Below are 143569 nucleotides of genomic sequence, written 5' to 3' on the forward strand. Positions count from 1 at the left end.
TGATAAACTATTTGCTCTTTCGAACATTCGTTTGAGTACTAAAACACTTCAAATGTGGCCTCAATTCTCTAACATAAACACTAACATAAAGACTTTTCATTTGTGCTTCCAAATTTACAGGAGTGTATTCAAAACTGAAAGCCATGCTCACACCTATCTCTCAAACAACTTACCAGGAACTTGCTTCGGCTACTTTCACATCCTGGAAAATACCTACCTTGCTTTTTAGAGTCGGGAGTTCAGGTTATGCCTCAAATTTAGCTACAGTCACCAAACTATCTATACTGAATAATCATGACCATATTGTCCAACTACAGCAAAAATTTGGTCAGAAATCCACTTTGTTTATTTTGGGGAAAATTTAATATTAAAATATTGATCATATTTGATAAAAAAAAATGTTTAATAGCTCAAAAGATGCTTAGGTTACAGTAACCAAACAGTCTGTACTGACTAATCATGACCTTGTTGTCCGACTACATGAGATATTTGGTCAGAAATCCACTTTGTTTTTGTGGGGGGAATTTTTCATATTGAAATATGAATCATGTTTGGTCAAAAATTGTTTAATAGCTCTGGAAATAATGAAGCTACAGTCACCAAACTTCCTATATTGACTTATCATGACCCTATTGTCAGACTACATGAGAGAAGTTGAGGCAGACCCTACTAAACGTTGATCAATTTTAAATATTTTATTTTTTAAAATTTATTATCTGCAGGAAATTTAAAAACAACACAGTACATTTTTTTACACTTTTTTTCAGAAAAAAGGTAAGTATAAAACATATTGGGTAAAATTATATTTAGAGAACAAAATATTTTTACTGTTTCAAAATTTGTCTGTCAACAAACTTTACTTGTAATTTCATCAAAAGGATTACTTCTGAGTACACTCCAGGACTAAATCAAATTAATGTTTTTTCTATGTTGCAATTACTAGAAATTGAAAAGTAATAAATAGTAAAGAAAGTTTGGTGACAATAACGTACGCATTTTCAGAACTATTGTGGACTTTGACTAAATATGATCCATATTTCTATATGATAAAGTCCTAAAAATAAACAAAGGTAATTTCTGATCAAATCTCTCATGTAGTCGGACAACAAGGTCATGATTATTCAGTACAGAATGTTTGGTGACTGTATCTTCAGTATTTCAGAGCTATTAAACATTTTTGACTAAATATGATCCATATTTATATATGAAAACTTCCTAAAAAGAAAAACAATGTGAATTTCTGACCAAATCTCTCATGTAGTCAGACACAAAGGCCACGATTAGTCAGGACAGAAAGTGCGGTGACTGTAGCTTCAGTATCTGCAGAGCTATTGATCACTTTAATTATGATTCCTATCTCTATTAAAATGTGAAAAATTTATGCAATAAAATATAATAGATGGACTTTCTGACTAAATATGTATTGTAGCATGAATATGCTGACAGTTCTTCATTACCAGTTCATATAAATGTAGACATTTATTCGCTTTTTAAAAGATTATTGCTTTTTACAGAATGGTGTTTTACAGAGGTTGCACTTTGTTGACGGTCCCTTGGCAGCCGGCTCGATGCATGTCTGCATTCACAACTCCAAGAGAACAATTTTGATCAAAAGGCAAAAAAAACAAACAAAAAAAGATGTTTTTTCTTTTGAAATGCGTTTGTATTTCACTCTCTGGGTTACTTAATACAAAAGGATTGAGATAGTTGCTGTCAAATTATTTGAACGTTCATCAGAAGAATTATTCAGGCCTGAAGTCCGAATCTGTGAATTATATCTTTCTATCTTCACTGAACTACATTTCCCTGAGGATGTCACAGAAGCTGCTCTTTGCAACAAATCTCAGTTTTGTTCACTGGAATGCGATCTGCCTGAAAGACTTGTTTGAAACAAAACTTCCACGCGGAGGCGGCATAGAACCATGATAGACGTTAGGAACTTAAGGTGGACATTTCTGTCTTCCAAATCTCTTTAACTTTAAGCTATCGTCTTCTAAACAGATCCAAAAGCTTTTAAATAAGTCCTAACAAGCTCCTAAACTCTTCATTTAATTTCCAGAAAGCTCCAAAAGATCCGCGGACTCCCGCAGCGCCTCCAGCCGCTCCAGACGCGGACCCCTGGCTCCTCCAGGACACACCCATGCGGGCCCAACCGAACACGTTGGACCAGTGATGACTCCGAAGGGGGTGTGTCCTCCTGTAAAAGAAGTCAGTGTTGCCCCGCTGCCAGTCCTCCTCCTCCTCCTTGCCCTCCCTCCTCCTGCGCGCCCTAGAGAAAATTGGGGAGCCGACACGCAGTCGAAGTCGCGCGCGCCTCTAAGAGAAAGAGGAAAAGATTTTCCACAAAAAGAAGCTCGACTGCAAGTCGGATACGTTCTTAAGGATCTTAAAGCCTCTCCTGAAACCATGGGGGACGTGGTTTCCTCTCACCTGGACGAGGCCAGGCGGGGGATGATAACAGGTGAGGTGGAACCTGAAGTCTTGTCTGAGACCTGAACTCTGCTTTGACGGCCATGTGTGCGCGCTCTGGGGCTGCGCGCCGCCAAGGAAGTCCGGGTGTCAGATTGCTCCAGCAGCGTCACGGAGCGTCTGCGGAATAATAGCACGCACGGCACTGAGGCTGCTGCACATGAGCCTGTAATTACTGGTTTCAACAGTTTGATAGTGGGTGCAGAGATCAGACCTGGTTTTCCTTTTTTCCTGCGCGCAGGGTTAACCAAACCACCTTTGTTAGAAAGTCCAACCTGAGTTTGATTATAGTGGAGCTTCAGCAATGCTGGCGCATCTTTACCCCCATGAGCTCTACACTTCTGCTTCTGCATCAAAAGACTATGAAAGCCATAAACAAAGTTTTTTTTTGGTTTGGCTGAAACGTGCAAAGCTTTGTTTGGTTACAAAGGATGACTGTTATCAGGAAAGAAGCACCTGTCAAACTAGTGAGCTGTCAAGCTGTTAAGCATGGGAGTGGTACTGTCATGCTTTGTTTGTCCTCCAGCTGATGGGAGATCAAACATTTCAGTTTCACTGCTGACAGGCCGACTATGTTCAGTCAAGAGCCGGATGACTCTTAGAAAATGAAAAGTGAACAAGGACAGTTAATCTGCCCAAATAAAATGTTATTTTGTTTAAACCAGGTGTTTTCATGACTGACCAAAATGATGTATGTCATCATCTGCAGGGGTTTGGACACATCTATGTGTGATACTTATTGACTGTATATAAGAACTGGACTGTATGGCCGGATTTAAGCTCAGTGAAGCGTAAATCATTGTGTCTTAAATTGAGTTTATTGGGTAAATTTGATCATAAATTAAACAAATATTTACTAGTAAGATTTAAAGTTTTTGCAGAGTGCAACAGAACAACAAAGACGTGAGACTCTTCTTCAGTGACTTTTGTCTCTTTAATGTCCCACTCCGATCATCTTTTGATCTATTTTCAGTACATTCCCTGTGCTCCTTTTATTATAATTTAGACAAAATCCAAAAACCCATGTTTCTTTCTAGGACATAGTTGCTGCAGAGTGGCAGGAGTTCATTCGAAATTCACTTCTGAGTTGGAACAGAGTCGGCCCACCCCCACTTCCTGTCAACCCCTCCAACCTTCAACCTGACATTAGCAGTGCAACAAAAATGGTGATCAATATCAGATCTATCCAGCCGTACAGTTTAGATCCAGATTCCAGCCTGACCAGGAAAACAAAGACGTTCATGCATCTATTTGTCTGCAGGTGGATGCATCAGAATAGAGCAGAGCTTGCCGACTGTAGCAGCTGCATCAAAGCTACAAGCTTTTTTAAACAACATTTTTTCATCTGCTCCTGATTCACAACGATTTGGATAAAGAAATACTCAGAAATGCAGTTTTGAGCTTAATTTTCTTCACACATGTCCTCTTTTATCAGAAAGATGTCACGAGAACATGTCAATAGCACCAATTTCATCAGAAGGGCTCCTTAAAATCAGATTTTCTCAAACTTTTTCGGTAAGTTAAACCCTAAAGCAGAATAGTTTTGTTTTCTGAGAAATGACCTGAAGCCATTTGGCTGCTTCTGACTGAGAAACCCAAGAGGAGGCCGCAGAGGGATAGGATAATGAGCGCTGCTGCAGAGGTGAAGCAGGTAGAAACATGTCACATCACAAACTGCCCCCCCCCCCCCCCATGCCTCTGTGTTGTGACTCTGTTAATCTGCTAGGTTTGCATGTGTGAACCGATGGTTAAACAAACAGCATTCCCTTCACTCCTCTGAGCCTGGAGTCTGTTTGGATTCTGTAACTCCCATCAAGAGGATTTCTCTGCTCCTGCTGCCTCTTCACATTCCTGAGAAACTCCTTCCCTCTGAGCCACGCAGCTGCCGCACATGCACACTCACATGCACGCTCACATGCACACTCACATGCACGCTCACATGCACACTCACATGCACACTCACATGCACATTCACATGCATTCATAGCTGTGACCACAAAATGTAATCCACCCTCGTCGTCGCTTTGTACTTAGCACTCCTGCACAAGCCTAATCAGTCTTCGGCCTGATCATTGTTTTTTGATGTGTTGGCAAACTCATACCAACACAATAAAGTTTGAGGTGTGTCGTTCCACTGCTGCAGATAATCTCCACACGCTGCAGCAGCAGAGATAAGGAAAAAAGCGGTTACCTGACATGCAAATCCGTTCCACCAAATGGTCACATTTAGTCATCAGCTGGTGTGTAAACTGAGAGCATGTGCGCACTGGAATCAGTGGACAGACGCAGGGCTGAAGAAGGGGAGCAGGGATGGATGTCTGTTCAGCTACAGTTACCATGAGCCTGTGTGTTTGTGCTGAGCTCTGGTGAGGCATGAAATAATTCCCCTTTCTTGAGAAATGCAGACAAACCAGTTCAATTTCGAAGTTCCACGTGTGGACCAGTTTTTCTGCATCCCGGTACTGAATGCTTCTCATCATTCACTGCAGTACAAGAAAATGTAAAAGTCAGCAAGTGAAAGGACGTTGACTGATCAAAAATGACCTGCGGTTCCTGCAGCATCTGTGGGAACTCTGCAAAGACATTCAGGGAACCTCAAATTATAATATTCTTCCATGCAGTTTGGGCTTAAATGCTAACTGGACTAAAGAAAAATAATAAAAAAAAACATTCTTACTTATTTAATTATAAGAAAAGACTGTTTTTGCCTTAAAACAGGCTTTTGAAGACCAAAGTTGCCTCTCTGTGGAGGACATGTGTAAATATTTTCAAGAAATATGTTGAACAAAGGGCGCAGTGGTTAACACTCTTGCCTAACAGCAAGAAGGTCCCCAGTTCAAGTCCTGGCTGGGGGACCTGAAACAGAACCACCATCTCTGTGTGGACTTTGCATGTTCTCCCCGTGCATGCATAGGTTTTCTTTCGAGACTCCTCCCACTGTCCAAAAACACACTTCATAGGTTAGTTGGTTACTAAATTGTCCCAAAGGTGTGAATGCGAGTGTGATTGTGGCCCTTCATCAGACTGGCGACCTGTCCGGGGTGTCCCCTGCCTTTTGCTCACGAGTGGCCGGGATAGACCCCTGCAGCCCCGTGACCCCGAAAGGGACAAAACCGGTTTAGAAGATGAATGTTGAACAAAGAGACATGAATCATTAAAGAAAATAGCGTAAATGGTTACTTTGTTCTGACTCCTCCCAACAATTATAGAACAGAATAAAGTCTTAGTTAATCTTAAGCAGGGAAATTGAACTTTTCAGTGGCTTACAACAATAAAAATCAAAGAAACTAGCAGATAATTACCCGGTGATAAGGAGTAAAGAAAATATAGACAGCAAAATGTAGTTGTCTGTTTGTTGACATAATTTTAGTTCTCTCTTCATTAATCCTTTATGCTTCCTGATGGCAGCAAACACACAAGTGAGGAAAAACCAGATTGACCGTCAACAAACCCCAAAACAGACTACAGACGGTTTCACAGAACATCAAACTAAAGCTACTGCACCCAAAGTAACTGGAGCTAAGAATTAAGGCTAAAAGTCTGGACCCACTTTGTCTTCCGGATCTGAGTCTGAAATCCAGAACACAGATTTAAAGTCATGGCTGTCCAGATAAACTAGGGACGCCGCAATTCTTGGTTTAAAGCCAAACCACATGCTATGACATAGAACAGAATCGTGGAGGAAAGTCCATCTATACTATATATGCTGGCAAATGTTTTTGTTGACAGTGTCAAACATGTGTTGTGCTAACTTTAATGTCTCTCAAGGATGAGTGGCAAACAATTCAAGGAAGAAGTCGCTTTGACTCAAGTTCAAGACATTGTCGCCTGAGTGAATAAGAACCTTCACCGAAACAACAGTGGGCTGAACCGAAACCGAAAATTATAACATCCTTAGTATAGGCCAACTGCTTATTAACAATTACTTTTTAGCAAATGTAAGAAAAAAACACACAAAACCTATCAAAACAGTGACCCAAAAAGCAGGATTTAAGCCAAATTGTGGTGAAAGGGAATCGTTGGATCCTCAATACTTACACATATTAAACTTCATAAATGATCTGAGACAGATCACTGCATATTAGGGGTGTAATGATTCAATTTACCAACAATTCGATTCATATCCTAATTTGTGGTTGACGACATGATTCATAGTCAGTATTGGTTTATTTAATTCTCTGACCTAAAATGGATCCAGATCATCTTCATCCAAACTTCCAGCAGTGAGACTCAGACAGAAATTCCTGCTACTGAACAGTGAAGTTTTCCAGATTCCTTGGATTTCTTCCAGATCATCAAGTGTAAATGAAATATGTGTCCAAACAAACATGTAAACAAGACTGAATGCAAATCCATTCACATTTTAGTTTCCTAAAGTTCAGCCCAGTGTTTTTTTTCCACATCCAAAGAATCCAAAGGGAACATTCTTAGAACATTCTAGCACACTGGATGGTCACATGACTTTGTTAAATTCAAAGTGTTTCCACACGTTGGACTGAAATGATGGACTGATCCGTTTTTGCTGTCATCACATGCATGTTGTCTGATGCTGTTTTCACATAACAGTAAAATAAATCTACAGTGTCTCAATCCAAAAGGTATTTTCCAATATCGATATAATCTATTTATTTCATCCTGAAATCATTTTTAATTCATAGCTGACTTCAAACAGATCAGTCTGTTGGATTGTAGGAACATGAACTGATGATGTTGATTAATCGTTACCCCACTACTGTGTGGATTTCAGTATCCTCTGATCACACAGCTGAGCTCAGATTCTAGTCTGCACCTTTTCTGTGCAAAAACCTGAAGCTTCTTCTGACTAGAAAACCAGAGCAGCAGCAGCCCAGTGAAACTGTGGTCAGTGATGGGTGGTTGTGTGTGTGTGTGTGTGTGCGTGTGTGTGTGTGAGTGCGTGCGTGTGTGGCGGGGTGTCTGCAGCTGTTCCACACTAATGAAAACAAATGATTAGGGTGGCGAGAAAACACCAACTTGGTCATAAAGCAGGTGGTGGTTCTGAGCAAACTGACCCTGTCACTGCAGGGTGATGGGTAGGGGGGGTGGGCTATCCACCTCTTTGTGTTTGAAGTGAGGGAAACATTAACCACCACCTGTCGGTTAGGAATTCACTTTGTTAGATTTCTTTTTCAAAGCATATATTTACTTTAAGTTGGGGGAGATTTAGAGCCACGAATGAAAAAGAATCTAAAACCTGAACTTTAAAACGCATTAAAACAAACTTTTAATGGCTACATTTCTGAGCTTGCTTGCTGTATTTCATCCTCTGCCTGTCCTCTCTCATCCTGTGACGATACTTTAATAAGTCTGAGTGTCCCCCCGCCTCTGTCTCCTCCTGTCCTGTCAGCTCTTTTCCCTTCCTGCAGCCCGGCTCCCTCCTTCCTGGCCACTTCCTTCCATAAACAGATCACGGCCAGCGCCGTCTCTGGACTCCAGCCAAGAGGCTGGTTGGCCTGAGGTAGGGCTCTTTCTCCAGGGCAGAAGTCTGGGAAATCTTGCTTTCCCTGAGAATTCCTTCGGGTGCCAAACTGCAGCTTTGAGAGTGTGTGCAACTCCGGAAAAAACTGTTGGAATGTTTATTTGAACCCAATAAGAAATCACTGTAAGATCTTCAAATCTCCAAATTCAATATTTCCTTCACGACAGAACACAGTTGTGGACCATGTTCAAAAATGGCTTCCTGTCTAAAGACAGAGCTTTAATTGCATCTGCATCTTCAGTCATCTTTAGTCTTTACTTTTATGTTGAAGAACATTGTTTTTTAAGTATTCCTTTCAACCTTTTAGTCCACTATGATGAAAAGGTTTTTTTAAAAATGTTCTTGTGATTTTTATTCTGATGATGGAGGAGATCATAAAGAAAAGTAATATAACATTTGCATTTCTAAATAGTTATTTATTCAAATTGTTGTGAATCAGGAGCAGACGAAAAAATGCAACTTGAAAAAGATTGTATTTGTTACATGGATGATACACAAGTCCTCTGCTTGGATTCGGACGCATCCACAAACAGATCCATGGACATCTCTGTTTTCCTGGTCTGAGCTGTAATCTGAATCTAAACTGGACGGCTGGATGGCTCAGATATTGTCGTTGTTTCTGTTACACCGGTGATGTACCCCAGGGGTGTGAGGGGCTGTAAGCTAGTGGCAAGGCTTGTAAACAGACAGCTATTAGCAACAGCTAATAAACTTGTGCCACTGTCACAGAAACCATGTCCTTGAAAACTACATCTGAATATTTACTAATGCATTTTACTAACACAAGACAGTAGTTTAGAAAGGTTTTATATTAGGGTTTTATTGATGCAATCGTAAATGTATATCTACCACATACATTTCTTGCAAAGTTTAAGAGGATCAATTAAATTAGACTTTGATACATAACACCAGTGTAATGATTAGCCAGGACTCCAATGCTAGTCGATTTAAATACTTGAACTGCTGCTCAGTCATTTATATCTCTGAGTTTTACCACCAAAACCAACAGATAAAACCACCAGTTTTACCTGTTGAGTCATTATAGAAAAGGCTCATGAGCTTTGATAAGACAAGCGAGGCATCATGGTCGTTAAATGCTTTATTACAGTCATTTTCATTAACAGCAGATAGCAAAGTTTAAAGTAAGGCACAGAGCAATGAACTGCTACCTATTTTCATCTAGTTAAACATTGGTGGTTACTTTGAAAAAGCATAGATAATGACTCGTTAAGTGTGCCCCATATGTGGTAACTATCAAAGTTAAGTAAGTGTTCAATGTTGTACTGCTCAATTCTGGTTTCTACTTGCTGAACAAATGAAAGAAATTCAGAAACCTTAACCTCATATGTCACTATTCACAACGTACCATTTAATGCAGGATTTCACTTTAACTTGCATCACCTTTAAAGAATATTTTTTATGTAATTTGAAATAAACTCAGGCATGATGGGGTTAACGTTGATCTGAATCTCTTCAGGGCAGGGGGTTTCTTGTGTTAAGCTCAGACCTCTCCTGATCCCTCATATGTGTGTGTGTTTCATTCTCCAGCTCAGACTCGAGATGTGATGAAACAGTTTGGAAAATTGTACGAGCAGCAGTACGCCGTCGCCCTCTTCAACAGTGTTCGCTTTGAGATCGAAGGAGGCGGAGGAACGCAGTCACAGCTGCTCCACAGAAAAGTGAGTACAGTGTTTGACTCTCTCCGTTTACCATTTTAAAAAACCTGCAGTTTACTGAATGGATAGAAACATTTGCACCCAGCAGGTTTAAATCCTGGTCTGGTCATGTTCTGCTCATTGACTGTATACAAGAACTGGACCGAGTGAGTGTCATGCCACCCGTAGAAAATGGTTTACTTCGGGTTCCAACCAATTGAAGTCAATTCAGTTGTCATTTTTCCACGGTACGGATGCCGCCATGTTGGAACCAGAAATCGCCAGTAAGCAATGACAGGTCCGATCGGTCTGAGGTTCTGTGGCAACCACTCTCTCCAATTAAGAGCGGGTTTGGGAGAATCAATCAAACATTTTGAACATTCACCATTAGACCATCTATTTTTATTCAGGCAACTGATTGGTCAGTTTATAATAAAAATTACTTAAACTACAGAAAAAATATCACACAAAAAATTAGGATTATCCTGAACATGTTAAAAAAAGCAAGAAGTTCTGCTGACCAATAGAATGACTGAGTAATAGATGTTTATTTCTCTATATATGGTTGGATGGTTCTCAAAGCCAGCGAGTACTTCCTGTTTGGAACGCGGGGGGGGGGGGGGGTCCCTCAGTCCAGTTCGCATTGTACATGCTCAAATGTTTTCTGTGGCAGCAGAGGGTTTAGTATTCACGTTTACCAGGTGTGTTTGCAGGTTGTGGTACAGAAAACTGAGATCTAGAGTCAGGGCCATTGCAGACTTATGATTGGGAAAAGGAACTTAAAAAAAACCTCATGTTTTGCAAAAATACTGATAGTTTTCATTCGCAAAGTCATGAAGGAAATAGTACTTTAGTATTGTACTTTTAAAAAACTGGATTTAAACGTGATCAGACTTTTTACTTAATTTTTACTGTCATTATCTCGTTCAATAATGACAACAGTCTGTTTTAATTATGGAGATAAGAAACCAAACAAATATTTGACACCTAAATAGAATTAACATTTTATCCTTCATTCTTTTGCCTAAACTTCTAAAATTCCTGTGTTCCTCCTGTTTGCTCACTTTTACAGTGTTCAGTGTTTATGAAGGTTTTCGTTGATCCGGGTGTTGGTCAAACTGTGAAAAAACAATTTTTTGGAAAATCAAAATCTGTTTGCTAATATTTGGATTTCAATTTATGTTTGTTGTTACCCGTCAGACACAATGGCTGCTTTGTGCTTCTGAAGTTAGTCTTGAACAAAAAAACTTTCTATTGTAAAGTGTAACAAGCGATTTATGTTTAAAGCTTTTAAGAGTCTCTTTTCTGTCACTCACAGATCCCATCTGATAACATGGTTTAAAAAAAAAAAAGAATTGTAGCCATAATATAGTTCAATAGTACTATAAACAAAATACTGCCAAGTGGCCATACAATAGTACTTTTTGGTATTTCAAATTTCCTTTCAAAATTAAAACGAAAAAGGAAATGATTTATTTGATTTTCAATTTTAAAGCAGACATAAAAAAAGCATGAATTTTTCTCTGTTACATTTTGTTTGTCAGGAAAAAGATTGCAAGAAATTCAAACAAAAAACTCAATTTAATATCTCTAAACCCAGATGTTTTGGCTTGTAACCATGGTGACCAACCTGGGCCTGGGTAACTTAGTTCTCAGCACTTCCCATTGGTGTTTGGATGGATCATTACAATGGCTTTGAACCAACACTCAGACATGTTTTAACATATGACTAAATTATTGGCGTGCTCATCATTACTGTTGGTATGTTGCTGCAAATTGTAGAAGCAAGAACTTCTGGTTCAAGGTGATGAAAATACATTCAATTTTTGCAGTTTTTAAATTTTACCATTTCTTTATTTATATTAGAAAACGTAACTAAAAACCACTCATGTCCTCTCTTTAATAAAGACTGATATAACACAGTATGCAAATATGTATATATATATATTCTAATTTAAAAAAAAGTACTTTCCTTTGGTCGTCTTTTTTTTGTGCTTATGTTAAGGAAACTTACAGTTCCAAATAATCCGTGGACTGAAATACCAATAGTAATGTTTAAACACCAGCCCTAGACAGCGTGGTAAATACAATACAGACCAAAAGTCTGGACACACATTCCCATTCATTTGAGTGAGAAGGTGTGTCCAAACTTTTGGTCTGTACTGTACATATTAGAAATGTGAGTAAAGATTTATGTGTGATACAGAAAAATGTGCATGAAAGAAGTCCACAATCTTTGGCGGTTAGGCTCTGGGCCGATGGCGTCATGCGTGCTTGGAATGAACTAGGAACATGGATATATAAACCCTGGAGTCAAGGTTAGAGGACAGACTATTCCAAAGCATTGCTCCAGGTGGAGAACGTGGTGGTAGAAGGCAAGCGAACCGTCTAGAATGCAGAGAGATTGGCTGAGAAGAAGGGCGGGCTGTTTAGCTACTAATTCAACATGAAGGCCTATAGCTCATGTCACACAGTTGCACTTTATCCACAGATGAAATTTTGGTCTTTCGCGATACATGATTCGTTAGTGTTTCTTGCGCTTGTCAGTCGTTAATGTGCGCAGATGTTCATCGAGAGTTTAGTTCGACGGGTCTTTACTTGAATTTGTTTTTTTTCTGTTATAAAATCTTTGGTAGGTTGAGACCGATGCAGTTCATGCATAGTTTACATAGTTTATATGTAATTATTACGTGAATCATTTGCAGTAATGCGTGATTTTTGTGAGATGCAAATCATTCCACGCATGTCTACGTATGTCTAACAGACTTTTCACGCATGCACCACCGATGTATAATTTTCATATTGCGTATTCAGCGCACATATCACGTCAAATTATGTAACTGACGAACAAATCACTAATAAGTTGCATATACACGCCGCAATGATCACACACAGTTCATGCACGATTGGAGTATTGTGTGACGTAGCCGATCTTTCGCCCCCTCCAGCAGTCTATACAGAGTGTGGGGTCTCCTGCTCCCCCTGTCTGACTCGTCCGGGAAGGGGGTCAGGTCTTTCGTGGGACGGTGTCTGGGGAAGGCTGCCTGGCCCGTCTCACGGATCAAAACTGGTGTGGACCAGAGGAATCTGATTGTTAAATTAAAACAAAGCATCGCTGGGGCCTGCGGCGGGTGCTGACCATGGTGCTGACGCGATGCGATTTCTGCCCAGGGAATCATCTGAATGTCAAAGTGCCTTAATTGACAACAGCATGTAGAGTGACCAAACAAGCCAGTGTACCTGTAACTGAGGTAGATCTTCCTCATTTGGGCCGAAGCTTCACCAAATGCACCTTTGCTGAAAACGCTGTCACTCATTTGTGTTAAGGTGACGCTAAAATAAAGAAAATCTGGAAAAGCTGCGTTGCTACATCTTTCCAAGACTTTTCCTGACGCTCAAAGTGCCAGGACACAACAACAGTTGAGTGTGTGTGTGTGTGTGTGTGTGTGGTGGTGGTGGTGGTGGTGGGGGGGGGGGTTAACCACCTGATACACTGCCAATCAGGTGGATCTGCCACATATCAGTTCATCTATCCGCAAATGTATCTTCTCCTTTGATCTATTTGATATGTTGAATACGTTTTATGATGAATGACAATACCTTTGCGCTTTTGTTACTGTTTTTTGGTGTTTTTTTGTTTGTTTTTGAGGTTGTTTTGTCATTTTTAATTCTTTAGTCAATTGTGTATTTTCGCAGGCCGTCACGTTGGGGTTGACAATGCATTGTTTGGGTGGGGGGGGGGACGACATTGCACTCCGTGCCCATGCCTATATCCGGCCCTGCTGTGTCAGCACTGTGATGTTTGTCCTGTGCCTGTTTCTTTCCTTTAAAGGGGGGGTGTATTTTATCCCAGACAGGAAACCTGGAAACAGAGTGGGTGGTGTGTATCCTTGAGTCAACTCTCCTCTCTGACTCTGAATGTTTGGAAACTCCTCTTAAGATTTAAGCTTCTTGCACAACTCAGGGAAGTTTCTTCCTGAAACTTGTCATTCTCACACCCACATGTGTCATCTATTCTCCACATTTGTGCTGCTAAACAATCTCCCATTGTTGACTGAATCTTAGCCTCACATCCATGTTCAGGTTTTAAATGCGATTTCTCATCTTGCAGGACCCTCTGGCAGGCCACTGCATCTTCTCTGGGAGTCTCTATCAGTACTTGGAGGAGACTCGGAAATGGAGGGGCCGCTTTGTGTCTGTGACTAACAGCTACACTCTCAGCCTGTATGACAGCCAGGCGGTAAGTGAACGTTACGTGTGTCAGAAGAGCCACTGGTTAGCGTTAGCTCATTGAAGGACTGCTTTTCTACTGTTGACATTTTCACCAGGTGTGACATCATCAAATCATTTGAACTCTACTCAATTATCTGTACATTAAAGATTAGCCAATAAATGAAGAATATATATAAGCTTCATTTGGAAGTCACTTGGGAAAGAATTTGGGTTGAAAATCTTTTTTTTAAACAATGTTAGTGTGGCATGCTTGTAAATGTGCCGTTCCCCTGTTGCTCACACATTTTTCACTGGAATATTGGGAAAATGTAATACGTGAGTCCGTGGTTCAAGCTGAATGAGAGAGTAATTTTATTTGTTTCTTTTTATTTAACCTTTATTTACCCAGGAAATGTCCCATTGAGATTAAGAATCTATTTTTCAAGTGAGTCCTGGCTTAGAGAAAGCGATAAATTACATTTACAATAAAAATTAAACATTTAAAACATAAAATAAAATAAATAAAAAGAAGATATAACATATGATATGAAAATATTAGGAATGTGGGAGTGGTTTACAAAATAACCTATGCTGCCAAGGAAATCCTAAACTTTACTTTTGCCAATTCTTCTAACATAAACCTGTTTGTCACTCCCAGGTGATCAAAGCATAAACTGGTTGCTATGGAGCTAAAACCAACAGAAAAGCTGCTACTTTGAAAAAATTAAAAAAGTTAAAAGGAGGAAATGGAGGGGCAACGAGGCTGGCCCCTTTGGCTTTTGTTTTATTTCTTATTGGAATTGTAATTATTATTGAATCATTTTTGGAGACAGGTTTGAATTCAGAACAAGATGCTTAGTGCTCAAATGTGAGGTGTGCTGGCCTCATGCCCTCTGACCTCACTAAGGTCCACTACGGTGCAGATTCTGCTGTGGAGGAGCAGAAACATGAACTGCTTCACTGTGCTAAAAGCTCCAGAGCAGCATTTTACTTCTGTTTTTCCATCAGACGTGAAGTCACACAGACTGTGATAGCTGCAGACACTAGTAGTAGTAGTAGTAGTCTTTTTTATTTTGGACTAGTGAAACAAATGTAAAATAACAGAATAAGACAAGAACGAGACAAAACTTGCAAAAACAAGAAAAGGACAAGTAAATTATACAAAAAAAAAAAAAAAAAAAAAAATTATATAAACACCAGTCCAAAAGGGAGTGAGAAGAAGACACTGGCTGAGGGAACAGCTTTCAGACTGCTTCATGCTCCTTCAGAGTATAGTGCACTCTTAAGAAATTGGAGTCTTTGGTTGTGTCATGAAAATGTCTGTTTGTTGTTTTGTCTGGCAGTCTGATTTTCTCCTGAATGTCCTCCCCCTTCCTGAGTCCTCCTGTGTGAGTCACAGCTGCACTGAGTTAGTGATTATGCCTGTATTTAAGGTGTGGCTTGTTCTGTGTTTGGTGCCTGAGCGTCTTCGTACCTTCTCTAGTTTGGTCCTGTATTAAATCCTGCTCTAACTGAGGATTTGTGTCATGTCCTTCCTGCTTCTGGGTTTCTTCCCTGGCCACTCCGTTACATTACGCTCAGGCCATGTCAAACCCAGCAGAAGGACCACAATTGTGAGACTCACCACGGCCTGCCGCTGAGGAGATGTCTGTCCTTCCCTGTGATTTGAGTGACTGCGTTTCCAGCATTCAGCAGCTTCATGACCGGCTGTCACATTTGGAGCAGGCTCCCCATATTCAGTCTCCTTTTCCATCTCGGATGATCCGGTTGGGCTCACCAGAGCCTTTTGATGGGACAGCTGAGGACTGCCGGCCGTTCCTCACTTCCTGTCGCCTCCAGTTTGACTTCAACCCAAGTGAATTCCCCTCCGAGCAGAGCAAGGTGGCTTTCGCTCTGAGTTTTCTTACTGGACGAGCCAAGCGATGGGGGTTGGCAGAGTGGGACCGTGCAACTGACCTGTTTCGCACGTTTCAAGGTTTCTCTACCCAACTCCTCACGGTGTTCAACCCGACCACACCTCACCGAGCTGCCGCTTCTGAGCTCCTCCGTCTCCAGCAAGGAGCCGGCAGCGTCTCAGATTACGCTGTGGAGTTTCGGATTCTAGCTGCCAGCACCCGCTGGTCGGACGATGCGCTGGTGGATGTTTTCCTTCGGGGTCTCTCCAGCGCGCTCAAGGACGAGTTGGCAGCGAGGGAGGTTCCAGAGGACCTGGAGGAGCTGATCAACCTGGCTGTGCGCATTGATCGGAGGATAAGAGAGCGGGGCCTGGAGCAACGTAGCATTTCAGGCTCCTGTTCTCCGCATCGCCTGGGTGACTCGCCACTTCGTTACTGCTCTGGTGCTCCACATCAGGTGTTTACTTTTCCCCCCAAGCCTATACTGCTGAGGTCTGGTCGACTGACTCCGGCAGAGCGCCAGAGGCGTATAAGGGAGCAGCTGTGTCTGTATTGCGGGGCTCCCGGACACTTCCTGCAAAGCTGTTCGAAGAACTCCAGAGAAAAGGCAGAACTGGTGAGCTGTATCTCCTCTTTTTCACCACCTTCAAGGCCACATACCAAGGTTTTGGTTGAACACGCTGGAGTACAGGAGGATTTTGAGACATTAATTGACTCCGGTTCTGATGGAGACTTAATTTCTCAGGAGGTGGTGAGAACACTCATGATTCCTGTTGAGACTTTATCTCCAGCCTTGGAAATTCATGCATTGAATGGTTCAGTCATTCACAGGGTCACTTCACGCACTGTGAACATTAAAGTGTCTGTGTCTGGAAACCACACTGAACTTATGAGGTTCTATGTTGTAGAGAACTTAAAACCCACTGTTATTTTAGGTTTTCCCTGGTTATGCAAACATGCCCCTCATATTGACTGGTCTTCTGGGCGGGTATTGTCGTGGAGTTCTTTTTGTTTGTTGAACTGTCTTTCTGCTGCTACTGTGCGTTCTTCTGTTAGTAGTCAACATGCTCCTGATCCACCAGATCTTAGTATTATACCCTCTGTATATCATGACCTGAATGCAGTATTCTGTAAAGTCCGAGCTAAGTCTTTGCCTCCCCATCGTCCATACGATTGTTCTATCGACCTTCTACCAGGAACACATCCACCTAAAGGACACATCTATCCTCTGTCTCCACCTGAACGGAGGGCTATGGAGGAGTATCTGCAGGAGAGTTTGCAGGCTGGAATCATTCGACCCTCCTCCTCTCCAGCTGGAGCCGGGTTCTTCTTTGTGGCCAAGCGAGATGGAGGCCTGCGGCCTTGCATCGACTACAGGGGTTTAAATAGCATCACCACCCGGAACACTTATCCTCTCCCTCTTTTACAGACCGCGTTTGATCTGTTGAGTGGCTCCCAAGTCTTCACAAAACTGGACCTCAGAAATGCATACCATCTGGTTCGCATACGAGAGGGGGATGAGTGGAAAACAGCTTTTAACACTCCCAGTGGTCATTTCGAGTACCTAGTCATGCCTTTTGGACTCACCAACGCACCAGCAGTTTTTCAATGTTTGGTCAATGATGTTCTAAGAGACATGATCAACAAATTTGTGTTCATCTATCTTGATGATATTCTGATTTATTCTCCAGATCTTGAGACCCACGTGCAGCACGTCAGAGCCGTTCTCCAGCGCCTTCTCGAGAACCAGCTGTTCTGTAAAGCCGAGAAGTGCGAATTCCACACCAAGCAAACACGGTTCCTTGGTCATGTGGTTTCGCCAGGGAGTGTGCTGATGGACTGCACCAAGGTCAAAGCTGTTCTGGAGTGGCCTGTTCCCTCAGGTCGTAAACAGCTCCAGCGCTTCCTTGGGTTTTCCAATTTCTACAGGCGCTTTATCAGAGGCTTCAGTGGCGTTGCTGCACCCCTCCATAAACTCACATCTGCTAAGGTACGTTTTGTCTGGAACGAGGGGGCCAATAAAGCGTTTACCGAGCTTAAGAGACGTTTCTCTGCAGCCCCCATTCTGACTCAGCCTGATCCCTCTAAACAATTCATTGTGGAGGTGGATGCGTCTGAGTCTGGGGTGGGGGCTGTTTTATCTCAGAGGGCGTCCGATAATAAAGTCCATCCCTGTGCGTATTTCTCCTGCAAGCTCACTCCTGCAGAGAGAAACTACGATATTGGGAACAGAGAACTGCTGGCAGTAAAACTGGCTCTAGAGGAATGGCGTCATTGGTTGGAGGGGGCTGAGCAGCCGTTCTTGGTCTGGACTGACCATAAGAATTTGGAGTACATTCGGACTGCTAAACGTCTAAATCCTCGCCAGGCAAGGTGGGCCCTCTTTTTTGATAGGTTTAACTTCACGCTGTCCTATCGTCCTGGGAGCAAGAATACCAAGCCTGACGCTCTGTCACGCCAGTTCCAGCAGCAGGAGGAAGAGTCTGAGGCTCCAGCAGCGACCACAACTATTGTTCCTCCCCATCTTGTGTTAGGATCCACTCGTTGGTCTCTGGAACGCAGAGTGAAGGCTTCGGTTTCTGATCCAGCCACGATTCCAGCAGGATGTCCGGCTGGACGTTTGTTTGTTCCTTCCACTCTGCGCTCACTGGTTTTGAAGTGGGGTCACTCCTCTCGTCTGGCATGTCATCCTGGAGTGACCAGGACCAGTTTCCTAGTGGCGCAACGCTTTTGGTGGCCCACTATGTCCTCTGACATAAGGGCTTTTGTAGCTGCTTGTCCTGTGTGTGCCAGCGTCAAAACACCGAGGACTCCACCTGCTGGTTTGTTGCACCCTCTGCCTGTGCCTTCCAGACCTTGGTCCCATGTGGCTATGGACTTCATAACTGGTCTACCCAACTCTAGAGGTAAAACTGTTATACTCACCATCATTGACAGATTCTCTAAACTGGCACATGCTATACCCTTGCAGAAACTACCATCAGCCAAGGAACTAGCCGTAATCGTTTCCCAGCATGTGTTTCGGTTGCATGGACTTCCACTTAACATTACCTCTGATCGTGGTCCACAGTTCATAGCAGCGTTTTGGAAGGAGTTCTGCAATCTCCTGGGGATCAAGGTCAGCCTAAGCTCTGGATTCCACCCCCAGACCAATGGCCAGGTAGAGCGGTATAATCAAGACCTAGAGACGACCTTACGAGCTATGTGTCTCAAGAATCCCAGGACTTGGTCATCTCAGCTTCCCTGGGCTGAGTATTCCCACAACTCCCTGAGCAATTCCTCCGGGTACTCGCCTTTTCAAGCAGCCTACGGGTATCAACCACCTCTTTTCCCTCACCAGGAACAAGTAGCCTCTTCTTCGGGACCGGCTGCATTCGTGAGACGCTGTCGTCGTACTTGGAGCAAGTACCGACTCGAGCTTTTACGGAACCAGGAGAGGCTCGCGGTTGTCGCAAACCGTCGGAGGTCTGCTGCTCCAGCCTATAAGGTGGGAGACAAAGTGTGGCTTTCCTCAGCGGATGTTCCTTTGAAGGGAGGAACCAAGAAGCTGCTTCCCCGCTACATCGGGCCATACTCTATCACCCAAATAATAAATCCTGTGGCTGTTAGACTGGAATTGCCTCGCTCTCTGCGAATCCACCCAGTATTCCATGTCAGCAAGTTGAAGCCAGCTAGAGACTCGCCTCTTCAACCTGCTCCAGTGCCCCCTCCAGCTCCTCGTTTCGTGGGTGGTGGTCCAGTCTATGCGATCAAAGCCCTACTTGCTTCCAGGCGAGTGGGTCGGGGCATACAATACCTTGTCGACTGGGAGGGTTACGGTCCTGCGGATCGTCAATGGGTCCCGGATCGTCACGTCCTTGCCCGGGACCTTGTCGCCCGTTTCCATCGGGACCATCCTGACCAACCTCGACGTCCGTCTGGTAGCCGGACTTAGAGGGTGGGGTTATGTCATGAAAATGTCTGTTTGTTGTTTTGTCTGGCAGTCTGATTTTCTCCTGAATGTCCTCCCCCTTCCTGAGTCCTCCTGTGTGAGTCACAGCTGCACTGAGTTAGTGATTATGCCTGTATTTAAGGTGTGGCTTGTTCTGTGTTTGGTGCCTGAGCGTCTTCGTACCTTCTCTAGTTTGGTCCTGTATTAAATCCTGCTCTAACTGAGGATTTGTGTCATGTCCTTCCTGCTTCTGGGTTTCTTCCCTGGCCACTCCGTTACAGGTTGGTTAAAATATTGGATTTCAGCCGTCATCGGACATATTAAACCTTGTTTGATTCTGTCTCTTTGGGGATCGTTAAACAGGCTCACGACCGGGGTCTCCAGTCGAGGGTTACCATCAACTGTGCCGGGTACAGGGTCCTGTGTTCGATGGAGGAGTACATGGATGTGATCCACAACAGCCTCCCAGGTTGGACAGAAAGTGATTCATACAAGCTGAGAACATGAAAACCTGTGACAAAACATGCCAACATCAGTCAAAGTTGGTGTTAGTCGAGAATAATCAACTATGAACAAAGACAACGATTTTTGTCATTTATTGTCGTAGTTCATTTCCTGTTTCCAGGCTTGTCTCTATTTGTCTGCATGCTCTGCCATAATACAGCATCTCAAACAGCACAGAGTGGGAGCTTGGGTGGAGCTGTGCTGCCAAGTGAAATGCAAATAAAGCAGCTAACAGATTCAGATTACAAGTCAAATAAAGAACATTTAGAAGTTCATTGGCTGAAGCTAGAAAATAAACAGAACCTCAAACTGATCAGGATGTCAGCTGCAGTGGACGATGCAGGAAAACTATGTAGCCAATTCTTATTCTTAGTTCTTAATTCAATTCTTAGTGTTATGATTCAGTTTATAGTTTTTTAAACTTGTATATCTTCATTCCTCAACTGCTGGTCTACTTTTAATCTACCATTTCACATGTATACAGTCACGTACTTAATGCGTTTAAGTTTAAATATGCCGCAGTGACAATGACGCCTCAAAATCTGTTTTTCTTTTCGTCCAGCAACTCCACCACTAAAAGTATCTGCCACAGCAGATTAGGTGCGGGTCAGAGGACTCACAGGACAAGCTAATATTTTCTGCTTTTATTTCCATCTATATTTATTTCAGACAATAGTGCCTCCAAACGTGCTTGCAATCATTTTTTTTCATGTTATTTTTTTTTGTAATGCAAGTTATTCAATTTATAAACTGACCAGTCAGATGCCTTAATAACAGTAGGTGGTCTCACGTTTGACATTGGAAACGTTTGATTGACAGATTTCTTGTAGCCCGCTTTCAAGTGGGCGGGGCCTTCAAGCAATCTCACTTGCGATTAAGGCTGTGTCACACATCCACTACCTACATTTTGTGCATTTTGCATGGATGAAAATTGGGAAAATACGTCTCGTTTTAAATCCTTTTCGTAAAATGTTCACAGGCGTGTCATGAACTAACCACAGAGAAAGTACATTTCATGGAATTCATCAGTGATTTGTGCTTCAATTAAGCAATTTTAACGTGATTTGTGTGCTGTCTACGCAATATAAACATCATACATTGGTGGTACATGCATGAAAAGTCATACGTAGACACATGTCAAAACGGTTGTTGAAAGCCACAAATTTGCGTCTGCATCTCGCAAAAAGCACGCACAATTGGGTTAGATTAATGTAATAGTTGCATATAAACTGCATCAAATAGGCAAAAACTGGGAAATTCTCAACGGCCCAAGAATTCGGAACAAAACAGAACTCACGTAAAGACCCCTTGGCCGAAACCCTCGATGGACATCTGCGCACATCAACGAATGACGAACGCAAGAAACATTTAGGAATTGCGTACATCACACATGCATCACAAAGACCAAAATGTTGACTCCGATGGACTTGGACCAATCACTGCTCCCTGACATCGTCGGGTTCCAACATGGCGGCTCCACATCCCAAACAAAAATGCTGACAGATTGGACCATTTTCTGTGGATGATGACATTCTTACTTGGTCCAGTTCTCAGAAACAGTCAATGGTCTTTACCGAAAGCGGTGTGTGTAAAAGCAAGTCAATCCAGATTTATTTAAAACTCACAAACTTTAAAACTCTGACCTGTAACGCCACACATTAAACTTTCGAGACTCAGTCTCATCTGATCAGGTACATCTTGAGACATGGCTCAGTGAGAGTTGTCAAACGTGTTTAACATAAGATGTTTACCTAGACAATTGTAGTAGTATGGAGTTTCTTTTCCGCCTGGCACTATCGTGTGGCCATCTTATAACAGTCACTCCATCTTTAAGATGGAACCCTCTTCGTGCTCATAACAGGGTAAAAGCCACTCTTAATGTGACAAGATGTCAAGTTTTGAACAATGTTAGTGGAGCAAAGTAAACACTGGCCACTGTGGAAAAACTGCAAAAGAATTTTCACATAGAAGAAAGAATCCATTACACCCAGCCTAAAATATGCAGAATACATGATAGTAGTGATGATTCTACTGCCTTAAATGGAGGCTTTTATTTTGGAGAGAAATGCAACATTTCCTCTTTTCTTTTATAATGGAGAGTTGAAGCTACATTGAACTGCCTGTTACTGTGAAGTGAGGCCTCAGCAAAGACTGGGGTAGCTAATAGGCCACAGGGGGCTGTGGGGGGGAGAGGGTGTTTAGTTTCAGATTTCACACAAACAATTCCAGGTCGACTGAAATGATAAGGCGAGATTTCCTCCGTGTTTTTGGGTGGAAGACGCTCCTGGTCCTGTGATTCTTTTACATGTTCCTCACAGTCTGTGTCACATGTTGCAGATATAAAGGCCAAAGTGGGAAACCGTCCGTTCATCAAGTTGGACAACAAGTTGCCCCTCATCCTGTGGCACCCCTACGCTCGCCACTACTACTTCTGCGTGGTGACGGAGAAGGAGCAGAAGAAGTGGCTCGCCGTGCTGCGGGACTGTGTCAGGCACAGCAACAACGGTACGACACAAAGACGCACAAACACCGTCAGGTGTGCTACCTCCGCCCTCCTCTTCTTTAGCCGGGTTTTGGACGTGGGTGTGTGAGTTTATACTGCGAAGCCTTTAAATGCCACCTGAGTGAGCAGTGAATGAAGGCTGCGGCAGAAATGACGTGGACTTATGTTCCCATGTTCTCATGTGGCTCGGGTTACTGAGTGAGTTGTCACTGTGGGAAACATGTCGAGTATTTTGCTCATCCCAGTCTGTGAGCTCATACTCCGCCTCGTTGCTTTCTGTTTTGCTCAGGAGGCCGTCGGTCGGTGTCCCATCTGAGTTTCCTGATGTGTCAAAGCATAGTTTGGTTGTTTACAGAGAAAATGATCTCACTGCTTGAAGCATGAAATCCTAAGCAAGTTGAGGGAGTAAAAAGGAAAGTGAGTTATGGGAAAAGAATCAAGTTGATAAATATCTGCTGCAGTTTCGCTTTCTGATCTAGGCTTTCATGCTTTTCATATATTTCTTATGTCACATACTGGTGGTGGGTGGAAGAAATCCAGGGCCTCCCAACTGTTGTGGAACTGGTTGGTGGAGTTTAAAATAAATGTTTGAATGGATGTGTCAGCCTCTGACCTCAGGTGTTAGTGTTCAGGCATGCTTTTCTCCTCCTCACAGAGCTTTCTGGAGGGAGCGAACCATCCGGGTTTGGGAGATGCTCTTGTTTAGGAGACACTTTTACAACCTTTACAGAAGCCGGTTTCAGGAGGGCGTGAACCTATTTTTGATACATCTTTTCTTGTTCAGACGTGACTCATGTGTCATTGTTTTGATGTGCTGGAGGAGCTCCAAGGTTATTGAAAGGCTTTTGTCTCACCTTCCTGTCTTTGGTATTTACGAAACGAAAACGCTTTCCAATTGATCTGGACCAGCAACCAAACACTTTGAAGGACTGGTTTGTTTGAACGGCTCTCCTCAGGAGGAACCCCCCCATAGATGACTAAATGTGTCTAACCTGAGAGTCAAAAGCATAAAGATAACAATCCGTATGTTCAGGTCTTCCTTGGGGAACAAGCTCTCACAAGCTGATGTGGAAAAAGTCGAGTTTTAATCACCTTTGGATTTTAAGCGGCTAGATGCCCGCTTTATTTTTTTAAGAATAAATCGTCAGACACATCAGGGATCAACACAACAAAAGTCAGAGCAGTCACGCAGCAAGATGTTGGCTCATAGACTCAGAAGACACTCATGTTAAATATCATATTTCATATGCATATTGCATCTGGTTATTCAGGTGCTCCACAGCACACAAAAAGGTACTGCAGAGGTACTTTTAAAACCGGGCAATAATCTTAATTCACAAAAAACATTTACACCAGGTCATTTGTAACATTTTGTTTTAGTTGTTTTTCCTCTAATTGCACTGATGTGGGACAGTTTTCCAATTTTATGGTACTTTGTACAAAGGATCACTGTGCAACGACAATAAAGATTTAGCTCTTCTTATCTTATCTTCAGCCTCAGGTCTGCCCTTCTGATCATTAGGATGCCTGGTCTGGGGGTACGAGGTAGATGGGAACTTAAATCTTGTCGGCTGTTGTTACAGTAATAGGAGCCATTGTTTTTTGTCACAGATTTCATGCGTTACTGTAAAGTCATCTATTTTCAAAGCGTACCCAATGGTCCTTTAATTATGATTGTCATTTTGAAGCAAAATAAAAAAACTGCAGTTTTCTAGGACATAGGTTCTGCAGAGCGGCAGGACTGTTCTGTGAGGGTTTGTGTTCTGGGATGCTCTCCTCTCCGGAGTGATGTTTGCAGTGGTGGTCTTCTTATAGGGAGGGGCTTCAAACAGAGCTGCTGTCTTTGGGAGAACAGTTTCAGTGCTGCTGACCTCTTTCTGATGTCGTTCCAGTGACATGAAAGGCAGGGGGAAATGGAGAACACCTCCGGGGGTGTTAGCATTTGACGGGGGGGCCAGTGAGATTCTGACTTCAGTCCATGAGCCAGACGTCAGCTGGTTTTCAACCGAGGCCCAGAGGAAGTAGATGGACTCACTTTAAGTTGAGCTTGCTGTGTGTTTGAGGCTCTAAGGTGATGATCTGCCATACAGAGCTGACCTGCTTCTCCTGCTGTAGACATTCTTCCTGCACGTCACAGCGTCTGGAGCTATTATGAACTACTGCAGCTTATTCTGTGGTTGAAACGCTGAAGCTTCATGCAAAGCAGTTCTGCAGAAGAACACGGAAGCGTCAGCTGGCCCTGATAATTGAAAACCACAGATAAAACATTTACAGAGGAGGATTTGAATCCACTTAAGTGCTCTTTGTTATGACCTTTCCAGTACAACATGGAGCTTCTGGTTTGCATCACTTTAACAGCATGTTTTGCAAAGTTCTCTGCTAATCAGCATCTGGTCCTCACGCCAGCGCAGCAGGAAGCCAGTGTGGAAGGTTTTACCTCACAGACAGAACACTTTCTGTGTACTCATCGTAATCATGAATCGATTTCATCGTAAACCGTGCAACTTACGTTGTCTTTACAAACACATTTTGATGCACTCACCACACACGCAACGATGGCACGTCCCATTTTTATGAGGAGCCTCAAGGGAACAGACACACCGGTGGTCCCCTGAAGATGCAACCCCTCCTCTCCATGACACTCTACAGCCCGGAGAACCCAAAAACCCGCAGCACCGGTACATTTCAACCCTCTGAGGCGTTCTTATCATAAAACCTTCTAGAGACCAAGAAAACTCTGAACTCTAGCAACTCTATGCATTTAATACAAATTCATAAAGCGTCCCCAGATGTCTCAGTAGGACAGAAATGGTGTGCAGGACTTTCAATGATCCTTTTTCCTGATTTAAAGCTCATTGTGCAGGGGGAAAAAAGGATAGAGTAAAAGTCAACTAAAGAAACTGAAGTTGCACTCAGGACCTGCTGCTTCCTGGATTAGGTGTTTGAGTTTCTGAATGTCTTCAGATCCATTTGTGGAACTTAGACGCGGCAGTGGGAGTCGAGGCCATGTGACCAAGAAAGATTCCATTTTAATGCAAGTGTCCTAAAATTGTGGTGCCACTGCATTTTTCTAAACACTGAAAACACTTTGAGAGAGAAACTTTAGTGGACGTGAAAGGAAATCCTGCAGCCTCTGCAAGCAGAGTGTGGTGGGAAAGGCAGGGAGGGAAATGCCTCAAATGTAAAGACTGTGGTAAGTGCTGCCACATGTTCTAATAATACACACTGCACACACACACACACACACACACACACACACACCCACACACACACACACACACACACACACACACAGGGAGTGTTTGAAGGTTTCCAGGCCTGGCAGAACAGAATGTCAGAAACGATCCCTTTGCTGAGCCAGTTTTGCTCCCAAAATCATCCGGAATCCACATTTGCAACTTCATAAGCTGCATAATTGTAAGTATATTTCATAACACATTTATTTTAACCCTTGTGCTATCTTAGATGACCCCACCCTTACATTGACGTGTTCTCCCCACCATGACAAAGGTGGATAAAGGTGGAAAGATTTCATGTAATCCATGGACACCAGTGAAGATCACAAAACATTGAAGACAAAAGGTTCAGACGACTGTCTAGTGGGTCTAGATGACCCAACTCCCAACGTAAAAGTGCCTAGGATAGCACAAGGGTTACAGGATGATAAAGTCAAACCTTGTTGTAGCAGATTCACCAAAAGTTTAGGTGATGTGGGATTTAGTGTGTCTTCAAATATAATTGCCCCCCCACCCCAAAACCACCCAAGCTCTAGCATGACGCTGTGCTGGTTCCCACTAAAGCCTGTTTTCATGCGCAGAGGGGGCAGGCTATGACCTGGACGATGACTAAGCCACCACAGCTTAATGCATCATGAAAGTTTTGGCGTTGGTGGATTCCATTTTTGAAGACTGATCTCAGATGCAGCCTAAAGGATTATAGTTTAAGGTCAGGACCAGTCTGTGTTTGATGTTTTAGTCATGAATATGTAGAAACATCCAAGGAAACGACGCCTGTGAGAGGTGCAGCTACTCCTCCACCCTCTGAAGTCTGAAGAATTCATTCTTTGAAAGTTTAGTTTGATGTCTCATAATTTTGCTGCACAACTTTCCAACCGGTTAGATCACTTCTCTGCTTATCCTACCATTCTCATTCATTCGCTTTCCTTTTTTTTTTAAAAGAAGTTCAGTGAAAGCAAATTATATCAACAATATTTTAAAAATCTTATGTTATAAAACTTAAAGATAGGCTTTTTATTTTTATATTAATATTTTTGCTCCTACACTGTACGATTAACATTTTTACAAACTGAATGGGAATCACCAATAGAGCAGGGGTCACTAAGGCAGCACACGGTCGACCGCCAGGACGACTCAAAGCGCCCGCAAGGCATGCTCTAAAAATATTTCATTTAGATTTTTTATCAACTTAATTAAAACATTTCCTAAAGAAATATTAAAGACTGTTTTTGTGTTTTTTTCACTTCAGCTGGAGGATTAGAAACCCCTCATCAGTAGTCTGGTCGCTCTGCTAGATTACTAAAAGCTGCTGCTCTTACTTCCCAGCTGTGAGTCTAAATTCAGGATCCAGTCAGTTGTCATGGAAACCACACAAATAAGCGGGAGCTTCATGTCTGACTGGTCCTCTCATCCCCTCTATTTCGAGTTCTTGGTAACTTCCTGCCTTTGTCAGCATCCTGTGAGTCACAGGCAGAAGGAGTGGAGGCTGTCCTAGGTGTCACTAATGCCATGGAAGCCTCTGGGGCTCTCTGGGCAAAGCCGTGTGCCTGCAGAGAAGGAAATGTCTTTATTCCAGTCTTCTGCTGCAGCAGCTAATTAAAACACAGTACTGCTGAAAGCAGTCATATCTCAGAGGATGTGAGGATCCATCCGTCTGCTGCTGATGAGTTCCAGTTGAGCAGATAAGGACAAAGACTGCTCTAAATGTACAGTCTTTGTAGGATTTCAGTACACAAAACACAACATTTGTAAAACTGTCCAAGTTGCGTTGATTGTCCTGTCAGCAAAATGACTGCCGGTGGCCAGCGAGTCAGCTGGAGGACTCGGCTGAGGGAAGTCCGTGCACGAGCAGAGACTGTATGTTCTGCTGGTAAAACTAACATCAGACTATCCATGGAGGAGTTTGAAATGTCATGGAGAGCTTAAAACAAAAGCTCAGAATCCTTCCCATCAGATTTTCAAAGCCGGGGGGCGGAAACAAACTGTTAGAAAACCGCAGAGCTGTTTAGGAAGTCGGGATCATTTAAGGTCAGCAGGATGAGATGAAGTTTTTCATCTGGGATATGGGATGAGAACAGGAACAAGTTAATCAGAAAAGCTGCTCCCAACACAGGAACAGGCTTTGTTCTCTAGGAGCAGAAAAGAATTCTGTAGATATGATCATCCATTACCCAGTATGTTGACTGAAAGGCACTTTTACTCCTCCAAGATCAAAGTTTGAGTTTTTAACAAAACCTTCCTGCCGTTGAATCATCTTGTTTTGTTGTGAATGTAATCATTTGCTTTGGGGTTTTTTTTTTAAGTCGTGCCTCTTTCTACGCTTTTAGAGCGAAATGATTGCACCACCTTCACAGTGACGGCGATTCAAATTCAGCAGTGGTCATCTTTAGGATGGTTATAGGAAATAAACCATAAAATCAGAAGATTAAAGTAAAACACCAAGCAGAGAAAATATATTGGAAGGGGAATTGGTTGATTTGAAGCAATTAAAACAAATATAAAGAAAAAAAAAACAAATGTGTTATCAATATTATATATCAATATATAATATTGATAATATATCAATATATCAATAACCCCTGATAGGTCAAACCTGTAAAGTACATTTCCAGATGTTTTAAGGGTCAAAAGCTCCTCACTACAAACCAGATCCACTTTTCTCAGATGGACATGACAGTTTTCACACTTTTGTCTCTTGTTTAAACTCTCCAAGTTCAAACTTTCATAGAAAAATAAGTCCAGAATTGCAGAATGAAAACACAGATCTGATCGCGATCAATGGTTCATATAGATTTGGGGAGCTGTATGTATTTGCGCAGCTTCAAGGAGATTGATTGACAAGGTCTACAGCCAACAAGGACGCATATCGCAACTCTGTTTTTAAAAGCAAAACATGAAAAATTGCTGAAAAAAGATTTGTAAAACATTGAAACCGCAATACAGTGAGGAAACGCTTTATAAACCTAATTATACCATGGTCTGGGTAAAACCTCCATTCTGATTGGCTGCCAAATTCATTAAACATGATAAAATAGACACATAAATACATAATAAAATAAGATCCTCTGGCAAACCGTTCCACTAAATGGAAAGTCCATTAGCATCTTAACTTCATTTCTTTTCTCTGATTGGCTCAAACATGTCTGTTCTTTCCCATGACCTGTGCAGTCTGAAAACAAATGAGCCCTGTTCTACTCTGCTCTACCTTTTCCTGTCTCTTTCCTTTCAGATGGTTTCAGACAGAATGGCTGCTGGTTTCACCTCTTGTCTGGTGTTTTTCATGTAGGGACATCAGACTGACTCTGTCCTCTGTCCTCGCACAGCTCTGCCAGAGGACTGCATCGTTGAGACGCCAGCCTTCACCGACTCCGTGAGACTCTACAGACAGGCCAAAGGGCACTACGGCTCCTGGGACATGATGTGTGGAGCAGCGCCTCAGGTCAGGGTTTCAGATGGTACAGCCCAGCTCAGGGCTGAGGCCTGGTCTGCTCCTCCTCACAAACGTCTCTGCAGATAAACCTGAAGGATCCGGCTAAAGCCTTTATGGAAAAAGAGCACACTCCCTGTACTGCAGCCTGACTGTTAGACAATCAGAGCGTAGTTTGTCCTACAGACTTCCCTAGATACCTCCTTCACACCCTGTGTGTGCAGCATTTGCCAGTACTTACACCTCACTAATGACTAGAGTGTGGCAGTGGGGCAACGTATGACAGCATCACCCACATGTCATCAGTGTGTGTGACTTACATTGTCAAATATTTCACAATACACTCACCACATGCACGACAATGGTACGTTCCATTTTCATGATGTTGCCTAGGGTGGGCATACAAGCCTCAAGGGGACTGCAAGACCCACCCGGTCCACCTTTAAGATGCGGCCGCACCTCTCAATGATCCTCCATGGGCCGAACAACCCAAAACCTGCGGCACGCACGGTGGTCAACCGCCGTACGGGTCAGAGTGACAAAGGCTTAGGTTTAGACTAACGTCATTGTGGCTGCATTTAGATCATCATCATCATGCTTCTTCTTCTACTCATGGTTGTTCTATCAGGAAAGGAACAGGAGCTCGCAGATGAAACAGGCCCCTGACCCCAAACACGACGCAGTAAACAGCCTTCAGGCCACTTTTATTCCATGAGACCGTAGTAGCTGCATCCCAGTTCATCTTATATTCCATTTCAATGTGCATAAAAATATTATTTTTAAAGAAAAAGCATTCAAATACAAAAAAAAAGCGAACGGCCTCAGTCCTTCAAAAGCATCCCAAACCGGGATCTGAAACACCACCATGTGCAGCACCGCCTCCATGCGGGGCTTCACCTGAACGCATCTGACATGTTTCTCTGACATAAACAGCTGATGCAGCAGCAGACGGTGACAAACTGTCCTCTGACTCGGGTCAGACGTGGCCCTGGTCTTTTAAGGCGGCCCTTAGATGAATTCCAGCTGGTTCTTAGAAGGAAGGGTTACCCGGAGGTCCAGAAAATGCTGGTGCATGTAATGAGTTTTAGCTGTAATGTAAGGCTAGATGTGAACTTTGACTCCAGATAGACTCAGATATGAAATATAAACGAATGCCTTTTTTTTAGATCCTGGCTAACCTGGTTATGGAGACGCTCCACCCGCAGCTCAGACACGTGATCGGCCCTCGTCTGAAGGGAAAGATGCAGCAGAGGCAGAGGAACTGGATGCTGGTGAGTCCAGCTTGTTGTCCCCAGTCTGCAAAAACAGACGTTAGTTCTGACGCGTCTGCCCTTTCCAGATCTGTGCTGCGGCGTACAAGCAGGTGCTGGCTCAGGCCAGCAGCCAGTACGAGGCTCTGACAGAGGCCTGCGGGGCACACAGGGCCCAGCTGGATGCCAGACTGAGGACGGACATGGACCAGATCATCACGTCCAAGGAGCACGTCACCAGCAAGATCAGAGGTGGGACTTGTGCTGCGCACAAAGTTTCTGTCATCAGGGAGGTATAGGAAGGTGACACGAAACAAACAAACAAACAAACAATGAATATAGAGGAAAAAACAGCTTTGAAAACCAGAGATTCTTTCACAAGAGAATGTCTACAAGAAATAAGCAAATTAATCTTCTTTCTCTTTCGGCTTTTCCCATCAGGGGTCGCCACAGCGAATCATCCTTTTCCACCTCACTCTATCATGAACATCTTCTACCCTAACATTAGCCAACTTCATGTCCTCTGTTAAGACATCCATGTATCTCCTCTTTGGCCGTCCTCTTGCCCTCCTGCCAGGCAGCTCCATCTCCAACATCCTTCTACCAATATATCCACTATCCCTCCTCTGAACATGTCCAAACCATCTCAGTCTGGCTTCTCTGACTTTGTCGCTAACACAGGCAACATGAGCCGTCCCTCTGATGTACTCGTTCCTTATCCTGTCTAACCTGGTCACTCCTAAGGAGAACCTCAACATCTTCATCTCTGCTACCTCCATCTCAGCCTCTTGTCTCTGTCTCACTGCTACCGTCTCTAACCCATAGAGCAGAGCTGGTCTCACCACTGTCTTGTACACCTTTCCTTTGAGTCTTGCTGGCACTCTTCTGTCACACAACACTCCTGACACTTTCCTCCACCCGCTCCAACCTGCCTGCACTCGCCTCTTCACCTCTTTTCCACACTCCCCATCACACTGAACTGTTGACCCCAAGTACTTAAACTCCTGCACCTTCTTCACCTCAGCCCCCTGTAACCTAACGCTTCTACCTTGATCCCTCTCGTTCAGACACATGTATTCTGTCTTACTACGACTGACCTTCATGCCTCTTCTTTCCAGAGCAAACCTCCACCTCTCTAGCTGTTCCTCCACCTGCTCTCTACTCTCACTGCAAATTACAATGTCATCCGCAAACATCATTGTCCAGGGAGATTCCTGTCTTACCTCGTCTGTCAGCCTGTCCATCAGCATAGCAAACAAAAAAGGACTCAAAGCTGATCCTTGGTGTAGTCCCACCTCCACCTTGAACTCCTCTGTCTGACCTACAGCACATCTCACCACCGTCATACTTCTCTCATACATGTCCTGAACTACTCTGACATACTTCTCTGCCACTCCAGACGACCTCATACAGTACCACAGCTCCTCCCTCGGCACCCTGTCATACGCCTTCTCTAAATCTACGAACACACAATGCAGCTCCTTCTGACCTTCTCTGTACTTTTCCATCAACATTCTCAAAGCAAAAATGGCATCAGTGGTGCTCTTACGGGGCATGAAACCATACTGCTGCTCACAGATCTCCACCTTCTTCCTAAGCCTGGCTTCCACTACTCTTTCCCACAGCTTCATTGTGTGGCTCATCAACTTTATTCCTCTATAGTTGCTGCAGTTCTGCGTGTCACCCTTGTTCTTAAAGATCGGGACCAGAACGCTTCTCCTCCATTCCTCAGGCATCTTCTCACTCTCTAAAATCCTATTGAACAACCTTGTTAGAAATTCCACTGCTGTCTCTCCTAGGCACTTCCATACCTCCACAGGTACGTCATCAGGACCAACGGCCTTTCCGCTCTTCATCCTTTTCAGAGCCTTCCTAACCTCATCCTTTCCAATCTCTGCTACTTCCTGCTCCACAACAACCACATCTTCCTCCCTTCTTTCCCTGTCATTTTCCACGTTCATCAGCTCCTCAAAATACTCCTTCCATCTTTTCTGTACACTCTCCTGGGTTGTTAGCACCTTTCCATCTCTGTCCTTAATCACCCTTATCTGTTGCACGTCCTTCCCATCTCTGTCTCTCTGTCTGGCTAGCCTGTACAAGTCCTTCTCTCCTTCCTTTGTGTCTAACCTGTCATATAGCTCATCGTAAGCTTTCTGTTTGGCCTTTGCCACCTCTCTCTTCACTCTACGCTGCGCTTCCTTGTACTCCTGTCTACCTTCCTCAGTCCTTTCTACATCCCTCTTCCTTTTAGCCAACCTCTTCCTCTGGACGCATTCCTGTACTTCCTCATTCCACCACCAAGTCTCTTTACCGTCTTTCCTCTTTCCAGATGACACACCTAGCACCTTCCTACCTGTTTCCCTGATAATTTCTGCTGTAGTTTCCCAGTCATCTGGAAGCTCATCCTGACCCCCCAGGACCTGTCTCAACTTCTGCCTAAATTCCTCACAAGTTTCTTCATTCTGTAGCTTCCACCACTTGGTCTTCTTTTCTGTTTTCCCTCTCTTCTTCTTCCTGACCTCCAGAGTCATCTTACACACCACCATGCGGTGCTGTCTGGCTACACTCTCTCCTACCACCACTTTGCAGTCATTAACCTCTCTCAAATGACCTCGTCTACATAGGATGTAGTCCACCTGAGTACTCCTACCTCCACTTCTGTATGTCACTCTATGTTCCTCTCTCTTCTGGAAGTAAGTGTTGACTACAGCCATTTCCATCCTCTTCGCAAAGTCCACCACCATCTGTCCCTCCAGATTCCTTTCCTTCACACCAAACCTGCCCATCACCTCCTCATCACCTCTGTTGCCCTCACCAACATGCCCATTAAAGTCTGCTCCAATAACAACTCTCTCTCCTCTGGGAAAACTCTCTATGACCTCATCCAACTCACTCCAGAATCTCTCCTTCACTTCTAACTCACAGCCAACCTGTGGCGCATACCCACTGACTACATTCACCATCACCCCTTCAATTTCTAACTTTAGGCTCATCATCCTGTCTGAGACTCTTTTCACCTCTAGAACACTGTTTACAAACTCCCCCTTCAGAATCACTCCTACCCCGTTTCTCTTCCTATCAACACCATGATAGAACAGTTTGTATCCTCCTCCAATACTACGTGCCTTGCTGCCCTTCCACCTTGTCTCCTGCACACACAGTACATCTACCTTCCTTCTCTCCATCATGTCTGCCAGCTCTCTGCCTTTCCCTGTCATTGTGCCAACGTTAAGAGTCCCTATTCTCAAACCTATGTTCCTGCCTTTTCCCTTCTCTCTCTGGCCACGGACCCTTCTGCCTCCCCTCTTTCTTCGACCAACAGTAGTCAAATTTCCACCGACACCCTGTAGGTTAACAGCATCGGTGGCGGTCGTTGTTAACCCGGGCCTCGACCGATCCGGTATGTCAAAAGTGTTGTGGATGATTCGCATGGTTATTTTGGCAATTTTTACGCCGGATGCCCTTCCTGACGCAACCCTCTCTATTTATCCGGGCTTGGGACCGGCACAGAAGCAACTGGCTTGCAACCCCTGTGGCTAGATTAAGCAAATTAATAAAAAGATAAAATCACAATATTACAACAACCAAAACCCATATTTAGAATTTCAATATGGATTCATTAAGAAGACTTTATCCAATGGAAGGCTCTATTTCAACACATTGGTCTGTAACTGCATGTCAATCAAGTGTTTTTGTCTAATATTTTGCTATTTTATTTATCAGTGATCACCTGCAGCTCATACAACGCCACTCGCGGATTTAATTTAATTTCTTTTATGCATTTTTGGTTCTTTTTCTAAACTTTTCCTGTTTTTTCTGCTAATTATTTTAACTCATTTACATTTTTACACGGTCTCATTGTTAGAGGAAAGACGGGACACCTCCGTCTTTATCAGTAAAGGTTGAGAATACCAGAAAGGTTTGAGACCAACTGATCATTTAATCTGAACATCTGACATGACCTTCTTCCTCCTTCCTCCTCCTCAGTTGCACTTGTTCATCTTCTCCGCCCTGTTCATCCTTCTAACGGCTCTGACACAGTCTCCTCCTGCGTCTAAATGTTTCTCCATCCTCTCCTATCTTCTCCATCAGCTGTTTAGATTCATTTAGATTTTGCAAGAGGATTCTGTAACTCATTCCAGCGGCATGTTAACCATCTCTGCCTCAAAGATCAGACCTGGACTGCTTCAGTGTGTTTATGAGGGAAATGCACAGATTGACTGTTGTGAGCTGTAAGCTCATGCAGCAGATATAAATCCTTTCTACCAGATGACTGAATATTTTCTACCCTCCGCCTTCCTCTGATGTTTGCCTGCAGCTCTGGTTCTCCCCAAAGCGGAGGAGCTCCTCCGGACCAGCATCCAGCCCTACATCAACTCCATCCTGGAGGCGCTGATGGAGCCCACCAGCCGTGGCTTCTCGGAGGTTCGAGACGTGTTCTTTAAGGAGCTCGTGGAGATCAGCAAGAACTCCCTGAATGGAGGTGGCAAAGAGAAACTGGGAGAGGTGAGTCACAATTTTTAGTCAATTAGCAGAGCAGCAAACTGAGGGTGTTGGTGAAAGCACTGAATCAGGATTCATGGAGAGTCCGGGGTGTTTCTAAGTGAGTGAAGCCGGTCTGTGAGCTCCTCCGTTATGTGGATAAATGAGTTTTCTCCTCTCTCTCTCTTTACAGCAGCTGGACCGGCTCTCCATGCTGGCCTTCCACCCGGTGAAGATGCAGGGTAGTTATGAGAAGATGGAGCAGCTGAACCTGGAGGGGCTGCAGCAGAGGTTCGATGTTTCCAGCCCCTCCGTGTTCATCAGCAGGGCTCAGATCCTCATGAGGGAGGTGAGGCGCCTCAGATCTGCAAGCTTTCAAGGCAAACTTGTCCTCTTTCCTGCGATTCCTGCGTCTTGTGCTTGTCAGAGCCTCTGCTTCCACCTGCTGGTCAAACAGGGCATTACTACTATTGAAGATGAAACGGCTTCTCTTCTCTCTCCTGCTTTTGGCAGCAAATGGACAATGCCGTGTACACGTTTGAGCAGCTACTCCAGCAAGCCCTGGAGGCTCAGGGCCAAGACGATGTCTGCAATACCATCCAGAAATGTCAGGAGAGGGTTCTCAAGGTAAAGCAGGAGCAGCAAGCATGACGCTGGGTGACACGTTTGTTCACGCTAAAGGCCGATGCTAGGACAGAAACGTTTCAAACTCTGAGCCGAAAGAGCAGCACTCAGAGTAAAATGTATTTCTGTTCTTTCTTCTCAGAAATACGATTATGACAGCAGCACAGTGCGCAAGAAGTTCTTCAGAGAAGCTCTGCTGCAGATCATCATCCCCTACATGCTGCAGCAGCTGGCCCCGGCCTGCACCCCTGTGAGTGATCAGGCTTAAGCCGCTCAGCTGCAAAAATCCCTGCTGTCCCGCCGACTTCCATTTACACATAAAACACAAAACATGTTTTGGACGAAGGAAAATATGGTCAAAGTACATTAGAACCAAGTCCAGGTTAACAAAATATATTGACCTATAATTAGTTGAATGCTATAAAATATTCAACCCATAGTTTTCCTGTTTCTCTTTCTTTATTATAGTATCTTCCACCATTTTTTGGCGCTTAGCTCCTTCTACAATTTTTCAGCTATTATAACCATTCAACTGTTCAAATGTTCAGCTCTTTTAGCTTTTTCCAGATATGACTTTTTGTCCTTCAAATCCCTGAACTTTTCAGGATATTCCAGGATTTCCAGGATTTTTTCCTCCATTGAAATACATGGGGGATCCTTGGTATAGAAGCTCGCTGGTTCAACTGGAATTTTTCAAAAATAATATCTTTATTATTTAATTATACTTTATTATTTAAAATTATTTAACTTTATTATATCTTTATTTATTTATTTAATTTTTTTGTGCCAATTATTAAACCTTTAAGTTTCACTTTTATTCAGCAATATAGCATTCAACCTTGCATTTTCTTCTGGTTTTTTATAGTCTCTTCTGCCATTTTTTGGTGCTTAACTCCTTCGACAATTTTTCATCTATTTTTACCATTCAACTAAAAATATGTTCAGCTCTTTCAGATTTTTCCAGCTATGACTTTTAGTCCTTCAAATCCTTGAACTTTTCAGGATATTCCAGGAATTCCAGGATTATATGTCCTGTTTGCTGTACATGGTTCCCTTTAAGTTTCATTTTCATTCAGCAACATAGCATTCAAACCTGCATTTTCTTCTGGAAATGCAGCTCCTTCTTGTGTATAAATTGACACGTGCTCAACAAATCCATTATTTGACTTTTCCATAAAAAAGTAATGTCTTTTATTTTCTGTAAAGTGCTTTCAGTTAGTTTTTAATGAGAGAAACTGGTTTCATGAACACCCCCCTCCTATTCCTGTAACCCCCATCCTAACATTAGTGGGGCAATAAGCAATGTTGGAGCCATCCAGCCGCATAGTTTTGAGCCAGATTCCACCTCAGACCAGGAAAATAAAGAAACAGGTGGATCTATTTGTCTGCAGGTGGAAGCTCAGAATGAAGTGGAGCAGGGAGCTTGAGGCCCGCCAGCGTATTTTCTGTCACAAATAAACTTTTTCCAAACTTTATTTTCAAAGCTCCTAATTCACAGCAATCTGAAGAAAAAAATACTCAGAAACACAGTTTATAGCTTAATTTTCTTTATATATGTCCTCCATCAAGAAAGAAATGGCACCAGAATATGTTAAAAGAGCATTTTCACCGGTGTGGATCTTCTAGGGTTGTCTGATCCCCGGTGCAGGGACATCCTAACCAGATGTTGCTGGAGTTCCAGTCTGATGGAAGTTTCCTCCTTTCCTGTTTTAAATGAGAGCACTGCTCGGCCTAACGCTGCTTTTATTGTTGTCAAACGAACAGTCAGTGTTTTAAAGATCACATGTCAGAAAGATAAACTTTTTAAAGAGCTAAAATGCGTGTTTGCATATTCACCATCTAAATCTACTCCAGTTACTTCTGTGGGTTCTTCTTTTTTGTTAATCCACAATGGGGGGGCGGGACAAACAGTTTCTTCTGCCGTGACGGTTCTGTTGCATCTCGAGTTCTGTTTTGCTCAAAAAGCTCCGCAGGCCTCTTAAATTGAGATGCGAGTCGGCTGTTTCCGCCGCTGACGCAGCAGGAGCCATGACCACCGTCACCTTCACTCACGTGGGAACGGATCCCAATCCCCAGGAGGGATTACCGACTCACTGATGTTGTTTTCCCCACCTCTCTCTGTCGACAGGAACTGCCCCGCTTCCAGGAGCTGATCTTTGAGGACTTTTCCCGCTTCCTCCTGGTTGAGAACATGTACGAGGAAGTGGTGCTCCAGTCTGTCACCAAGGAGATAATGATGGGTGAGAGCCCCAAACGGAGGTTTCCATGGTAACGTGCTACGAGCGGTCGTCTAACGGGATGTTTTTGTTTGTCTAGCTGTGAAGGAGGCTGCTGTACAGAGGAAACACAACCTCTACCGGGACAGCATGATTCTGACCAGCAGTGACCCCAACCTGCACCTCCTGGAGGAAAGCCCGTCGGTGGACTGGGCTGCCAAGTTTGGGGGGGAGGAGCCAGACGGCTCCATGAACAGCTCAGGTGAAGGCCGGGCCCCAGAGAGACGACGCAGGCAGGTGGTGTCCATGATACACCTTGACGATGGGCCTCTGCCCTACGAATCTTGTCTGGAGGTCCCGGCGGTGGAGCTTATCCCAGAGGAGGACGGACAGATTTTTGGAGAAGGAGAAGAAGAGGAGGAGCCAGACTCATCGGAGGACCCTAAGTCTCCTGACAGTGTGAATTTGATCAGGGATCTGATCAACCCGGTGGTGGAAGTAGAGATCTCCACCGCAGAGGAGCAGCTGAGCCCCGTCAGCAGCGGGACAGACGCCACCAAGGGGCTCATCGCCGTGGAGGACGGGCTGCTGGAGGAGGTGACGCACGTCACCACCATCGTGGAGAGCCACTCCAAGAAATCGCCTCAGACAATCCTGCAAAAGCTGGGCACAGTCAAAAAGTGCGAGGAGGGGGGAGCTCTGCAGAAGGAGGAGAAGGTGGACCCAGAGGAAGAAAGCGAGGAGGAAGCTGTCGATGAGTTGCCACAGCTGGCTGCAGACTCCAGCTCCCAAAATGACAGCGGTTTTCAGTCGCTGACCAATGACAGGCTGAGCCAGGGCGAGCCTCTGCCAATCAAAGCTGGCCTTGGTGGGGAGGGGCCCACCATCAGCCCCACGCAGGTGGAGGTGCATTTAGTGTAAGGGACGCTGGAGAAAAACATCTCCGTTAAAGAATGCTGCAAAAAGTCCAAATTCAATCCATATTGGTGTCATTTCTAACTTATAAAAGCAACGATTAACATTTCACTGAGAAGGAAGGACACTTCAGTTTATCACAAGTGAGATTCCTCTATATTTAATATGTATTATTCTTTATAAAAAGTAATTCTTTCTCAGTGAAAATGTACCATAAATGACTCTAATCAGATTATTTGTGGCAGAAATTCCAAACTTTTTGTTGGCACAAAGTCCCCCCCCCCATCTGCTGTGGATGCTTCATGACACTAGAGTGACACTAAATCAGCTTATGAAGAGCTTGAGACTCCCGGCAGACGGGTGAAGCCCCCGCCGTGCCGCTTTGCTCGGAGACGCTGCTTTCCTCAAACTCATTTGAAACATTTCAGCGGGAGATTATTTATGACTCTGCCGGTTAGTCTATGGATTCTGTGGGCAGCAGGGGGGGCTTTAGAAAACACCTCACTTTTCCTGCTTCTGCATTCATTTTAACTCCAAACTTTAAAAAAGACCTTCCTTTCTAAAAGGAATTTTAGAAAAAAGCTATGTACGTTTTTGTTGTGGTTGCAAGTGGCCTGTATGTTTCAAAAGATGCGTTGTCCCCCGAAGGAGATCTGGTTTCTTTTCTCTCTTGGGGAAATAAGCCGACTCTCTTTGAACCGATCTTCAGTGTGGAAGACTTTCATCTGGAATCTGAATGTTTCTGTCAGCATCGCCGTTTCGCTCGGCCCGCTTCACTCATTCACATCCATCAACAGTTTAAATGAGATCATAAAAGCTCTTTGAAAACAAAACTTTGATGCCTGAAAAAAACCTCGTGGTTTTATTAACAATCAGGCTTGAGAGCTGCACAACCTCTCTGGCTGCCTGGAAGTTAAGCTACTATGCAAAAAAGTAAGAAAAAACTATGTTTGGACAAACAATCAACTGCAAATTGATTGAATACATTTGCATAAATCAACCCGATCAGTCTGAGTCTGTTCTCAGGGGACCAGCAGCTGCAGGGGACAGTCTGATCAGATTTGTAAATCTTCCACAACATTTTGGACGATCCAGAGTTTTATCTTCCCGGTTTCCTCTCTTATTTATTATGCCACCGTTGAGGGTCCAGCTTCTTTTTTTTTATGGAGAAGCTTTTCCTTTTTGTGCATCTGTCTGCTCAAGTGTGTTTTAAACAAAACCTAATAAAAATATTGGATCCTGCTCAGTCATTCTTGCAGTCTAACTAGTATTTTCTGAATCTGAGAGTTTTGATTTCAGAATGAGTTGAGATAAAAATGATGATATGTTTCATCATTGAACAGGAAACTTTTAGTGTCCTCTTAGAATTAACATTTTCTGTGAAATACTACACTACAAAATACACCTACAAAGGTAGACCATTGATCGCAAACAAAATATGTTCATTTACAAACACATAAAAGGGATTTTCTTAACAAATTAATTTAAGGCCATGTAGCAAAAATGAGTACAGCCCAGTCATAGTCTTAGAAGAAAAGCCAAAAGTAAGACTACAAAATTGTAATGAGCAGGCATTGGATCACAGGTGAGTCTAATGCAGTGTTTTTTAACACACTTTAACCTTGACAAAAATCCCGCGGCACACCAGCATCCAAAAAAAATAGATAAATAAAAAAAAAGAAAAAGCTCAGTCTGTATTGATCTACAGCCGCTCTGCAATCTCACATGCATTTTTGTGATAATTGTTGCAGAAAACGCTGGAAGCTGCAGCTGTTTTTTTCTAAAAGATGTATTAAAAATTAAGTCAAAAGATTCAAAAACTGTTTGATGTGTGTTCGTTGTTTTAAGACGTTAAGAGGAGAGACTCATTGTGCGCTAAGACAGTCACTTTACTGCATCATGGGAGATGTAGTGCCCGTAATCCGCCGACCGCAGAAAGACCAGCGTCTTTGAGCTTCATGGTTTTGTTCACTTGTTCCACGGTCTGACACCAGATTCTGTGGAAAGCCACACCGCTAAAGACGAGTTTTAGCTGGTGTTTTTGTTGGAACAGAGACTTTTTTGCGCTAAATCGAAACAAGGAAGTGAATACTTTAACCACTTCTGATTGGTCAGACTGATGACATGTGATTAAGCCTTCAAGAATGATTGGTGGAGACAGTTAAAGGGGCGGGACTTTTGCTTACACAGTTATAGCTGCAGCTAAATCGCGGTTTCCCGTTATTCTTATCAAAATGTCTTTAATAGAATCATATAAACACAAAGAAAAAATAATTTTATGATATTTCATATTCTTAACTTCTCAGTGTTTTATCAGGGCCTGTTTGGATGAACAAAGAGCTGATTTCCTGGAGATGGTAATTGCTTTTAGATCAGTTAATGAGGGCAATTTCTCACGGCACACTTGACCATCTCCCACGGCACACTAGTGTGCCGCGGCACACCGGTTGACAAACACTGCTCTAATGATTCATATAAGAGCTGTCAAGCATACAGGCGACTAGAAAAGGGCATTTCTTAACAAAGACAAAGCCCCTCCCATTTCATGCTGTCAGCAATGGCTCCCCATGGAAAAGAAATGTCACCAAATCGGAGAACGGAAATCATTTCTTTGCACAAAAAAGGTGAGGGCTACAAGAAGATTACCAAAGCTTTACATATCAGTCAAAACACTAAAGCAAAAGTGATCCAAAAATGGAAGAAAGATGGAAGTGAAACTATCTTACAGAGATGTCCAGACCATCCACGGAAGCTAACATCTCAACAGGAGCGTCTTCTGATGAGATGGGTTAAAGAAAATCATTCTGCAAGTTCACTGCAGTTAGCTAAAGCAGCAGAAAGCCAAACTGGAGAGACGGTTTCCCGTGACACCATCCGGCGCACACAGCAGAGGAATGACAGGCATGGTCATCGTCCATGAAGGAAGCCTCTCCTAAAGCCCATGCAGAAAAAAGCATGCCTAGAATCTGCTGGGGCCCATGCAGAAAAGATGAATACTACTGGGACTCTGGAGTGATGAGACAAAGATCTCAGTTTTTGGAACTAATGGTTTGAAAACTGTATGGCTTTGCAAAGGTGAGGATTTCAAGGAAAAATGTATGGTGCCTACAGTGAAACACGGTGGTGGCAGTGTCCTAATGTGGGCTGCAGGAGTGCTGCAGGTGTGGGGGGTCTGTATTTCATCGATGGTATCATGAACTCAACAATGTACTGCTCTATATTAAAGGAGAAGATGCTGCCATCACTTCATGCATTTGGTCGTCGAGCACTTTTCCAACACGACAACGATCCAAAACCCACTTCTAAAGCTGCTGCTGGATTTCTGAAGAACAGGGTGAAGGTGAATGAAAGGCCGAGTATGTCTGCTGATCTGAACCCAATCCAAAACCTGTGGGGAATTCTGAAGCCACAGGTTGAGCATCATCTCCATCCAGGCTCTAAAAGAGGTTATTCTTGAAGAATAGAAAAAAGAACAGATGCTGCAATATGTCACCAACTTGTTCATTCCATGCCTAGAAGACTTGGTGCTGTCCTTAGCCCTTGTGCTATCCTAGGCACTTTAACGTTGGGAGTTGGGTCATCTAGACCCACTAGACAGTGCACTGAACCTTTTTTCTTCAATGATTTGTGATCTTCACTGGTGTCCATGGATTACATGAAATCTTTTCACCTTTATCCACCTTTGTCAAGGTAGGGAGAACACGTCAAGGGTCATCTTGACCCCATAGGATAGCACAAGGGTTAAAAGTCACGGTGCTCATACAAAACACTAGATGTAGCAGTTTTTGCTGCAGGGTGTTTTCATTTTTTTCTTAAACCGATTTAAGTCAAACTGAAGATCATGTGATCTACGTTAGATCATTAACCGTATTTCATGTTATGGAAGTGTTCAATAAAACTCAACCTTGTGGAAAGTTTGAAAATGTTTCTTTTGTTCATTGAGCTACTGATTAAATTAGTACTTTTTCAAGGGGGTGTAATCAGTTTTGCTGAGCACTGCACACCTTAACCCTTGTGCTATCTTAGAAGACCCCCCCCCTTCCATTGACGTGTTCTCCCTACCATGACAAAGGTGGATAAAGGTGGAAAGATTTCATGTAATCCATGGACACCAGTGAAGATCACAAATCATTGAAGAAAAAAGGTTCAGAGCACTGTCTAGTGGGTCTAGATGACCCAACTCCCAACATTAAAGTACCTAGGATAGCACAAGGGTTAAAAAGAAAAATAGGACAAGATAAAGAAAGTTCTTAGCGTCCAGAAACATTTGAACGCACACCAGAATGCTGCTTCCCCTGACGTCCGCTGAGGCTCAGCTCCATCCTGACCTCCCATGTTCACCGTGTGCTTTTGAAAAAAAAAAGATGGTGATACTTTAACCGGATCTTCAATCTTAATTATGTTTTTCATTCCAGATCCATGTTTAAAAATACCTTTAAAAAAAACTGTATTTGGTGTTTTAACTGTTTTTTTCCTGATGGAAGACAAATAAAAAGAGAATTAAGCTAAAATTACATTTCTGTGTAGTTCTGTACTGAAATTGTTGCGAATCAGGAGCAGATGAATTTAAACTGTTAAAAAAAGATCATATTTGTGACATAGAAAACCCCCGCCCGGTGAGACACAGGCTTCCTGCTCTGCTCCATTCTGATCATTCACTTATAGACAAATAGATCCATGAACGTCTTTTAACATTTTAAAACGCAGAGTAGAAAAACACCAAAGAAAACTCTAAACAATCAGAAGCCCTTTTTTATTTATGTCAAAAACACAGAACTGAAAATCCAAAAAAACCAAACAAAAAGGAGGGATATCTGCTTCAGAAATATCAAACCCATTTCCTCTTTTCTTTTCTGACTGATGAAGGCAGCAGCTCCTCTTCATCTGCAGATCAAAACCAACTTTCCAAAAAACATTTCTTAGTATCTAAAGACCTGAAGAAACATTTATGTCCTTTTTGTTGAGCGCCATCAATCCACAAAAACGCCACGTCAGTCCTCCATCATCACACCAATCTGAAGGACTGCATCTGATCCAGCAGCGGAAACGAGAGGAAGTAACCCAGGACGGAACCCAGGACCACGCCCAGAAAGATCCAGGTGTTGTAGGACATGACACACAGCATCAGCATGTATCCCAGAACCACCTGCAGCACATGGAGGGCGGTCTGGATCACATGCAGCAGCCAGCTGAGGAGGAGGAGGAGGAGGAGGAGGAGGAGGAGGAGGAACACCATTAGGTTAGTCAAAACAACCCCCCAGTTCCTGTGATTTTTGCCCCAGGGGCAGGACAGAACTGGACAGATTTCCACAGGAATGTTATGACGGGCGTTTTGCAGCCACTGACCTGTTGGGGCCAGAGGTGTGCAGCTCCACGGGGGCCAGGGAGGTCTCCGGGCTGCCCTCCAGCATGGAGGCGCTTTCACTGTGCACGGACGGAGGGGGCGTGCACGCGGGCGCGCGCACGGCCAGCTGGGAGCCGCTCAGCCACACCCTCCACACTTTGAGCACCTCGTAAAAGAGCGCGAGCAGCAGAACCAGCAGCACGGACAGCACCATCCCTGCAGGGCAGAGACACCTCAGACCCCCGGAGAACCGAACGGCAGGACTTCCCCAGACTCTCCCCGCTTCATTTTAATACAAGGATGTTGAAGTCATGTTCGCTGGGTTGGATTTTCACAGGCTCGCTCTGAAGTTTTGCCCCAATTGTGAAAAGTGTATGAATAAAAACAAGTCAGAACAAATGCACGATACACTCATCTAGCTTTCTCAGCAGTAAATGTGTGATACTGTACAGTTTGACTGCAAACCAAATCTGCTTTTACTGAGGAGTTCCTGGATTCAAAAGGACCTTTCTGAACACTTCAGTGAGTTTTATGGAAAGCTGACACGCATGTTTCTGCGCATGTCATGAGTCATCCTAAAGAGAAAGACATGGCCATTGCTTGTAAAAGGTTTTTATGTAAATTCCAATGAAAAATATTGCTTTAATATTCATTGTTTTGGCATCTGGACCTCCTGTCTTCTTGAAACATTTCGCCACAGCAAAACACGGATAATTCCAGCCAACATAAACATTTAGAAGTACAGGAAAGGAAAAAAGTATTGGATCCCTTGGTGGTCCCCTTAAAAAGATATTGACAGTGTCGTCTTGATGGTTTATTTGGTGTGTTTTTGCGTTTTCTTTTCTTTTTCTCTCCGCGGTGGCCTTATGTTTGCCTCGGTTAGCACAGGGATGTCCAGCTAAGCTGCGTTTACCAGTTCTTCCTCCAGACACCCGTTTGTTATTTTTCCTTTTTGATTTTGGGGGGAACTCTGGGTGGAGAATTGAATTTCTCCGTCAGGGGGAGGTAAGCGGCGTCTTCTTGGAATGCCGTTGCGTTTAAGCCTTTAAAGATCCTTGAGCCCGGCAAGCCCTGAAGATAGATAGGTTAGGGGTGGTGGGCAGGTTCTGGGGACATTTGTGGTGGTCATTTTTGCGTGGGCCCTAGCATCGTTTGATGTTTGTGATGGCGTCATTTGATATAGCGGCTTTGTCCCGGTTAGGCTGTTGTCAGAAGTGTAATTTATGTGAGATAGCCGCTCATTATGGGATTTCTGTTTCTCTGGGTTTGAGGAAAAATGGGTTATGGGACATTGTTATAGCGGGCTTGATCAGTATTGATGCCTTGCCCTTGGAGCAGAGGCCACTTGTGAAGCGTCTGCAGTGGGCGGAGTAGCCCGTTCCGTTGAGGATGATGTGATGACCGATTCTATAGGGACTGGGTATGACATGGGTAAGGATGTTCAGTTGGTCCCTGTGTTTCGTGAGTTTGAGGCAGATTCCTTCTTTAGTGCGCTTTAACGCACTGCTTCCAGTCTGAATTGGCGGCGTAACGTATGGGCGATTCTGGTCCATTGCAGGCTTGGGAGGCGGGTTCCTCGCTGTCTGTTCACGATAGGCTAAATTACAACTAATTGAAAGAGGTTATCCTCTGGCACTATGAACTTGTGCCTCAAGGCCTATGGGCAACAGTTTAGGAGTTTTCAGAAGAAACCTACGGTGATTTTGCTAAAGATAAGTCCCTCCACTTTGATAGATGGTGTAAAGCGAGTACAGCATGTGATTTTGCTTCGTTACAGGAGATTAAAAACTGTCTGGTTGACCTAAATATGCAGTGGGTGACGCCCTTGCAACAAGCTGCTGGACATGCATGGACGACAACTCTGACGAGAATTGGTTCAGAGATCCAGCTTTTATTTTGGTAGTCCAATTCCGCTTATCGGCGAGTTCATTTGCATGTTAGCTAAATATTTGGTTTGGAGTTAAACCTTAAGCTCCAAACTAAATATTTACTTAGGAGTTAAATATTTAGCTCTAAGCTAAATATGTAACTAAAAAGCAAAATATTTAATTTGGACTTAATTCTAAAAAAATATGTAACTTTAAATTAAATATTAAACTTTCTAACTAAATCTTTAGTGAGTAAATGTAATATCTATAAATGTATGAATTAAAAAATGATAAAATATATTTTAAAAATAAAACCTGTTATTTTTCTCCTAAAATAGGCTAAATAACCAAACATATTGCTGTCAATATTCGACCGGGTAACTTTCCAAACGGCACCCATAATATCCTTTTTGTGCTGTTGACCCATCAGTGAGGAGAATCGGGCTGCCGGGACGCTCGTGGGTCTAAAGGTTTGTGGGAATTATGGCAGCTGCGAATCAAAAAAAGCAAGAAAAGAAAAAAAGAAAACCCAAACTCTCAAGAATTCATTTTTAGTGCTGCAAATATTTATTAGTCATGCAATTGTCAGGATTATTTATCTCCTTTTATTTTTAGTGTGAATTTGAAAATGTAAAGGAGTTTGTTCCTCCAGACAGCTTCCAGTACCAGCAGAGACGTATAGAAAAACATTTTGGGTAAAGCCTTTAAGATTGTTTCTATATGTTTCTTAAGCTTCTCAGTTTGTTTCATTACCACAATAAACGTTTTTAATGGCAAAAGCCCTTAGTTCCATTTAAATCCCTGGTTCTGTGAAGTCTGACAGTAAACCATGTATGCTAGAAAATGATTCTCTCGTGTCGTTCAAAAAGCGTTTTATTCAGAAATTTTACTGATAAAATCCTTAACTACAATGATTTTAATTTACAAATTCACCTTTAAAGTCCCTTTCCTCAGTCTCTTTAAATCTTTTTTTTAATACTTCCACCCAAGAACCATCTGTTTCTTTATCCAGTGATTTTAAACGAACAAAGGTTGACAAAAATCACAAACTCTTACGATAAAAACAAACACAAAGCAGTTTTTTGACTGATAAGAATAAAATATATGGTTTTCGAAAGGAAAATAATGCATTTTTCATTGAATATTGATGGTATTTCGTTACAATTGTTACATTTTTAGTTAAAATCCTGCGTCAAAAGTGTCTGATCAAAGATGTGACGTGATCCATCTGCTAACAAACTCCACACATTAGGCTCCGCCCTCAACCCCCAGGCGAAAACCTCAGCAGCTTACCTGCCGGACTGTGCACATCCCAGAAGTCAAACAGCAGCGTGACACTGCTGAACACCCCGAAAGTCATCTACAAAGACAGAGACGTTCAAGCTGAGGGTTTGCTTCTGTAACATTGCCCAAGTATAAATGATAAATGAACACAGCAAAATCTGGGTCTTAAAAAAGTAAGAAGACTTTTATTGCAATTGTTCTTTTTTTTTGTCTAGCAAGAAAAATAATCTTATCAAGAAAGATTTTCAACAGCAAAGTAACCTTAGTTTGGGAAAACATGACTTGGTGAGTAGTGTTTTTCTTAAAATAGCAACTCTTGGTAAGACGGTTTTCTTTCGCCAATGGCAGATTTTTTGCATATTTAAGGCCATTTTTTCTAATTTGAAAAACTTTTGACTCATTTCTAGGGGTCTGTTTGTTGCAGTGAAGGAATTTCGGAACAGTCTGTCCAACAACTTTATGATTTCATTGGAGCAAAACGCAGTAAAGAACTCTTTTTACATGACTATAAAGCTCTGAATAAAGGAACATAAACAGATTCAGAGAGTTTCCCAGACTGCAGTGGGGGTGGAGCTCAGCATCACTCATCACCTCACAGCAAGGAGGCCCCGCTGTGAAACAACGCCGGAAGACTCCTGTGTGGCGTTTGCACCATCCTGGAGGAATTCTTTGGCCTCTTCCTTTTACATTCCCAAAAGAACATCTGCACACTTTAGGCTGAAATCCCCCCCCCCCCCCCCAGGAGTAAGGGAGAGATGGTGCGTCTATGGAAAGCCATTTTAACATTTAAAAGCTAGACTGGATGTGTGTTGCAGATATCTGTATTTCAGTTTTTCCTAGTCAAAAAGAACATTTCAGATATCCGCAACTACATTGCAGATATCTATAATGCAGTTTTTGACTAAGCAAATCTCTATTGGTCGTTTCGACTAATCACAATTATGTTACAGATATCTTGAATTACAATTCCAACTATCCAAAATGTAATTACGACTAGTCATAAAGACGTTGGTGATATCTACAGTGTTCATTCCTGATAGTCAAACTTAACTTTTTAACGTTAAAATGGCCTGCGATATGCGTCTGCATGGCAGACCTGTCGATGACCTGTCAAAGTGTCACCGCCATTGACTGTAAAAACAGATCAACCCCTCCCCTCTTCTGTTCCCAAATAGGAGTCACCATTGCTTCCAGATACGGGCGCCGCCATGTTGAAACTGGTCAACAGTGATTGTCCACTGGTTTCAACATAGCAGCGCCCGTATCAGGAAGCAATGGCGAGGGATTTTGCCTCGGAGGGAAGGTGACGTCACACCTTGTTTTTGCCGTCTGTGGTCACTGCTTCGCTCAGCGCCCCCCGTCCCTCTGATCAGTCTGTTTTTTTCACAGATATGCAGCAGATTCTGTTCTGCCAAAGCTCGGCTGTCAGCAGAGATGGCCGAAGTCAAGATGAGTGGACAGGCAAAGCATTGTTCCCATAAAAAACCCACACAAAGACCGACAGACCAGACTGTGCCATCCAATCAGCAGGCCAGCCCCTCCCACGACTTCCTGAATGATCCTGTCCAGACATGAGAGCACCTGCAACCTCATGGCAGCCTGAAAAAGCTCACTCTGTCTGCACTGATGAAACAGGAGCTACATTGTAATCTGTCAAGCCCGCTATATCTGAGAACTGACAGACTTGTTTTAATTAAAATGTTTTTTTCAAACCCTCTGATGAAATCCACAAAAAAATGACAGTATGTTTTTTAATGAGGAATAGTATCAATTAGGAAATGTTGGGTGATTAAGAAAATCTTTGATAACAACCATCTTACATGCAAAAAATATTGAAATTAGTCTTCAGGACAAAAGATCCTTCTTTACCCACTGTCTCAAATGTGATACACACATTTATAACATGATGTAACTGTCTTAAAAAGAATTGGTTATCAACACATTTTGCTTTATTTCAATACAGTAATTGGTCCATTTTAATACATTAATTTTTTTTTAAATTACAGTGTTTTATTTTTCCATTTTATCTTCTTTTACTTTGAACAGCAGCACGTTCCTTTCAAAATAAAATCCCCCCTGTTAGATAAGATTTTCCTGATTTACTTGAATTCAAACATGGCGTTTTCTATCATTATGACTTTGGTGCTCGTCATCCCTTTTCTGCTTTTGCTGTAGAATACAAACATAACATTTAAAAAACATCTCTATATCTGTAAATGCAATAAGAACTTTCCCTCTGAATGGAAACTAACACTGCTGTGAAGCAAAAGATAAAGATAGGTGCTTCAAAATTATTCCAATAATAAATAAATCCATCAGAGCAGGTACAGTCCTGGATAGTTTGGCGCCTTGGGCGAAACACTGGACGGTGCACCCCATCCTCACCCCCCTATTCTCACTATAGTAGCAAGTTGTAGTAGCAAGTTGACACGATAGTAGGAGCTTCCCAGCATAAATTTCATTAACTTTACATGGAAATAGGTGGTTTAGTCCAGGAAAACGGCAGTGAAATAAAAACTTTCAAAGCCTGTTTTTGTTTTTTACGGCGCTTCTGCGCCCCCTACAAGATTGCGCCCTTTCCTACCGCCCACATTGCCCATAGGAAAAACCGCCACTGCATCAGAGATTAAACCTTTTATCATCATTTTGCTCAGTTATCTGACAAGTTAAAAATCTAAACAGAAATGACTAAACCTATAAAACTAAAGGAAACAAACTAAAACTACAAACTCATTAGTTATTCAAATTGTTAGCATTTTTCTTTAAAGCCAAAGAGCCACAATGAACGAATAAAAGAGCTGCATGTGGTTCTGGAGCCTCAGGTTGCAGAGCTTAATCTATACAATTCTGAAAATCGCTAAATGCATTAGACATTAAAATAACACATTAAATTTATCTTATACTCAGTATTGCCCCTTTATGAATCAATGCCTCATACCAAAATTGATCAAAATCAAAATTGTTCTGCAGATAATTTGCTTGTCCGCATATTTTGCATATTATATTTAAATATGGCTGTTTGCACTGTAGCATCAGATGAATGCTTTTTCCTCTGTGCTGTCAATCATGTGTGTCCTATATAACATATAGGACACACAAGACAATATCTAAACCTGTTTTTGAGATTTCATGGAAGCAGCGTCATAAATTGAGCAGGAAAAGCGCTTCTACTGCATAATCTTCTGTGTTTGTATTCTGTTGAGTAAGAGGAGTTTGACCTCCTGCACATCTTAGGATACGAGCAGCAGGGAGGAGACACAGCAGCCCTTCCGCTTTCAGTTATCAGGAATGCGACTGTCATGAAGACGCCACAGAATACCGAATCAGTAGGACACGATGACCTGAGATGTACCATCTGTCACACTGAACGCTCCTCTGCTCACCGCCTAAAGTCAGGAATCAGTTTGCAAACAGCAGCTCAGCCGGCAGCTCATGCCTTCAACTGCCAAACCACATTTGAGTCACCCAATCATCAGGATTTGAAGAAGCCCAGATACCGTGACTCAACTTCAAGACGTCAGATCTGCAGAAACGGGAACCTTCACTTAACCATCATGAGTTCTTACCTAAAGAAATGCCGAACAACACCAGGAAAAGAAGAAAAAACTTTTAAGTAGAAAAGTTACTCAACTGGGTCGGATAGAAAGAACTAAACCTGCACCGTTGTGCGCCTGAAAACACTTAGATTTGCCCTGCAGCCAAACCAAAGTTACGTCAGCAGAAAACGAGGAACTCAAGAGCCTAAAAGTCCAAGGACACCGTGAAGTATTGAACTAGGTAGACCAGGAGAGACTAATGCAGCAGCTGCAGACGGTGGTGAGCTGTCACAGGTTTCTGTGCGTCTGCGGTCGGTTGAAACAGCACAGCAGGACATTCGTGGCAGAGCGTTTTCATACACCTTCATTGTACCTTTCCACTTCAAGTCTCTGTTTTGGAGGAGAAAAAGACATTTTATGGCACTGTCACACGATCCTCAGTGCATTATGACCGGGAAACCAGGACCAGTATGACAAACATGTTAGTATCCAGTATAAAAGTCATTTATTGATTTACATGTAAAGGCTCCTTCATTTCTATAAATCTGTCATTCAAATCATCTGCTGGGGATTTTAGGCATATTATATATTATTAAGAGGGAAATATATACTAAGAAAGAGCGTCAACTGCTTTAGGCGTCAACAATAACAAAATAAAAAATTAAATTTACAATCCAAACAAGCTGAAACAAGTAAACAATCGGTTTATGCTGGAAATGAAAAACAAAGCATCACAAAATGACGTGAAAAGCGACAGCTTTAGGGTGGAGACAAATGACTTTCTTCTGCTATAGTTCCACAGGTGAGAGAGCCGTCAACTCACGTGCATTGTCGCAAATTCCCAGATCCAAACTGCGGTTCAGTCTGCGGTGAGTTCGGCTCCCATCACTGGTCCAGGAGAAGGACTTCAAAAGTTCGGGACCTACCAAACGAAACCATGGCATTAACACACCTCTCTAAAGGACAGAAACACCCAACCCCTCGTGACTTCCATGCGACCAAAGGATCACGGGTAATGCAGTTGCTGGGTCAGCGCTTTCAAAGCGCGAAATAGAAAAATTAAAATAAAAACGTGAATATCATTCGAATTTCAAGCACAGATACAAAATTCTGCCTCAGTGGTTATTCACAACCAAACACCTATACTAAGGACGAGGCACGTTTCATATCTTTGGTGCAATAAGCGGAAATAAGCCCAGAATAACGTGATGTTTACTTCTGTCAAACCGGAAGTTCTGGAACACGTGACTAACGGAAAGACCCGAGTAGACTCGTAAAAGTCCGGTTCTTGGTGACGAATAGGGCTTAACAGAGACAATAAGCAGACTTAAAATAGATTTTGTAATGCAATTATGCTTTTGCTGCCATCAACAGTATAATGTCATTTTATTTAACAACAGAAATTAAGTAGGTTTAATAGATTTTTACATTTCAATTTGAGCAAAAACTGTCACATTAAAAATATATTTATTAAACACTCAAAGCATTTTTATTTCATATTTGGTTCATTTTCATCAGAATTATTCAACACAGAGGCCTACACTTTACAGATAACAAATTAAATGGTTGTTTTTTTAAACACCGGATCTTTGAAATGAGAGGAATTTTCCACTTTGTGGAGGTGAGCGTTTTATTTGTGACTGAAGCTGCTTTTGCAGACATGAGCTGCACTCGTTACTCCAACAAGTGATGTGGAAACAGGAGAAAAAAATACAGGTTTCAGAATCCAGCAGGGTTAAGGCCTGGAGCCACACCGACACTTCCACACAAACAGACTTCTTTAATACAACAAACATCAACAAAACAGAACAATGATCAGGTTTAGCTGCAAAAACTTTAAACCTTACCAACAACATTTGTCTGTTGTTAGCTAAATAACTGACTCCACAAAAACAGAACAGCTAAAATTTCTTTAAGATTATCGATTTGTGCTGACAGAATTTGGAATATTTTAGACAACGATGTCAAACAGTCCTGCTTCATTTACATATTTAAAAGGAAACTGAAATTGCAATTATTGTCAGCATATTCTATACAATGTTGCTGTGGCCTAAACCACTTATGGATGTGTTTGTTATTTGTCTGTTTGTGGCGCGTTCATGGCTACGCATCTGAGTTTATGTTGTGCAAGCTGCCTGACTTATTCACTAACACTTTCCACTAATATTACCATCAAATTTCTTGTATTAATATTTTATTTATTTATTATAATATTTTTCTTTTCCACTCATTTTCATTCTTGTATGCTTGGCTAAAATGTTGGAGCCCTGATAATAAGCATCTGCTTCTGGGTATCCATTTTTTCCACATTTTTTATTGTGAGGTGATTTGTTATTTGTGACACATTGTGGAAAAGTGAACTAAACTAAACTACTTCAAACTTTAACATTAGTTCATTTTTTAAATGAGTAACTCTGCAGCGAACAACAGTGGATTCCTTCATATCAGTAATGAATTTACATCATCACATTATTATATTGATTATTGATTATCCTCAGAAAGAAGTCTTACATCTTTTCAGTAAACATTAATGATATACACTTTAGGTAACCAATAATTAACAATCATTGATTATTATTAGAACACATAATCACATTAAACCAGTAATTATTGCTACACATTGCAGATCAAGTAAAGAAAATCAATAGCTTGTTGATTGTAATGAAAACATTTCAGTAATCATTATTGCACATTACAATGTAATACTTGGTTGTAATTAAAAGAGCTTTGATTATTTCAACACAGTCAAGTTCACGCATGTATTTGGAATTCTTCAAACACCTGTTTTTAACTCCTCCTATCTTCATATGAAATCATCCAGACTTTTTTTTTTAAAACAAAAGAAAATCTATTTGATACCATTTTTGCTGTCCTTGCCTTCTTACTGCTCGGTCCACCGCTGGATTCAGAAGCGTCAGCCATTCCATCCTGCAAACCTTTGCTGCAAATCTTCACAGGACAACCTATGCAGCTCTGTGCTGCAAGGAAATGCTTCACTTTGGAGGCGATACTTTCGGGTCACTGCAGACCAGGCTAAAACTGGAAAATCCTAAAACTGTGCTTTTGAACCGGATCTTTCCAGACATGGGGGCTTAGTGGAGCCGACATTTCCTGCTCGCCTGTGTTCACGCTCACAGGGGCTGCCAATTTGGGCACCTGACATCATATTCATATTTCATGTAACTTATTAAATAAATCTGTTTATTACAGTTTTGAATTCTCCAAGTTGTTTAAAATGTGCTTCAACAGGTTTACATGTGTGTGGAAACGACAAATCCGGTATAAACAATGTAGTAATGCAAATGTTTTGAGTACATGTGTCAACTAGCATGCTGCATTAATATCTTGATATATTTTTACAATAATTACAAGTTTGAAAAGTATTTTTAATTTTTCCCTTAACTCAAAAAACAGGTTTATGGTTAATTTAACTTTTTTTTTGCTTTCAAATGTTTTCTTTTGTCCCTCCTTATGTTTTGTTACAAAGCAGAAACAGTGTTTTGTTAATAATGACATTCAAATATTTAAGATTTAATCCAACTCGAATATTTACTTTTTGCTTTAGGTGTTAACTTTTGACATATAAAACAAAATTCTTTGAAAAACTGACTGTTTATGTTGGACATGAATAATGTAAATACCTTATTTTGTTAATCAAAAATATAGCAAAGTTCATACGAGAAGCAGTGGAAAAATCTTTTAAAGATAATTAAACACAAAAATATGAATAAGCCGCAAGAAAACGACGTCATAATTTATTATATTTCACAGTACACTTTTCAACATGACATGTACTGGTTAAGGTGCTATATGCATACTGCACCTGTAGAAAAAAACTAGAAGATCAGCAGAAAACAGGCGTCATGATCTGCAACAGGAGGAATCAGCAGGAAGATGAAACTCTGCTGCACGGAGGAGGCACAAGAACAAAAGGAAAACGGTGAAACGTCCAGCCGTTCAGTGTCTGAGGCTGCTTCTGCAGACACCAGCTGCACTGGTTACACTGGAGAAAATCCAGGAGGGTTAAGGCCTGCAGCCACACACACACACAGACTTCTTTTATACAACACACATCAACAAAACAGAACATTTTTTCTAGTTTAGCTGCAAAACCTTTAAATCTTACCAAGAATGTTTGTCTGTTGTTAGCTAAATTACTGATTCCATTTGATGTGAGACACAAAAACAGAACAGCTAAAATTGCTTTAAGATTGATCGATTTGTGCTGACAGAATTCACACTTTAAAATTAGTAAACTTTATTAACAATAAAAAAGAGATTAAAAGATAAAATCTGAGACATTATTGATTATTTTTCTAAAAAGATATTCTGTCTCGGTCGTAATCTGTTAAATCGAAGTTAATCTGACCACAAACTCGACAAACACACTTGATTCGATTTGAAGTGTCTGCAGTGAACAGGAGTGGAGTCTTTCATTTTTCATACATTTACATCAATCTATCTGCAAAACTAAACCTAGCAACCAGAGATATGTAAACAGATATAGTTATATAAACAAGATTTGGCTGAAATGCTCGTCAGCTGTGAAACAAGAGGAAGTAGAGGCTCACTAACACAAACTGAAATGTTTTAATGAAGTGTGAGAAAGACTGCAGATGAATGAGGGATATGAGCCCCCCCCATGCACATATTTAGCTAGACAAACACACCCACGTAGCAGATAAGATCAGTCAGAATTCTCACGTTCACATTAGTAAAAAAGTGCATGTTTTATGTTAAGGCAGAGAAAAATCCACAGTGACATCTCAGGTCACGATGATTCCCAGCGGCGTGTCGCGCCGTGACGCTGAACTCGGCATTAAATGCCCGTTTAAATAATGTTCACACCTTTTGTTTGGCTGCTGGAAAACAGCTTGGTGGAAAACCTGCCATTTCTCTGAAGCAACGCCAGGGGGGGCTAAAGAGAAACACAGGCACCTTCACATAGAGAGAAAAACAGGGTTTTTCAAGGTCAGAGAGTGAATGTAAATCACAAAGACGTTATTATTGGGCTCAGACAAAATGTCTGTGTTCATGCTCTCAAAAACCAACCAAATTCTGGCTGTTACAAAGAGGTCACATTGGTCCTCCTCACAGAGAAGTTTGGGGGCTCTTGTCCTCAGCTGCTGCTGTCGTCTGTGTGTCCCCCCGGACACACAGACGACAGCAGCAGCTGAGGTGCAGCGTCGCATCCTTACGTCCAGAGCCAGGGGAGCAGGGGGGCAGCAACACACAAAAAGACCAGACTCAAGACAAACCAGTCAGAACAATCAGCAGGTAAAGTGGTCTTTAAAGGCATCACAGATGCATTCAATATTCTTAGGAAAAGAAGATCCGATTTCAGTCTGTATTAAGGGTCCAACGTGTCCAGGAGCCGGACGTCCTAAATGCTCTACGAGGGTCAAAAGGCCACTTTGAGGCACAATGATTCTGGACGTTCCCTTTTTTAGTCCAACATGTCTGAGATCAAACTAAAATGAGAGATTTCTCCCTCATAAAAAGGACAAAATCATCTGTTTTCTCCATCTCTGTCCATCCAGCATGTCCTTGCCTGGATTTGGATGGGTGGGGCTACAGCAAGCCCCGCCCATTTCTCTACTGCTGGCTGTTGAAGCTGGAACCCATCGTGCTGCAGCTTTCCTCGTAGGTCGGTGGAGGTTCTGCAACACACATTTGTGACAAAGTCAGAGGACGTTGGATTGTAAGGATTATGGTGGTAATGCGCACATTTCAAAAGTTGCATAACCCTCCGTTCATAAAGGACAGCAGCTGCATTCAGTCGTCCACACCTTCAGGGTGTGGGTGGAGGTGGGCACAGGTCTTGGGGGCAGCAGCATACCACCCCTACCAGAAGGTTAAGGAGGTGTTCTGAACCAGGTGTTGGATCTGTCACGCTTCACTAGAAAGACATCCAGGTGGCATTCGGATGTCCAAATCACCTTAAAATCCCACTTGGATTCGTTTTTGGATCTGTTTCCAAAGTGTTCCCAGTGGTTTTTATTATGGTTTTGAGCCCAAATCAAGAAGCTGTGGTTTTTTTAGGACAGGTTTTCTTTTGTCTCGTTTCTGCAGAGCGGCAGGTGTTCATTAGAAATTCACCTGAGTTGTAGGCGGGAACGTTGGTGTGGAGCAACCTCCCCCTTCCCCTCACCCATAACTCAAAGCTCCTTGTTTACACACGCTCCCGCTAGCTTATAGCCCCTCAAACCTCCAACCTAATAATACTGGTGCAAAAAAAAAACGGCAAAATTTTGGACCTATCTAGCCGTACGGTTCTGATCCAGACTCCAGCTCAGACGTGGAAAACAAAGACTTACATGGATCTATTTGTCTGCAAGCGGATGTATCAGAATGGAGCAGAGCAGGAAGCTTCTACATCTAAGTAAAAACCTTTTCAAACTGTATTTTTACGTCTCCTCCTCATTTATGATTTGAATAAAGAGATACTCAGAAAAGGAATTTTAATCTTAATTTTCTTTATATTTGTCCTCCATTATCAAAAAGAATGCCACAAAATCAGAGTGGGTCTTTAACTTGCTCTTCTAACTGGGGAGAAGTTGTGTCCCTTCTTCCCAAGAGCTGAGCTTCACCCCCGTCTTTACTGAGACCCCGGCTTGCATAAAGAAAGCTCGTTTCTGGTTTGTGTATCTGAGTTTCTGGTTTGTGTATCTGAGTTTCTGGTTTGTGTATCTGAGTTTCTGGTTTGTGTATCTGAGTTTCTGGTTTGTGTATCTGAGTTTCTGGTTTGTGTATCTGAGTTTCTGGTTTGTGTATCTGAGTTTCTGGTTTGTGTATCTGAGTTTCGGTTTGTGTATCTGAGTTTCTGGTTTGTGTATCTGAGTTTCTGGTTTGTGTATCTGAGTTTCTGGTTTGTGTTTCTGAGTTTCTGGTTTGTGTATCTGAGTTTCTGGTTTGTGTATCTGAGTTTCTGGTTTGTGTATCTGAGTTTCTGGTTTGTGTATCTGAGTTTCTGGTTTGTGTATCTGAGTTTCTGGTTTGTGTATCTGAGTTTCTGGTTTGTGTATCTGAGTTTCTGGTTTGTGTATCTGAGTTTCTGGTTTGTGTATCTGAGTTTCTGGTTTGTGTATCTGAGTTTCTGGTTTGTGTATCTGAGTTTCTGGTTTGTGTATCTGAGTTTCTGGTTTGTGTATCTGAGTTTCTGGTTTGTGTATCTGAGTTTCTGGTTTGTGTATCTGAGTTTCTGGTTTGTGTATCTGAGTTTCGGTTTGTGTATCTGAGTTTCTGGTTTGTGTATCTGAGTTTCTGGTTTGTGTATCTGAGTTTCTGGTTTGTGTTTCTGAGTTTCTGGTTTGTGTATCTGAGTTTCTGGTTTGTGTATCTGAGTTTCTGGTTTGTGTATCTGAGTTTCTGGTTTGTGTATCTGAGTTTCTGGTTTGTGTATCTGAGTTTCTGGTTTGTGTTTCTGAGTTTCTGGTTTGTGTATCTGAGTTTCTGGTTTGTGTATCTGAGTTTCTGGTTTGTGTATCTGAGTTTCTGGTTTGTGTTTCTGAGTTTCTGGTTTGTGTTTCTGAGTTTCTGGTTTGTGTTTCTGAGTTTCTGGTTTGTGTATCTGAGTTTCTGGTTTGTGTATCTGAGTTTCTGGTTTGTGTATCTGAGTTTCTGGTTTGTGTATCTGAGTTTCTGGTTTGTGTATCTGAGTTTCTGGTTTGTGTATCTGAGTTTCTGGTTTGTGTATCTGAGTTTCTGGTTTGTGTATCTGAGTTTCTGGTTTGTGTTTCTGAGTTTCTGGTTTGTGTATCTGAGTTTCTGGTTTGTGTATCTGAGTTTCTGGTTTGTGTATCTGAGTTTCTGGTTTGTGTATCTGAGTTTCTGGTTTGTGTTTCTGAGTTTCTGGTTTGTGTTTCTGAGTTTCTGGTTTGTGTTTCTGAGTTTCTGGTTTGTGTATCTGAGTTTCTGGTTTGTGTATCTGAGTTTCTGGTTTGTGTTTCTGAGTTTCTGGTTTGTGTATCTGAGTTTCTGGTTTGTGTTTCTGAGTTTCTGGTTTGTGTATCTGAGTTTCTGGTTTGTGTTTCTGAGTTTCTGGTTTGTGTATCTGAGTTTCTGGTTTGTGTTTCTGAGTTTCTGGTTTGTGTTTCTGAGTTTCTGGTTTGTGTATCTGAGTTTCTGGTTTGTGTTTCTGAGTTTCTGGTTTGTGTATCTGAGTTTCTGGTTTGTGTTTCTGAGTTTCTGGTTTTTGTATCTGAGTTTCTGGTTTGTGTATCTGAGTTTCTGGTTTGTGTATCTGAGTTTCTGGTTTGTGTATCTGAGTTTCTGGTTTGTGTATCTGAGTTTCTGGTTTGTGTATCTGAGTTTCTGGTTTGTGTATCTGAGTTTCTGGTTTGTGTATCTGAGTTTCTGGTTTGTGTATCTGAGTTTCTGGTTTGTGTATCTGAGTTTCTGGTTTGTGTATCTGAGTTTCTGGTTTGTGTATCTGAGTTTCGGTTTGTGTATCTGAGTTTCTGGTTTGTGTATCTGAGTTTCTGGTTTGTGTATCTGAGTTTCTGGTTTGTGTTTCTGAGTTTCTGGTTTGTGTATCTGAGTTTCTGGTTTGTGTATCTGAGTTTCTGGTTTGTGTATCTGAGTTTCTGGTTTGTGTATCTGAGTTTCTGGTTTGTGTATCTGAGTTTCTGGTTTGTGTTTCTGAGTTTCTGGTTTGTGTATCTGAGTTTCTGGTTTGTGTATCTGAGTTTCTGGTTTGTGTATCTGAGTTTCTGGTTTGTGTTCTGAGTTTCTGGTTTGTGTTTCTGAGTTTCTGGTTTGTGTTTCTGAGTTTCTGGTTTGTGTATCTGAGTTTCTGGTTTGTGTATCTGAGTTTCTGGTTTGTGTATCTGAGTTTCTGGTTTGTGTATCTGAGTTTCTGGTTTGTGTATCTGAGTTTCTGGTTTGTGTATCTGAGTTTCTGGTTTGTGTATCTGAGTTTCTGGTTTGTGTATCTGAGTTTCTGGTTTGTGTATCTGAGTTTCTGGTTTGTGTTTCTGAGTTTCTGGTTTGTGTATCTGAGTTTCTGGTTTGTGTATCTGAGTTTCTGGTTTGTGTATCTGAGTTTCTGGTTTGTGTATCTGAGTTTCTGGTTTGTGTTTCTGAGTTTCTGGTTTGTGTTTCTGAGTTTCTGGTTTGTGTTTCTGAGTTTCTGGTTTGTGTATCTGAGTTTCTGGTTTGTGTATCTGAGTTTCTGGTTTGTGTTTCTGAGTTTCTGGTTTGTGTATCTGAGTTTCTGGTTTGTGTTTCTGAGTTTCTGGTTTGTGTATCTGAGTTTCTGGTTTGTGTTTCTGAGTTTCTGGTTTGTGTATCTGAGTTTCTGGTTTGTGTTTCTGAGTTTCTGGTTTGTGTTTCTGAGTTTCTGGTTTGTGTATCTGAGTTTCTGGTTTGTGTTTCTGAGTTTCTGGTTTGTGTATCTGAGTTTCTGGTTTGTGTTTCTGAGTTTCTGGTTTTTGTATCTGAGTTTCTGGTTTGTGTTTCTGAGTTTCTGGTTTGTGTTTCTGAGTTTCTGGTTTGTGTTTCTGAGTTTCTGGTTTGTGTTTCTGGTTTGTGTTTCTGAGTTTCTGGTTTGTGTTTCTGAGTTTCTGGTTTGTGTTTCTGAGTTTCTGGTTTGTGTTTCTGAGTTTCTGGTTTGTGTTTCTGAGTTTCTGGTTTGTGTTTCTGAGTTTCTGGTTTGTGTATCTGAGTTTCTGGTTTGTGTTTCTGAGTTTCTGGTTTGTGTATCTGAGTTTCTGGTTTGTGTTTCTGAGTTTCTGGTTTGTGTTTCTGAGTTTCTGGTTTGTGTTTCTGAGTTTCTGGTTTGTGTTTCTGAGTTTCTGGTTTGTGTTTCTGAGTTTCTGGTTTGTGTTTCTGAGTTTCTGGTTTGTGTTTCTGAGTTTCTGGTTTGTGTATCTGAGTTTCTGGTTTGTGTTTCTGAGTTTCTGGTTTTTGTATCTGAGTTTCTGGTTTGTGTTTCTGAGTTTCTGGTTTGTGTTTCTGAGTTTCTGGTTTGTGTTTCTGAGTTTCTGGTTTGTGTTTCTGAGTTTCTGGTTTGTGTTTCTGAGTTTCTGGTTTGTGTTTCTGAGTTTCTGGTTTGTGTATCTGAGTTTCTGGTTTGTGTTTCTGAGTTTCTGGTTTGTGTATCTGAGTTTCTGGTTTGTGTTTCTGAGTTTCTGGTTTGTGTTTCTGAGTTTCTGGTTTGTGTATGTGAGTTTCTGGTTTGTGTTTCTGAGTTTCTGGTTTGTGTATCTGAGTTTCTGGTTTGTGTTTCTGAGTTTCTGGTTTTTGTATCTGAGTTTCTGGTTTGTGTTTCTGAGTTTCTGGTTTGTGTTTCTGAGTTTCTGGTTTGTGTTTCTGAGTTTCTGGTTTGTGTTTCTGAGTTTCTGGTTTGTGTTTCTGAGTTTCTGGTTTGTGTTTCTGAGTTTCTGGTTTGTGTTTCTGAGTTTCTGGTTTGTGTTTCTGAGTTTCTGGTTTGTGTTTCTGAGTTCCTGGTTTGTGTATCTGAGTTTCTGGTTTGTGTATCTGAGTTTCTGGTTTGTGTTTCTGAGTTTCTGGTTTGTGTTTCTGAGTTTCTGGTTTGTGTTTCTGAGTTTCTGGTTTGTGTATCTGAGTTTCTGGTTTGTGTTTCTGAGTTTCTGGTTTGTGTTTCTGGTTTGTGTTTCTGAGTTTCTGGTTTGTGTTTCTGAGTTTCTGGTTTGTGTTTCTGAGTTTCTGGTTTGTGTTTCTGAGTTTCTGGTTTGTGTTTCTGAGTTTCTGGTTTGTGTTTCTGAGTTTCTGGTTTGTGTTTCTGAGTTTCTGGTTTGTGTTTCTGGTTTGTGTTTCTGAGTTTCTGGTTTGTGTTTCTGAGTTTCTGGTTTGTGTTTCTGAGTTTCTGGTTTGTGTTTCTGAGTTTCTGGTTTGTGTTTCTGAGTTTCTGGTTTGTGTTTCTGAGTTTCTGGTTTGTGTTTCTGAGTTTCTGGTTTGTGTTTCTGAGTTTCTGGTTTGTGTATCTGAGTTTCTGGTTTGTGTTTCTGAGTTTCTGGTTTGTGTATCTGAGTTTCTGGTTTGTGTTTCTGAGTTTCTGGTTTGTGTTTCTGAGTTTCTGGTTTGTGTTTCTGAGTTTCTGGTTTGTGTTTCTGAGTTTCTGGTTTGTGTTTCTGAGTTTCTGGTTTGTGTTTCTGAGTTTCTGGTTTGTGTTTCTGAGTTTCTGGTTTGTGTATCTGAGTTTCTGGTTTGTGTTTCTGAGTTTCTGGTTTTTGTATCTGAGTTTCTGGTTTGTGTTTCTGAGTTTCTGGTTTGTGTTTCTGAGTTTCTGGTTTGTGTTTCTGAGTTTCTGGTTTGTGTTTCTGAGTTTCTGGTTTGTGTTTCTGAGTTTCTGGTTTGTGTTTCTGAGTTTCTGGTTTGTGTATCTGAGTTTCTGGTTTGTGTTTCTGAGTTTCTGGTTTGTGTATCTGAGTTTCTGGTTTGTGTTTCTGAGTTTCTGGTTTGTGTTTCTGAGTTTCTGGTTTGTGTATGTGAGTTTCTGGTTTGTGTTTCTGAGTTTCTGGTTTGTGTATCTGAGTTTCTGGTTTGTGTTTCTGAGTTTCTGGTTTTTGTATCTGAGTTTCTGGTTTGTGTTTCTGAGTTTCTGGTTTGTGTTTCTGAGTTTCTGGTTTGTGTTTCTGAGTTTCTGGTTTGTGTTTCTGAGTTTCTGGTTTGTGTTTCTGAGTTTCTGGTTTGTGTTTCTGAGTTTCTGGTTTGTGTTTCTGAGTTTCTGGTTTGTGTTTCTGAGTTTCTGGTTTGTGTTTCTGAGTTCCTGGTTTGTGTATCTGATTTTTAACATTTTTTCAGAGCCCACAGCTCATTGTAATCGGTGAGGGTAAGAACTAGAAATGCAACAATAATTTAGTCACAGTTTGATTCGTACCTTGATATGTGGATCTCGGTTCAAGACGTTTATTGTTCCAAAGAAGAATAAAACTATTTCTATCTCACAAAATGACTTTTTACAAAAGTTTTACATTAAATAACACTGACTGTACTGTAGAAAACCGCACAGTTGTACTGTAAAAAACGTTTACCTCTTTGGCAAATTTTCTTCAAATAAGCAAGATATTCTTCCAACATGTTACTAAGTCCAGATTATTTTGCTCTTGAAAAAATTTCCTGATGAGGTTATTTTTCTAGCAAGTGGGAAATATACGACAACATTTCTTGAAACAAGTTTTTATTTTCTTTTTTCTCAGGATACAGTTTTTATAGTGTAGAAGAGTCTCGGACATTGACACTTACCAAACATGAGCTCAATAACCCTCGCTACAGAGCTGGACTTCTATGTCTTTCTTGAAGATAAAACTAGAAAGTTCTCTGACTGTTGCACTAATGTTTTCTGCTCGGCTGTCCCGTTTCTACAAAGCGTCGCAGCTGGATGATGGTGAAGCTGGAGATGCTGCTCATGTTGGACGTGTAGCAAAGCTGCAGTCAGCGCACTTTTTTAATTTTGTTCTTACTTTATGTTTCCTGGTGATTGCATGTAAGAGCAAAGCCCAAATATCTCCACATTATAGATCTTTACGTAGGTGCTTTGTCTTCAGACATGTGCTTCTGGGCCACAGAGCTTTTGCTCTTGGCTCCGCCCTCTGTGGTTTTCTCTACAGTACAGATTTATATGGAGTATTGTCCCTGGTAGAGAACATGGCTCTGCTTTGACTTCAGACTCTCATCACCATAAGGGACTTGTCTTCCTTCGAAGAACTTCTTTTCTAGATATTTACATTTGTACAGTCTTCTTTGAATGTAAAGCTGAAGGAAAGACATGCAGAGGACAGGATGTGTGCTCCGACTTTATCTCATTGATGAGACTGAAACTCACCGTGGGGGTAATCGCTGCTGCTGTATTCTGGAGGAAGGATGAGGGGGCAGGAAGTGGGAACAGGGACTGCACTTCCCTCCGTGAAGAATGGGACGGTGGCTCCAGTCGACAGGCAGAACACAGGAGCCGATGCGTCGGGCCACCCGAGGCTGGGGGGCAGCGCCGCCGCAGGGGCGTGACTGAAGGCGCTGGGGGACATGGCGACCGGCAGCCCAGAGGGGTCCAGCTGGGAGTGGCTTTTGGTGGGAATTTCTTCACTTCCTGTAACCCCGCCCGCACACAGGTCACCCTCCAGCTCTTCTTGCGCTGGGGGGGCGCTGGGTGTGACGTTGGGCGTGGCGCTGGGCGTGACGCTTGGAGGTCCAGCTGCACCACAGCGCTCTGGGGTGCTGAACGTAGTCCGGGATGGAGACAAGTTGACAGGGATGTTGCCGATGTAGATGGGAAGGATGACAGCCGCCTCCGGAGACTTCAGAGATACCTGTGGGGGAGGGGGAGGGTTGGGTCATTAAGAACCCAGCATCTTCCAGAAATGTGTCGTTTAGTTTTGTGCCTCAGCATATTTTAGTTCCCTGTTCACTGAAGCTTTTTGTGATTACAGATCCATATGGAGTTAATTCAGTCTCAATAATCAGAAATGCACACAACCGGTTTTACAAATGCACACGCTCCGATTCACAAATGTCATTTTATGCAAACGTGAAAAATAAATTCGGAAATACACACCCTGTGTTTCACAAACACACAGATTGTGTTTCACAAATGCACACTAAATGTTTTACAAATGCACAATAAGTGTTTCTCACAAATGTGCACACTGTGTTTCACAAAAAACATTTTAGAAATTCACAATAAATGTATCAGAAATGCACAGTAAGTGCTTCACAAACGTGATTTTTAGGTACACATGTGATGTGAACTCACAGATCATTCGAACTGCAAACTGTGCATTCAAAATCCCGTTCTCGTTTGTGAATCTCCCCGTGTGTGTGAGAGATTTTTCTACGGTGAATATTGAGACTCATCTGACGGAGCGGGTCAACTAATCTCACCATTGGCTAGTGAATCTGTCAATCAAACTCATCGGGAAAGCAGGCGGGTTCGCTTTTAGCCAATCCAATGGCCCCTTACACTTTCTCTACGCTTTCTGCGGGTGGCAAAAGCCCCGCCCAACCAGTCGGTCGTTAGCGTGTTAGCCCTAGCATGGCTTGTCGGTTTATTGCCTTCGGTTGTCAAAAATTACTGGCTTGTGCAACTTTTCAGTGGACCTGGAAGCAAGGCAACAGTGGTTGAATGCAGTTGACATAGAATCCATCGAACTCTGTACTGGTCATGGGATTTACAATGAACGTTTCACTCGGGATTGTTTGTACGTTATTCTCTTAGCTTTCATGCTAGCGTCATTTCAACACTCAGACACGGTTTTGATCATATGAAGGTGGAGGAGAAAAATCTTCAACTTCCACAGGTTTTGTGGAGAAACTGGCATCACTTTGCTCCGTACCACGCAGTGGGACTACATTACCTCAAGTTCATCTCACTGTCAATCACAGATACCCAATACACCCCCCCTGCTCAGCCCGAAGTCACTTTGCTTGACCTTAATTTTATTTTTTTAATAACTCAAATGTTATTGATTTTATATTGTAACCATATACATATACACCTCTTGGCCAGGTCACCCTTGCAAAAAAGATCCTCATCTCTCTGGGTTTTATAGCTGGTTAAATACTACACAACAAAAGATGGTCATAGAACAACAAAGTGCAAACATTCACCCTTTATTGCAGAGTAAAATTCAGTGAAAACATGGACAGATTAAAACATCAAAATTTAAGCAAATGTGGGATCTCTACTGATTTGAATTTTATTTAAACTGGAACTAATTTTCATAACATCCTTACATACAATGAAGTCCCTTGAACAATACAGCAGTATTGATTTGAACTCTGTCTTGCCCCGCTCAGTCTCTCTTCTTCTGTATGTAATTATGTCGCCTAAATTAAGTTCTAAGCACACTGGACAGTAAAGATGTAGGTCCACTCCCAAACGGTCTGAATTCCACAATGGATTGATGTCGTCTTGCAGTTCCAACATTTGTGGACCCAAAAGAGGACTGTCCCATACCAGGACATTGATCCCAGGATGAGATTCAGTCATGGATCCACTCTCCTCCCATTCAATCTCTGGAACCAGCATACCCTGACAAAAAAAAAAAAAAAAAAAGATACTGTTTATGAACAGCACTGTTTTTTTTGTGTTTTAGATTATGTAGGAACAGTGACCGACTAATAATAACTTATATTGTTGCTTGCAGGCAGACCTCATATCTCCATAACTGTTTATAATTTTCAAATAAGTGAACCTTAACAAAGTAGTGACATTAGTACATCTGATGGCTCATAAGGCCATGCATTGTGATGCATTTTGAACTTGCAGATGTGCTATTCTTCCTACAAACAAACAATTTAGGGAAATTGTTTGCACCACACAACAATAATCCTTTTCATTCATTTTCGATGAAAATTCACTGTAGTCATTATGATTTCATGATACTCTTCTTGATACTTTCCACTTTAGTCAAACTGCACACAAATCAGTTGTCCAGTACAGTGAGATTAAATAAAGCATTTACCCGGGGATCAGAAACAGGGTTCTGGGTCAAGCCCAACTGCCACAGCTGATTTGGTGTCATGCTTTGCTCCGTCCTGATTGGATGGCTGTCCCACGCATCACTAAAGACATCCAAACTGGCCTGAATGTGTGGTAGAAAAATGTAATGGCAGCAGAATACGTGATGTGACTGATATTGAGCAAGTCTTGGTCCTCAAGAGAGTGCAGGATGTTGTAATATAAACCAGTAACACTCACGAAGACATCACACCAGAGGAGCTCAATCCTGTATTTGGAAAAAAGCAAAAAGAAATATTATATTGTCAGATTTATTTTTAATACATCATTCACTTTTATGTATCAGGGCACGAGACTAACTTTTTTCACTAGGAGCACAGTGGCCCCTAACTGAAAATTTTAGGGGCACAACCAGAAAATTTAGGGGCGCATACCGTAAATCAACATGCTAACCAAATCTACTAATTTCCACTGTATTACAAATAAATACTTTAATAATAGATGCAGAAATTACAATGTGCTGTTTCTAATTCAGTGTCACATTTTAATCTGCACTTTTGAAGATGCAACATGAAGGTAAACTGACATCACCATCGCTGTCACGACAGTACAACTAAGTAAAAATAGTAAAAAAAATACCATACATTTAGAATAAAAAAAAGTTTTTAGTAACAAGTGATTACCGTAGTAACCTTTCGTAATTTCACAGTTTCAAACAATACTTAAATGTATGTAAATATTAGAGGATGGAAATTCATGTTGGTGACACCAAATAGGTTCAGTCAAGATGCACAATAAGCATGTTTGAGATCACCCAGATGGACGCAACACTGCACAGATCACCTGGTGTGTGACGTATATTTTTGTTTTTGCTCCAACATCACCTGTCAATCAAAACAAAAATATCACGAGAAAGGGGTGAGAGCAAGACACCAATCAGAGCGAACGCAGCTGGAAATTTAGTATTGAACTGACTAAAAGCTGCCCTACAGACTAAAAAACAATGCATTATGGGACATGCGTCCTGATGGGTTTTTTGTAGTTCACTGATCAATTAAAATAATTTAAAATACCAACTGATTAAAAAAAGGCTACATCCATCCCAAGACAACTCCTAATTCCTGGTCTCTTTCAGTCTCGCTGCAGCTTCGATTTCATGCGAGTTTGAGACCCCTGCTGTACACTCTGGCACTGGTACACTAGCTGCAGGTCGGAAGAACGAATCAATAGTTCGCTTGCTCATAGCTCAGACGCACATATCAGGTTGTGATGATATTTGTCTCCGTTTCCTTCCCACGGATGTTAGGCCCCGCCCCTCCACATATTTTAGCCACTTGCAGTGACTTTCCCTATTCTTCTCACACGCATTGGCCGCCTCAGGCATCACTCAATGAAACGCGAGTGTGTGCTCGCGTGTGCTCCAGTCTCATGAGTATTCGCGCGAGTGTGTGTGTCTGCCTGCGTGCGTGCTCGCGTCTCATTGATGATTTCATCTCTCATTTCATCGATCATTGACGTGCTCCTTTCATGTTTAATGTATAAAAAATACGGAGGGTGGAGGAGGCAAATTTACTGGTAGCACATGTGCGACTGGGTGTAAAATTCAGTCGCACACTCTCAAATTTTGGTCGCAAAATGCGACCAAATGGACGCAGTCTGGAGCCCTGTGTATATATTAAAGCTTCTAAAACTAGGTTCAACTCACCGTTGATTGTGTGTACACTTTTCCTGCAATGAAGCTGTTTGTGTCAGTTCTACGTACTGTGAGCATTAACTCGGCTATGCCCACATTTCTCCTCCGTGATCTCCTCTCACCCTGACAATAACATGAAAATCATGTCTCAAACACATAATTACAAATGCATCGCCAATACGGTACACATCAGTTTAAAATGTAATGTTCTTATGTATGATGCCAATAAGTAGAATTTCTAGGTTAAAAAAATTGCAGGAGTGGGTTACATGTATCACTGGGGAAAAAAATGAGGTGAGAGAGACTGTTAAGGGGGGGTAAAATGTTATTCATGAGGGGAAAGTTTTAGAGTTGCCTTTGTTTATGGAGAGGAGTCTAAAAAAAGTAATTTTATTTTTGTACAAATAACCAAGTACTTATACTGCCTGATATGTGAATAAAATATTTCTTTATGAATAACATGAATACCTCAGAGGTAAGCCATAAACGTTCACAGCGTCACTGAAGAAGGCCAAGTGGGTGTCTGCACAGTTGTTGTCTGCTATCTTCAGGTGCAAGATCTATGGAATACAAGTACAAATACTTTCAACTGACAGATATTTACAGGGGCAAAAATGCTAAATTCCCAATTGACAGGTAAAACAGTAATACAATAGGATGATAAAATATGAAATAGAATAGAAGGGTATTTAATAATCCCTGAGGAAATTTTTTTAAAATGGCCATCTTAAAAAAACACATAAACACACATGCATTACAAATAGAAATATCACAAAATAAAAAGATTGATAAAAAAAAAGGTAAATAATTGGAAAATCAGTGGGTAAAATTAAAAGAAATTACTTGTAAGATGCCCTGCCAGAGAGTTGTATTGCCTGATGGCACGAGGAACAAAAGATTGTCACGCTGTCACATTCAGTAATTCCTAGAGAATAAATAAAAACACAACAAACATGGATTAGATCATTTAGCTGTCTTATCTTAAATTACATAATTTTCAAATATATGAAAGGGGAATTTTTTAAAACACTCTTGCTATGATTACTTGAGCTTGTAGTAAAGAACACCTTTAAAAAAAATCAGAGACGACACTGATCACAGGAAGCCTGTGTGTAATACTTACAGTAACTTCTACTCAAATCACTGTTGACAGCTGATTTCTCCCATCCACCCTTTCTGTGACTACTTATCGACTACAAAACAGCCTAAAAACATAATGTTTGGGATTCTTGTCATTACGTCATTGGAAGTAAAGATACGGGGATTTTAGTGGCTGTCACTCTGACACAATCTCACAGGGCTGGTCATCACAATGAATACGGGTTCTAACGTTAGAAACTTAATGAGGCTTCTTTCATTCAACAGTGGATTCATGTATGTTATATTTAAAAAATGCTGTTTTCATGAATGTCATGAATTAACTTTGTTGCACAGTCCACCCCGTCTTATTTAAGTCTGGGTTGTGAAAATGCTGTGTCTAACTTTAACCCGGATCGCGTTTACATAAAGGCAGCACACGGAACAACTAGCTAGTTAGCATAGCATAGCATCAGTGTTTAAACAAATCGCCGTCTCCAAATCAATACTTTTTATTAAACTTTCTTTGCTGCTGTAAATCCGGCATGCTTTTCCCCTTAGTTCCTTATGAATCATGTTAAGAACCTACAGATCATTGGCTATAGACGCTAGCTTGAACCGACACCGGCTTGAACTTCACTCACACACTCACAGGCAGCCACAACTTGCACAGGCTAAGCAAAACAAAGCTAAGCTAATTTGCGGTGGGGGTACTCTGCAAACGACTCGGCTGCAGTGTTCATAAAGCATTCACACATGTCACTTGGCAAAGGAGATCGCTTCAACTTAGTATTCAATAACATTACAGGACGTACAACGAGGGAATGATCAAATAAATGCATTACTTACGGGCTGAGACTGATCCCGTTCAGAAGACCTCTCCGCCATGTTTGCCGACCGCGTCCTTTCAACTGCTGTGCTGAACAGCTCCCTCCCTCGTCACTTTGAAAGTGAAGAGTGTAAGGGGCCATTGGATTGGCTAAAAGCGAACCCGCCTGCTTTGCCGATGAGTTTGATTGACAGATTCACTAGCCAATGGTGACATTAGTTGACCCGCTCCGTCAGATGAGTCTCAATATTCACCGTAGAAAAATCTCTCACACACACGGGGAGATTCACAAATGAGAACGGGATTTTGAATGCACACTCTGCAATTCGAATGATCTGTGAGTTCACATCACATGTGTACCTAAAAATCATGTTTGTGAAGCACTTACTGTGCATTTCTGATACATTTATTGTGAATTTCTAAAATGTTTTTGTGAAAAACAGTGTGCACATTTGTGAGAAACACTTATTGTGCATTTGTAAAACATTTAGTGTGCATTTGTGAAACACAATGTGTGTGTTTGTGAAACACAGGGTGTGTATTTCCAAATTTATTTTTCACGTTTGCATAAAATGACATTTGTGAATCGGAGCGTGTGTATTTGTGAAATATGTTGTGTGCATTTCTGATTATTGAGACTGAATTAACTCCATAGATCCATTCCTCTATGAGGGAGTCCAGCACATTTTTACAAAAATGATGCAAATGTGAACATTTAGAATCCCATCAAAACAAAGCAGAGCCGTTTCTCTGACCCCACAGCACGTCCACCTGGTCGGTGAACTCGCTCTGACCTGGATGAAATACTCGATGTCTATGAGGCTGCAGCCGGCGAGCGCGGACTGAGGAAGAGGAGGGACGATGATCTGCTCCTTCCACTCCGCATGCTTCCCCGCCTTCACTCCGGCCCCCTGAACCTCTGCGATGGTTCGCAGGTCAAACATTGGACGCTTGGATTTATACATCACCTTCTGCAGAGGAAAGCACACATGACAGCAGAGAGATCTGCTAGGTTATAAACTCTGATACTTTTATTCTTTTGGGTTTCATTTATACATGAATGAGCAAAGCGGCCTGACAGCATTCAGCCCCTTTAATGTGTTCATTGAGTAAAAAAGCCATGGATGAGGCCAGTGTTGTGTTAAACACTAAAAGAGATGTTAAAATCAGATCAATAAATGACAGATTTAAACATCTAACAGAAAATGGTGGCAGCAGGATCAATCTCTGCAGCATCGCTTGGATGTTGCACCGTTCATCCAACCGTTGCTCCTCTGAACCAGACTGTTTTATGAAGCTTTGGCTGCTGGGTGTGGATTAAAAACTGATAACCACACACCTAAAAAAGTAGTTCCGGTCACATAACTTACATTTTCCAATCACTGTATGCCTTCTTTAAAACAAACGTTTGCTTCATCATCTGGACGAAAACAAGCGGTAAGACGTGAACTCTCTCTCTGAACTGATGCTTTATTTAATCTATCGTGACGATCAGCACGTATTTCACTTTCCTTTGCCGCTGCAGTCAAGGTCGGTGCCGGTGCAGCCCACGTAACAAATAGTCTGCTTTTTGTGAAAAAAGAACAAAAATACCAAAAAGTGACTGAATATTTATTTATTTTGTAAGTGGCCATGGTATAAGCGGGACAATGACCTTTAAAGTGTGCATTTTCAGAATGAACCCACTTCGTGGACATGCTTCCACGGCGTGCGTTAATTACTGATAATGCACACTTCGTCTGCCATTCCATATTGTCTTTGTTTCACTCTGAAGAGTCTTAGGAAGATCTAGAGCAAAACTAGGGAACTACATGATTTAAATGATGCTTCTCAATATTTAACCTCAAAAGACTTGGCGTCCACATATGTGGACCTACCTCCCTAAATTACCACAGTGGTTAATTCTGCTTAGTTGCAGCACTATCAAAGAAAAGAACAAAGGGCATGTCAAATAAGAGCTTGGACTTTAAGAGGTTAAATGTGTTTGTTGAGAATCGCTCCTGTTTTGGCGGCGGCCGTTTTGGATCTTTTACAACATCCCAAACTCTGTTGGACAAAGGGTGGGGAGCTCTGTTCTTGTACTGTATGGTCTTAGACAACATTTGAGAAAGCAAAGGTCGCAACAACTGACTGAAACCTGCTTAGAATAGAATAGATTAGAATATCTTTATTCATTTATATTGCACTTTCCCAGAACAAATCACAAAGTGCTTTAGAAAAAGGAGAATAAAATCATATAAAAACACAAAGAAGTAATAAAATACAATAATAATAATAAAACAAAACACAGTAAAACATAGTAAAGCAAGGAATAAAATCAACTAGAAGCTCTCCTGAATAAAAACGTCTTGACCTGGGATTTAAAACACTCAACAGAGTCGATCTGACACAACGACAGTGGGAGGGAGTTCCCAAGACGAGGAGCAACACCTTGAGACTTGAGATGATAGATTAGATGACCAACGTGAACACAGTGTTACTGCTGTGTTTGTGCTGGTTCTGCAGAACCTTTAAGACGCTGCAGCAGCTCAGACACACTCAGGTCTGAATGTCTCTGCAGAACCTGAGTTTCAGCTCATAACTATCACACCACTGATTTTTTAAGTGTTGTTTGTGAAAATATTTGAATTTAACGGACATTCTATTTCACCTGACAGCTTCTGACACTGAACTGAGAATGCTTCAGATTTAATTTTCTCTCAGGTTTTGTGGCATTTTATTTTAAAAGAACTCAAAACCCCAGGAGAAACAACAGCTGAGCATTTTCTTTACCTGTATGAGGCTGGCCAGCACGCACCCGGTGTCCTTCCCAGACTTGTTATGGATCTCTGTGGATAACTTGATGACCTGACCTGGGACGTAACCCCTCAGGTCACTGCAGGTTTTCAGCATCAGGGTCCCGGTCTTCACCAGGAGGTAGCTGAACTTCTTGCTTGTCAAGGCGGAACTCGGCTGCTGCATGAAAAAAAAAAACGAAGAGCCAGCGTTTGTGTATTTCTAATAAAAAGCGGTTGATTATTTATTGACACCACTAATGTGGTGATTTTCAATAAGTAGGGGGACATCCTAAAAGTAAATCTAACCTCGATGTTTGGCACCTCATTAAGGTTGAGGGCGTTGAGCAGGTAGAAGACCTTCAGGGTTTTGTAGTCTTTTGAGAAGCGGGGCGTGTCGATGCTCGCCTGAACGCGGTAAACAACCTTCCCAAACGGTCCCTCAAAGGACGTGGGCACCGCAGCTGAGGACAGGATGGAAATAAATGAACACATCCTTACTTTCACAACCCTTTAAACATTTAGATGGTGGAAAAAGAAACACAAATTAGGTTGCATTATTTAATTATGTGATGATACTTGCACGGACCTGCTTTATTAAAGAAGTTCTGATTCTTGTGGCTGAGATGATGACTTTGAGGTTAATTATGTTGGCACAAAAATTAAATAAGTCTTCAGATTCACCAAGTTTGACTCTAGAATTCCATAGAAACTTTCCTAAATTCCCAATAAAAACAGGACACAAAGGTTTCTGGGCACAACGGCATCTTAAGACCATGTGGATTCTTTATGCTCAAATCTGATCAATAAAAAGGCTTCATCTCTAAGATCAGAAAGCAGAGCGCTCCCATCATCAATGCAGCACGGAATCAAAGCACCAGCATCTCTTTAGTCATTAGTGAGGTGCAGGTCCGGCCTCCTACTAACCATAACCAGATGCTGCACCCACAGGGTGCTGCTCATACGATGGCCACGCCAACTAAGCCCCGATTGTCTAATTTCTAACAGTCAGGCTGCAAGCACGGAGCGCTCAAGGGGCGCACACTTATCACGAGAACAGCACTAACGAGCCCCTTGTGCGGTGCCCAGGGTTCAGAGGGGCTTTAAAAAATGACAAATCTGTACAACACATCCGGTTCTCACCCATTGACTGTATATGAGAACCGGACAGAGTCAGTCTGACGTCATTCAAAATGCCTTACTTCCAGTGAAATGAAGTCAACTCAGTTGCTACTTTTTTGCAATGTGGATGCCACCACAGTAAGCAGTGATGGTCTGACTCGGTCTGGCTACGTGTATCTATGGCAACCACCCTCGTCAATCAGGAGTGAGCTTGCTGGAAGTCCACTGGAAAGCGGCCTCAGGAAAATCTGTCAAACATTTCAAATGTTCAGCGTGGGGGACAGCAGCAGGAATCTGATTGGTCAGTTCATTTTCACTATACAGGCGCACAAGGTTTCCTACGACCCTAAAACTTTGTGTGTGCCCCTTGCGGGCCTTGAACAGGTTTGCCCATTTTTGGCCTGCAGACAGCCTGTATCCACCCATAAGGGCAGTGTGGACTCAGGCTTTACGTGAAGCGTAGATTCTTCTCTTTAACAGTTGAGTAAATGACTAAAACCAAAAGAAGATTAGGGATCTCTGCATTTATGTCTGCAAGTTTATTATAAAACCCAGAATGTTCAAATGAAGCCGTCCTCATCCTGCAAAGAAGACAGGTAGGAAACACGGAAAGCTGGCTGGCCGGGAAACTGCTGGGGGAGAAAGCAGGGGAGGGAGATCAAAACGCTCTGTTGCTCTCATGCATATAAATCACCAGATTATCATCCAAACAGGGGAGGAAAAAGGTGATGAGTGAGCCGTTAGAATAAAGATGGAGCCCCTCTGTCAGCATCACTATAGTAACATGTCCTTTGTTTTCCGGATGGCAGTGCCAGCGGCGGCAGAAACAACCCTGAAGGTCTAAAAGTGACCTGGACAGAACTGAGTCCAGCTCAGGAGTCATCAGTGGGAATGTTTTCAGCAGCTGGTGCATTCTGGGAGCCTTATGGTCCTCGTCATGTTCAGATCCAGCAGAGACTTGGAGGAGCAGTCCGGCTCCTCAGCAAACAGAAACACATCAGACCGATGCATCCAGGCTCTAAACCAAAACACAAATCTGCAATTTCATAGTTAAACAGAATGCACAAAGACTAGTAAATTCAACATGACTTTTTTAAATCATGAGAAACAAATCTTACAACAGTGGAGCAGAAATTCAAGTTTAAATCTAAACCTTTTTATATACAAAGATATTGAAATAATAACTTGAACAGATTCACAAACAGCTTCTTTTCCGAAGGGAATAACCAGGTTAAACTCCTGGGAGTCCTGATTACACTGTACAGGTGTGTTCATACTAACAAATAACAGGGACAGTTCATACATGACGTTCTCAACATGCTGATTTCATGCTAGCTGACCTCAATGCATGGGGCATAAATCAACCATGTGCAATAATCCCCAGTATGCCAGCAGGGGGCAGTAACAGACACATTCACTTGGATTAAGCCCTTATTTGTTGCAGGATATTTAAGAAGTGGGTGGGGTGGGGTGGGGTGGGGGCAGGGAGGCACAGTCTAAAAATAAGGCAGCCCAACTTACAGAAGCTGCAGTGTGCCCCCGCCCCCTAATAAAGAAAAAAGAAATCCAATCAGATAATTCAGCAGAGTTCATGCAAACATAACAGAGATGTGCTGTGGGGGAGCGTCTGTCTGTAACTGGTTAACCTCAAAGTCATCATCTCAGCCACAAGAATCAGAACTACTTTAATAAAGCAGGTCCATGCAAGTATCATCACAGGAAGTGGAGGGCGTGGCCTCACATGCAGGCAGACGTTACACTCACCTGGAATGAGAAACTGGAAGGGGAAGCTGTGTTCGCCCGGCGACAGAACCCCTGTGAAAACAGACAGTCCATCAGCTGAGGGATTCAGGAGGAAACAATGCAGCGGCCGGCGTGTGCAGACGCGCTCCTGCTTTTCCAAACTTTTCACTAAGCCCACCAGGGAAAGGGTGGAACTTTCCCAGGGGCGGGGGTTTCTGCAGCAAACGGGGAAAGCAGAGTGACACTGACCCCCTTTCACACACTATGCTTCATTTACTGGCTGACTAATGTGCAGAGAGAAATGAAGCAATCTGTTGATGGAATGAGGGTCTGAGCACCAGCAGACCACCATAAACACAACTATCATTCAAATCAGCATGACTTTTTCTATGCTTCGCCTAAATATCATCAGCAGATAAAGTTTCACTCACTTTCTATTGAACAGACGCCAAAGTCATAAAAATATCCTGAGCTTCATTATCTTTTAGCAAATGTCAATTTAGTATGTTTTAATTACATGAATGAAGGACGTAACATCCCTTTAAGCTTAAAGAAAGAAATATTTAATATTTTCTGTTGTTAACAAAGAAAAAAACACAATATGCATCATAGAGAAGCCCTTCAGACAGAATGATGGTAATACAAGGAAATAAAAAGATTGACAGACTGCTGTTAAAACATCATACATTATTAGTCAGTGAGCGTTTTCCTGGGATAGGAAAACGCCCCCCCCCCAAATCCATCTCCTTTGCTTTCACTTGAGAGAACCAAAGTCTGGACAAACTACCTGGATTCCTCTCACAGGTCCAGACGCTCATTTGGTGGTTCTATTGGCTGAAATAAGCTCTGAACAAGAAGGGGAAAAAATGGAGGAAGTAGAAAAGGAGTTTGTCCCACTGTTCCTCTGACCGTCATGTGATCCACCTCCTCACTGCACCACGTTTACACAGCACACATTTTCAAACTACTTCAGGATTCTTACTTCTTCTGAGTCACTCTGTGGCTGTTTCCTAACACTGACCTTATGTCTTTTTTGTACTCCTCCTCTCTTTGATCTGTGAAAAATCTGTTTGGTCCAGACTGGAGTTCAGGTGAGTTTTTAGCCCTGCTAAACCCTCAGGATCGGACCAGAACCAAAGGTGGTTCAGACCAGAACCAAAGGTGGTTCAGACCAGGACCAAAGCTAGATCAGACCAGGACCAAAGGTGGTTCAGACCAAGACCAAAGGTGGATCAGACCAGGACCAAAGGTGGATCGGACCAAGACCAAAGCTAGATCGGACCAGGACCAAAGGTGGATCAAACCAGAACAAAAGGTGGATCAGACCAGGACCAAAGGTGGATCAGACCAGGACCAAAGGTGGATCGGACCAGGACCAAAGGTGGATCGGACCAAGACCAAAGCTAGATCGGACCAGGACCAAAGGTGGATCAGACCAGGACCAAAGGTGGATCAAACCAGAACCAAAGGTGGATCAGACCAGGACCAAAGGTAGATCAGACCAGGACCAAAGGTGGATCAGACCAGGACCAAAGGTGGATCAGACCAGGACCAAAGGTGGATCGGACCAAGACCAAAGCTAGATCGGACCAGGACCAAAGGTGGATCAGACCAGGACCAAAGGTGGATCAAACCAGAACCAAAGGTGGTTCAGACCAAGACCAAAGCTGGATCAGACCAGGACCAAAGCTAGATCAGACCAGGACCAAAGGTGGTTCAGACCAAGACCAAAGCTGGATCAGACCAGGACCAAAGGTGGATCAGACCAGGACCAAAGGTGGATCAGACCAAGACCAAAGCTAGATCAGACCAGGACCAAAGGTGGATCAGACCAGGACCAAAGGTGGATCAAACCAGAACCAAAGGTGGATCAGACCAGGACCAAAGGTGGATCAGACCAGGACCAAAGGTGGATCAGACCAGGACCAAAGGTGGATCAGACAGGTCAGACTCTCATTTGTAACAAAAAGGTTTTGGGTTTGCGTTTCTGCCACTCTGTATTTTCCATTTTTACTATTTAATCACTCCTTTCTTTTTAAAGAATCATTAACACCAGATTGCATTTAGCAGTTATTTTTTGCAGCACTAAGACCAACTACCGTAGTTTTACTATGAAAATACAAAAAAAAAAATTGTTTTTGTTATCAGTCTGACATTGTGTGTTTTTTTTAACATTTGTAAAACATCGTGTCTTTTTAATTCAAACTCACTAATTTATAAATTCAGAGCAGGAGGAACAATAAAAGCTTTTCTGCTGGTGTCACACAGAACGCCTCGAGCCAGTTGGCTTATCGTCGTCTCAATGAGCTGACAGCCTAATTAAATTCTTCCTGACAGGAACATCTCTCAGCCTATTACAGACGAACACAGAGCTGGGCTTCACTGCAGCTGCACGGCCGAGACAGCAGGAACGTTATAGGAGTGTTTTAAAACAGCCTTGGAAACATTCAGGTTAAAGCCACCAGTAAAATGATCACAAGTGTCTTGCAGCTGTACTGAGCAGGATTTACTGTATCAAAAATCATGAAGGCAAAAAAGGAGCTTGTTTGTGCTGATCTTGTTTTAAATGATTTCTGTAACTAGATGTTTTAAAACACTGAAAACGTTTTTATCCTTTGACTGAAACAGCACTAAATGATGATAAAAGCTGCTCCGATGGGCAGAAGGGAGAAGTATGTGTGATGGTGGGTTAGATGGTGTTTTTGTTTCTTTTTATATTGTTAAAAGTGTAGATTTTCTATTTTTTGAGAGACTATTTAGTTTACAGCCTTTTGCTTTTAATATAACTTTGGCTGAACCACATTTTGGATTTTAGTTGGTGATGCCTCTGATCCACTGTTAAAAGGACTAAAAACCCATCCGATAAAAATGGTGTGTTTGGCCTTTTTAACATGTTCTTGTGGCATTTTTCTGAACATGGAGGACATTTATAAAGAAAATTCAGCTTAAAATTGCATTTCTATTATTTTTAGTATTTCTGTAATCAGGAGCAGACAAAAAAATGCAGTTTGAAAAGGATTGTGTTTGTGACGTAGAAAATATGTTGGGAGAGCCACAAGCTCCATGAAGGTCTTTGATTTCCTCGTCTGACCTGGAATTTGGATCAAAACTGTACAGCTGCATCTCTCATATTGCTCATCATTTTTGTTGCACCCTAATGTTAGGTGAGGGGCAGTAAGCTAGTGGGAGTGAGTGTACATAGATAGCTGTCGGCAATGAGAAGAGGAAGGCGCAGCCCTGTCGCTCCTGGTCACGGCCACAACTCAGAGGTGAATTTCTAATGAACTCCTGCGCTCTGCAGAAAATTTGTCCAAGAAAATGACTTTATGATTTGGGCTAAAAACCACGTATTCATAATTAAAAGACCACCGGGAACAATAGATGAAAAGATGATGGCAGTGGGATGTGAACCCTGTTTGACCAATGGTTTGTTAGATTGAGCTCCTCTTGACCTGACGGACAGTCAAGATGATTCAGAGGAAAAACATTCAAGCATCTGCGGCATACCACACTATCAGTGTGCTGCAGCCAGTGTCTTTTGTGTAAGACTTTTGTCACTCTTCCTGTCTTGCACTTAACTTGTGGCTGCCCCCCTCCCCCCCGTGTCACACTGCCTATTTTTGGAAGAGATAGAACAACACAAAGCAGCGAAGCAGCAGTTGGCTTCAACTATTTTTTTTTTTTTTGCTTTCCACTTCCTGTGTGGCTGTATGCAGGGGGGTATTCCACAAAGCAGGTTATGCTAGCTCCCACGGTAAGTTTGAGGCTAAGGAAGCGGATAACCTAAGCTTTTGGTTCCAAAAACAGAGGGATGTTTCGGGGTATGTCAAGTTGCCATAGCAACTCATGTTCTGAACATAACCTGCAGCAGGTTTAGTTGAAGGTTAGTTTTTTACAGAGAGGTGAAGCAGCATGGCGTGTCCATTTGAAGATGATTTAGTGGATGAAGAAAATCAGATAATACTTTTTCCACGGTGAGAGGGTGATAAGATGACGTATGGGTGTTGGAAAGATAAACCTTTTTACTTTGATCTAACTTAATTATTTGCTTCAGTTAAGATAAATGTAGTTATCAGATATTTATTTTACTTTCATTTAAATTAATACAATTATGTGGGTGTAACTTTGGTGCTGCTGTCAGACAGGCAGTGCAAGGAATTGTGGGATAGCAGAGAACTGAAATTAAGTCAGAGAACTCCATGTTTCATGATGCTTGTTTTCACATTGTTTCATCCATTTTAATGTTATAAAAATGAGAATATCTGCAGGCTCAAACTTAGACATATGAGAGTTCAAGAAATATTATAAATTAAGATGGAAAAACATTTAATTGAATTGGAGTAATAAGACATTTAGTTATATAAATATGTAAATTTGAGTTGTAAAAACAATTATTGAGTTGGATAGACATAAGAAATTTGGTTTAATAAATGTAACTCAATTACTCTCATTCTCTCTAAGAGTTCTGATACACCACCTGTCCTTTCCGGGGTTTGGATCCCTCCTTCATGTGGGCACCCCTGAGGTTTCTTCGTTTTTTCTGGATACCGTTTTTTTTAGGAGTTTTTCCTTAGGGGGGGGGTCTAAGGGCAGGGATGCCTGTTTAGTTTAGTCTGTTTAGTTAACGTTTTAGTATTATCCTATTAAATTCTATGCATTTATGATCCTTTTTGATTGTATGTTTACCATACAATTAATTACAGGAACGAAGCCCATTGAGACAACTGTTAATAAATAAAATTGTAAATAAAATTGAATTGAATTGAATTACTTGTTACCAATTGAATCAATTCATTTAAGTTGGATAAGTTATATATATATGCGTCACAATGAAAATAGAGATGATATAGAAACTCCTGCGTTTACTCTGTCTGTTATTTCTCTCCAAGCAGAAACTCTTTCTTTTGTTGATGATGCACCTGTATTACTTTTTTGATGGGCGTATAATCTTCATACGCCGTCATTTAAATCTACGGGTGGGTGGATGGATGGACAGATTTCCTCTGTGGGTGTTGTCTTAGCACCACATGCTGTTGGCACTGATATGTTCTTGAACAAATAAACATCAACAATAATGTTGCCACACTTTTGAGAATGTTGTCTAATCCAGAAGATAGATTTTTTGCTTTTGTATTTTTGATCAAACCTGGGATTGGTTACCCATCATGCACAGCTGTTTTTGCTTCAGCTGATCGTCTGTCTGCATGTTCCCACCTGTGGTTGGGTTTCATTTTTCTTCTTGCCTGTCCCATCATGACGCCTCTCATCCTGTCTGTTCCAAAAGGAAATCTGAGGCGCTCCTTACCCAGACCGCTGGAGGGGGGGAGGGGGGAGGGGTGCTATTGCCTGGACTTTTGTTGTTGTTGTTAACGTTTTTTTCTGGTTTTTCATGGTTCCGGTTTTTGTCAAGTTAATTCCATGTTTTTGTCTTTCACTTTATTCATTCTAAAATTGATGTTTCTGTAAAAGATGCCTCTAATCCGAGTTCATGGAGGGGATCCTGAACTCCTTGGAGTCTGAGATAAACTCGTGCCGATGCCAACACCCCTGTGGTCCTTGGCAACGGGAAATACTACACTCTTTAGCTGCGTTCACACCAAATGTAATTTGCGAATCAGGATCGTCCAGTCTCAATGTTAAGTCAATGTTCAGATGCAATCAGAAGTCCTGCGGCGTGTTTTGAGCGTTGAGCGGCGCACGCCGGTCTGGCAGCAGCCCGTTTTGGTTTTCAGAGTTCAAATATCTAAACTTTAGCGAAGAAGACGCGTCGTGTTAACCAATCAGGGGCTCAGCTTTGGCCTGTGACATGTTGATGTGATCAGCAGATGGAGTCCAAAGCCAACATGGAGGAGAATCTGATCATTTTTATTCTGAACGTAAAGATATTTTTGTTATTCGTATGGTTCCTCTAATTTTATTTTAATTGTTTTCCTCCTCAGACTTAATCGGGACAGCAGGTCATCAAACCGGGTCACAGAGACGCAGCTCCTGCAGTAGATGGTGAAGCTTTTCGTACCGGGAGAGACTCTAAATGAACTCAGACGTGATAAATAAATAAACCTGATCTGACCAACGTCATCCGTGTCTTCCATACATTGGCTGTTTGTGTTTTTTGCTTCAGTTTGCAGTTCTAAAGGGCTGCATATCTGTGCAAAGTTGATTTTCTCAGCTTCGGAATTTATTGCAATTATGTTCATTAAGAAAACGATCAAAGACTTAAGGCTTAAAAAAAAAGTCTGACAAACTGAATGAAGGCTCACTGGGAAACCATATGGGACTATTTCAACTGTTGCTGGAATTATATCTGCACCCATGTTTTCTACATGTGGAATAGAACAGCAGCTGTTAGACATGAGCTGAAAATCGGACCACAGCACTTCACACGGGTACGTTTCTGATGAAGACTTCAGGGTTTGCCGTCATCACCTTTGTCGGCGACCGACAGCGTGCTGTTGAAGTATCGCTCCTCCAGGTTCCACGTGGTGTCGTTTATTTTGGTGGAGACCCCGCATGACCCCTGACAGTTCACCTTGATGGCTGCAAAGAGATGAAAAGGTTTGGATTTAGAAAAAAAAAAACAACCTGTGAGGCAAACTGAGCCACAAAAACACAACTACTCAGAATAAAACCTCAAACTGCAGCAACCTGAACTGGAAGGTGTGTAAAAATGCAGTTGGTGACCGGAGCTGCAGTAAGACCACAGTCTGTCAACACACTCAGGGAAAACATCGCTATGACGAACACGAGAGAGGTCAAATAAACCTGGATCATTCTGGTTGGACTGGTTTAGACCGCAGTGTTATGTTACACATCACTTGTGCGATGCTTCTGTTTCAAGACCTTTAACCAAAACAACAGAAAAGAGGAAGGTTTGCTTCTAAGTCTTCAAAAAGAAACACAAAGAAAGGGAAAGTTGATGCTAAAGGGTCTACACCATGCTATTCTAAGCCTTTCAGTGCAACTTAAATCCATACAAATAAAGATATGTTACCTTCGGCACACTAAAGAAGACTGTTTTATGAAATCTGAGTTATTTTCGTGAGCTCCTTTTCCTACCCGGAAGTAAGACGGCTCAATCTCCGAGGCTCCGCCTTTCGCTCTGTGTGGGTGCCGCCCACGTCACGATGTCGACCTAGAGCCGGTCCTTGAGCGTGTCTGCGTTTCACCCACGAAAACAAACAACATCCGAACTATTGCAAAGATAGATGTGCAGCTAAGAGAACTGGTTAGCTTAATAATATTTATATTTGATTTAATAAACAAGGTTTTCTGAAGGCATTTAAACATAGGAGAAGGCCTGTTAAAACAGTCAACTCTGGTGAACCGAGGATGACAAAAATGTTTGTGTTTTCTTGAAACTTTCATCTATTCATGTTTTAATCATTATCTTCTTTGCAGTATTTGAACATTAATAATGCAGCCACGCTCTTTAGTCTTATGTAATGTGTGTAACTAAAGCTGCAAAATCCTTTTTAATGCAAATATTTGTCCAACATTCATTCTGTCATATATTTCATGATCTTCTGTCAGGGATAGTGGGGAACAGAAAATATATTTTTAAAAAATCCTCAAACTAATCAGAACGATCACTCCTCTACAATGGAAGAGGCTGAAATTGGTGGCGTTTAGATGAACGAGACTTTAGCTTGTTTTCCAAGCGGAAGGTGCATTTTTCTTTCAGCAGGACGTGCAAATTCAGCCAACCGCAAAGTCACACCAGTGCACTTCTCAGTGAACGCCACCCTCAAGCTCAGAGTGGCAGATGGCGAGCTCTCTGCACCGCCAGGGCTGCTGGCAGGGACAGGAAACAGGAGTGAAGGTAACTTACAACAACAAAAAACCCTCCAAAGTGTCACAAAAAAGGGGCGGAACCCTCAAAAGATAACCCACTTTTTGCCTTATTGCTACAGAAGCAAATGGACTGAGCTTTCCAGAGCCTCCGCACCTCACAGAAACAGAAACACACATTCAGGATGGGGAAGAAGACGGATGAAAGCATCAGGATGTGGCTCACAGCTGTGAGCGGTGGAGGACGGCTGGAGGACACAGAGAGGTCAGCGCTGGGCTAATCTCTTCAAATCCCAGCCGCGGCAGAGTGTTGCTCTGAACGACAAAGACACGCAGAGACACAAAGCTGATGAAGGAAGTGCAGCAACGCAGCGGTTCCGTGATGAACCGTTTAGCTCTGCTGCTGGTCCACATGCATCCGTCTGTGGAGTTTTCTTCTACAAGAAAGTTTTAAAGAGCAAAAAAACAGAACTTAAAAGCAGGAGGGTCTTTAATGTATTTGTTTGCAAAAAGGAGCATGATTACAAAATGAGTGGCTGCTGACTAAAACACCAAACATTTTTTTATTGGAAACTCTGAATTAAGGTAGAGCTGCAAGCGAGGAGTCAGAGCGTTCACAGGTTTGGGGAAGGGGGCCTGGCTATTCCCTGGCCCCTCCCTCACGGCGTTCTAAAACGGATTTACCCGCTGATTCCATAGACTTCTATAGAGAAATAAAAACAGGTTCTTTGACGATCCAAACTTGTTTTCACATTTTTTTCCTTATTGCAAGTTAGTGAAGTTAAAACTGGCCAACCAAACGCCTCAACAAAAGTAGGTGGTCTCATGTTCAATGTTCAAAATGTTTGATTTTCCTGAGTCAAGTGCTAGGGGTGTGGCCTTCCAACCAGCTCACTCCTGATTGGCAAGATTGGTTTCCATAAAAGCTCTGACTCAGACCCACTCAGACCAATCACTGATTACTAACGAGTTCTGGTTCCAACATGGCCAACATGGTCTGTACCTGGAAAAACGGCGACTGAATTGATTTCATTTGGTTGGAGCTGGAAGTAAACTATTTACTATGGGTGATGTCACACTCAGTCAGTCCAGTTCTCAGATACAGTCCCCCCACCCCCAGCATACCAGTCTCGGTCCTTCAACACAAACACAACTTTAAGTCTGCAGTTAAAGTCTGCTTCAAACAGCTGTTGGCTTGTTTTTGTATTATTGGCACAACACTTACTTTGTGGGAAATTAACAGCATATTTTGCTGTTTTTAGCTGAGCTATGGCATCAAACTACTCAACCAGATGTACCATAAACAGGTTTGAAGACATCATTCTCAGACAAACATTAAATGGTTCCAACAAACTCAAACTTCTCTCACGCAAATATCGCAGACTGTCTGTACGGATCATTTCTAAAACCGTTTTGAACTAGTTCGTGTAGTGAGACGGTGCAGCAAAATGACCCCATTTCCCTAGGTTACTAATTACACATAAAGCTTTCCCATTCCAAAACTAAACTAAGAAGGCTTTAACACTGAGGGAAGTTTACCTTTGATGGGAAATACAAACTCCATGTTATCTTATCTAAACTGCTGGGGATGATGGTGACTCTAGAGCTGAGCTACAATAACATCACCTTCCAGAGTTTACTTTTTCACAAACGTAGCTTGCAGATTCTGCACAACACGTCTGTTTAGAACTGAACAATTGAACCTCCGTAGTCATACCAGCAGCCTGAAAAAGGCAAGAGGAGCAGCTTATCCCTGTCTGCTTCAGTGGGGGGGTGTCTGAGGTTGTGTGGGATGACACATGCAAACACTGTTATCTGCAGCACATCCACATGCTTCAGTGTGAGCCCTGCAGGCCGGGGCTGAGATACACAGATGATTCTTTGATTCCACGGCTGGAAATTCAATCGTCATTGCAGCTGCAATATTTGGTACATGGAACAAAAAAAATGTACTAAGTAGTGCCGTCATTTGTGTGATTAATTAATCGTGACCTGTAATTAGTTAATGAATCTTTTTTGAAATAAAACATATTTGCTGTAAAAAGACTCATTTTTAGGTATTTTCATTTAATTTTGTGACACTAATAGATCAAAATACAACTAAAAAAGTGGATTTATGAAGTTTTCCTTTTTTAACCGAATTCCAACCTTTACTTTTACACCAGCAAGGGGGATACTTTTCAATCTTGATAATAATAAGGAAAGAAAACAAAACCAAACCAAACATCAGGTCAAGAGCGCTCAAAATCAAATCAGGATCAGAGCAGTCCAAAAAACATTTATTCTTATTAATACCATAAAACATATGTTGACATTATTCCACAGTTTACCATCTGATGTGATCAGCCCTCCACATAACCTATGAATCCATGACAACAGACACCACTTTATCCTTTACATAAAAGATAACAGTTGTGGCGTTATGGCATTCTTCCGGGGTTAAAAACTGTTAAAAACTACAAAGCTGCGTGCTACGTATATTTAATTGCGATTAGCGTGATAATTTGACACCCCCTTAAGAAAATAACCATTGTATAGGCAAATGGTGAGGAGTAACAAATAAAAAAGTGATGACAGGAAGTAAAAAAACGGATGTTTTTCTGAGTCATCTGTGCCTTTGTGTCTCTGAGCACAGAGAACAAAAAACGAATAGAAACATCTAAGAACATCAGCAATATACAACCTACAAGCAGGCTCCGCCCCCTCTGTTAGGCACCTATATAAGATACAATAAAATGGAAAATATTTTCAAAATATTTATTGTGTATGTTATATACAATAAAAATAAAAAGAGGGATTCCTTGTTTTCATTGATTAAGCAATTTTGCATGAAATAAGGGTTGGCCATTAAACTGGTCGGGGCTGAATTATTGGTTGATATATGTCATTTTTGCCAAAGTCATTTTTCATTAATGCACCTTGGAATGTCTGTCGGAAGTTTATGCACATTTGCATCACTAGATGTCAAGCGGTTAATTGATGCAGCTCAAAATGTTGACAGCCGAAACGTTTGATTGACAGATTGTGTGTAGCCAATGACAGCAGACCTTCTCGGGCCATCTTTTCCTGCTCTTCAATGTGTTATTGATGTATCAATTCAGTGACTTAAAAATAAACAATAAGCCCGCTTTTCAAGTTGTAGGGCTGTTGACTTCCAAAAACTTCACTCCTGATTGGTGGGAGCGGTTGGCGTTGTAACATTGACTCCGACTGACTTGGAACAATCGTTTACTGTCGCCGTCTGGTTCCAACATGGCGCCATTCGTATCGTGAAAAAATGGCGACTGAATTGACTTCATTTGGTTGGAGCAGAAAGATAGATAGATAGATAGATAGATATAAACTTTATTAATCTCCCAAAGGAGAAATTCAGGTGTCCGGTAGCAAAACACACAACCACACACAACAAACAACAGTAAAAAGACAGTTCACAAAATAATATCAGTTCATATCAGGCAGGTTCATTAAACAGCCTGATAGCTGTAGGGACAAATGAGTTCTTAAAGCGCTCTGTCCTGCAGCGCAGTGAAAGGAGTCTATTACTCCGTGTGCTCCTCTGACCTGACATCGTGTTGTGCAAAGGATGTCTGGGATTGTCCAGGATGCTCTGAGTCAAAGCCCTCATTCTCTTCTGCAGCACAGATCCCAGAGATTTCACCCTCCTCCCGATCACAGATGCACATCTCTTAATCAGTTTGTCCAATCGAGTGCAATCCCTCGTGGTCATACTGCCACCCCAGCAGACAACCCCATGGAAGACAGCACTCGCCACAACCGACTGATAAAAGAGGAGCAACATGTCAGTACATACATCAAAGGACCTCAGCTTTCTCAGAAAGAACAGTCTACTCTGCCCTTTCTTATACAGAGCATGAGCCTGCTCCGACCAGTCCAGTTTGTGGTCAAGGTGCACACCCAAGTATTTGTAGGAGTCAACCACCTCGATTCCCCCTCCATCAATGATCACTGGCTGGTGGGAGGACTTCCTACTAAAGTCAATAATCATCTCCTTGGTCTTTGATATGTTCAGCACAAGACCATTGTCCCAGCTCCAAGAGGTGAATCTGGTGATGAGCTCCCTGTACTCACTCTCATCCCCTCCCTTTACACACGCCACAATAGCAGTGTCGTCCGAATACTTCTGGACATGACAAGCTGCAGATGCATAATTAAAGTCACTGATGAAGAAACGTTAAACTCTACGGAAAAGCTACGGAACAAAGCCGTCACATGTTGCTGCTACATAAACACCATAAACACTCTTCTGAAATTCTGATTAACGTCTCGGCCTTCAACATCTTACACATTACCATACAGTGGCATTATTTACCGTCAGCAGAAAACGTAACAATGCCATACTCTGAACATTAGAAACAGCCCTGCTAGTTTTTAGCGTGTCCAACCATCTATCTCCACATTTCCTGGGCCCACAGTGGGGTTTCCTCCAGGTTTGACCTACGCCCAACATCTCACCAGTCTCTGGAAAGACCGCAGTCTTTTCAGTCCGTGGCCATAGATAAGAGTTGGAACAGAGATCAACCAGTAAATTCAGAACTTCATATTTAGACAACAGTACAGTCTGCATTACTCAAGGTGCCACACTGATCTGATAATTAATCTCCCATTCTGTCCTTCCTCACAACATTAAGGCCCCCGCCTTTTGTTGAGCCTTTAAAGAAGCAGAAGACTTTCTATCCACGTGTCAAGACCAATCTCTGACCAACATCTTTGCTTACTGACATTCAGGTTAATAGGAAAAGAAAAAGAAAAGCAGAAAGATGTTCTATGTTTTCAAAGAAGAAAGATGAAGGATTTATTGTTAGGTCAGAAGTCTTCCAGGACCTTAAAATAACAAACACCTCCTTAAGCTTTATCCTTAGATAAAAGTTGTGGCGTTATGGAAAGCTTTTGGTTTATGTCACTATTCTAAGATACAGGTAAAAAGTTTTAAATGTCTACTATAAATGTATAAAACTAATGTTTTTAATTTTTGCTAAATGTTCTAAGGAATAGAAATGGTTGTTAACCTTTGACTCCTTTGTTGAGCTTCAATCATTGACCATATGAGAACCTGCCTTAGTGACCCCTCCTCCCCCCTCATGTTCCATGTTGGAATTACCCGCTCATGCGGTAGGGGTGTGGCCTTCAAAACAGCTCACTTCCAATTGGCGAGTCATTGACATGGACTCAGACTGACTGGGACCAGTCACTGCTGACTGACATCGTCTGGCTCCAACCGTATCATGAAAAAATGCCGACTGAATTGACTTTGTTTTGTCTGAGCCGCAAGTAAAGAGGTGATGTCACACTCACTCGCTCCAGATCTCATTTACAGTCAATAGTCTCCATCTGAACTTTGCAGGTCTTTGCTCCTGGAAGATGATGATGATGATGATGATGATGATGATGATGATGCTCCACACATCCAGAGAGCAGAGCCAGATCTGAACCCCTGGTTTTGCCTAAAAGTAACTTAATAATACTAAAGAATAAAAAAAACACTTAACTTCACTACTTTTATACCACACTTTGGTATAAAACCACACAGAGACCCATGAAAGCAATCAGTCTGCTCCGGGGGGAGGAGGTGGGTGGTCCTTACTTCTACTTGGTAATGTGCATTCCGTTGTTTTAGCAGCCGGAGCGGCAGAGGTGTCCTGCCAGTTTCATCTAAAGTTTGGATCTTAAAGAACCAGAACTGAGAAAAGGTTTCCCACAGCAGCCGTGGCTTCATCCCAGTGTGGGTCAGCAGCGAAGACACGGATGTGACAGGCTGTCGGCAGGCCTCACGGGCACCGAAGGCTTCATGCATACCAGGATAATAAGGCACGGAGACTCCCACAGCAGTGATAAGACTGGGCTGCAGTCAGAGTGCATGTTTCAGCCGTGCTGCTGCAGTGCTAAGGGACAGTGATTCATCTGCAACATGTTGTCTGTTAGGTCCTCTTGGGGACCTAAAAGACAACACTCCGAAACCTGACGCTGCAGTTCCATCTACAAACACTTCAGACAATTAGTGCCTCTCCCTTTCCCAACATTTCCCGTCTGCCGCGGCTCTCAAATCGGCACCTGATCTTCCAGCGTAAGGGGAACCCTGCAGCCGCAGAGTTCACTCATTTCAGGTTACCAGAGGCGAACAGAAACAACATCTGAGCTGCTGATGCACACAAGAGTCGAAGCACAACACACAACCATTCAGCGCGTTTACATAAGAGGCTTATCCAGCAGCTGAAAACGCTGCAGTCGGCGCAGACACGGGAGGGTCAGCAGCTGCATCTGTTCCGGGGGAATGCACAGAAAATAACGTCTATCAGGGGTTCTCAAAGTGCGGCCAGGGGGCCAATGGCGGCCCACGGGAAGATTTTTTGTGGCCCTAAATAAAAGAGAGCCAGAGCAGGTTCATTTGAGGAAAAACGTTATGTTGGCGAGGAGAAAAGGCGCTTTCAAGCTAAGTGGACAAATGCTTACTTTACCTGATGGGCTGGATAAAGTCATGTGCCTGATTTGCAAACAGATAAATGCAAATGTTCAAAGGATTCAATAAAAATCATCACTATACTACAAATCATAAAACTATGACAAATTTACCGGCGAGGAGTGCAACAATAAACTCCAACAACTCCAACGAGGCTATGATAAGCTAATGTTTACAAAAATGGCCAAATCCAGTGAAGCTGTAACAGAAGCTAGCTACATTGTAGCTTTGGAAATGGCCCCCTGTAGCAAGCCCGTCAGTGATGGGGAGTTTGTAAAAAGAATGCATGCTGAAAGTAGCTGACGTTGTTTGTCCATCGCACAAAACATTTCTTTTTAAAGAAACAAGTGTGTCAAACGATACAATTACTAGAAGAGTAGAAGATCTGGGCAGCAACCTCCAACAGCAACTGGGAAAACAATCTGGAGGGATAAACTTTTTATGATTATCCATTTTTTTCACCAAAATTGGCCCCCTGTCTAATTTCCAGTAATTTGGCCCTCTGCTGCGAAACCTTTGAGAACCCCTGATCTAGATGTCTGTCTTTGTTCAGTTCTGACTTCTTTCCTCTTTGCTACTCTGATGACACAAAACAACTCTTCCAAAGCTCCTGTTGTTTGGTTATAGAGGAGTTTCTATTATACCTGATCAGAGACTAAACTTTCCTTATTAAATGTTACTTTTGGAAATCCTTTGTTTATTTATGAACTTAGCTTGAATACAATAGAACAGTTTCTCTGACAGAATCATTCATGAGGAGACTCTTCTGTTACCAAAGACATGAAGCTTCACAAGAAGCTTTTCATTCCATCCTGAACGGAAATCAGTCAAATTATAAACTTCAAAAATGCAGAATCACATTTAAATCACTTCACACCTTACGAATTTTTTACTGTTGTTTTTCATTTCCTTAGCATCAAAATTTAGAAAAGATTTTTTTACAGTGCATCCATAAACAGCGGTCTGGGAGGAGCAGAACTACTGAATGAGATGAGAATATTCAAGATCTTCGGAAGCGGTGAGTCATCGTTTCTGTGGAAATGAAACAGAAGCTACCGGGGAGTGTGTGTGTGTGTGTGTGTGTGTGCGTGTGTGTGTGTGTGTGTTGGCGGGGGGGGGGGGGGGGGGGGGTCAGATTTGCAGATGTCAGCCTGTGAGGAGGGAAAAACTCCAGCAGTGTTTCACTATACTATAGCTCAAAGGAGCCTGAGAGCAAAGACAACATCTGCATGGACTCCCCAGTGAGTCATACTCCTACCCTAAGCTCCCCTCCGCCACAGAGGAACGCCACCGCCACCGGAGCGAATCATTCCTCCCATCAGCCCTCAGCAGCTGCAGGTGCATACACTGCATGAAGTGGCTGGAACAGTTTATGTGAGGATCAGTCTGTCTTCGACCTTCACCGTCCAAAGACGGAGCAAGTTCAGCCCTCCATCAGAAACCTGCAGCCATACATCCCATTGACTGGGCTTTGTCCCAGTTCCTTCACTACTCACTGCACTTTATAGGGCGTTTGACATTTTGTAGTGCTGGGTGAATCTAAAGTTCCAGATTCTAGTGCCCTAGAAATTTCCCAGAAGTCTCTGCCAAATATAGACCACAATGCATTGCGTTTGAACAATTTGTGCAAAAAAGAAAAATGTGTTGAAAGGTATTTTTTTATGAACCATTCACGTTGTCATCTTCACAACAGTGTATTCATAAATAGTCGTAAAAATGCTTCTATTGATTAGATTTTCACAACTTCATATTCACTCTTTTAAAAAAAGGTTTAAAGTTATTCACATGCACTTACATGCCACCAGCACAAAGAGTGAAGGAAATTCATGCTGGCCACACGTAATACGTGCAGCAAAGCTGCGCATTGCCAGCTAAGTGCATCCGAGGTAGCGTGTTGTTGTTGGACGAACGTATTTAAAAGTAAACATTAAGTCCCATTAGCTGTTCCGAGAACACGCCTAGTTGTGTGAAATGTGTTCTTTACATTTGATCCATGACCTGCAGAAACAGCCGCGCTCAGGAACCCTTCTGTGGTTTAACCCCAACTATAACCGTTATCCTTACCTTAACCCTGCCTTACTGCCGTTTTTTAACAAGTTCTAATTTTTCATTATATTGTTTTCTTTATTGCGAGTTATTTAAGTTATAAACCATCCAGATGCCTAAAAACACTGTGGTCTCACATTGAACGTTCAAAACATTTCATAGACAGATTCCCCCAAACCCGTTTTCTAGTGGTTGTCTTAGAAATGTTGACTCAGTCTCTGCTTACTGACGTCGTCTGGCTCCAATATGGTGGCGTTTATAAATGGGAGCTGGATTGAGTTTATTTGGTGTAGCCCACAGCGAGTCATTTTCTATGGTTGATGTCACACTCACTCGCTCCAGATCTATTATACAGTCAATGTTTTATGTGAGGACCCTAACAGCAGTCTCAACAAACAAAGGATTCTAGGGTTAGGGTTAGGGTTTTACTTGTGGTAAACCAATATTTACCAAGTGAAACAGGTTTGAGGATAACTGGGTCATTAACCACTCAGCAGCTTTTACTTTATGGACTGAAGGAGTTCGCATCAGGTCATATTCATGACATTGAATTCAAGTTTAAGTGTTTTCTGAATAAAGAATTATTAAACAATAAACTGGTGGTGAGGGCAGATTTCTTTTCAACTTCCATCAGATCAGAAGGAACAAGAACACACAGGAGCACCACATCATTATGTCAGGAGATCCTTTCCTCGTCTCCAATTGTTCTTCACGTTTTTGACAGGAATGCCCCATAGAACAAGAAGAAGAGGAGAGCTTTTGTTTCGATTTCCTGTAAGCCACCAGCTTTTTTATTTATAAAAAGATAAGAAGACGGTAAATAAAGTAAAAAAAATAGGTGCTACATGGCCAATGACGTTAACTGGCTTCTTATCAACCACTAGAAAGAATTTTTCCATCATTATCAATCAACATTTCATACACAGCAGCTTTCTAGAGAGTGACGGATGGACAGAGTCGTCTTACGACAGATCTAAAATAAGCTGCTGCAGTCCGTGTTGACGTTGGAGGTCAAAAGACTGACACGACAAACACTTCTGACTGTGAGGGGAAGAGGCAGCCGAGACTTCCAGCAGCCTTCAGCAAGGACCGCACACTCTATCAGGGAGGTGCACATGGAGACAGTCAGACTGCCAGCCGGTCTCACCTCTGCACAAGTTTAGGACCTAATTGTCTTCTCCGAGGGGAATCTATCCCTGTTTTCGTGCTTTTCTGAGGCACGTGTTGCCAAAATAATAACTATGGACATGAAAAAAAGAAAGATTTAATGTTAAAATTGTTTGCTGAAGACAGTTTTCGCCCCCCAAACCCCTGCTTTGACTTTTTAAAATTCTTATTTTTTATGGAAGAATGGTTGGTACCCCTAAAGTCAATATGTTACCTGTGATTGGCTAATAAAGCCAAGCATTTAGAAATCCTGATCCATATTTTGATTTAAGAATTTATTCCTAAAATGCTTTTTTGGTTTAAATGCTTTATGGACGACCCCCCCCTCCCTTTCCCCAGTTCGTGCCACTGCCCACCCCAGCTCAGACCACGCCGTTGGGACTGTTGGGCAGCAATCAGAGGATGCAGCTATCAGCATGTTTCTGTGTAACACCATGACAAACCATCATACGGTCCTTCTCACGTATCCTTCAGTTTCCTGAAAGCTAGAAAAAAAAAACATGCAGCAGGAATGTTCTGAGGCCACCAGGAGCACAGACCACCACCAGGAAGGACAAGTGGTTCCTTAAATCCAGATTCTTTGTGTGCAGATCTATCATCATTCTGATGCTAAAGCTGAGCAGCTGGAGCTCAGCTTATTTACCTGTAATCATCTGAGCCTCACCCGTTTAAGCAGGAGGTGTGTGTGATTGGACCCGGTTATCGTCTCCAGCATGACCTCACTGCTCTGGGAAGCTGTGCCCTATGACGCCGTATCCCTCCTCCATGAAACAACAGTTGTTTACTGCGGTAATCCCAATGCAAAGGGATTGTCTTTGGTATGTCGCATCAGGTGAAACCTCACCTGTCATCTAAACTGGCTGTCAAACCCAAAATCATGGTCCATTTCATCCGCAGAAGCAGCTCACATCTGGGTCCAAACAGTCAAGGACAGCAGCTTGGAGGAGCCGCACAGCAGAACCTGACAGAGCAGCACAGATGTGTTCTTCTGATAGACCAAAGTAAAGAGAATGTCAGCTCTTATGAGCAATGGGAGACACTGCAAATGTAGAGTTCTGCCCTTTAGGGGGCGCTCCACTTAGAATGCAGTGCTATGTGAGAACCAGCTATAAAAAAAAGTTCCTTAAACCCAAAAACTTGTGAAAATACAGTACAGACCAAAAGTTTGGACACACCTTCACATTCAAAGAGTTTTCTTTATTTTCATGACTATGAAAATTGTAGATTCATACTGAAGTCATCAAAACTGTGAATTAACACATGTGGAATTATATACATAACAAAAAAGTGTGAAACAGCTGAAAATATGTCATACTGTAGGTTCTTCATAGTAGCCACCCTTTGCTTTGATAACTGCTTTGCACACTCTTAGCATTCTCTTGATGAGCTTCTATAGCAGGGGTGGGCAAACTGCGGTCCGCGGGCTGGATCCGGCCCACCTCCATGTTTGGTCCGGCCCACTGAACAATATCAGAGACCGATGTTTTTTTTGTTGTTTATTTTTAAATCTGGCCACACATTTTCTTCCCCCTTCTGCAGTCTGTGCTCCAACCTGAAACCCTCTAAAAATCTCTGTCAAACAGAACAGAAGACAGTCTTCCCTTTCTATGTAGCAGTTCCTCTTTCCCAGTTTAGCTTGTTCTTTTATTATACTCTTTTTAATTTATATCTTTTTACTTCTTATTATGTATACTGTATTTGTATCTTTTTTCTATGGACCACATCTGAGTCTGAAATAAAAGTGTGTTTTTTAGAGCATTTATGCTGCCTTTCTTAAACAGGGCACCCTGTTCTGTGTCCTGATTGGCTGGAGACCCTGTCAATCAATCTCCTGAGTCCGTGCCCTGTCTCTTGTACAGAGTTTCAGATCAGAAATCTGTGATCGATCAGACCCTGGACCTAATTTCTATGAAGGTTTGAGAATTTAAACAAGAGAAAAGAGTAAAAATGTTCATGTTTGTGTGAGAAAAGAGTATTTAGTCAGTGAGAAGTTTTACTGCCATAAACGTCTGTAATCATTCTCTGTGGATTTCACCGATCACGGTTATTTTTGGAACGTAGTTCCTGCAATAAACGAGGGAACTCTGTGCTGGTGAAAAGGTAACACAGATATATGCGTAGCTGCAGCAGAATACATAGAAATGTGCTTTTTTCATTATTACTGGATGAGGGCAGAACACAGCGCAGCTGTGCAAAACGTGAGACGATGTGTGATGAGCTTCAGCCCTCAAAGTCTTTATTAGGATTGTGACGGGAGATGATAGACTATTTATTGTTTTTTTTTTAAACGTTTCAGTATATTTTTCTTGAATTTTTGTCTTTGAAAATCATAATGTTATTTGGTCATTGCTTTATTTCATAAATAATGTTATTTATTATATTAAACGGATCATGAATGAATGAAACTTTATTCAAATAGCACTTTACAACTCCTTGAAGGTACCAAAGGGCTTCACAATAAAAAAATAATCTAAAATGGGAACAAAGGTTTTAAACTAAAAATTCTAGAATATTCTGTTTTATAAATATAATTTTCAATTCATATGTTTTCATCTACATTCCATGTTATATCATTCTCACCCCACGCATCTGCTCGTGGTCCGGCCCTTCTATCCAATTTTAGAACCCAATGTGGCCCACGACTTAAAATAATTGCCCACCCCTGGTCTAGAGGTAGTCACCTGAAATAGTCTTCTAACAGTCTTGAAGGAGTTCCCAGAATGCTTAGCACTTGTTGGCCCTTTTGTCTTCACTCTGCGGTCCAGGTCACCCCAAACCATCTGGATTGGGTTCAGGTCCGGTGACTGTGGAGGCCAGATCATCTGGTGCAGCCCCCCATCATCACCTTCTTGGTCAAATAGCCCCTTACATAGCCTGGAGGTGTGTTTGGGGTCATTGTCCTGTTGAAAAAGAAATGATGGTCCAACTAAACGCAAACCAGATGGAATAGAAGCCGCTGCAAGATGCTGTGGTAGCCATGCTGGTTCAGTGTGCCTTCAATTTGCAATAAATCCCCAACAGTGTCACCAGCAAAGCACCCCCACACCATCACACCTCCTCCTCCATGCTTCATGGTGGGAACCAGGCATGTAGAGTCCATCCGTTCACCTTTTCTGCGTCGCACAAAGACACGGTGGTTGGAACCAAAAATCTCACATTTGGACTCATCAGACCAAAGCACAGATTTCCACTGGTCTAATGTCCATTCCTTGTGTTCTTTAGTCCAAATAAGTCTCTTCTGCTTGTTGCCTTTCTTTAGCAGTGGTTTCCTAGCAGATATTCTAGCATGAAGGCCTGATCCACACAGTCTCCTTTGAACAGTTGTTGTAGAGATGTGTCTGCTGCTAGAACTCTGTGTGCCATTGACCTGCTCTCTAATCTGAGCTGCTGTTAACCTGCCATTTCTGAGGCTGCTGACTCAGATGAACTTATCCTCTGCAGCAGAGATGACTCTTGGTCTTCCTTTCCCGGGGAGGTCCACATGTGAGCCAGTTTCGTTGTAGCGCTTGATGGTTTTTGTGACTGTACTTGGGGACACTTTCAAAGTTTTCCCAATTTTTCGGACTGACTGACCTTCATTTCTTAAAGTAATGATGGCCACTTGTTTTTCTGTACTTAGATGCTTTTTTCTTGCCATTATACAAATTCTGACAGTTTATTCAGTGGGACTATCAGCTGTGTGTCCACCTTACTTCTGCACAACACAACTGACGGTGCCAACCCCATTTATAAGGCAAGAAATCACACTTATTCAACCTGACAGGGCACACCAGTGAAGTGGAAAACATTTTAGGTGACTACTTCTGGAAGCTCATCAAGAGAATGCCAAGAGTGTGCAAAGCAGCAATGAAAGCAAAAGGTGGCTACTTTGAAGAACCAAGAATATGACATATTTTCAGCTGTTTCACACTTTTTTGTTATGTATATAATTCCACATGTGTTAATTCATAGTTTTAATGCCTTCAGTGTGAATCTACAATTTTCATAGTCATAAAAATAAAGAAAACTCTTTGAATGTGACGGTGTGTCCAAACTTTTGGTCTGTACTGTGCGTGTGAACACAAGTGTAGCTGATGATGCGTGAGCCTCTGTGTTCAGACAGATATTTATCACATCAGATGTTTTTGTTTTGTTACAGAACCAGTTATTCTGAAAAGTCATTTGAACTCCATCATTCAGGGACGACCGCAGGTGAAGACTGGAACTTCTGCAGCACAGTTTGATCATTAGAGGTGAAGGTTCTTCTTTGCTGAAACCTTCAAGATCACTGATCTGAGGCCTGCAGTTTGAGTGGAAACCAGCAGCTGCTGAGCACACGCCCCTGGCCTCACCTTATCTTCAGGTGCTGATAATAAATTCTTTGATCACTGATTGCTGCCATGTGAACAAGCGAGGGCATGTTCAGTACAAACATGCAGTAATGTGCAGCAGAGGAGCAAGCCCACACTTCTGGCTGTGACGTAAAACCAAGACAAGGGTTCAATCAGACACACGTTAACAGTCTGGAACAAAGCCATGCACGTAGGTCATGTGACCAAGGACACAAGCGTATGTTGACCATCCAGTTCCTCTGTTGGTCCCGTCATTGTCTCGTCGGTGATGGGGCTGCAGAGCCTCGGAAATGTCATCTGTCAAGTCATCCTTTGGTGTACATCAGCAGTGCATGTCTATGGTGACGAAGCAAGGGCGCACCTTTCATGTGATGTCACTTGTTAACCTGTTCAGACATAGCGCCAACAAAGGACTGCAATTCCTTTTCCATTGGTTGTTAGCGTGAAGTGTCAGAGTTCACATCAGAACAAGAAAACATTCATTCAGATCAGACAGACAGATTTTTATCTGACTGAACAATCTAATGGTTACGGTGAAAATGGTCTCGACTCAAACTGGTTTCTAGTATGTCGGAGTTTATCCAATTTGGATCTGAGACAGTGAGTAAAATATAGTCTGACTTTAAACCGGTCCGTGATGACATGTAGGCGACACATTGAACAGCCCATTAGCATAGCTGGAAAAATAAAATCTTGATTTTTCCAAAAATAAATCGTCTAACAACAAATTTGAATTAATCGGTTACAACGATTTATCGCTCAAACCTAATCTCAGCATGAAAAAAAGACAGCGAACAAATAAAAAAAATCACAGATGATCCTCAGAGATTCTAAAGACAGCACACGCACAGCCTAGCTGCAGGGAAAGCTGAAGGTTGTTACTCACTCTTGACAGGGGAAATATGTGCGAGCTCCAGTGGGTTCACTCTCCTGATCGGATCAGAACCCCCACTTAAAATGTAGAACCAGGTCAAGACACCAGATGAGACAAAACAGTCAAAGCTCAGCGCAGATCTGAACTTGATCATTTTAGATCAAATAGGTTAGAAATTAAGGAATCATTTTGTTTTTGATAAAGGTTTATTAAATCTGCTGTGTAATGTAATTAACATGGTACACCTCATGGAAAAACAATCCAGTAGTTCATAGATTTCTGAAAGCAAACCTGATGAGTACGTAATTAACCTGTTCAGACTTAGAAAAGCTTTTGATTTCACTTCAGCAGAGGAGAATCAGTGAAGACGTCTTATTTGATGCTTGTTTGACAACAAATGTCTGAATGACTGTAGAGCCTTTCAGATATGTCAACGTTTAAAATAAGAAAACTTAGAGTATAAAGAATTCATTAAAAGGAAGTCTTGTGTTAAGTTTAAAATTGTTGTTAAAATTAGATAAATCAGACAGTTGTGTTCCTTTAAAACATAAATGTGAAAAAAAAAATTCTGTTGGTACAGCTACTCCATCATGCTAGCATACATGATCACGAATTTTCGTAATATTCTTAAAACCATGACTCACGATGATCAAATTGTCAAATATATTTAGCACAAAATCATTTTTCAGAACTTATTTCAGTAAACCTGTCAGAAATCAGAACTCTGTCTCCCCCTCTGCTCACCGGCGGGAGTCGTCTCCAGAGTACTAAAGCACTTCATCTCCCAGCAACCCCAGCATGCAGTTTCTGGATGCCACACACCTGACTCTCATTCACTCAATCAATCACAGTCTACTTAAGCACTGAATGCACTGAGCCTCACTCAGTGTGAAGTACTGTTTGTGCCACTCTGCCTGCAGTACTGAGCGCTGCTTTTGGACCAGATCTTCTGTTTCTGACTCTGTTTGCCTGTTTCCTGCCCCAACTCACACCTGGATCCTGATTTCCCTGCCTCTCCTCTGATGATCTTATGCCTGTTATCGACTCCTGATTTAGCTTTGTGGACTTTTAGCTGAGCTAATAAACGTGCTGCACTTGGATCCAGCCGTCTGCCTGTTCTTGTGACAAAACCGAGCTCTGGTCTAATTTTTTTATCAACAAAAAAAAATTAGAGAATTTTACTTTGACTTTATCTTTTGACTTTGATATTTACTTTTTTACATTCATTTTAATTTGGAGATTAATTTACTGCCATTTACAGTTGCCCATTTGGTTAATTTAGTAAATATAGCCAACATTATTCTGCATTTTAGACCAATAACTACATTGCCTTAAATGTATTTTTACTATAATCTACCATATGTTCCGCACTTACAGGTGCCCTTAAAAGTCCTAATTTTTTTTAGAGCTCTTTATAATCCCAAGCACCTTACATATGGAATAATTCTGGTTGTGTTTAATGATGAAGTGATTTTCAGAGTTAAATGGCACTTTGTCAAAATATCAGTGTTTTTTTTATGAAATGCAAGCAAGATTGGGTGTTATTGCAAATATGCTAACGCAGCTAACGTGTTGCGGTGTTGGACTGTGTTCTTTTACATGTTACTAACAAGGTTGCAGTTAGCGTAGACACAGTAAAGTTTGTTTTAGCGGTACCAGTCTGGTCTTTTTTTTATTTTTATTTGTAGCAAACAAGGTTGGGAGCTACAGGTACTGTGAATACGCTAACGGGGTTAATGTGTAGTGTGTTACAAATAAGTTCTAGAGTTAATGTGAATGCAGTTAATAAAGTCTGAGTGACACACTTATCTCTGACAGTGTCTTGCTTAATGTACCTTTTAGTTTGGTGCGTCTTATATATGATAAAGGTTGACATTCATTCATTAACGCAATGAATGTGTGCCCTATGGTGTGCCCTACAGTGCTGAAAATATAATATTAGATTAGATTAGATTAGATTAGATTAGATAGGACTTTATAGATCCCTCGAGGGAAATTGTGCTGTTACAGCAGCCAAACAAGAAATATGGTACGTTTATAAAGATTGTGAATCAGACGTCACAAATTGTTAAACTTGACTTTTCTGAAACAGATTCTGAATTTAAGAGTACTCAGATACTTATTACAGTTCTATGCATTGTGGTGTAGTGGTTAGCACTATTGCCTCACAGCAAGAAGCCCAATGATCAAATCCCGGTTGGGTCCTTAATGTGTGGAGTTTGCATGTTGTCCTTGTGCATGTGTGGGTTCTCTCCAGTTTCCTCCCACAATCCAAATAGATGCTTCGTAGGTTCAGTCACCCTGAAATGCTTTTTTTCTGAGAGTTAAATTCACATGTATGTAAATTTAGTTTCACTCCTAAAGTCTGTTGTTGTACTTCTGCTTCCTTTCTTCTTTTTTTTCACTTCTTTTGGTGTTTATCTGCATCGCCACAGTGAAGCCATCTCTGCAGACGAGCCTATCTCCATGCTCAGTCTGCAGGAAACCTCAGAAGCGAAGAAGTGTAAGCAAACTCATTGGGCTGTGCCCAGATCTGGATCAGACAGAGCACACCTAACCTCCTCTGAGCTGGGACCCGGTTCTGATTCTTGCAAGAAGGACTTCCCTGCCGAGAATGTAGCTGTGATTAGACGAGACTAATTCAGCAAATCGGTGTGCTTTGATTTCATTGTTAAAACCATCTTCTTCCAAAAGCTAATCAATCAAACTATGGTCTAATGGTCTCCATCATCAATAATAGAGTGAGGCTGAAAATAAGGCCTCAGCAATACGCAGTGCTGTGGAAACCAGAATTATTTGGAGTAATGCTCATCTAGATACACAACCAGCAGACTCACTGTGAGCAACATTTAAACCAAAACAGGCAGGTGGCCATTACGGTCTAAAGTCACATTCGGGGTACAGAAAGCAGTAAAGAGCTTCACGCTGTGCTGCAGCTTCATGCTGTTTGCATATTTCCTCTGGATGAATCCTTCTCTGACAGGAAGTGGGCGTGACCCGAGCACGAGGAGACACGAGGAGACCCGAAAGAAACGACTAAACTACAGACACGCCTCAGCTTCATTCAGCACGTACACAACCATTGTTGCTTTTAATTAACAAAAAGCAGCAACACACACCAATGCATTTACAGAACTGAGAAGATAATTGACACCAACCTTTCCACCAAACTCACACCTGCAGACCAGGGTGAGCCATAATGGGGAATTTATTCTTTGAAGGAATTGATACCAAAAGAAATTAATTTTTAATTCAATAAAAAGCAACAACACTTTCCCACAACACTGGAGGAACTTTAACTCGTCTTCTTAACTGTGTTTGAACCCCCTCCCCACTACCTAACCCCAAAAAGACTAGTGCGGGACTATCTAGTGCCCTGGATTTTATTGCAGTTCAGACACAACCTCATTACCTTTCCCCTCAAATGTCACCAATTTGCCAAAGTAAAACCCTAAATATGAGCCTTTAGCAGAGACGGATAAATAAAAAACGTACTTCCATACACTTTTTTCAAATGGCGCATCGTTCCAACACAGTGCATTGTGGTCTAGATTAGAGGATGAACTGGTTCCTCCGTCTGCTCCACTGCAGGGTCATGGTTGCAGTTTGTTTTAAACAGATGTTGCAGCGATTTGATGCTTATCTGCTCTCTGTTCTCCCACTGCTGCAGTTACTGACTTGGCGGTTTTGTCTTACACAGATCATCTGGTGTTTGTCTATTTTCTGTCTTCTCAAATCCCAGCAGATTGATATTTCTATTTGTTGGCATAAATAAAAAATCACAAAAGTATTAAAAAAAACTTCCTGTTTAGTTACCAGGTTTATTTTCAGAAAGCATAAAAATCATTGGAATACACTATGATGGGAGTAAAACCTTGGATTTAGATAGTTAATAAGGACTTTATTTAAAATATTATTTGAAATAAATGTTTGGGTTTTGTTTTTCCAAATGAAATGTAGCCACGACGGGGCCCAAGCCAGGGTCCCATTGTGCTGGTCCCAAGCCCGGATAAAGACAGAGGGTTGTGTCAGGAACAGAATCTGATGTAAAGTCTTTGCCAAACCAAATATGCGAATCAGACCTATGATATCCATAACATTAAACAGCTGGTTGATGAGTATTCTGCATTATTGAAAAAAAATAACAATAAATCCTTTTCTGAGAAAAGACTCCTAGTTTCTGTCTTAAATGCAGATTTATTTTTATTTTGAAGTTGAAGGCTCTTCCTCTGTTTCCCCACTGGAACTTTCCAAATACGTTTTTTGGTTATTTTGCTAGCTTGGAGTTTCAATTTAGCGGCAGCCGCTTTAGGGTTTTGTACACGTGACCGAGTCAAAATCCAGAACATCCAACTCAAGAACGAGTTGGATGTGGTGGAGAGAACCCAGTAGTGTTCCAAAATAAAACTTCCTTCAGAATCAGATTATAAATAAAATGAGGGGGGGGGGGGGGTAGGTTGTGCTTTTACCAACTGTCCCTCGGACCGGTACTGGTCCACAGCCCAGGGACCACTGGATTAGCCGACAACAGTGATCTTTGGTATCCATGTGCGGCTTGAGTAAGATTCTCTTCAATCTTTTGTTCAAATCAAGCAGCTTTAGCTGCTATAACTGAAGTAAATCATTCTTTTGGGGGTCTTTTCCATGTTGCCACAGCACATCAAATGCATCAGTTTTAGATCAACTCCTCCTGCAGTGAACGGAGTGGTGGGCCTCAGATCAGGTCGTAACAGACGATCCCTCTGCAGTTCGGGACTTTCCGCCATGAAGAAAAGCTCCATCATTGGATTTCCGTCCCTGCAGTCCCCGTTGGTGGCAGGGGCTTTGTACCTGCCTGCCACTGAGGGGCGCCTCAGTCTGACCAGGGTCACCTCACACAATGGACCCTCTGTTTCCTCCAACCTGCTATCCTCCTTATGACTACAGGTTTGGGAGAAAGATCTTAAAAAGGAATCCGATGTCTTAGAAAGCTCACTCTGTCTGTTCTATATTTCCGGGTTTTGATTTCAAATAATTATTGTGTCAGAATCAGGCAAATGCATCAAACTGAGTAAAAAGCAGTTAGGTAACCTCCTAGGATGGGGGGTTAAAAGACACCTGCAGACTGAGCTTCAGGTTCAGCTTGAGTCACATCGTCTCTGTCCTCAAACAATTTTTGGGGAAATCTCTGCCTCCCATCTGTCAGGCATGGTGGTGGAGTGCTGGTCATATGGGCTTGTCTCTGAATGCCAAAAAGTTACAATGTGGAGCTGGTATTTTAAAGAGCATCACGCAGCCCAACACAGAAGAGCACAAAGAGGAGAGCCGATCATAAACCAACAAAAAACTATCAGACAGACAGACAGACCCTCCGCCTGTAGGAAGTGCGCACGGACTCGTTCTTTTACACTACATGAACCGAGTTTCCCCTTGAACCCAGAATTCAGAAGTTCCGGTGTCCTTACCCCCCCCCCCCCCCACACACACACACACACACACACATACACACACCACCACCACCTGATCGCTTGTTGTTATTTTTGGGAGATTCATCCGCGCTAAAGAACAGCCCGTCCCAGCAGGCTCGCTCGTTTAGCAGAAACTTTACAACAGCAGCTTTTCAGCCGCGCGCTCCCATCCCTGCACCGTCGCGAGGCAAAAGTTTCACCTCACCGACTGAGTGATGCACAGGCGCCGCTAGCGGAAGCGCGCGCAGCCCAGCACCCCCCCCCCCCCCCTCCCCCGTACCTTTGTAATGCAGCGCGCTGCTGGTCCGGATCCTCACGACCCCGCTGACGGACTCCCCCGGACCGTAGACCACCTTGTTGTTGGTGTAGAAGATGTCAAACTCCTGCAGCTTCCCCATGGCTCTGCTCTCCGCTCTGCCGCGCGCTCACCTGCTGCCGCGAGCTGCTCTCCGCCCTCCACGGGGACTGTGACGTCACCGTGACCTCCTCCGAATCCCAGCCGCGAGCTCAGGGACAAACGTTAACGGACAAATGAGTCGATTCTGCCTCAGAAACAGACCCACAAACTTCACCGGAATCCCCTCACGGTCATACCTGCCACAGGTGCTTTTTGATACTGTGACGTCATCCGACTCTAATCTCCGTTCTCGAGTGGGACTTGGTTGGTTCTATGGGTCTTGGATTGTGACGTCAGCCGGGAAGGTGGGTTCTGCACCTTTCAGCTTTTTAGGTGTTGGACGTAGAAGCGCTGAATGCAGACAGGTGTGTCCTCACTACAGGCGCCTTACTCCACAGCAGGCCTTCCTGTTTGATCAAAGTTTAACCTGAAAATAAATAACTAAATGAAACTGAGAAGGAGCTAAAAGCAACTCAGTTCCTGTCAGGACATGCAAATGATGGAGTTTCTTAATGTAGAAAAAAGACAAAACATAAAATAAACATATATCTGCATTAGTAGGTGCTCCTGCTTTTATCTAAAACATATTACAAATGTTAATTTACAAATGTTAATTTACAAATGTTAATTTACAAATGTTAATTTTAAACCAAAAAAGTTCAGTTTTGGTGTTAGGCCGGCTACTTTATTCATAAAATGTTTGTAATATGATCCTTTAAAAAGAGAAAATAAGTTACTTTAGTTAAAACCTCAAGAATCATGTTGGCAAATAACTTTTATATTTATATATTTAGTAATAAAATGTTAATAAAATAAAACAAAATACCAAGGCAAGACTATAGGAAATAACCAAAAACATTTCATAATCTCTGGAGTATTTTGAGAAAAACAAATGTTCCTCATTTGTTGTTTTTTAATAGCACTCTTACCCTTCCCCTCCTTGAATAAAGAAATACTCAGAAATGTAGTTTTTATTTTATTTTTCTTTAAATGGTTGGAGCGGCTGTGGAGCAGAGGTACAGCGGTCGACCTCTGATCGGAACACTGCAGGTTCGGTTCCCACCCATGTGCCGAAGAGTCTTTGAGCAAGACACTGAACCTCACATTGCTGCTGGTGGTCATAGGTTGATGCCAGTGTTCAGCAGCAGTGTGTGGGTGTGTGTGTGTGTGTGTGTGTGTGTGTGTGTGTGTGTGTGTGTGTGTGTGTGTGTGTGTGGGCGAGTGTGACTGTTAAGTGCTTCTGGCTTTCTGAGAGGGTAGGAAAGTGGTATATGAGGGCACTCCACTTACCATAAATGTCCTCATCATCAGAAAAATGCCACAATAACATGTTAAAAACACCGTTTTCCTCAGAGTGAGCCTTTAAATTGGATTCATGTTGGACTCATCCTCACAAACACGGACAGCGTTGGCCTCAGACTGATCAAAGGTAAAGGTTTCAATCAATGGGATTTTTATTGTAAATGTTTAATACAATTCTTTCTTTTTTTGCCACAGAAAAACAACAGTTTTCTCATCTTTCTAAAGTTTGCAGGAACTCAAATGTTCTTTCCGTTTCTGAGGGCTAAGTTGTCTTAGCGGTGCTTCCTGGCTGAAACTGTACTTGTCGTCTCACATCAGCAGCTGGAGCTGCAGGTGCACAGAGATGCTTGTTTCCTCCTCTCGATATCCAAAACGTCCAAATCTAAACGTGATGCCAAATACGCAGGAACAGACTTTTCTCCTTTTAATTTTTACTTTCCACCATCCTATCAGATTTATCTTTTTTAGCTGTTTTTTTCCTCTAAACTAAAGGACCGGCATTTCCATGACGACAGACAAACGGGACTGTTGCCAAGAGACTGCTGTATCCATGGTAATCTTGCATGTGGTAACATCTGATCAGGGCTTAAGAGCCCCTTCATTTTTGTTGTTGTTGTTGCTTATTTTTTTTTTTTGGGGGGGGGGGGGGGGGGGGGGCAAAGACACCCTGCGATGGACTGGCGACCTGTCCAGGGTGTTCCCTGCCTTCGCCCATGAGTGGCTGGGATAGGCTCCAGCAGGCCCGTGACCCCAAAAGGCACAAACGGAAGAAGATGAATGAATGAATGAAAAAAAGGCCAAAGACATGTGAGGGTGCTCTGACAGATTCTTGAAACAGGATGTGATGTCAGGTTTGTCTTTCAGTCCTGAGGTGGATCCACGTCAGCTCCAAGTTCTGGGATTCGATAAAAAATTCATTTGTTTTGGAGTTTAGTCAAACAGTAAATATCTTGAAGATATTTTTCCTGATATTAAAGCATGTAACAGCTAATGTAATAGCGCCCTCTAGTGGAGAATAGAAGATTCATTGTTCTGGCGTGTCTTACTGCTGTAACTTCAGGTAACTTCACGTTTTGTGTGCAACATGGTGGCAGAAATATCACTCCATACACGTGCAATGAGGTGAAAGTCACTTGCAAAAATTACAGATTTTCTTTAAATCGTCATCTTTTTATAAAAAATATATATTTCAGGGACTCTCATTCATGGAAAACCAGCTGAGGGTCCGGAGTTCCTGTACTGGAAGGTCCAGAGCTGCATGATGGTTTGATCAGAAAGGTTTCAAAATTTGAATCCCTCTTTAAGATAATTCATGTTCCAATCTGGGTTTTATATTTCCCCCTCACATGATCGATACTCAACTCCTTAAATCAGTGTTTTTCAACCTTTTCTGAGCCACGGCACACTTTAACCTTAAAAAAAATCCCGCGGCACACCAGCATCCAAAAATTAAAAAAAAAGGAGAAACTCAGTCTGTATTGATCTACAGCCCCTCCCTCCACAGTCTCACATGCATTTTTGAGATAATTGTTACAGAAAAAGCTGGAAACTGCAGCTGTTTTTTTCTAAAAGATGCAATAAAAGATAAGTTAGAAGATTTAAAAATAGTTTGATGTGTGTTCGTTAGTTTCAAGACGTTTAACAACAGATCTCCTTTTGCGCTGTCACTCTCACAACCCAATGCATCATGGGAGATGTAGTGCATAAAACGGCCGAAGATCGGTTTTCGGAGCTTCATTGTTTTGTTCACTTGTTCCACGGTCTGATACCGGATTCTGTAGAAAGCTACACCGCTAAAGACGAGCTTTAGCTGGTATTTCTGTCGGAACTGAGCGACTTTACGAGCTAAATCGGGACAAGGAAGTGAAGACTTTAACCACTTCTGATTGGTCAGACCGATGACATGTGATTAACCCCCCCAACACGGGACTTTTCCAAAATACAGCCGAAGGTGCAGCTGAATCGCGGTACGTCATTCTTATCAAAATCTCTTTAATAAAATAAAATAAATGCAAAGAAAAGGTATTTTACGATCTTTTATATTCCTAACTCCTCAGTGTTTTATCAGGGCCTGTTTGGATGAACAGAGAGCTAAAATCCTGGAGATGGGAAATGTTTTTAGATCAGTTGATGAGGGCAATTTCCCACGGCACACTTGGCCATCTCCCACGGCACACTAGTGTGCCGCGGCACACTGGTTGAAAAACACTGCCTTAAATGATCCACAAATCGATACATAAAAGATTCAACCAACTTTGTGGCGACACGATACAGTCCCATACTTTTACTGAAATCAATACAATCTAGATATTTATCATGAATTGGCATTTAAAACGAAAAGGGAAAATGTCTTTCAACAAAGAAACTTCTATTTTATTTCTTACCGGTACTTTTTTTTTTTTTTTTTTTTTTAAAGAAAATGTTTTTAACACAACAGCTGCAAACAAAAAAAAAACTGCATTTTAGACTTTTTTGTTCTTTGAGGTTACTAAATGTTTGTCATTTTAGTTTATTCAAATATTGTTTGAAGAACTGTGAAACAACAGGGTTATCATATGTTTAGTGAACACAACTTCTGTCACTGCGGTTCACCTTCAGCCAACTATAAGTATCCGACTTGGCGGAAGCTAGCTTGTGATTGGACGTCTTTTTGTCTGCATCACATGTATGTAAAGCCAGTAGAGAGAAACTGACAGTTTTGATGACTTTTTACCAACATAATCTTATTCATATCTGTGGTTTTCAGTCGAAACTGCTGTTACACCCAGTGCTCGATTGATTTTTCAATAATACAGTCCATGCTCCTGAGCTCCTAAGCAAAAATGGTGTTCTGGTTTTTGAGAAAAATATGGAAAAGACGATAAAATTATCCATTCATCCATTTTTGGAACCTAGTCACAGGGTTGCTGGAGCTTATCCCAGCTACTGGTAGGCGAAGGCGAGGTACACCCTGAACCGGTTGCCAGTGGGTCACAGGGCCACACAATCCCACTCACATGCATCCAAAGGGCAATTTGAAGTCACTGATTCACCTATGCAGCATGTTTTTGGACTGTGGAGAGTTCCCAGAGAAAACCCACACATGCACAAGGGGAACATGCAAACTACACACAGAAAGGTCCCAGCAGGGATTTGAACCAGAGCCATCTCACTCTGAGTGAGAGTGCTAACCACTGCACCACTGCTCTCCACTGTAAAAATTTAGGGCAGAAATACTTCAACTTAAAGTTTAGTTTTTCTTAAGTTTCTTTATATTCAAATGTTTCTAAATGAATTCATAATGTGTAACTATGATATTCATGAATAAAAGAAGCAAAGAGATAATAAAAATATATATCACTGGTATTTTGTGATTCATTCACTCTAGAAAGATGAATCCTGTGCAGCATAAAGATGAGGTTCCATCTTTTAGTCGTTAACAGTTTTTCACAGATATGCTGTTCAATCTGTGCATGGTTGCACACAAATAACAAAAATAAACAACCCCAAAACAAAATACATGGCAGCTGGTTTGTGTGTGTGTTTGTCAATCGCTCTGTTTCTCAACTTGTAAGGCTGAAACGTTTGCAAAACACCAAAAGATTAGCACAAAATAAAACACTAGAACTTGATAAAGACTTAAATAGAAAAATAGGGGTAAATCTGTGGATGTTATTGTGACATGAAAAACATAAAGAAACATAAACTTTCGCCATAAGCGGCTTGAGAAGCTGCTAACGAGAAACCATGAGTGTGAACATGTTTGAGCAACATCAGATGATCTGACACTGAGGTTGCTTCTCATCGCTCCACTTCTTGAGTGAGTTATTGCAGTTGTCTTTCCTTGTTTCAGCAACACAACAAACAAAGAAGAGATTTTGATTAAAGAGTAAAGATTTGTCCATTTTTGTCCCGTCTTTGTTCAGTTTATGTCTCTTTAATTGTCCCACGTTTGCTACTGTAAAAGGCAGTGTTGTGTCTCTGGTGTTGTAAAAAGTTATTTTATTATTTTGGACATGATCTTTTTTCTTGTAAACTATTAGATTATACACGTGCAGCAAAAGATCACTTAGAGAGCCACAGACACGCGTCCTCTTCTTCTACGAGCTCTCTTCTGACTCCAACAGGCAGGTTTCTGCAATGATCCCTGTCACCAGGTAAGGGTCGCAGTTTGCTGCCGGACGCCGGTCCTCGAAGTAACCCTTCCCATCTTTGCCCACCTGGCGTGGAATGCGAATGCTGGCGCCTCGATTAGCCACGCCAGCCGAGAAGTCGTGGATGCTGGAGGTTTCGTGCAGGCCGGTCAGGCGCCTCATGTTGTCCTGGCCGTTGTGAGGGTCGTAGGTGCTGATGTGCTTCTTGTGATTTTTGCCCAGTTTTTCGATGGCCGCCTCAATGTGCCTGCATCAGAGAGAGCAGAGAGGTGTGGTTATTTAAAGGCCACTACCACGCTTTCAGGTCTAAATGAGGACAAATGCATCAGTGAAAAGAAAGGACTAAAAAAGCAGCACAAAAAACAATTGTAAACTTAAAAATTAGAAATTATGTTGAAATCTGAGTCTGTGGGCCCGTTTAGGATTCATGCTCTGTTTGTTTCAGACTTTTGTACATGATAGAGACCAGACAAAAACACAAAAATACACTGAAAAATCAAAGTAAGCCACATTGTTAGCCACAATGATAACTCTGCTGGTGACTGTCGTCTGTCTCAACTGACATCCAGGAGTTTCTAAATTCTTCTTTTCTCAGTTGATCTGAGAAATATTCGTTTTCTGTAAAAATCAAATGAGTCTAAACCCCACCAGAACAGAGAATATGCACTCCTGACTCAGAAGCACAGAAGTGGAAGTATGATCATATGCGGCTGCATAAGTTAGATGTTTTTATTATCAGGAACTCTGAGACCAAATATAAAAGAAAACAAAAGGTTTTAACTCTATCACAAAAGCAACTCTATAGACAAGACACGAAGCAGATGTACAACTTCAATTTTGATTTATTTGTTAAACATATTTTTTGACTCTCAGGGAAGGAGAAGTTTATCGGTTCAATGAAAAGTGTTAAAATGTTTTTACTGAAAATAAGTTTTATCTTTCATCTTGAGTCTGATTTATTTGGCAAAAAGCTTCATTAGTGGTTAAAAAAAAGAAATAATAACATGAAAAAGTTAGGATGATCAAAAACAAGAGAAGCAATAAAGTTCATTCTGACAAATAGAATGACTGAGTAACAGCTGCTTATTTCTCTATAGAAGTCTATGGGAATTTGCCTACTTGCAACCAGCGGGTACTTCCTGTTTGGAATGCCAGGAGGGAGGGGCCACTCATTCCATTTGAAGTATCATTCAATGGGAATTACCCCAAAAACGCTCACATATGGGTATTTTGTTTGATTTTGATTTTTTACACAGAGCAGCGACTAAAACGGAATTTAAATATTTCTTTATGAGAAAACAACATCGAAAGATGAATTTTATGTTTTAGACGGCCTGTCTTCTTTTTTTTTTTGAATTGGGGTTTCTTTAAGTTTTCCAGAATACTCACTGCAGCCCCCCCTCTTCCCTCATCTGCCTGGTGCTGACGTTGGTGTGACATCCGGCTCCGTTCCAGTTGCCTTTGACGGGTTTGGGGTCCAATGTTGCCAGAACCCCAAAGTCTTCGCACACGCGGTGCAAGAGGAAGCGCGACACCCACAGATGGTCTCCCATGTGGATTCCTTCACAGGGTCCCACCTGATACTCCCACTGAAACAGAGAGGGGTTGGGGTTGGGGGTCGGAACCACACTCAACACACTGGGGGGGGGCAGACGTACCTGAGAAGGCATGACCTCAGCGTTGGTGCCAGAGATCTTGACTCCGGCGTAGAGGCAGGCCTTGTAGTGGCACTCCACGATGTCCCGCCCGTACGCACAGTTTGCCCCCACCCCGCAGTAATATGGACCTTCATGTTGGGGGCAAAACATGGGGGGGAGTCAGCAAACGTTTTTAGGATGATCTTTTTTTAGCTATAAAAGTGATTGTTTGAATGACTTAATGTGATGTCCTTTCTTAGTTATTCAAGAGTAAGAAATCTGATAATCAGATTCTAGATTTTTTTGAAAACAGAAGTCAGATTTTTTTCTGCAGGCAGACTTGTGTTTGTTCTATATATCTGTCTATTTTTGTATTTTGTGGGGAAATGTGCCAGAGTCCCAGTGTGAGTGGAAAAGATTGAAGCAACGGCAATTCCAGCCGTCATTTTCACCTCCTGGAGCAGAATAGACGGACAGCGTGTTTCCAAAGGAAAACTCTTAAGATTGAAGAAAGAAATTGTTTCGAAGTAAAGATTTTTAAAAAGAAAAAACATGCAGAGCATCTCCACATGAACCATTGACTGTATATGGCTTTAAATAGCAAAAATCCCATAGACCTCTGTAGAGAAATAAACAGCTGTTACTCAGTTATTCTATTCCCTGATACCTTTGTTATAATGCTCTTGATAATCAAATATTTTTTTCACTTTCAGTCGGAATAAATCATTTGCACAAGCACAGTAGTGTTTGAAATACCAGGAGAGGAAATGAGTCCCGCCGTACAAGCCAAGGTGCCACATACATAGATATCTGGCAGCTCGGTAATATACGAGATGATCTTCTAAACGTGCTTTTATTATTGTTACAGTCATTTTAAAGCGCCTGTTCGCTCATCATTTTAATTTTAATCCATGTGATCAGTGCTTTTTTTGTGGAAGAACGGAGCTGGAAGAAGCCAGGACTAAGAGAGGCTAACATGCGCTAACAACATTTAGCCTTGGAAGAACATAAAATCCATGCGGGAAATGCTGCAATCTGCATCTTGGCTGCACGTAAATATCTGGGAATAACATCAGCCTTTATTTTTTCGGGACACGACTGGCAACACAAATCCACGTTGATTGTTTGAACGGTTTCTAAGGACTGAGCAACATTCCTGCTTTGAAAAGCTCACACACCGCCCCAAAGCCGCTGTGTGAGCTGACGGTCCGAGCTCTGCCCGGACACACACTTTTACCGGAAGACCCGGTTCTCCTGTGTTCCGTAGCTTGTTCACCTAGAGCTGCGGGATGGATCGCAGTCCGAAGTTTCCGTAACATAGCGCACACGTAACAAAGCATCCTCCCTTCCCCTCAAACACAAAGTCCGACTGCTCTGCTCAGAGGCTTAGTCGCTCGGTCCACCGGTCCACTTGACTAATCAAGTGCAGGAGCGGACTACTTCTTTTCAATTTTGTTTATTCTTATTTTTAGTTTTTTGTTAAAGTTACTTCCCTCAGTTTATACTGGATCATCGCGGATGGGTCATTAGTTGGGAAATGAAATAAATGAAGTAATAGGAGGTAAATCGTTCTTTAAGAGTGAAGACGCCCTCACTCACTCCAGTTCTCACATACAGTTGATGACATGAACACGATCTTTGAGAGATTATGGATTGAACCGGGAATTCAGGCCTGTGGATTATCAAGTATCTTATGTAGCAGTAATTTGATTACTGCCAGATGTCAGATTTGTGTGGTTATGCGTTGAGTCTTATATTCAACATTCTAACAGAGTTTATGGTAAAAACACTGACAGTAAACCCTGAAACACACCTGTCCTCAGGATTCACAAAGAGTTGTTTGGAGAAGTTAAAGCGATTGGGAAATGAACAGCTTCAGTGTCCGGGTAAATGTTGGCTGAGTCACCTTGGGGTGCTGGGAACCCGTTGGTGGGCCAGCTGAAAGGATGTCCATCCAGTCCCAGGAGTGTGTACTCCTGCTCCATGCCGAACCACAGGCTGTACTCCGCCAACGTCTTCATCACTTCGTTGCATCGGTGGCGGTGGTTGGTTTCTGCAGAACGAAGAAGTGGTACAACTTGTTTTTCAGGGCAGCACAGGAGCAACGACGTGGCACAGAGACGCACCAGCTGGGAGGCGGTTGTACTTGAGAACCTCGCAGAGGACCAGCTTGTTGGGGTCGAGGGTGAAAGGGTCCCTGAACATGGAGACGGGGACGAGGTACATGTCGCTGTTGGAGCCCTCGGACTGGTAGGTGCTAGATCCATCGAAGTTCCACTCAGGAATGTCTGATCGGGAGCAAGTTAACATCTAAAGTCAGAACCAGATTTGTAACATTTTTACACATATAAACACTTTGTATCTAATAATAGTAGATTTTCCAAAGCTGTAACCGAACACAACTCAAGTTTGCTATGAAATCCACCTGGCTTAAGAATGTTTTCACTGTTTCATGAATCTGTATTCAGTCTGTGTAGATTATTCATGCATCGCATTTGACATGAATCTGTCAAATGCTTCCTTATTATGCAGCTTTATAATCTATTAATTATTATGAATCTCGGTTATTGATCTTGAATAAACTTTATAAAGGAAAGTTTAATGGTCCTTAAATCTTCAGAAGGATCCTGTTTTTGAAAAGATTTGAGATGAGAAGGGAGTGTAAAACAAGGGAACAAAGACGAAGGAAAATGATTTCCTGAGAGTGACTTCCTGTTCAAGATGAGGCATTTTCAAGACAAACAGAGACAAATGATGAATATTAGTACATTAGATCTCCTGTGAGAGCAAACCTTCAATGCCCGCTGGTTCTGCGTCTAGAGTCCTTGTCTTGTTGCGGAGTCCTTCTCCGGTTCCGTCGACCCAGATGTAGGTGACCTGGCACTTCTGCCCCTGCGGCAGGCTCATGTACTGCTGCCGCACGACCTTGTTGAGGCGGGAGCTGGACGAGACTGAGGCCATGATTGGCTGCAGACAGGGAGGGGGGGGTCAGTTCATGATGCTGAGCATCGTTCTGACAGATGCCGGTCCTTTGAATTTCTACATTATTTGTTTAAAACCTCAAAGCTGCATGAATGTCTTTATTTATTATTGATTACGTGCCCATTTTCCTCAGAAATTTAGACTTTTGTGTTTGTTTCTTATTTTTCAGATGAACTTTTGAGGTCAAATGAAAAACAGTCATCCAAACTTTCCTGACAGTGTGCTTTATTGCTGATTGGGTTCTGAGAACTCAACAGGAAAACTTAGGCTATAAATGAACTCAGAAATGAATTGGATAAATGTTCAGACTTACTGTGAGGCTTCAGGTGCAGGCAGGTGAGCTGATTCGGAGCAGGTCTTTCCCTGAAGTGGAAGTGATGACGAACTGACACCTTTGAAAGCACGGGAGGCTGTGGGCGGGGTTAGGGGCGTGGCTTTTGTTTTTGCTGAACGCAAAGTCTGTATTCCTCAGAGCAAATGAACTATAAAAAAGGGCAATCGTGCTTATGACATGCATGCAGCAGAAGCAAATCAGCACTGCATGCATGTGTCTTGAAACAACAGCTGATTCAGCACAGCTGGAGCCCGACAGGCGTGAGGAGGACTCACATCAGCAGCACAGACACTTGCTGTTTGCTGAGCACTCAGTCTCGCAGCTCAATTAAACACCAGAAGATGCTTGTATGTTCAGTTTCCATCAGGATAGACATTCAGCAGCTGTGTGGAGAAAGCCTTGACCACGTGGGACAGAGGCGCGATGAAGCATGAAACAATACACAAACTCAAAAACATCTGCTGATGAACCGCCGTTATACTCAGGTGACATTTGACTGACTCATCCCCTGAAACTACATCTAAAACTGGATTCTCATTGACTCTATTTACAGACGTGTAAATAATGCCTTTTCAATGAAACCTTCAGTCAATGTAAGAGGCGTGAAACGTCATGTCTATGAAGGACACTAGACAAACATTCACGGTACGTTTTTGCACTGAGGAGCCCTGAAGAACGAAAAAAAAAAACACACGCTTTTGACCTTCATAAGATGTTTGTCTAAAAAAACAGAAGCAGTGTGTCAAAATGTCCGTTTAAACAGAAATGTGTTTACAGGTTATTAAAGACCAACTTGATGCAGATTCTTTTGAATCCTCCAATAAACCCTTGCTTTGTGTGAAGTCGATGTTATGCGAGTCATCAGACCAAGTGGCCCACGATATGACACAGAAACTGTTGACTCCCATTTGCTGTAATCATGTCAACTTGTGTTGGTATTTTAGCTGAAACCCTTCCTCATACAAACTCAATCAAGTGGAATTGCTTTCATTTGCACCATACAGTAAGAGGGCGCAGCAAAAGAAAACAGGAGGATCAGGTTTTTGTACTTTCGAGACATTCTGGAGGAGCATAGTTTTATAAATGCAACGCATGGAATGGTGGCGCCACAGGCATTTCAGGCAGAAAAAGTCGAATGTCCTGTCAGAACTCTCTCTATTGTCACGGAAATAACTTTTAGGCCGGGAAGCGTGACACCTGCGTCTTAAATGAAGTGTCAGACTCATCAAAGTCACACCTGCAATCACATTTTTCTGCCATGTTTGGCATGGTAACCAATAAATGAGAATAAGTGAGTCTTCTGTCGTGCCACCCTTTGTATGGAAGTTTCTTTCACCCATAATTCATGCATGACATGCAATTCTCAATGAATACTTCAGTTTGCAGTTTGATCATGCTGTTTAAAAATATGCATTTGGTAATGTAAAGTTCAAAATTACAATTAAATTGACATAAAATGAAAAGAAAAATCAATTGCATCTTAAGTTGTCATGGTTTTTGGAACAAACGAAAATGCATTTTGCAATGTACAATTCAATATTTTAAAATGAAATGAAAATGAAATTTTAATTTCTTGTTTGTTTTAAATTCACTTCGAGCAACTTAAAATCCATTGCAATTTATTTTGGGTTCGTGTTTTTGTGTCAACATTCAAAAGGAACTGCAAAACAGCACTGCTTTTCATTTGCATAGCATCCCACTGGGCTGCACGGTGGCACAGTGGTTGGTGCTGTCGCCTCACAGCTTGAAGGCCCTGGTTGTGTGGTGCTGTTGGGGAGTTCTCCCTGAGCATGTGTGGGTTTTCTCCGGGCACTCCGCCTACCTCCCACAGTCCAAAAACATGTTTCACTGGTGGACTGATTACTCTAAATTGTCCCTAGCTGTGCCTGTGGGTGTGTGGCCCAGCGACAGGCTGGCGACCTGTAACCCACCCAACAGGTCAGGCTCTGGCAGACACTGAGATTCTAATGCATGCTTTAACGTCTATCCGTTTATTGTAATGCCCTGCTCTCTGGTCTTCCTAGAACACGGATATCAAACCTTCAACTGCTGCAGAATTTATGCAAGCTGACGAGGACCAAGGCGCGGGAACACATTACACCCATTTTAAAATCTCTGCATTGGCTCCCTGTGAAATTCAGAATTTCAGAAGTTCTTTCATTGGTTTATAAATGTTTTTATGTAAATCTTAGGCCGTCATATCTATCTGATATGGTTTCACAGCATGAGCCCTGGTGGACCCTGAGGTCCTCTGATGCAGGCCTTTTGGTTATTCCAAAAGTCAGGCCTACTGTTGCAACGGTTGTTATTGTAGAAAACTTTCATAAAAACATCACAGGAACAAAGAAGAATCCTTCTGCTTATTTTTCTGTCTCTGTTTTATAATCACTTGTTTTAAAGTTTGGTTTGGAAATGTTATCCTTTAAAAAAGTACATATTTAATCCCTATTCAGTGTGACCGGAATTTATCCTTTTAAATCCATCCATCCATCCATTTTCTGAACTCTTCAAATTCTCTTCAGGGTCACAAAGTTAGTTTGCTTAGTTTAGCTAATTTTGCTCTACATTTGAAGTCTAAAGTATCAATGCATCATTTTTAAACAGTTTGTTTTTAGGGATTTATTGAATATTCACATGTATATTGTTCCTGTATAATGCATTTCTTGATTTCCTTTGGCTAAAGGAGTCTAAATAGGCTTTTTCCTTATTTCTTTTTAATCACATCTATAATTCAGCTACATACTTTGAAGTTTTTTCTTTCATTCTTCCCTTAAAACAAAAAAAAAAGTAAAAGTGAAATTCAAGAACGTTTAGCAAAGATGCTCCTCTTTGAACTGGTATCAACCAAATTTTATCATCCAACATTAAAATCTCTTGGTCTTGGTTTCTTTTTTTGTGTTTTGATGCCTGCCCCAAGTTGAATATTGTTTCTCCTGCATCATTTTCTCCAAGCAGCACCTTTACAAACCACAATCAAGAAGAAGCTTCGTCTTGAACACGGAGCTGGAGGTCTTCCTCCTTACCTTTCATATATCCTCTGACCACCTCATGTTTCCTTTGATCAATTCAACCCTCAGGAGTATTGGATCATTCAGTGACTTGCCTGATGAACCACAAACAGCTTCAGTGCATCAAAAGACTCAGAGAGATACAAATGAAACTGAAACAGTAAAAACTGATGGATGCTCCTGCTTCTAGAGAGCTGTCAGTGTTCCAAACGGGAACTGAGCCGAACACCCGAGGAACCGGGTGATCAGAGAAGCAGCAGTCAGGTGCTGGTCTGGACGGACATGCAGAGCTTTTCAGATGATCTGTTTATCCACGTATCTCCTTTTGTAGCAGAGGTAATCGCAGGTATGTCAGCGACCAAAGTGGCAGGATGATGATTCAAGGCGCTCCCCGTCTCCTTCAGGCCTTCCTCACAAAGCGGCCGCTCTTCTTCTCTGCTCTGCTGGTGCTGGGCGGCCGGCTGCTCAGCCTCCACACCCGCCGACACGCCTGTCCTCTGAAGGGGAAGCACAGAGGGGATAATGGGATGCCCCGCCTCTATATGGTGCTGGGAAAGGAATTACAGAAGCCTGTAAAAATTTCACTTCAAAAGAACAGTGTGTCCTTTAGAAAACTATGTCTCGCCGGGCACATGGCAAGTTTTTTCTGAAAGTGTTACTCAATTCAATTCCTCACGAGAAAACATGAGCATTCCTTTGAAGATTTTGTCATTTTCTAACTGAAAACATAAAAGCTGCACCACTGAGATGATGCATGCTGTAAAAAACTTGTGTTGTGGCAGTTTGATCTACTGAGAAAGAGGAGCAGGCCTGATAAATGTAGGCCTCGAGCTCCGTTCACATGGCCAAGAAGGACCAAGTGACCACTTCCAATGAAAAGTCTATGTTAACGGACGTAAACGTGTTTCAGGCTTCCGCAGTCAAAACTTTCATCTTCCCACTTTGTAAATTTTATGACTGTTTTCAGGCTCTACCTGCAAAACGTGCAACTATTGAACGCAGGTTTTAGGTTAAAACCAGGTTGAGCTTTGACCAATCAGACTCAGATTTGATAATGTTGTGTGGATGATGTCCCTTTTCTTTCACAAAAGTGTCAACGGCTTGAAAATTGATCATGGAGGTGTACGGCCGGAATTCTATGACACTAATATTTTCTTAGGTTTTTTATATATCAGAAAAGAGCTGCGAGAGAACGTTATCTTTTTCTTTTGCTGGCTTTTATCAACAGTATGTTTTGAATGTAGTTAGTGTTTCTTGTTGCTTTTCTTCTTTTTTGTTTTTACAAGTATGTATTACATTACTAAACTATTAATAATATCAAAACAGGCTTTCTTTGTCAGAGACAATCAAGAAATCTCTTTTTGAAGCCATCAAATTATCAAAGCAACATGTTGTTTACAACAGAATCCCTGAATCCTTTGGAAAAATTGTGAAAAATCCATGGATGAACAAATCTCTCATGATAATTCAATGTACAGTCCTATATGGGAGGTTGCTCTTGTTACGAGACCGTCAAACTAAATAATTATTTCAGTGTTCACAGGTGATGCAGTGAGATAAAAAAGCGCTTGGAATATTTTTCCTTGGAGTTACCTGGATGCGAATCCTGCTGTCTTTTTTTATTAATAGCAGTTTAAAAAAAAAAACATAGTTACATTTCATTTGACATAAAAAAAATGATTTTTTTTTATTCATGAACATATGAAAAAAAAACAGCTATTAAACAAAGGCTTTGATAGACTCTACACTGAGCATTTGTGGGTGGTTGTCCTTAAATAACAAACACTCCAACTTCCTAACTGTCACGGTGGCCTCTGTCAGTGCTCCTCCCCCTCCCCTCTCACTGTGCACCTGAAGATTGGAACCAGCTGTGGACACTCTGCTCATCACCTCACCGCCTTCTTAAGGGGATCCAGACCTGCAGTCATCGCCAGTCCGTTGCCTACCTCGGTGCATGTCTGAACCTCAGTACATACTCCGGTTCAAGTTCGGGCCTTTACTTACCCTGCTTATTCTACCCGCCTCCAGGTTTCCAGATCCACGAGTGTCCACCTGGGAGATCTTCAGCTCGCTCCACACCAGCCTCGCCTCGAAGTCACGCCACGTTCCTCGCTCACCTCGGTTCCCAAGACATCAGACAGTGCGCGGCGATCCGCACCGCACATCTCGCTCCGCTCCAGCCACGCCACGCTCTCAGCTCAGCCCTCAAGCTCCTACGAGCCACGCCGACTCTTCGCCAGAGATCCAAGCCAGCACTAAGTACCACCAGAACTGTTATCTCCTGCCTGGATATTAAAGACTCTTTGTTAATCGCCACTTGCCTGAGTTTCCTTCCGGGGTTTACAGCGTCTGGGTCTGCCGCGTCCCTTCCGTCATGACAGAACGGACTGGCCATAACACAGACCCAGCTGACCCGGAAGGGCTCCGGTTAGCCGTCACTCAACAGGGACTATTCTTGGGACGGCAAGCCGAATCTCTGTCTCAGATGGCCGCAGCCCAACAGGATCTTTTCCGCCGACTGGACGGCATCACTCAGACTTTAATGGAACTAACGGGCCAAGCTTCATCTAACACCGCCGCCGCAGCGTCATTTCCTTCCGCCACCGCAGCGTCCATTCCTTCCGCCGCCGGCTCCATCACTTCCGGTTCCGGTTCAAACCCCGAAAACGTCCGCCTTCAACCTGAGACGTTTCACGGTGAGGTTGAGGCTTGTGGGGGATTCCTTCTCCAGTGTCAGTTAATTTTCCAGCAAGCACCCCGTTACTATCAGGCTGACCACAGCAAAATAACGTTAATAGTAAATTCCTTACGCAACAAGGGTCTGCAGTGGGCTCAGGCCTATCTTGCCGCTAACCCCATTTACCAAGTTTCGTTTGATAGATTCATCAGAGAATTCCGCCTGGTGTTCGACCAGCCTCGGAAGGAAGAGGAGGCCTCACGTCAGCTTCTATGTTTAAAACAACGAAACCGCTCTGTAAGTGACCACCTCATTGATTTCCGCATCCTGGCGGTGGAGGCTGGCTGGCCGGACGTCGCCCTAAAGGGGATTTTCTACCAGTCATTGAACGACAACATTAAGGACCATCTGTGCTCCCAACCAGAGACTCATACTTTTGAAGAGCTTGTTTCTGCAGCCCTGCGATCAGACATTCGCATTCGGGAACGACAGAAGGAGCGTCTTCGGCAAGAGAGGAGGGCTTCACCAGTGCCTAAGTCACATAGAGCGTTCCCGGAAGCCGATCTACCTCCCGATCGGATTCCACCGGTGAAGGACTCGGATGAACCCATGCAGATTGGGCATTCCAAGCTTTCACCACAGGAACGGCAGAGACGAAAGGAGGAGGGGGCTTGCTTTTACTGTGGACTTCCAGGACACCTAGTAAGCCAATGCTCCCTACGTTTAAAAGCCAAGACCCCCCGCTAGAAGACGGGCCGCGGGCGGGTTCCTCTATTTCTCCTTCAGAGAAAAAGTTTCTTTTTGTTCCTGTCAAGTTAGGTTCTGCCAAGGGTTGTCATGTTTTCAAAGCGCTAGTTGACTCAGGCGCCGAACAGAGTTTTATTGACCATGACCTCATTTCCAAGTTAAGTCTGCCCACAGAAACCCTGGAACAGCCCATAGAGACTGCCGGCCTAGGGGGTCAACCGCTTTCCCGGATCACGCACCGTACTACGCCAGTACTCCTCATCACGTCGGGTAACCATCGCGAACACATTCAATTTTTTGTCACTAGAACCTTGCAAACTCCTATCGTTTTAGGTTACTCCTGGTTACGTACCCACAACCCTCAGACTGGGTACATGGTAACATCTCCACCTGGAGTGCCTTTTGTATGGCTAATTGCCTCAGGTCCGCGGAACCACTCATCCGTGCTAACAGCGAACCGGTTTCAGAGCAAATTGACCTCACTCGCGTCCCCTCATGCTACCACGATTTAAGATCTGTTTTCAGTAAGTCTAAGGCCGGTTCTCTGCCATCTCATAGGCCCTATGACTGTGCCATAAATCTTCTTCCCGGCGCACCACTCCCTAAGAGTAGACTGTTCAACCTGTCTGGGCCAGAGAAATTAGCCATGGAGAAATATATCCAGGAGGCTCTTACTGCTGGTCTTATTAGACCATCCTCCTCCCCAGTTGCCGCGGGGTTCTTCTTTGTGGAAAAGAGAGACAAGACCCTTCGTCCCTGCATAGATTACCGGGAACTAAATCAAATAACCATTAAGGATAAGTACTCACTTCCCCTTATCAGCTCCGCTTTTGATTCCGTTCAGAAAGCACGCATATTCACCAAACTCGATCTGCGTAATGCTTATCATTTAGTTCGCATTAAAGAGGGGGACGAGTGGAAGACTGCGTTTAACACTCCATTGGGACATTTCGAGTATCTAGTCATGCCCTTTGGCCTCACGAACGCCCCCGCAGTTTTCCAACGACTGGTTAACGACGTCCTCCGCGACTTCCTCAACCGATTCGTTTTTGTTTATTTGGACGATATTCTGATCTACTCTCCCAACTTGTCTCAACACACTCACCATGTACGACTCGTCCTCGAACGTTTGCTGGCTAATCAGCTTTTCGTGAAAGCTGAGAAGTGTGAGTTCCACGCCTCCACAGTCTCGTTCCTCGGGTATATCTTCGAAGCCGGCAATATCAGACCTGATCCAGCTAAGATCGAAGCTGTCGCTAATTGGGAACCTCCAGAAAGTCGGAAGAAACTGCAGCAATTTTTAGGGTTTGCTAATTTCTACAGGAGGTTTATTCGCAATTACAGTTCCATAGCTTCCCCCCTCACACAGCTCACCTCCACCAAGAGACCCTTTGTCTGGACCCCAGAGGCTCAGTCTGCTTTCGATAGACTCAAGAAACTCTTTGTCTCAGGGCCCATCCTCATCCAACCTGACCCCTCTAGCCAGTTTGTTGTGGAGGTGGACGCCTCAGACACTGGCGTAGGGGCCGTCCTTTCTCAACGGGAGAAGACCTCCGGCAAGTTGAAGCCTTGCGCCTTTTTCTCCCGAAAGCTATCACCCGCCGAGAGAAATTACGATGTGGGTAACCGAGAACTCTTGGCCATAAAACTAGCCCTAGAAGAGTGGCGTCATTGGCTGGAGGGAGCGCACCACCCGTTTATCGTCTGGACGGACCACAAAAACCTGGCCTACTTAAGATCCGCCAAAAGGTTAAATTCTCGACAAGCCCGCTGGTGTCTCTTCTTCGACAGATTCAACTTCTCCATAACTTACAGACCCGGTAGCCACAACATCAAGCCTGATGCACTCTCTCGACGTTACAGTTCCAGTGAGGATACCGTCCAATCCACCATCCTACCATCCACCTGCATCATAGGAAACCTCACCTGGGATGTCGAGTCCAGAGTTTTACAGGCGCAAGGTGAGGAGCCTAATCACCCCATTGCACCTCCTAACACTCTCTATGTTCCTACGTCCCTCCGCTCAGAAGTCCTCTCCTGGGGTCACGCCTCCCGTATAGCCTGCCACGCCGGAGTCCACAGAACATTGAACCTCCTGAAACGTCGGTTCTTCTGGCCCTCCATGGAGAAGGATGTCAGAGAATACGTTGCCGCCTGCACAGTCTGTGCCCGTTCTAAGACTGGCAACTCACCCCCGGCTGGTTTTCTTCAACCCCTTCCGGTACCGGGACGTCCCTGGTCTCACATAGCTATGGACTTTGTTACTGGCCTGCCTCCCTCCCAAGGTAACACAGTCATTCTCACTGTTGTGGACCGCTTCTCCAAGGCGGCCCATTTCATCCCTCTCATTCAGTTGCCCACAGCTACGGAGTTGGCTGAGATACTGGTCCAGAACGTATTCAGGCATCATGGCATCCCTACGGACATTGTTTCGGACCGTGGACCCCAGTTCATCTCGCAGGTGTGGAGGGCCTTCTGCTCTGCGTTATGGGCCACGGTCAGCCTAACGTCTGGCTACCATCCGCAATCCAACGGTCAGGCTGAAAGGGCTAACCAAGAGCTCGAGGCCGCCCTCCGTTGCCTCGCTGCCCAGAACCCGGCCGATTGGTCCAAATATCTTGTCTGGATCGAGTACTCACACAACAACCACCCTTCATCCGCCACGGGGGTGTCTCCATTCCAAGCATCATTGGGTTACTCACCTCCCTTGTTCCCCTCACAGGAGCTGGAGTTAGCTGTTCCCTCGGTCCAACACCATCTCCAGCACTGTCAAACCATCTGGCAGCAGACCAGGGAGGCTCTCTTTCGCTCTAGGGAGGCCAACTGTCGCATCGCCAACCGGCACAGGGTGGCCGGGCCTACTTATCGTCCAGGTCAGAAGGTTTGGCTCTCCTCCCGCAATATCCCCATCCAGGCTACCTCCAGTAAACTCGCTCCCCGGTTCATCGGTCCCTATACCATAGACCGCATCATTAACCCCACCTGTGTCCGTTTACGGCTTCCGGCAGCTCTCAGGGTTCATCCCTCCTTTCACGTCTCCCAGATTAAACCCGTACAGGAGAGTCCCCTTTGCCCGCCGTCCGCTTCCCCTCCGCCCGCCCGGCTCATTGACGGCGCTCCGGCCTATACCGTCAGCAAGGTCCTGGATGTCCGGCGGCGGGGTCGGGGCTATCAGTTTCTGGTGGACTGGGAGGGTTACGGTCCGGAGGAACGGTCTTGGATCTCCCGTGCCCTCATTCTGGACCGTTCCCTCCTTGACGACTTTTTCCGTGCCCATCCTGATTGTCGCCCTGGACCGCCCGGTGGCGGTCGTTGAGGGGGGGGTACTGTCACGGTGGCCTCTGTCAGTGCTCCTCCCCCTCCCCTCTCACTGTGCACCTGAAGATTGGAACCAGCTGTGGACACTCTGCTCATCACCTCACCGCCTTCTTAAGGGGATCCAGACCTGCAGTCATCGCCAGTCCGTTGCCTACCTCGGTGCATGTCTGAACCTCAGTACATACTCCGGTTCAAGTTCGGGCCTTTACTTACCCTGCTTATTCTACCCGCCTCCAGGTTTCCAGATCCACGAGTGTCCACCTGGGAGATCTTCAGCTCGCTCCACACCAGCCTCGCCTCGAAGTCACGCCACGTTCCTCGCTCACCTCGGTTCCCAAGACATCAGACAGTGCGCGGCGATCCGCACCGCACGTCTCGCTCCGCTCCAGCCACGCCACGCTCTCAGCTCAGCCCTCAAGCTCCTACGAGCCACGCCGACTCTTCGCCAGAGATCCAAGCCAGCACTAAGTACCACCAGAACTGTTATCTCCTGCCTGGATATTAAAGACTCTTTGTTAATCGCCACTTGCCTGAGTTTCCTTCCGGGGTTTACAGCGTCTGGGTCTGCCGCGTCCCTTCCGTCATGACACTAACAGCTCCAATAGTGACAGCAGTTTAGATGTGGGATTTTTCTCCATCAGAAAATCCTTGGTTTAATAGTATATATTTGTGTATATAAAAAGATATTCAAATGAATAAAAAAATCTTGTTTTTTATGCCAAACGAAATTTAATGTAAACTAATACATGCAACCGTGGGATTCACACCCAGGTTACTCACAGGAAAAACAGTGTGAGGCCTGCATTATTCCGCTGCACTAGGGGTGTTAAAAAAATCGATTCTGCGATACATCGCGATAGTTCATTTGGCGATACGTATATGGATTCAAAATGCTGTCAGTGCGATATTTATTTAATTATCAGTGAGCGTCCTTCAGCGTCTGACTCTTGTTTTCCACTTCAACCCCCGACCACTAGTTGGCAGCAGAGCAAACAGAGCCTCTTTGAGCAGCTCTAGAGCTTTTTTCGGACAAGAACTACCTAGTTTATACTTGGGACCGAAACTCTGAGCCATGTTGCTGCCAGCAACATATAAAAACGTGGATTGCGGTGCTATTTAGAGGGCTTGGATAAGAATGAGTGAAGCACTACAGTTTCACTGGGGCTAATAGGCTAATGCACTTAGCATCGGCTAAAATGCTATCGGCAAAGCAGGCCAAAGTTCTGCAGAACCTCCCAGCAATAGATTTAGCGACCTGATGGATCAGACTGATGTGTACAACGCTCCGAAAAAAGGCCGCCATCGTGGCGATGACCGTTACTAGTTTACTTCCGCATGTAAGAAAGTGCGGCTGCAGCGGTGCAGTGCAGACTGATATGTAAACAAAGCATCTTCGCCACATTAAAGAAACTTTCCTTCACCCTGTCATGCTGCCTCATCATCACCCTTTATTTTTTCTGGAAAGAATTTGTATTTTTGTTTTCCCCTTTATTTTTGAAGCACCGTTTAGGCTCCTGTTCCATTTAGAAGCTCTGGAGAAGATACATTAAGCAATATTGAAAATAAAGAGCACTTAATTTACTCATACTTTTAAAACCCTTATTTGTTAAGGTACATTCTTTTTTTTTTCTAATACTGAAATATATTTTGTTTTGGAAATCAGACAATGTTGACTCTTACCTTTCTATATTTTGAGTTACCAAAATAAAAGCACTATGAATTTGCCTCGGTTAAAGCCACTTATACATGAGATACAGCTGCAGTGCTTAACATTGTGATCATTAAATCAATAGAATTTGACAATTTTATTACAATGGAAGACATATTGAAATTCAATATGAAGTCATGTTTGGAAAAAAAAAAGAGAGAGAGAGAGAAAATGTGTTGCGGTCTATATCGGGATACGTATCGTATCGTGGGGCGCATATCGGGATACGTATCGTATCGCCAGACACACCTCTACACTGCACCACCAGTGAACGCTGAAACAATTGTTTCGTTTCTCGTAACAAGGATGAGAATAACTACAAGGTACAGTTGCATTAAACCATCGGGCTATTATTCCAGATGACTGACAATCTCCATCGGCACCAAGGCATTTTTGACACCTGTATATGTGACGTTAAAAACGCTTTTTTTGAACGCCCTGGAATGGCATTTGAGACGCGTGATTTAAAATATATATACAGCGTTTTGGAGACGCGGTTTGAACGTAGTAAAATGTCACTTTAAAAAGCGGCGTTTTGGAGTTCCTTAACCCTTGTTCTATCTCAGATGACCCCACCCTCGCATTGACGTGTTCTCCCTACCATGACAAAGGTGGATAAAGGTGGAAAGATTTCATGTAATCCATGGTCACCAGTGAAGATCACAAATCATTGAAGAAAAAAGGTTCAGCGCACTGTCTAGTGGGTCTAGATGACCCAACTCCCAATGTTAAAGTGCCTAGGATAGCACAAGGGTTCCGCCACTTTCCCTGGCGATTTCTCATCCTTTCGGCTTGCCATACCTCCGGCGCTGCATGAAGCCGCAGACGAGCTCGTGAGCGATCATCACGTAGAGGAGGAAGATGAGCACGGCGGGGTCCATCCAGCCGCGCGCGAGGGAGTTGGAGGGCACTGTGCTGTTCCAGGTATCCGCGCCCAGGATCCAAACGCGCGGATGGAGATGGTCTCCACGTGGCGCACCCCACAGCGTCTACTGAAGCGGTCCGGACTGCTGGGTCACCTCCATCCTTCAGACCTTCATCAGACTCAATGATGGTCTACTGTCCTCCTCACTGCGGGGCGACATCAGAGGATGTTGCCGTAGAGACGGAGCGTTGCTAAGTGCATGATGACGTCATGAGCGAGAACGTACTCAGCTTCATGGTCTTTAATTTTTCGCACAGATTTATTAAAGATGTGAAGCGCTGACACACCAGTCTCTTTTGATTGTTTTGATTTTATCGCTGACACTGCAGTTTACAGCTAAAAACCCATAATGTCATTGATCCAGGTCCTGCCTTCATCTGTTCTCATCCTAATCTGTCGCAACTCATAATCGGTCGTCTTTCAAAGCTTGTTTTGGATTTTAGAAGTTAACCTTCTCAAAACTCCTTTCCTTCTGTGTGACCCGGGGGTCCGCATCAACACTCAAAGAGTCCTTCAGGCGGATTCTCAGTGACCAAAACCCAGCTGAAGCTGGGGCTGAAGAAGACCACTGTATCTTCATCGCATCACCCACAGTTTATGAGTGACTCTCTTCTAAATGTCTGTGGACTCTCATTCATCCAGGTAGATTACATTGAAAGAAAAAGTAGTCAGCTGGAGCTGGGCTATTCTTTGTTTTTGTAGACGTGTCCTTTGAGGTACGTTATGCTCACCTCTTCTATAAAGTGAAGGTTTGTCTTTTGCTTCTTTCACGGTGAAACCATCAGGTGACTGAGATCCAGACTTCACTCAGACTTCCTCAAACCACAGCTTTGTGTTCTTGTGTTTGTTGGCTCTCTTGAAATCCAACAAACTTGTGTCAACCAGAGAAGCAAATATTGACTGTATATCAGAACTGGACTGAGTGACCAGCTGGCCCCAAGAAACCAAAGTCCTACAGACTTAATAAACAGCTGTTACTCAGTCATTCTATTGGTCAGAATAACCGTTCTTAATCTGATACCTTTTTCACATGTTCTTAATAATCCTTCTGATATTTTTTCATCAGTGAAAGTTATTTAAGTTATAAATTGACCAATCAGATGCCCCAATAAAATTATGTGGTCTCAAATCAAATGTTTGAGGCGTTTGATTGACAGAATCTCCTGCGCCCGGTTTCTAGCGGCAGGGGTGTTTCCTTCCAACAAGCTCACTCCTGATTGGTGAGAGTTGTTGCATGGAAACCTTGACTCAGACCAATAAGGACCAATCACTGCTTATCATCATCTGGCACCAACATGTCCATTACACACAAAAAAGGGGAACTGGATTGACTTAATTTGGTTGAAGCTGGAATCATTTTCTATGGGTGACGTCACTCGCTCAGTCCAGTTCTCATGTACAGGAAATGGGGGAGCTGACAGGACCTCAGAGTGCTAACAACCATCCCCCTTTTACCCAAAGATGCCAAAAATGCTAAGAATCCCCCCAAACCACTCTGAGCTTTTGTCAGCCTGTTAACCTCCAAACCAACAGAATGAGAGGTCATGTCTTAAACAAAGACATATATGAATCTATTTGTCTGCAAGTGGATGCATCAGAATGGAGCGGAGCAGAGAGACTGTGACCCGCTGACTGTAGTTTGTACATGGCATTTATGAGCTTTTTTCAAACTGCACTTTTTCATCTGCTCCCTATTCACAACAATTTGAACAAATAACTATTCAGAAACGCAGTTTTGAGCTTAATTTTCTTTATGTTTGTCCTCCGTTATGAGAAAAATGCCACAAGAACATGTTAAAAACACAAAAAAAAAAAAACAGTTTTCATTGAAATGGGTCTTTAAAAACCTCCTCTCTCTGGCAGCTTTAGTACCACTGGTTTTCAGCCAGGATGGAGAAAGCTTCTTGGAAAAGAGCTGCTATAATAAAAGACAAACCAAATCCAGGTGACTCTGTTTACCTACTACTTCTCTAGTTAATGATCTTTATTTGTTGGTAAAGCAGAATGTAATTTAGTTCAGAAGATGTAGGTCATCAGGAGGAGAGCACACTTCCAAAAACTGAGAAGAATCAGTTGATCGTCGGTTCATGATCGACTCTGACCTGATGGAGCTGATGGTGAGTGATGGACGCTTCTGACAAACTGCACCCCAGAACTCATCATTCAACACATACCTCTGTCTCTGAAAGAACTGTAGTGTTAGTTAACAACTTTATCACCTCCAAGCCAAGACTTAAATCAACATCTACAGTACGTGCTTCTTTTCCCAGAGTCCCTCATTTATGAGCCAATTCCTGCTCCTCTGGACAGTAAATGATAATCTTGATTATTTGTCAGTCTGCTGATTGACCACTCATGAGCCTGTTTTTCTCTGACATCCCTCCATCCTTTCCTCCGCATCAGTCATTTGTTTCTGTGTTCATGTTTGTGAGCGCTGCATCGTGGTGACACAAGCAGTTCTTCCGCTGTGATGTCACCTCCCTGTCGCAGAGTCCCCTTTGGGTGGCAGAACCGTCCGCCTTCGCCCACCGCGCCTCCTAAGGCTCCTCCACCTGCAGGCAAAAGGAAGGACTTTTTTAGGAATGAAACCTTTTTAAAATTAAAGCCCACCAACCTCATATTAAAAAAAATACAAACACCTAAAAGTCAAATGTACAAACCCAGCTGCTTGAAATGTTACAGTTAGTGTCTTAAATTAGCAGTAATGGTGCGTTTTGGTGAGTATTTGATTGGATGAGTGCTGACAGATGAAACAGGTCCGTCAGGATCCTGAGGTATGAATGTACACAACTATAAAAAGCTGTCAAGTTAAATGATTGAGCCCCAAATTAGCTAAAGAAATTCCCAAACTCTTTCAGAAAAGGAAGGAATTTTTTGAAAATTTCAAACCCTTTTTTTAATTTCATTTTCAAAGATTTAAAAACAGATTGATGTTTCAAAACCCATAAAAGAAAAGTCCAAGCAGACATTTCCTGAAGGCGGTGGATGTTTGCATATCACAGAAGCAGACAGCAGAACGCACGAGGGAGTCTAAATCAACAAAATATGCACAAAGGACAAAAAAGAAGAAAGTCCAAGAGTCTGAATGTTTTTCTGCAATAACAATAGCAGAAAAATTCAAACTCAGTTTTCTCCCATCAGCCTCTCCGGATGTTTTTTTTTTTAAACTTTTACTGCCCCCTCGTGGTTGAAGGCGGCATAACTTTGGAGCCTCAAATGAACAAAATTTATTTGAACAGGAAACTCACAACAATGTGGTTGAAGCCGGCTGCCATGGGATGGTTTTGTGCAGGAGGAATAGTCACACGGTCCTGCTTAAGAACAAAGGACGTTTAACCTCAGCCTGTGAGTCACTTTGAATCTTTTCCAGTGCTGGAACAGGTCCACTCACCGGTTCCTCTTGGTCGTACACGACATTGCTGAAGCCAGTGGTTGGTCCTGTGGGCAGAGACTCCGACAGACCATCGGCTCTTCTCCTGGTTCTCATGTAGAAAACGATCAGAGCGACCAGCGTGCCTATGAGCACCAGCACCACAATCACAGCTGCTGCAATCCCTCCTGCATTGTCTGGACCTGCAGGAAAAACCTTCACTGTGAGAACAAGATCCACCTCTGGCCTTGATGTTCAAGAGCAGAGGTCTGCATCCATCACTCATAAACTGTGGGTGATGCGATGAAGATACAGAGGTCTTCTTCAGCCCCTTTGACTTTGGGAAAGTTGTGGAGCTGCAGGAGTCGGAGAAACACTGTTGTTGGCAGTTCGACCTGCAAGCTGTGGAGCCACATGTGGCTGTTTTACCTCTCACTGTGGCTCTCTGGTCAAAGAAAAATAAAAAGCTTTTCATTTTGAAATGTAAATGTAGAGCAAAGATGTAAGTAGAAAAGTAACACCGACCCAATAGAAATCCCAAAATCTATACTTCACCTTTTAGAAAAATAAGACACTGATTTGTATTTACGTTGTGGTTATATTATAGTTACTATTAAGATGAATATACAAGAAAAAGTGCTTTTTTGTCCCCTATCTTAATCAACAGCAAACAGAGAAGAGCTGAAGACCCCTTGTGTGGGACATATTTTACTGCTAAAACAGGGGCTTAGGAATCTTCTGACAAAAAAACGCTCTCAGTTCAACATCTAATTTGCCATTTTGGAAAAAGAGAATTCCATTTGAACCTTTGCAGAGATAGATAGCATGGTGTTGCCGCGGTTAGCATTGAGGCTTCATAATATTAAGATCAGCGATTTAGTGTCTTATAAAACAATGTCTTTTTCGTACACAGACAGACCATTTCCCCCCTTAAGAGCACCTGTGACAAAGACTTTAGAAAGGATTTTGTGTCGTTCCTTCGTGGCGCTTTCATGGACGCAGAGAGCGACGACAATACACTTCGTTTTAATAATCATCTGTTTTTGCATGTGGCGCCTGTGCTTGAAATTTTGAGTTTAAAAGGTTTTAAAAAGAAGCACTTTCTCGCTGAACCTTTATTGGTCCATCTATGTGAAGCTGATTCAGTTTCATTGAATGGTGTAAATAAACTACAGAAGGGATTAAATGACTCGTGAAAATCCTGCAGAGCACCAAGTGAAAACATCCAGGTGAGGTTAGACATTCTCTCACCTGCAGATGAACCATCGTCCTTTCCCTCACAGCTGACCCCAACAGTCAAATGGATGTCATCCAGAGCCAGCAGCCCTGCTGAGCCTTTCAGTCCCTCAAAGACAATCTGCAGACAGGCAGTGAGGACAGACAGACAGGCAATGAGAACAGACAGACAATGAGGACAGACAGACGGACTGGCAATGAGGACAGACAGAAAAGCAATGAGAAGAGACAGACAATGAGGACAGACAGACAGACAGTGACAACAGAGAGGGACAGGCAGTGAGGACAGACAGACAGACAGACAGACAGACAGACAGACAGACAGACAGGCAGTGAGAACAGACAGACGGACAGGCAATGAGGACAGACAGAAAAGCAGTGAGGACAGACAGAAAAGCAGTAAGGACAGACAGACAGACAGACAGACAGACAGGCAGACAGGCAGTGAGAACAGACAGACGGACAGGCAATGAGGACAGACAGAGAGGCAGTGAGCTCCAGAAACCCTGTCTCACCTGGTACTCCTCAGTGGATATGATATTGGCATCAAAGCGTTTCCACGGGCCGCCCAGGTCACTCGGCACCAGCAGCTCATTGAGGCCACGCCCAGTCAGAGTCCAGACCTTCAGCTGGCAGTCCGCTGCCGCACAGCACAACAACAGAAGCATTACACTGGGACAAAACAGTGGCTCACTAACTGCACTTCTGCTTACATGACTGCGGTTTGTAGGCCCAGAATCTTAAACAAGTGCCTTTGGTGGGGGGCAAGTGGGGGCTCAGCAACCAGGCATTCTGATTGGCTGCCGTCCTATTGCTGCTTGGAAGAAAGAGGAAGTGACCTTGCACAAAGAGAACGCACCCAATTAGAAAGTGGCGATGGTGTGAGCTGCTGCTGGTGGTCTTCGACCTTCACCTTTCTCCGTGCCCAGAGTGTGGTCTTCAGCCGGGACGGGAAAGTGCTTCTCTGCCTCCTGATTGGTCAGCTCCCAGTCCAGCTTATCCTGTTGGATGTTCTGGGTGTTGCTCCATATGCACATCCCTCTCTCCATGCTGCACACCGACTCTGAGGCGACCCAAACACAAATTAACGGTCAAAGAAGGATGCTTTTTAGAAAAGGCAGTTTTATTTGTAATAATAAGCAAAAAGACTATTATAAGGTTTTAAGGTGTATTTTTTTAAAAGAAATACGGGTAATCTCATTTTAGTGAAAAGTTAAGTCATTTAGTTTTAGATTTGTTGTAAAAAATTAACTGGACCACAAAAAAAGGCCTGAATTCATTCATACATTTGCAATGTGTGGACTACTGAAAAGACTGATAAGTCCAGCTTATCACAAAGCTTTGAAACAAAAACTGCTCCTTCAAATATTCAGTAATCATAAACAAACAGGTTCAATTAAAGAGAACCCAGACGTCTTTAAAGACTGTATTCAGTGTCAAAGAAGATCCAGAAAGATAGTAAAATGGCATCGGCATCAGTCATATCTGACTATACCAGGAGGTTAGACATCAGTAGGTGGACAGCCAAGCTGTTTTTTCAATCTTAAGGTTTGCCTCAACGTTGATACCATTCATTAGGCTGGTATTCATCTGCCTCTGTTGCTCCATGTAGCTAGATCTACTAGAAGGTCCTTCATATCTCTCTTCAAAACATCGTTAAACCTCAAGCAGGGTCAACACCAATTGGTTGTTTGGCATCTTTTTTTAGGACACTGTGGACAACGCAGCGAGGAAGGCGACTTTTGGGCATCCTGTGGACATCTTAGTCAAGTTTCAACAGGGATGACAGAGGTTTTCCTATTGAATTCTGTGTAGTTATTCATGATCCTTTTGATTTTATGTTTACATTACAATTACCGGTGCAAAGCCCGTTGAGACGACTGCTGTTGTGATTTTGGGCTATACAGATAAACTTGAATCGAATTGAATTGTGTTGTTCACTGAAAAGCTACGGTCACCAGTCACTTACAACACAACTGTTTTCTTAAGACTTATGAGACTAAATTTACTGCATCCTGCTGAAAACGCATCTAAGAGTTCCTGTAGCTGATTTGCCAAGGATGCACAAAGAGCAGCATCATCTGCGTAGAGGAAATCACAAACAACTATGTCTTGAACTCTATTCTTGGCTTTGTTTCTGGATAAGAACAAGTTCCATTATCACGGGTAAGCAGTGAGACGCCAATATGGTTTGGAATGTTTTGATACCCAGTTATGAAAATGTAGTCAAAGTTTATGCCAAAGAGAGTAGTGCTAACGCATTGCCCTGTTTGCGTTAGCACAAAACACTGAAGGAAGTATGGCAGCAGGACACACTGATAAAATGTTTTAAAAACTATTATTTAACTGATGAAATTGAACACAAAAACAATTGAAAAGAAGATGCAAACACAAAAACCTGATGTCAGTTGGTGAATAGCAGAAACTAAATTAACTGAAAAAAGTCTCAAATTGTTGGAAAAACTGGGAGATGATACGGATAAACGGTACGAACAATCCCAAAATCACAACAAAAATCATGCAGCTTTAAAAAATATAGAGCCTCAAAAATTTGTGAAACAAGCTGAAAATGTGCAAACTGACTAAACATTTAAGTTTGAAAAGGTGTAGATAGGCTCAGAGGCCTGCTGGTAGGGTGTCTGCACCGTAATGGGTTCGAGTTCACAGTCTAATCACACCACAGAGTCTAAAAATGGAATCCAGTGCCTCCCAGCTTGAGCCCTAACACTTAAATGAATCTGCCTTTCCCATTTTAATAAGCATAAAATGGACTATAAGTCAGAAACCATAAAATTGACAAAAATCAAAAGAACATAATAGGATGATTGTGTTAGAATGCAAAAAACACTACATTTCCCACGAGGCCTTTCTCTAGGTTATACATTCCCACACAAAATGGCTTTATGATCATACATGTGTAAAAAGGTTTTTAGCAGACTAATACATCAATCTGTAAGAGTGAAAAATGATTACGTGCTAACAAGCAAAATGATGCAGAGGCTGAAAAAGTTCAGTGTAGAAAGTGTGGCCTCTGCTTTTATTGGAAGGTGGAACAATATTTTTTATTTTTGCTGGATTTTCTTTACAAACCTTGATCTTCACAAGGGTAAAGAGAGATGTGGACGTCATCAATCGCGACATGCGTGTCTCTGCCTCCGGCTCCGATCACCTCAAACTCCAGCTGAGGAGCAGATTTCACTTACAGACAGGACTGTGAAGCACAGCTAACATTTCTACCCAAAGCCTCTGATGGGGCTCAAGATTGTGTTGTAGTTGGGCTCCTCCCTGTACCTGCCACTCCATCAGGTCGCTGAAGATATTTCCTCTTCCGTGGCGCCAGAGGTCTCCTTGATTCAGGCTTGCAGAGAAGATCTTCAGCCTCTTCCCATTTGCTGGCTTCATGTACACGGTGAGAGACCCTGCAAAGAAAATGTGTTTGACCAAAACTGAACAGATAACAGAACCTTGATTCCTGAAAGGTTCTGGATCAAACAGTAGCAAAATAGAGTCAAGCATCAACCTGAGCCAACATCACCAAGTCACCGAGCATCAGAAGGAGGAATAATAATCAGTAATACGGAATGTATTACAATAATCCTCAATTAGTTCATTTTTTGCTGTTTTACTTTTTTCTTTTTCAGTTGTATTTTTTTATATGAAAGCCCATCAGGCTTTAGATAAGCTAAATTGATTGTATCCCCAATTTCTTTGTGCTCAAATCCTCACCTGGATTCTCTCCACCCATATGGTACCAGAAGCTCAAACACTCTTTCTTTGTGGTTTTTGCACGAACAAGGGAGGTGAGCACCGCAGCCTTCCCACGAGGAAGGGCACTGGCGTCTGTGTTCACCATCATGTAGAAGCCTGGGGAAACAGCCAACAATCAACAGTGTCCTACATGTAGTGGAATTTCTGGGCTCGGATGGGACCCTTGTCTGACCCTGATCAGTCTGCAGAGTGTGGTCGGTTTCAGGTCCGGTGACAGCGGTGCTGCTCTGACCGCTTCGGTGGACCCAGATCCCCCCACTGGAGCTGCTGTAGCCACAGCGATCTCCTTCAAAGGAGCACATCCTGGGAATGTTACACGGACCGTCCACCAACGCCACGTCATCAATGGCCACGCGGCCGTCAAAGCCAGAGCGCACCGCCTCAAACACCAGCTGTCCAGAAGAACAGACATCGGTTTTGCAATCGTACTCAGATAATACAACCACAAGACCACAACTTCACAAACAGCTAATAAAAACATTGTGTGACTGTATACCAGTGTGTTACCAATGTTACCCTTAAATGTGGAATTCCACAGGGAGCTGTCTTGGCCCATTGCTATACATATTTTTGTGATATGATATCTCCTAAACCCATAGCTTCCATGATTATATATGCAGATGATACAAATAAATCAGTAACCTCTTCCAGCTTAGTTCAGGTCTGTAAAATGCTGCAACAGGAGCTAATGTGCATTTCTGAATAGGTGATAAAAAACAAGGTAAAACTGAATGTTCTGAGAACCAAGTGTATGTTTTTGGGCTCAAAGCATTCTTTCAAAGAAAATCAAAAAATGCCTATTTTGCTTGAGAATCGGTCAATAAAAGTTAAAGATGTTAAACTGTTGGGTAAAACACTAGATCAAACAATGTCATAGACCACTTATAAATGTAACTTTGTGGCAAATATAAGAAGAAAATAATCGGGAACATTTCAAAAATTAAATGCCATGCTAATTATCAGATGTCAACACAAACACAAAGCTTGGTTCTTTAGTCTTATGTTACTTGGACCATTGTCCTGTTGTCTGGTCAAGTGCAGCTAAAAAAGACCATCACAAACATCAGATGGTGCAGAAAAGGGCTGTAAGACTAAAGGACCAAATAACTGGACACATCAAAGTCTGTTGTGGATGAAAGTCAGTGACAAACTTGAGTGCAGTCTGATTCTGTTGGTACACAAAATCTGGACACAGACCCCTCAACTTGTTTTCACAGTTACTAACCACTATTATTCCAAACTCTTGTGATAATGTATGTATTTTTAGAAGAGCAGAAGATCGGTCTTTACATTGGTAAAGACTGATGGGGATCTTAAACAAACAAACAAACATAAAAACAAATGCTTAAAGACTTTCTTTCTGCTGTCGTCTGCTACAGCTTCCCTGATGCTGCAGTTCTTCCTTACCTGAAAGTTTGTGAGCTGGTGGGGGACAGGGCAGTGGGCTTCATGCCACATGTTCCCATGCGCTCCACTCCGGGTCCACAGGACAGATTCATGCCCACTCAGATCTGTGACCTTCACAGTCAAAGCTCCTAGGAGGAGGAGGAACACCAGAGCGATCAACATCGCATCGCTGAAGTCAGTTTTCTTCTCCATTATCATCCATGATCATGTCAGTGGGGGTCACCTGTGTTGGGGCCGTAGAGTTTGTAGAAAAAGGACAGGCAGGAATTTGACGGTCCTGGAACCTGTGGAAATGAAATCAAACGCCCGAATGCTCCGCGCAGAAGGGGACTCCACATGTCCACAGCAAGGCTTCGGCCTGAACCTCAGCAGAGAAAAAAACCCAACATGACTGTCTCAAAGTCACACCATCGCTCATTATCAACTTCGCAGCTCTGGTTCCAGACTCTCAGATTCTTAAAATTCTTCAGCCTTCGTGTGAAAACATTCAGCCAATTTTCAATTCTTTTTTTTGGGTTTGGGACCACAACATTGTTCAGATCTTTTACAGTTTCTGTTGAAGCACTGAGTATACGTAGGTAACAGAACCTTCTCAGCATCTGGAACAAGTTCACTTCAGATGCTTCAAGGAATTAAAGAAAGTAGGCTCTAATGACTAAAGTGAGTAATGAATTGTTTTTACCACATTTCTACAGGAGATGACCATTAAACCATTTTATATAAATTAAAGTTGATTGTGGATTTTTGTGAAATACCACTGGAATTGGGGATCTCTCCAGGACCAATAAAGTGTTATATCAGCTTTAACTGGTGATCAATATTAAAATTGTTTTCTAGATAGTTCTATTCAGTAGCTTGTTTTTTTATTTGTCCTGTGTAATTTGTCCTTCTCACACACATGGTGTATATTTGTATAAACCCCTTCTGAATTTGAGGCAAATTTCTATTTTTATTAATTACATTGGAATACAGTAACTTTTTTTTAACAGTACCTTTTTTTTCATTGAGCGGAAAGAGATGAGAGTTTTGGATGGAGAGTTAAACGGGGTTTAAGGGTACAAAAGGAAAAAATGGTGTCAAGAAGTTGAAGGATAATGGTCTATTATTTTTGAATACTCAGTGCATTCTGCACACACTGCAAAAGGAATGCTGCAAAAGACAGGGGGGACTGGGGCGTCTGGACCTATGACCTACTGTGTGTTTGCAGGAAACATGAAGCAATATATCATCTGAATTCTTCCACACAGGCTGTTATCATTTATCAATAAAGAGGTTAGAGTAGAGCTGGGGGTTTGCTATATAGTGAAACTATCTTTGCTTTATCCCTCATGCTGTCCTATGGGGTCCAGATGACCCGATCCTTACATTGACATGTTCTCCCTACCATGACAAAGGTGGATAAAGGAGAAGAAGATTTCATGTAATCCATGGACACCAGTGAAGATCACAAATCATTGAAGAAAAAAGGTTCAGAGCACTGTCTAGTGGGTCTAGATGACCCAACTCCCAATGTGAATATGGCTAGGATAACACAAGGGTTAAAGAATAAAATTAAAGCAATTTTTATTTTGTATTTTTGTGTTTGTGTTACCCTCATTTGCTTATTTTTTATAGATTTAACTCAATCAATTAAGACCTTAATCAAACCAGTTTATTTCCAAATGTAAAACCAGCTGGAAAAAGGTGGATGCCATCCCAAAGCTAAGTCCAAAAAACAAACATGTCCCCAAAACACTTACCGTGTCCTGTGGTGTGGTCGTCCTCACTGAGCGCACTCCAGTCAAAGTTATCGCTGTTGTCCTGGTACCACCCACACAAGTCGGAGTCAAAGTTACAGGAAATTCCTGTCCAAGACAAAATTAAATGCTGAGATGTTGGAAGGAAGACCTAAGACGCCCCGCACACACCGCAGCCTCACCGGTGTCAGTCAGTGGAAAGTAGCTGGCGTGGCAGTCTGCGAAGTGAATGTTTTTCACCCGGATCTGTCCGTGAGGGTGCAGCTCCACAGCACGAGCTTCAAACACCATCTGAAAAAGGAATTTGGATCAGGAACAGAACCAGAACCATCATGCAGTTTTGGATAGAGTTCTCGACAAAAGTTTACGTTTTTTATTGAAAAGTATGCAGTGTAATGTCTTCTTTTACTCCGACATGAAGGAAAACATGAACATAAACAAATGGTGGTTCAAAAGAAAATCCTATAATCAATTAAATTTAATGTTTTCTAAACCTATAATAAATCAAAGTCCCCACTTTTTAAACAGCTGGTCACAGTCATGGCATCATTTCTACAGTAAAAAAATTTCAGTGAGTTTTTCCCTTGTTTCCTTTGAGGTTCTCATAAATGTTTGGTTCTTGTTGGTTTTATTCCTTTGTCCAGTTCAAACCAATCAAACCAATCAGGTCCAAGTCTGGAGACTGTGCTGGGCTTCCCATGTTCCAAAGATTACCATCTTGTTCTTTGACCTTTGAGTCTAGATTTACGGTATGTTCTAAAATCCTGGTCTTGTTGGATGAAGCAGACCAATTAGACTCAAACCAGAGAGAATTAAACGCTGTGGAAATGTGTTTATTGACAGTGACTCCCACTTTAAACAAGACCCTGAATCCAAACCATCCCATTACACACACCCCTCCTTGTCTGACAGATAAAGCTACACACCTTGGAGCCATGCTTTCCATTTTGTTATGGTGTGTAAAGAATCTGAGAACCAAAGATTTCAAATTTAGATTCATCCATCGATGACTCCTCCCTCCAGTCTGCAGTTTCCAGTCACTGTTTCCTCTTTGTCTCATTCTGCAGTCTTAGCAATGACTTTCCTGCTGCAACTTGTCCTGTCAGCCTGCAGCGCCAAGAGTCCTCTTCATTGTTTAAACCAAGACTTGTCTACAACATCAGATTATATTCCTCTCATAAATATTGTGTGGAGATAAAATAATATTCTCACATTTGTAAAATGTAAGTAGCAAGTGCAGTGTACTGTAACTAATGTCTGTAATTTTATCAAAAATAATTTACTTTTACATTTGGGATCTTTCTGCTCTCCTCCTGAACTTTCTTTGTCATAGTAAGTCGTAGCTTTTGCTAAATCCTCATTTCAGTCATTTCAGACCTATGAGCAATAGTGCAAGGAACATTTGTTGATCACAGCAAATCCTACAAGAAATAGTTCCAACACAGTTTAAGTTCTATGTTTGGGATCTTTATAGCACACAGACATTTTTTCCTCTCCTTTTCACAGAGACCAAAGGTTTTGGGCACTAAAGCTGCAAGACCAACCTGGAAGCGATCTTTCCTCACACCGATGAGAACATTGGCGTGCCGCCATGCTTCTTCCTCAGATCCAGTCTTCCCACCAGACTCCCACATTTTGGGTCCGACGCCCAGCAGGCTGTCTATCACCCTGAGTGACAGCTCACCTGCAGCACAGACAGAATTAAAGTGTCAATAATTTGGTTCCAAAAAGCACACCTCTTTAAACGTGTGGCATCTTTTTTCACCAATGTGATCGGCGCTCCCAGTGAGGGAATAATCAAAGCTGATGTTGCAGACGGGACCAGAGGGGCCAAGGAGGGGCGTTCGCATCTGCGCCTCAGTGAGCTGCTGACCAGCAGCCTCGATTACGCACAGGTAGTCCTCTGAGAGACCAGAACTTACATCAACAGTCTGTTCATTGTTATATGGGATGAACTGATCCTAAATGACAGTCTTTTTACCGTTAGAGGTGGAATTTTTATGGAGTTCCCAACGCTGACTCCCAACGCTAGTGTCAGTCCAGCCTGAGCTGCCTTCAGCGTACAAGAAGTCACCTGCAAAGAGCTTTTCATGAGACACAAGATAAAACGCAAGACACCAATTTAATATTTTTCAAAGCTTTTATCCTGTTTGCCAAGAATAAGCTGGAAGTCTTAATTAACCCAGTCTGATGGTATATTTCACACCAGGCTCGAAGATGGGGGTTCAAGCAGCCACTTGACAGAACAGTCTATGTTAACGAGTGTTTTCAAAACTCTCACGTTCACACATTGGTACACAAGTTTTTAAGTCAGTTTCCGAGCTCTGTGTGCAAATCGCACGACCATTGCACGCGCGTCAAAAGTTCAGCCACTTGAAGGATGACCCGTCAAGGACTCGGGTTTGGTAGTGATGTATGGGTGGCGTCTGCTTTAATACACATAACCATTTGAAAATTGATCATGGAGGAGAAATTAATAATTGCGGTTTGTGCCCAGTAGGAATTCTATGACACCAAGTCTTTCATAAATCAGAATGGAGCTGTGAAAGAAAAAGCCTGGAGCAAGATTTACGAGTTTTGCATTGCTTCGACAATTTACCACATCCTGCATCTAAACTGTGCTTCTAGTCCCAAAATGATCACCTATTGATCTATTTTTCAAAGCAATCCCAGTGGTCTTTTAGTTATGATTATGTTGTTTTTTAGCCTAAATCAAAAAACCTGTGTTGCTTTCTAAGACATAGTTTCTGCAGATTGGTAGATATTTATTAGAAATTCACCTCTGAGCATGACTGTTGGCGTGGAGCAACCCCACCCCCACTTTCCCTCCACATTGCTGAGCTCTCAGAGCAGGGAGAAAATTGGAATTTTAAGCTAAATATTCTTAATTTTTCTTTACATATGAAAAACGCCACAAGATCATGTCTTTTTTTTTTGTGCTAGAAAGTGTATCCTTATAAACTGGATCTCTGATAAAATCCCCTCTAAAGCACAATGGCAAAAAACTGTTTTTAGTTACATGTCTCTCGACTACTTAACTTGTCAGCTACATCATAAAAATGTTTTTGAAAAGATATGGGAACCTTTCTTGTTGTATGTTGGATTAGACATTTCCACAATTATTAAAAGAGCATTTGTATTCTGACCTCAAACACGTATGTACAATAACGGCTCTACTGTTGTTTGATCTTTCTTTTTGATGGTCATGACTCCAGCACATATAATATGATATAATTTCTGTATCCGTGGGCCTGTTTTGTTTTGTTTTGTCCTGTCCTGTTGATATGTTTAAAAATAATAAATATATAATTAAAAAAAAAACAAAACACCAAAAGCCCCATTTTCACCAGAGTCACATGGTATAACGAAAGCTCATTTCTGATGTAAACGATTCAGAATAACTGTTCTTGGTCCACTCTGCAGTTCCTGCTTGGCAGACCTGTCGGTTGTCTGGTGAACAGATAAACACTCACCACACTTGGCCTCGTCCTCGGCTTCTGCACAGTCTGCGTGAAAATCACATATCTTCTCCGGCTCGGTGCACGGGTGCTTGGGGGGTTTGGGGAACCCTTCCAGGGAGTTGTTTTCTGTTTGAAAAATGAATGTGAGGAGCTCGCATCACTCTGATCGGGTCAGGATGTCTTGCCTTTTGCATGAGTGGCGTTGCGTGTCTGCTTCAGATCAAGGGCATACCTGAAGACAGGCGGCATTCAGGAGACAACGTGATGCTGTCAACGGCAATACCTCCATAGTCAAAGTCTCGAATTGCTGCCATTATCAGGATCTAGATAGATAGATGACTTTATTAATCCCACAATGGGGAAATTTCATTTATCTGTGGCAGCAACACGACATTCAGAAATAATCTATATAATATAACATCAATAAAGGACATCACAAATTACATTTATATTAGATAATTAAAAATATTACTAAAATTATTATGAAAAAATATTATCAAAAATGAGATTCTTATTAAATAAAGAAATAAATATTAAATAAATACAGCTGCAAAAGTGTAAAAAACATGCGGTCTGCAAAACATGTAAACTGTAAAAAAAAACATTACAAATTTTTTCAAAATACAGAAATAACTAATGAAGTTCACACCAAAAACAAAAACAAACAACTGTTCAGGAACAAAAAACAATTTAAAATTGAAAAACAACAACTACAACAAAAGTAAATGAATCAATGACTAAACTAAATCTAATCTGATCTGCAAGGATCTGCAAGGTTCAAAGAATTTATGTTCAGTCCAAGTCATTTCTGTAAAAAATCAGTATGTTCAGAGGAAAGGTGATATTTTACAGACTGTCAGGGTTATCATTTCTCATTTTAGGACCTACTTGCCTCCCAGATAACACATTTTAAGGATACAAAACAAACACATTATCATTTTCAAACACTTTGATTTATTTATTTATTTATTTTACTGTATTTGACTCTTTTTCCTGAAAAGACTTACTTGGAAAGTTGTGTTGCACACAATCTCCACCTCAGCCTTCACCCACAGATCACCAAGAGAGCCAGCCCTCTCCCACACAGGGATGATGGAACGCTCCGTCACCATCACCGTCAAACCCCCGGACCTCGGCCCAAACTGGTGAGTGTACATCACCATCTACACACAGACAGAAATGTACAGGGAGTCAAGGTTTTCATCTGCAAACTCTCAACAGTTTGTATGTGATAAAAAACGTTATCTTAGCTGATCCATTTCTAAAGTGAAATAAATCTCTTTACAACCTCTGCAACTCAAAAATAAAAACTTTCTGTTAAGTGTCAATAATTTTTGAAAGCTTGCCAAAAGGCAAGATGCTGTTATGCCACCATAATGTTTTCCATTTCACTGATAGTAGCTCCCAGATTAGATATCTAAAAAAATGTAGTCCAATCCAATGATTATCATAGAGAAAATATAGAACCTAAAGAACTGTTTAAAAAGATCATTTGAGAATAATTCAATAGGAAAAATGACAGGTGGGGAGATGTTTGATGTCTTGCTCCGTTGGTCCATCTTATTCCTGTCTACTCAGACTGGTCATGGCGGAAAGTTGCCCTTACTGACTCTGGGTCTGCATGAGGTTTCTTCCTAATCTTCCCTTTAGAGAGTTTTTCTCTGAACTGTCACCCTTTGCTTCTTAGTTAGGATGAATGACATTAAAAAAAAATTGTTTTCATCTGTTGGTCAATTGGATCATTTGGCTTTAACGGAAAGGTCTGGAGAAAATTGAATGATAATAATCAGA

The 143569-nt window shown here is 42.4% G+C and overlaps 5 protein-coding genes across 6 annotated transcripts in view; 1 reads left to right on the top strand and 4 right to left on the bottom strand.

Annotated features, from left to right (window-relative positions):
- The first annotated feature begins 1831 nt into the window (after positions 1-1831).
- On the top strand, positions 1832-40066 carry LOC101168883 (niban-like protein 1). Of its 2 annotated transcripts, none has more exons than XM_004075107.4 (14): positions 1832-2461; positions 9515-9645; positions 13733-13861; positions 20023-20128; positions 22501-22668; positions 29226-29341; positions 30496-30600; positions 30669-30831; positions 34898-35085; positions 35255-35410; positions 35575-35688; positions 35828-35935; positions 37814-37925; positions 38002-40066. In XM_004075107.4, exons 1-14 carry the CDS (start codon positions 2173-2175, stop codon positions 38820-38822), a joined length of 2706 nt encoding a protein of 901 aa, XP_004075155.2. In that variant the 5' UTR covers positions 1832-2172; the 3' UTR covers positions 38823-40066. The 2 variants fall into 2 exon arrangements, with proteins under 2 accessions (XP_004075155.2, XP_020563534.1); XM_020707875.2 differs by lacking the exon at positions 1832-2461 and adding an exon at positions 7573-7945.
- A 3484-nt stretch (positions 40067-43550) lies between these two features.
- slc31a2 (solute carrier family 31 member 2) lies at positions 43551-52087 on the bottom strand. The gene is made up of 4 exons (XM_004075090.2): positions 51672-52087; positions 47322-47388; positions 44163-44376; positions 43551-44005 (listed from the first exon to the last, which is right to left on the bottom strand). The coding sequence occupies exons 1-4, from the start codon at positions 51675-51677 to the stop codon at positions 43822-43824; spliced, it is 471 nt and encodes a 156-aa protein (XP_004075138.1). The 5' UTR covers positions 51678-52087; the 3' UTR covers positions 43551-43821.
- A 2483-nt stretch (positions 52088-54570) lies between these two features.
- On the bottom strand, positions 54571-104566 carry arrdc1 (arrestin domain containing 1). The gene is made up of 8 exons (XM_023960895.1): positions 103913-104566; positions 81931-82041; positions 75526-75576; positions 72949-73103; positions 72638-72820; positions 70660-70836; positions 63636-64116; positions 54571-56508 (listed from the first exon to the last, which is right to left on the bottom strand). Exons 1-8 carry the CDS (start codon positions 104028-104030, stop codon positions 56444-56446), a joined length of 1341 nt encoding a protein of 446 aa, XP_023816663.1. The 5' UTR covers positions 104031-104566; the 3' UTR covers positions 54571-56443.
- A 3993-nt stretch (positions 104567-108559) lies between these two features.
- Positions 108560-115896, bottom strand: LOC101163918 (glutamine synthetase). The gene is made up of 7 exons (XM_004075091.4): positions 114397-115896; positions 113894-114068; positions 113228-113389; positions 113008-113154; positions 111123-111250; positions 110854-111053; positions 108560-109711 (listed from the first exon to the last, which is right to left on the bottom strand). Exons 2-7 carry the CDS (start codon positions 114060-114062, stop codon positions 109411-109413), a joined length of 1107 nt encoding a protein of 368 aa, XP_004075139.1. The 5' UTR covers positions 114063-114068; positions 114397-115896; the 3' UTR covers positions 108560-109410.
- Positions 115897-128746: 12850 nt separating this feature from the next.
- The window catches only part of mamdc4 (MAM domain containing 4), a 23467-nt gene continuing 8644 nt past the window's right edge, over positions 128747-143569 (bottom strand). Inside the window, exons 9-29 of the mRNA XM_023961127.1 lie at positions 142786-142941; positions 142011-142101; positions 141791-141904; positions 140299-140391; positions 140083-140220; positions 139862-140001; positions 138500-138608; positions 138321-138455; positions 136805-136939; positions 136582-136709; positions 135347-135566; positions 135133-135270; positions 134698-134825; positions 134497-134587; positions 132320-132469; positions 132120-132245; positions 131922-132046; positions 131422-131527; positions 130192-130373; positions 130049-130114; positions 128747-129352 (exon numbers count right to left, since the gene is read on the bottom strand). Of these exons, the coding sequence (XP_023816895.1) occupies positions 129338-129352; positions 130049-130114; positions 130192-130373; positions 131422-131527; positions 131922-132046; positions 132120-132245; positions 132320-132469; positions 134497-134587; positions 134698-134825; positions 135133-135270; positions 135347-135566; positions 136582-136709; positions 136805-136939; positions 138321-138455; positions 138500-138608; positions 139862-140001; positions 140083-140220; positions 140299-140391; positions 141791-141904; positions 142011-142101; positions 142786-142941 (2586 nt within the window). The 3' untranslated portion in view covers positions 128747-129337. The remainder of the gene's footprint in view (positions 129353-130048; positions 130115-130191; positions 130374-131421; positions 131528-131921; positions 132047-132119; positions 132246-132319; positions 132470-134496; positions 134588-134697; positions 134826-135132; positions 135271-135346; positions 135567-136581; positions 136710-136804; positions 136940-138320; positions 138456-138499; positions 138609-139861; positions 140002-140082; positions 140221-140298; positions 140392-141790; positions 141905-142010; positions 142102-142785; positions 142942-143569) is intronic.

Source organism: Oryzias latipes, chromosome 12 (genome assembly GCF_002234675.1).
Source record: "Oryzias latipes chromosome 12, ASM223467v1".
NCBI lineage: Eukaryota > Metazoa > Chordata > Actinopteri > Beloniformes > Adrianichthyidae > Oryzias > Oryzias latipes.

Coding starts and splice junctions, on each gene's coding strand:
- LOC101168883 (XM_004075107.4), top strand. CDS start 2,173: ATGACTCCGAAGGGGGTGTGTCCTCCTGTAAAAGAAGTCAGTGTTGCC. Junction 30,601..30,668: donor GGCAGAGGAACTGGATGCTG/GTGAGTCCAGCT, acceptor TGCCCTTTCCAG/ATCTGTGCTGCGGCGTACAA. Junction 35,689..35,827: donor GTCAGGAGAGGGTTCTCAAG/GTAAAGCAGGAG, acceptor CTTTCTTCTCAG/AAATACGATTATGACAGCAG.
- slc31a2 (XM_004075090.2), bottom strand. Junction 44,377..47,321: donor GGATGTGCACAGTCCGGCAG/GTAAGCTGCTGA, acceptor TCTGCCCTGCAG/GGATGGTGCTGTCCGTGCTG. Junction 44,006..44,162: donor CACACCTCTGGCCCCAACAG/GTCAGTGGCTGC, acceptor CCTCCTCCTCAG/CTGGCTGCTGCATGTGATCC.
- arrdc1 (XM_023960895.1), bottom strand. CDS start 104,030: ATGGGGAAGCTGCAGGAGTTTGACATCTTCTACACCAACAACAAGGTG. Junction 64,117..70,659: donor ACATCGAGTATTTCATCCAG/GTCAGAGCGAGT, acceptor CCTCCCCCACAG/GTATCTCTGAAGTCTCCGGA. Junction 56,509..63,635: donor CAGCAGCGATTACCCCCACG/GTGAGTTTCAGT, acceptor TGTGTGTTGCAG/AACCTCCACCGACCTACGAG.
- LOC101163918 (XM_004075091.4), bottom strand. CDS start 114,062: ATGGCCTCAGTCTCGTCCAGCTCCCGCCTCAACAAGGTCGTGCGGCAG. Junction 113,390..113,893: donor AGAACCAGCGGGCATTGAAG/GTTTGCTCTCAC, acceptor GCTCCCGATCAG/ACATTCCTGAGTGGAACTTC. Junction 113,155..113,227: donor GTACAACCGCCTCCCAGCTG/GTGCGTCTCTGT, acceptor TTCGTTCTGCAG/AAACCAACCACCGCCACCGA.